Source organism: Cavia porcellus, unplaced genomic scaffold (assembly GCF_034190915.1).
Source record: "Cavia porcellus strain 051 isolate PalLab524CR breed Dunkin Hartley unplaced genomic scaffold, mCavPor4.1 scaffold_15, whole genome shotgun sequence".
In the NCBI taxonomy this organism is placed as follows: Eukaryota; Metazoa; Chordata; class Mammalia; order Rodentia; family Caviidae; genus Cavia; species Cavia porcellus.
The window spans coordinates 10,174,281-10,302,500 of NW_026947498.1; the positions used below are offsets into that span (position 1 = coordinate 10,174,281).

At 57.3% G+C, this 128,220-nt stretch overlaps 4 protein-coding genes, 1 long non-coding RNA gene and 1 pseudogene across 16 annotated transcripts; 3 read left to right on the plus strand and 3 right to left on the minus strand.

Annotated features, from left to right (window-relative positions):
- Positions 1-7,541: 7,541 nt before the first annotated feature.
- Agpat3 (1-acylglycerol-3-phosphate O-acyltransferase 3) lies at positions 7,542-62,636 on the minus strand. Of its 10 annotated transcripts, none has more exons than XM_063224611.1 (10): positions 62,516-62,636; positions 46,366-46,425; positions 22,344-22,565; positions 18,721-18,890; positions 18,385-18,546; positions 17,710-17,863; positions 16,384-16,486; positions 14,084-14,159; positions 10,312-10,510; positions 7,542-9,613 (listed from the first exon to the last, which is right to left on the minus strand). In XM_063224611.1, the coding sequence occupies exons 3-10, from the start codon at positions 22,519-22,521 to the stop codon at positions 9,525-9,527; spliced, it is 1,131 nt and encodes a 376-aa protein (XP_063080681.1). In that variant the 5' UTR covers positions 22,522-22,565; positions 46,366-46,425; positions 62,516-62,636; the 3' UTR covers positions 7,542-9,524. The 10 variants fall into 10 exon arrangements, with proteins under 10 accessions (XP_063080681.1, XP_063080677.1, XP_063080679.1 ...); XM_063224607.1 differs by having other exon boundaries at positions 22,344-22,570; XM_063224609.1 differs by having other exon boundaries at positions 46,357-46,425.
- Positions 62,637-80,568: 17,932 nt separating this feature from the next.
- On the minus strand, positions 80,569-90,486 carry Rrp1 (ribosomal RNA processing 1). Of its 3 annotated transcripts, none has more exons than XM_063224614.1 (14): positions 90,312-90,486; positions 89,963-90,108; positions 88,735-88,817; positions 87,859-87,916; positions 86,747-86,832; positions 86,597-86,658; positions 84,122-84,251; positions 83,987-84,051; positions 83,674-83,882; positions 82,767-82,819; positions 82,189-82,286; positions 82,037-82,056; positions 81,497-81,610; positions 80,569-81,040 (listed from the first exon to the last, which is right to left on the minus strand). In XM_063224614.1, the coding sequence occupies exons 3-14, from the start codon at positions 88,762-88,764 to the stop codon at positions 80,805-80,807; spliced, it is 1,161 nt and encodes a 386-aa protein (XP_063080684.1). In that variant the 5' UTR covers positions 88,765-88,817; positions 89,963-90,108; positions 90,312-90,486; the 3' UTR covers positions 80,569-80,804. The 3 variants fall into 3 exon arrangements, with proteins under 3 accessions (XP_063080684.1, XP_005001053.1, XP_023418240.1); XM_005000996.4 differs by having other exon boundaries at positions 89,733-90,108; XM_023562472.2 differs by having other exon boundaries at positions 89,733-90,403.
- Positions 85,685-85,868, plus strand: LOC111755246 (small nucleolar RNA SNORA73 family; annotated as a pseudogene).
- A 159-nt stretch (positions 90,487-90,645) lies between the features above and the next one.
- Positions 90,646-94,602, plus strand: LOC106026270 (uncharacterized). The gene is made up of 2 exons (XR_001199876.3): positions 90,646-91,143; positions 94,101-94,602. It is a non-coding gene; the product is annotated as an uncharacterized LOC106026270 (long non-coding RNA).
- A 5,427-nt stretch (positions 94,603-100,029) lies between these two features.
- Positions 100,030-103,153, plus strand: Cstb (cystatin B). The gene is made up of 3 exons (XM_003463947.5): positions 100,030-100,257; positions 102,473-102,574; positions 102,812-103,153. Exons 1-3 carry the CDS (start codon positions 100,192-100,194, stop codon positions 102,938-102,940), a joined length of 297 nt encoding a protein of 98 aa, XP_003463995.1. The 5' UTR covers positions 100,030-100,191; the 3' UTR covers positions 102,941-103,153.
- Positions 103,154-105,283: 2,130 nt separating this feature from the next.
- Pdxk (pyridoxal kinase) lies at positions 105,284-123,392 on the minus strand. The gene is made up of 11 exons (XM_003463946.5): positions 123,205-123,392; positions 116,009-116,063; positions 115,443-115,547; positions 114,998-115,081; positions 114,769-114,815; positions 113,525-113,610; positions 112,867-112,912; positions 112,008-112,119; positions 111,081-111,217; positions 109,309-109,375; positions 105,284-109,205 (listed from the first exon to the last, which is right to left on the minus strand). Exons 1-11 carry the CDS (start codon positions 123,289-123,291, stop codon positions 109,093-109,095), a joined length of 939 nt encoding a protein of 312 aa, XP_003463994.1. The 5' UTR covers positions 123,292-123,392; the 3' UTR covers positions 105,284-109,092.
- Positions 123,393-128,220: the final 4,828 nt, after the last annotated feature.

Genomic DNA, 128,220 nt, shown 5'->3' on the forward strand with positions numbered 1-128,220 from the left:
ATAATAAAACATTCCTTCCTTTATGTAAGCTTGTCCAACTGATGGCCTTGCAATATAACTGTTATGGTTTGTGTCTGGGAGTCCCCCCAAAGCCTCATGCAGACATAGAGGTGGCTGAGTCTAGTGTTTGTGATTGGTTCATTGTCTAGTGCTGGAATTGACAGTGTGAATGCTGTACCTATCCATGGGCAGGTGCCAGCATACAATATAAGGGAGGCATACTTTCCTCTTTTTCCCTTTTGCTCTGGTCACTTCTGGTATCTGCAGCAGCCTCCATGTTGCCCCTCAGGCCCCCTGACTTGGAAATTATGAAAGGAAACCTTGATGAACTGTGAGCTAAATAAACTTTTGCTTCCTTCATTGTGGGTGTCAGGTCTTTTGTCTCAACAATGAGAGAAAAGTAACCAAGAGAGTAACTTAAAGTGTAACAGGATATTTCTTCCTTTGTATAACCCATGCTTTGTATAGCTCATGTTGAAACTCCCTTAGCAATCCAAGATGTCACCCGAGCCTCCAATCATACTGCACTAAATCTGCCTTTGTACCTCCCAGTTGCTTGTATGGACAGCCCTGAAGTCCTGCCTGGTGGGGCTCTGACACTGTAGGAGAGATCCTAGTCGGGCCCACCAGAGTAATAAACTGCCTCCTACACCTCATCAGTGCCATTCTTCCATGTTTGGTCTGTTTTTCCTAACAGTACTATGTGATAGATTGGACCCCGGAATAAAATCCAAGGAAGCAAAAATTAAATTTGGGGAGCAAAGGCTTTAATTAGGCCAGGCTTGGCAACGAGTCTCCAGGAGCCAATTTGGAGACTGCGCGGCCCCGAGACTGGAGAAGGGGGGGGGGGACACAAAAGAAACCCACAGAGCTGTTAAGCTGTTGACTCAAGTCTAGAAACTGTAAAGCTGTCCACTTAGTTCTGACAACATCGGGAGTCTTTGGTGTCTTTTAAGTTACTCCCATCCTGCAGATAAGCATTATCTTGGAATAGCACATCTGCAATAACATTTGGAGAAGAAAGTAGAAAGTTAATTATCTCAGGACAGCTCGTTAACACTAACGTGGGAAGGGGTCGAAAGTTAAAGAAGCTGAAACTTAAGTTTTTACAAAGATTTGGAACTTAACCCTTTTGGTGCGTTAGGGTTAAGCCACAACATTTTTTCTGTAATTTCTTTCTTTCTTTTTTTTTTTTTCTTTTGGTCTTTTTCCTTTTTTTATCAGTACTGGGGATCGAACTCATGACTGCCTGCTTGTAAGGCAGGTGCTTATGCCACTGAGCTAAATCCCCAGCCCCAGTTATCTTAAGAACAGTGCAATTAGCACATTTTATGACAGACTACCACCGGGTAGGGAAAGGGGGAAGGCAGTGTGGCACATTACAGAACAGAAAATATGGCGAGATTACATTCCTTGGGGAGAGCAAGGTCAGGTAAGGGATGTGCTAACAAGCAAGTCTCCCTGCATACAAGCAAGTTTAGATAAGAAGAAATCCTGTTTTCCTCAGCAGAGAATGGGTAAGCCTAGGAGTAATTAACAACTCCTGTTAGCTTATTTTAGCACCAAATCTGTTATTTGTAGAGGGCAACAATGGTTAACATATCAATTAGGTAAGGTTTTGTAATTTTTTACAGAGAAGAGCATCGATTAACATATCAATTAGGTCACCCAGAGGGAGAAGGAAAACACATATACAGTAAGGCCACGTTACAGGCTTTGCTATAATACACATATAAACGAAGCTATTTTTCGTAGAGTACAATAATTGCAATTCTGCACTTTTAAAAGCAAGTGAAGCCTCCTGCAGCTGACTCTTGGGATCTTCAGGGCCACCTCAACCAGCTCACGTGTCATGGTCTCCCCAGGCAATCAGGGATCAGCCAGGGTGGGTGTGCTCAAGTGAGGTTCCAGAGTCTGTCCTGACCGCTGGAGTCAAGTGCAGGGGAGCCTAAGCAGGACTCTGCACTCCTGAAGCTGAGCCCCTCATGGGGCCCTGTGGCAGAGCTGGGCCTGATGACCAGAAGCTGGAGAGGCAGCACATGCACTCAGAGGGAGTCCCTGAGCATGGCGCGTACTCTAACTAATTTCAGAGTTTGCTTAAGACTATTTATTATATATATTTTAGGATGAAAGGCCACTAATAATGTTCAAAATTATTCTATCACAGACTGGAGAACAAGTCAGATGCAAAAGATGTATGATTAAATACAGTAAAAAGGAAAAAAAAAGGTACAAACAAAACCCACAACAAGATGCTAGGAACCCAAAGGTCAGGTCAGGAAGGGTGTGGAGACACTGGGGCTGTGGGTATGGATGGTTAGACAATCAGGAGCTGCTATGGGAAACGGTTCAGCATCTAGTTACCGTATAACCAGGTGCTCCACTCCTCACATCCACAGAGAATGTACCCGACATCTCCAGAGGCTGCTCCTGGCACCAGGCAGAGCAAGGAGCCCATGTCCATCTGCTAGGGAAGGGTAAGTTAAATGCAACTATGCTGGGCAATGGGAAAGCATTCGGCCATGAAAAGGAGTAGGGTGCTGACCGGCTGGCCAGCACAGGTCCACAGGGCACGGCCTTGCACTGGACAATGCATAGCAGCAGAACTGTGGCTGCAGAATCTGCTGGCCTGTCCTTGACCCCCACACCACCAGGGCCACCCCTACCCCAGGGCCAGGTCCTGAGCTCCAGGATTGGGGAGCGGTCTGGCCTCCAGTTTGGGAACAGTCCCAGAAGCCCACATGCAGATGGTGCTTTTCAACCCTGCAGCCTTGGTTCTTCTGGACTGAGGTTCAGGATTTGGAGAATGAGGGCAAGTGATGCCCGTGCTGGGAACAGGAGTGTAGTGGAGGGAGGTGAAGGCCTGAAGGCCCCTGAGGCTTTGAGCCTTTGCTCTGGAGTTCAGATGTTTTCAGACTATTGAGTGTTTGTCCATAATAATGAAATGCCTTTGAGCCAGAACCCAGGTCTGCAGATGCAGGACTTTATGTCTCAATCTACTTTGGATACCACCTGAAGATCACATTATGTGACACTGTTACTGCACCTGTGTTTTGACTGTGACCTGTCGTGTGAGGTCAGGGGTAGAAATTCCCACTTGGTGTTTTGGGTTTTGGATTTTGGAGCACTGAGATTTTGAACAGTTTGATTAAGTATGTTCAATCTTTACAAATAAATAAATAAACAAACCCAGGCTTTTAAAAAGAATGCATAGTGCTAAAGTGTAAAAGATTCAGATTCAGGTTACAGTGGATTGCAGGCAGGAACTTGGGAGTTGTAAACTGGAACACAGATAAGCAATGGGCATGGGCCACTCAGGCGGCAGAGTGGAGACAGGACTTACGAGAGCGGGCTGGAGACTGGGACTGGAGCCCAGCGTAGACCAGAGGAGGGAGGGGAAACAGGAGTATGGTGCAGACAAGATGTGGCCGGGTGGCAGTTAAGAAGCTGCTTCCACTACTGAAAAACTGGATTCTCAGAATCGGGAGTCAGATCTAACTTGAAACTGCATACAAAGAAATTCACAGTCAGACATTGTAGCTGAATTCAGGCTGCATTGACAGGAGGGAAATGGGAAGTGACCCCATGATTAGGGACAGGCCTCCCAGCAGAGAATGAGAGGCTCTCTGCAGGCTTCTTAGCAGGAGCAGAAGCACAAAATCCTGAGAAATGTCTTAAAAGTAGGGAGGGAGGGGCTGGGGATTTAGCTCAGTGGCATAAGCTCCTGCCTTGTAAGCAGGCGGTCATGAGTTAGATCCCTGGTACTGGTAAAAAAAAAAAAAAAAAGTAGAGAGGGAAAGAAGTGCCAGCCCATAATTGTCCACACACCTAGCTTCTTGTTTCAAACCAAGGGAAGGAAGACATGTTCAGTGGAGGGAATTTACCACCAATGAATTCCAGAAAAGAAACTGCCCTCAGGAAGAGCTGGGATAAGAGGGGGCTGGCCAGTAACAGGGAAAGGGCAGAGCTAGGAAACTAGATCCCTGCTGTAGAAGGAGGACCTTGCATCCCTCGGGATGGTGCCTAGGAGGCCAAGCAGTCCACTCGGGAGAATTCAAGCATGTGACAGCCTTGTGAGAGGGGACCTTCATGGTGTTTCCTGTGCCTGACCAATAGTGGGAGCAACTCCACCCCAGCAGACACTGTGAGAGCTGCAGGGGCACCCAGTCTTGCAAGTGTGTGCTCCAAGGTCCACCCCAATGCCTCTGCCCTGGCCCACGGCCAGCCAAGGGGACATGTCTGCTGACGAGTGCACATGTCTGTGCACACACCTTCAGAGGTCCCTCTGGACACGGGCAGGACTGGAAGCTGATGCCTGGCCCAGCCAAGGTGCAGGCTGTGGGCAGAGGAAAAGCTTGTGTCTAACAGCAAAACCAAGGTCACAAAGTACGGCCAGCTCCCTCAGAGATGTCACCGGACCTGTGGGTTCTCTGTCAAGCTCCACAGACAGGAACGCACTTTCTCAGAGGTGCAGCTCTCTGCAGATCCCACCGCTGTGGTCACTCTGTCCCCCTTTGGGAGACACCCCAAACCAGGCTCTAAGGCTACCTATGAACAGGGTTGTTCCTGCTGGACCACGTTTTGCACCCCCCCCCCAGTGAGCACACAGGTGCACTGGAGTGTGTGCCTGGATATGCAGGGGGGTGCATGCGTGTGCAAAAGTGCGGAGGCCCCAGTGCCACCCTGGAGGGAGGCAGCCCTCCAGGAGAGAGTGCCCATCACCTGGGGGCCTTCCCGAGCATAGAGGGTACCAGATGTGTCTCACACAATTTATTTCCTGAGACAGACACACAAGAACCCAGAATACCCTTTGTTTTCACTAAGTTTTTCTCTTCTAATAAAACAGAAAGGGGGATTCTTTGGTTTCCTCAGTAGAATTTGCTTTGAAAAAAGTTTTGGGTCTGCACATGCCTGCTTCGGATGAGAGCCTGGCTTTGGACAGTAGGTTCCTCGGCACATGTTCCATGCCAGCCATGTCTAGGCTATTTGCCAGGTCTCCTCCTCGGCTCCTTCCAGAAGGCACCAGGCACAGGAGCAGGAGCCCAGGGCAGCAGCCTGAGGCATCTGAAAGGCCAGGGCCTGGAATGTGGTGGCCCCAAGGGAAAATTCCCATGATTATTCCCCCAGGAGAAGTCCAGGCAGACCAGACATAAAACGAAAGGAGGCCAAGTGTCACTTTCTCTTGTATTATGGACATTTCATTTCTCTCTTTCACAGCAGCATTTTTAACAAACAAATGTGATGCGTGGGGCATCTTACCCAGAAAACAACCACTAATCGCGCGCTCCCTGCCACAGCCCAGTTGGAGAGAGCTCCGCCCAGCGGCTGACGTGGCCCCCCTCCATGGGACACAGCTCCCAGCAGAGCACCTCCCCTCTCAAGTCTATAAAGCTTGTGAGTAGCAAAACTTGTAAAAATTAAGTGTACAAAAGGAAGCAGCTGTACAATACATTTGCACCCTGTATACAACATGTTCCTGCAAAACTGGCCAACAGTCAGGTATGGTGATTTCTCAGTAATAGAAAAAGAACTTCACATCTGTCGCAGGCAGCGCTCGGAGTCACAATGTGGTTTTCCAGACAGAGATGCCCATGTGTGGTTACAGCACGTGCTGGCAAGCTGTCCGATGAAGCAGCCAGTCAAGTCTCCTGGCCTTGAGGCAAACAACATTTGATTGTCAAACATCTAATTCTGAGACAATAAATACGGGTAGAGCGGATGCATTTCCTCAAGGGCCACATAACTCCAGTTTAATGTAAAACTATTTAGTGCTTTCAGCATCTCGTTCGCAGTCCACTTCTGCAACAGAAAGTTAGGAAACTAAAAAGCTAGGAACCGGCGTCACATGAGCTCATCAGTGCAAAGATCGAAGTTTTGCTAGTACTCAGCCATCTGGGCAGAACCTGTCGTGCGGCCTGGGGACTCCAGGGCCAGCATCGTGGTGGCTTTCTGGGCCCTGCGAGCACAGATGTCTGTTTCTTTCCTGGGCTGTCGGTGAGAATCCCGCACTCTCCTGCACTGACAGGCAGCACGGGTTTGATGTAAATGTAACTCAGGGGTCCACCCAGGCAGTCAGGTTACAGTGTGACACTGTACCCCAACTTGTTCCTGTGTTTTTGAATCCTGGCCCCAATATGAGAATCAGGAGACCAAGGCTCAGCACCTGCTCTGACCCCACAGCAGGGCTGCAGGACCAAGCCAGAGCCTGGGTCTGTGGGTCACCCCTCCTGTGCACCCCAGGACTGAGATGCTACAGGCAGCTTGCCTTTGGTTTGGGCAGCTGCTAGAGAAGCCGGGGACGTGCTGTTCCCAGAAGGCAGGCATTTCTGGCTCTAGGGTTTGTCCTGAGTCCAGCTATGCCGCAGAGGGGCCAGAAACTGTGCCACCCTGCCGGGCACTGCGTGTCGCATGCCAGGGCTTGCATGCGGCTTGCTGGGAGCAGAAGAGACAGGCAGCACAAGTGTGTGCACGGGGCTAGGAAGTCGGCAGGCGAGAGGTTATGTTGGGCCTGCCCTGTGAGGGCTCAGGCAGACACAAAGCCACATGCAGAAAGCTACTCCTTGCTGGCCCCACATCCCAGGATGCTCATGGACACCTCCCAACAGTGCATGAGCGGCCATGGCTGTACTTTGAGGATGGGTCACCGCTGCATCTTGGTCTTCCCAGACCAACACCAGTGCTCAGGAACACCATGGCCAGCTGAATGGAGGGGACATTCTCAGGTCATGGTGCACAGCTGGGGAGCGGGAGGTGAGCCAGGCTCACACCTGCACTGCTTTTTACCAGGAAGTGCTGCTCGCATGGCTGGCGTACATTAGTTTGCAGTTTACAAACACAGAGCTCAGCTCTTCAATCAGACTCCGTGCCCAATGGCTGTTTGTGGTGTCCCAGGCCGGACAGCAGGGCTTTTCTATCTCTAGTTAAAGGACTTCTCAGAAAGAAGCCATTGCACTCTCCTCAGGTCTTACTTTAGGGAAAGAGTCCCTGTTGTAGAGAATGCCCTTCTCCAACCACTCAGCTCTGGGGAGCTTCCTGCCTCCTCCTCGCTGCGTTCACAGAAGCCAGGAGCTCCGCGAAGGCACTGGGAAATGCTGCACACGTCCTGTAGGCCCTGGACCTAGCAGGTGGCAGGCAGAACCACTGCCCTCCCCCAGCTCCAGCCAAGTCTGCCTGAGCTGACCTGGGAGGGCCACCATGAAGACGCAGTGTAGGCAGACCACGGAGATGGTGGACGAGCCCTCTGGGAGCATAGGACCCCCAGGCACCTGGCTTGGCCTGTGCCAAAAGACATGGGCAGTGGGGGGCCCAGGAGACCTTGTCCCCCGTGGGCAACCAAAGGCAGGGCCTGGGGTCCCAGGGGGCCTCCCATGGGTCCGAGGACCATCCCCACAACTCTCCCAGGCCTTGGCCCCAGGCCTGGGCTGCACTGCCCCACGTGGCTGGCACAGATGTCCGAGAGTGGGTGTCAAGATGCCTGGGCCCTGAGGCTGCCTGAATTCAGCAGGACGCAGGAGTGGGGTAAAGGGAAACAGAAAGCACTATTCTGACACAGGAGAGTTTAATTTAAAAATGAAAGGTGCACCCCTCCCTCTTCCTTCCAAGCAGATGAAAGCAAATCCCCCCTCTCCCAAAAGCCCAAACATTCACAGCATGGTTTTTATTGCTCTCAGGGGTGGTGGTGCTAGGGGAGCTGGGCCAGAAGAAGGGTCTTGGGGGTGAAGCCTGCGCCCTGATCTTCAGTGCATGGCTCACCTCTCACATGTCGGTCTGGGAGGGGGCCCTGTGGTGTTCGCTACTCAGCGACGACATGGGCCGGAGCACTCGGAAGAAAAGGAACAGCGTGCGGTGGGAGGAAGGGAGGGGAGGCCCTGGGTGGCTTAGCACCCAGGCCAGTGGGGCCACTCGAGAGGAGGAGGAGGCCCACATGTGTTCCTCTGGGACACCTTTGCCCTCAAGAGGCCCTGGAGAGCCCGTGACCAGGTAAACTGGCCCGTCGCTCTCCTCTCCACAGACCCAGGCTGCCTCCTGGGTCCTCTGAACACCCAGGACCCATGCGGTTCGACCTCTCCATTTCCTCTCTAAGCCCCTTGCCCCTCTCTCTTGCCTCTCCCTGGAACATGCAACCCGTCTACCTTCAGATGGCGGTTCCACGCCAGAGGACACCCAACTGTCCAACTCTCCCCCCGCTCAAAGGGGCGGGAGTGTGATGGTGAAGGAGGCTGCGGGAAGTCTGGACGGAAGCCCGATGCGGTTGGCCAGCAGGGCCATGCCCGAGTTGGCTGAGGTGGGAGAGACCTGCCCTACTACTCGAGGGGCCCAGCGGCCACTGTCCGCCAGGCTGGGCTCGTGCTGCAGGAAAAAACACTTTCCAGGTAGGACATGGGACCTTGATGAAGACACCGGGTGCCAGTCCTCTGTGGGACCGTGGTGGGGGTGGGGAGTGGGCCTTGGGCCTCAAGGACACCTGCCAAGACAGGAGCAGCCTCCTTGAGGACACATGGGCCCCAAGAGGGTGAGCGGGCAGCCTCTGCTTCCTGTTCCCCTCAGGAGGGGCGAGCCATCCTCACACCAATGAGCGAAAGCTTCCCCCGGTCCACCATGGGCCTGAGACTGACTGACAGACTGACAGACTCAAGAAGGGCTTGAGGGCGCCACAAGCATCTGCACATCTGTGGTCCTGCTGCCGTGCCCCCCGTGCCTGCCCCAGCCCGATGGCCACATGGAGGAAGAGCAGGATGGGGAGCTGGAGGACCCAGGGGCCAAGAGTCCCCTAGGGTCCCTGCGCTATAAGGAGAGACGCGAGATGCCCACACGCAGTGAAACAGGAAGCAGGGACGCAGAAAACAAAAGGGGCACTCAATCCTGCCAGCCCTGTGCGAGGGGACAGAGGACGGAGGGGACAGCGGGGCAAAGGGGACAGCGGGATGGACGGGATGCACTCCGGGTCCGCAGGTGCAGTTTACATTCAGTGCTTCTCGATCAGGGTGTCTCCGGTCCACCACAGGTTCTATAAGCCAAGGTGCCAAGCAGGGGGACGGCAGCTCTCTGGGGGGCTGGCACCCGCCGCCCCCCCCCCCCAGGGACAGCAGAAGATTCACAAGGAGCCAGTGTTGAGGGAACAGGGGAAGAGCTGAGGGGCCAGGTTAAGTTCCTGAAATACCAATAAAAACAGAAACCTCCATCTAAGTTTAAGAAGAGAAAGCAGCCTAAGGCCCCCTGGAAGTGGAGCTCTGGAGAGATGGTGACACCCCTCAGGGAGCCAGCTGTGGTGCCCAGGTGGGTCACCAGCCCTCTGGGGCTTCTGTCCGAGGCGGGGACAGTGCAAGCCGAGCGCCGTCTTCACCCGGCAGGCCTTCCCAGTTCTTTGCTCTTGGCTCAAGTTTTATTGGTTAATATTAGTCACCAGTTAATAAGAAAAATAAGTTTCTAAATGTCTCTGTCTCCTCGTGCTGTGTGCGGTTCTGTTTTTAATTGAGTTAATTGGATATCGCGGCAGGTTACGTGCCTTCGATCACAGCCACCAATTATTCCTTTTTCTTAAACTCCTGGTTTCCGTAGCTGGACCCCTTTTCTATCTCGGTCACTCCTATCAGTCTTCGGACTCCGAAGGATGCTTTAAAGACAGGAGACAGAGAGAGAGTGGTTAGAACACTGCCCCGCCTCAGGCTGCTCTGGGCTCAGGGCTCCTGCACACCCTCTGCCCGGGGCCTTCCTCCCTGCCCAGGTAGACTCAGGGACACATGGTGTCCCCTGCCAGCCCATCTCCTGTGCACAAGGGCATCAGAAGTGGTGACAGAGGAGCCAAGATGGACGAGCAGGACACCCAGAGCCCTGTCTTTTGTGGCCAGTGGCTCTGGTCACTTCTGCGACCTTTCACACTCCTGTGGACTCCAGGAAGCCTGTTGGGGGTGAGGGCTGGGAGCTGGTCAAGGGGCAGTGTGGTGGGTAGTGCATCCGTCCAGACACCACTTCACCAGCGGGGACCATCTGCAGCCGGCAGCACCCACACAGCGGTGCTGTTTGTGCAGCACAGGTGACCGTGTGGGCTGTGGGGCCTTGCATTCAGGGCCAGGCACAGAAAGGACAGCGGTAGGGCCAACAGCCCAGCCTCTGTGGGTCCAACTGTGACAGAGTGACTGGGACCCTGTCCATGGCCCCTCCTAGGTGGGCAGCCTTATGCAGGCAGATGCTGTGGCTCTTAACAACCCGGTGGTCCAGATGACAACCCCCAAGCCCTGCCCATCAGCCACGGCCTCATGGTCCTGGCTACCAGGGTCCCCAACTGCTAGCTGCGATCACGGTACCCCTTACCTGCACCCACAAACCCCAGGAATGTGAGAATCAGGAGGGGGGACCCGCTGGCGAAGACACCCAGCACAAAGGTGAAGAGAGGCGAGAGCAGCAGGGTGGCCCAGCACAGGAAGTTCAGCAGGGTCCACGGCCTCCGGGCGGGCTTGATCTGCTGCCCCGGGAAGATGCCCTTCTGCTCGTACATCTCCTGCAGCGCGTCCTGTGGCCGGGAAGCAGAAAGGTGTGGCCTCACCAGCAACCCCAAAACAGGGAGTGGCGTGAAGCTTGGGCCTGGCGGGTGCAGCCACACCGCTGGCCACACCCTGCCACTCTGTCAGGCTCAACAGGGCCGCTCAGGGCCACCTCCACCCACAGCTCTTCTCTTGGGCAGGAGGACGCTCAGTCCCAAGAGCCCGGCCAGTGGGACCAGTATCATTCACGGTGACTAGTGAGACATGACAGACAAGATGTGGGTGTGACAGCTGTGGGCTACTGACTGCAGCGAGTAAAGTGGCACATGGACCCCAGGAACCCTGAAAGCACATCTGATCTCACATGGGTGTGGGAAGCCAGGGCTTTTACCTTTCTACCTTATTCTCTGCATTTCTTGCTCTCTCCTTGGGTTCTCAGTGACAATGTGGGTGTGGGGGCCACCTGCTGGATGTCACGGGGACCCTGGCAACCAGGAGCTGCTGCTGGGGGCATCACACTAACCCAGAGAAAGGCCTAGGAGCTCACAGACAGCAGTTACCCGACATGGGCCACTGGGGGTAGAGGTGGGAGTCACACCCCTGCCACCATGCACGGATCCTGAAGACGGCCGTGACTAAAAGCAGGGGACCCCATGTGCAGTGAGATGCTCTCTTGCAAATTTAAAACAAGGGTTTGCAAAGCAACTGAAGATGCACTGTTACATATTTTACACTGCAGGGAACAGGGCGCAGGGGAAACCCCTTCCACAGGAGTCCCTGTGCCGCAGCCACACTGGCTCTGCTCACCCTGCACGGCATGATGCGGCCTTGTCCACACTGTGACCGCGTGGGAGCACAGCTCAGCACATGCAGACGGCGTATAAGCCGTAGGCCGAGTGTTGGGAACTGAACTCGTGAACTTGCACCTGCCAGGCAGGCGCTGGGCCGCCGAGTTATACCCCTGGCATGTGCCCAGTTGTAAACTGGATTATGTTTGCTGTTATTTACGTTCCTTGTCACTGTGAATACTGATCACTTGGCAGACGAATACTTTGCAAATGTTTCTCCTACCCTGTGGCTGTATCTTCACTCTGGCTTGTTTCCTTTGCTGTGCAGAAGATTTTCAGTTTGACCTAATACCATTTGTCAATTTTTGCTCTTGTTTCTTGTGCTTTCATGGTTGGATCTTTGCCCACACCAATGTCTTAAGTTTTTAAGTTTTCGTGTAGCAGTTTCATCATTTCAGGGCCCTTGAGCTTTTTACATGCCCTGTACAGCAAGGCCCAGTTTTATTCTTCTGCACCCACACACCTTGTTTTGCTAGTATGATATGGACAGCCTGTCTTTTCTCCAGTACTTATTATTGGTACTTTTGTTACGCATCAGTTGGCTGAAAATATGTGGATTTATTCCTGGATTCTCTGTTGTTCCCTTGGTCTGTTTTATTCCAGTACCATACTGCTTTTGTTATGATGGCTTTGTAGAGTGTTTTGAAGTCAGGTATGGATGCCCCTAGCTCTGTCCTTAGTCAGGACTGCTTTGGCTATCTGGGGTCTTCGGTGGGCCCATATGCATTTTAAGTCTTTCAGTTCACAAACATAGGCTGTCTTTGCTTTGTGAATGTGTATGTTCCATTTCTTTCATCAATGTCCTACAGCTTTCAATGTGGATGTTTCCCTTTCCCTGGTTAAGTCTACTCTTAGGCTGGTCTTTGACTTTTTTTGTTGTGTAGCTATTGTAACTAAGATTGTTTTCTTGATTCCCTGTTCAGTTAGTTCATTGTTGCTGTGTAGAACACTACTGGCTTTTGTATAGGATCACATATTCTACAAGTGAACTTCTGTGATCTCACAGTTTGGAGGAAGGATGCTCAGGTTTTCTCCACGAGATGATGTTAGCAAATGGGCAGCGTGACTTCCCCGTCCAGTTTGGAGGTCTCTGCTCCTCCGTCCTGTCCCATGGCTCCAGCTGAGCCTCCAGCATTGTGCCAAACATGGCTAAAGGAGCAGAGTCCTTTCTTGCTGCAGACCCTAGAGGGACACTTTCACTGTCTCCATTCAATATGACGCAAGCTTTCCTATTTTACTATTCTTAGAGAAAATGCTCCCGGTGCACTTGATTTTCTTGTTTTTTTTTTTTTTGTTTGTTTGTTTTTGTCTTTTTCCTTTTTTATCGGTACCGGGGATTGAACTCACGACTGCCTGCTTGCAAGGCAGGCGCTTATGCCGCTGAGCTAAATCCCCAGCCCCCTGCACTTGGTTTTCTTTTCTGTAGCTTTAGTTTCTGTTCAGACAACTTCCACCACCAGATGGGCACTGCGTATCTTGAGTTCCAGCCACTTGGGGCCAGGCTGGGGCCTCCCCAGGGCCCAGAGGTCCAGCAGGTGGTACAGCGAGGCTGCACTGGACTCGCTCAGTTGTGCGTGCCTGTGTGTGTATACATGCGTGTGTGCATGCTACAGATGCATGTGCATGTGTACAAGTGCAAAGCTAGGAAGAGGCTGAGTCACACCTACGGCTGTGGGGAGTCCTGTTGGAGGGCTGGAGCTGCAGAGGCACCATGTGCACCCCTGTGAGGCCACTCCAGGGCAGCGTCTCTCCTGTCCTCCCTTACTCTCTTCTGCTCACCTCATCCTGTTCTCTCCTTTGCCATGTCCGCTCTTAACTAGCCCGTCTCTGTCTGCTGTCCTCCAGTCCCTCTCAGAGGCCTTGTCTTCCCACTTGCACGCTGTGTCCCTGGCTGTCCAGGAGGGTCTGGGCCCCCAAACATCCCCATGGTGCTGAGACTGATGCAGTGTCGCAGCCCTGTGTCTGTGCCGGTCTCTCCCTGCAGCGCTGGCGACCATCCGGTCTCCTGCTCATCTCCATGCTGTGGTCAGCACAGGTGCAAACTCGGAGCCCTCAAGGATGGGTGGCAGCTGAGTCACAGGGCAGACTCCCGCAGCCCAGGAGGCACCTCCACCACCGAGGTCACCCCACAGGAGGGCCTGGCTCCGAGTGGGCTCCTGCACCTACCTTCCTGTCAGCCTTCTGCTTCCTGGAGGCAGTGGAACCCTGACTTGACTTTCCAGGGCTCTGCCAACACCCCCACTGTGAGGGTTGCCAGAGGCTGCCCTGTCCTCTGAGAGTTCACTGGGGCCTCTGAAAGGGCCTCTGTCACCCTAGCAAGGACTTCCTGGTCACCGCGTGCTGGAAGCAGACGCCCTGGTTCCACGGCAGTGAGTGTAGCTCGGGGTAGCTCGGAGCAGGTGAGCAGGCCATGGTCCCGTGGGAAAGCCCTGGGCTCTCCACAGCAGACCCGCAGCACCAGTGTCTGCCCGTGTGGCTAGGGATGCCTGCTGCACACCTTTTTGTCTATAGCCAGGACACAAATGTGTTGCTGTCCTCAGTGTGGCTGTCCACGCCTGATTTACCTTTACACCTTCCCCCAGTGTCGACTTCTCAAATGTTAAGAAAAAGGGAAGAAAAAAGGAGGGGACCAGAAGTGTGTGGAGCCCTCTGCTTCTGAGGAGGCAGAGTCTCTGTGTCCAGTTTGGGCAACTCATGCGTTGCCTCTCCCAAACCTGCCCGGGGCCCAAGGCCCAGGGACGCACCCATCGTTACCTTTTCCTGGTACAGCTTGTGCAGCCACTGTGCTGCCTCCCGCTCGTCCTGTGGGATCTCCTCCAGAGGGAACCTCCTGCGGCACAGAAGACCAAGAGCAAGAATGAGCCATGGTGGCTCACAGGGGCCACAGGGGTGCGTGTCCCACTCTGGCCTTACTCTGCCTTTTAAGCAGGCAAGAAGCACGGCAATTCCTCCTCGGTGCCCCCTCCCCGACATGGAGCCCAGCGGGCACTGCCAGGGCCCCGGGGAGGCCTAGGAGGAATCTCCCTGTCTGGGGATGTATGGGCGTCGCAGGAGGACAGCCTCGCTCAGCCTCCCCTTCCTAGGAAATAATCACGACTGAGAATTAACCATTCTCCTTCAAAGTGCACTTGCTGCCAAGTGTGAAAAAAGACAGGAATGGAGACACCCCACGCCCAGCCTGCACCCCAATCAACCAGTGAGATCCCCAGCCAGGGGACCAAGCGTTGGCTGGCAGGGTGGCCCAGAGGAGTCCAAGGTGTGAGCCTCACCTGTAGGCCACAGTGCAGGGTGCCCAGCGTGGGAGGGACTGAGGTACCCATGGGGCTTAGTCCTGCCTCTCCAGGCCTCAAGCATAGCAGGTGTGGTTTCTGCTCCCCTGTCCTGCGGTGCTGGAACCCACATGTCCCTAGCCCCCATGAGCTCTATCGCCCTGAGACTGAGCAAGGAGCCCAATGGCTAGCACTCGGCTGGGCACTCTAGACTCTGCTACAGTTTTGCAGAATCATCGCTGAGTTAGAGCAGCCCAGGGCCACCGTGGGGACAGTGCAGCTGCCCAGAGAGCCATCTGGTGTACAGTGGACTTTTATGAGGGACAAAGAAGTCTCTGTATTGTAGGCTTAAAAACAAAACAAAAAGCAAAAAACTACAGCCAGTGAGAAACTGTCTTTCCAGGGGTGTTGTGTGAGGTGGGCGCTGTGCCCAGGATGGCCAGGAGGGGGCGTGAGTGCAGCCTTCCAGGCTGCCTTGGGTCCCTGCTCCCTGGGTCAGGCTACAGAGCTCAAGCCTGCTGCGCTGCTGTCTCACTCGTGGGTTAAGTCCCACATGTGGGCATGTGCCACATGGTTAGGAGGCGGGCCCTAGGGCATGGCCTGGAAGGTTCCCGCCTGCCCACTCCTCCCTTGGCCCTCTGTTTCCCGCAGGCTGTGGAGCCCACTGGCCATTGCCTGGAACCTCTATCAGCTGGGATACCCCACAGTCCTCCCACCTTCGAGTTGTGGGTGCTGTGGGTGTTGTGTCCCAGACGGGAGAAAGTGACTAAAACGTGCAGTAATTCTGGCCACCTCGGGCACCTGTCAGAGGTCACGCTGCTTCCCAGCTGGGGACAAAAGCCAGCTCTGAAGATGACAAGGTCCAACCCCAGCAGAATGGACAACCCCTCTGTGCTGCAGTGGGCACCATGGTCTGGATCTCTGATGGCTCCAGGGACAGCATTCTTGACAAAGGGTTGGTCCAGGGGTGCAGGGGAGCCTCAGAGGCAGGGCCTAGCAGAGGAGTCCTCGATCTTGGGGCCAGGACTGAGGACAGCGTTCTGGGCCCAGCCTATTCCTCTCCTGCTTCCTGGCTGCCCAGGCACGCAGTTTTCCTCCGCCATGGTCCGCCACAGTGTGACTCCCCACAGGTCCAGGGCACCGCCCAAGTGTCACGGTTGAAAGCTCCAAACGAGTGAGCTCCCCTGCATCAATCCATCACCCCAACACTCGCCACAGTGACGGCCAGGATGGAGGGGGACCCTGCAGTTGCAGCCTACAGTGTGGACACAGCCGCTCACTCGATGTCTACCCTGGAGGTGTTGTCCCAGGTGCTCCTACAGCGGGGTGGCGGCCAGGAATAGTTCTTTCTAAACTTGCTCAGGCTCAAGCTCCACAGCCTACAGCACAGGGTGCCGTTTCCCTCTCAAAGGTCACCAAGCAGGTGAATCTGAGCTCAGGGAGGTCAGATGCCGCAGGGGAGCTGAGAGCATGAGGGCCCACAAACCCCACTTCTGCACGTGCGACATCAACAACACAACCCCGCATAACATCCCCTGGAACCCGCACAGCCCCTCCCACTGCATGTCCTCCAGATGCTAAGCCCACCCCAGACTGGCTACCCAGGGCACCCGGCATGGCTTCGCAGGAGAGAGGCAGGAGATGGCCTCGTGCTGGCCCTGATGGACAGCTGGGGATGCCGAGGCCCTTGGGCACCGCCCTCGGCCCATGCTCCCTGGTGGCCTGCCGGTCGTCTGGAGGCCCAGAGCTGTGCTCTGGGGAAGGTGGCGCAGGCAGCACACTCACCTCACACACATGTCCGCCTCATACTTCTTCCCGTAGAGGATCCCCAGCAGGGACGGGTTCTTGTTTCCTCTGAAATTCAGGGTCACGTCGTAGACAGCTGCCACTATGGGAGAAGAAAAACCAGAGGGCTGAGCGGTCCCTTCTGCCCTCTCCTGTGTCCCTAGCTCTTCGAGGGCAGCTCTGGCCTGTACTTCCCGCGTCTGCCACCGGGTGTGCCATAGTCCGCACCTCCCCCTTTCTCCACCTGTCCTCTGCGTGCTCCCCCTTCCTTCCAGCTCCGTGCATATTAATTACATGGATCTGTGATCACATTTTCCCTTATAAACTTTTCCATTACAAAATTCTCAAAAAAATTATGACAGTGAAAGACACACTGCTGGGAATCCTCCCCTTGCTCTAGTCTTACACCATTGTGCTGAACGCTTTCTGCAGCAGCTTGGGAGCCCTTTTTCCTGAGGGTCTTTACGAAAAGGATAAAAGACACAGTGAATGCTACAGCCGAGGACCAGCTGATGGACAGGCGGCTCCTAAAATCACGATGCTGCGTCCTCATCCGCCTTGTTCATGGGGTCTGGCATCGTGTGACTTCCAGCTCCTCCCCAAGGTCATAGTGACCATGAAAGGGGCACCTTTTGAATCCATTCAGGACAGCAAGGCGGCCAGGACAGCCCAGCTAAAGACCCTGAGGAGAGGGGACTCCGGAGCTGCTGCGGGAAGTGGTGGGATGCTGGGAGGAGTGGTGTGCAGTGAGGTCTGGGGGGGAGCTCAAGGCAAGGATCTTTCATTCCAGTGAATTCCAGACATGTAAACACCCACTGTAACCTTTAATCATCCCTGTGTATCTTCTATAACTGTTTCTCATGAGTGCTTTATCATCTTAAAACTGTGCCGTGTGGCCGGGAATGTAGCTCAGTGGCAAAAGCACCTGCCTGGCAAGCGCAAGGTAGTGAGTTTGATCCCTGGTACCAAAAATAAATAAATAAATAAATAAAACTAAAATTAAACAAAACCCTGTCCTGAGTACCTTCTGCTGTGTTCACTCGGCCTCTGCTCTGCCTGCACACTTCAGTGACTAATTTATACAACGCTGACATGGATATTTTAAGAGGTTTCAGTTTTTTATCTTTCTTCTTTTTTTCCTTTGAGACAAGGTCTTGCTATGCAGTACAGGCTGCTCTTGAACTCACTTCCAGACTTTCGCCTCACACTCACAGTGATCCTTCTGCTTCAGCTTCCTGCGTACTGGGGCTACAGGTGTGCACCACACCTGGCACAGCTCCTGTGGCACGCAGGAGCCCAAAGACAGCGGTGGCCTGTGGCCCCTACCTGTCCCCTGCAGGCACTGGACTGCGGTGGTGAAGCCCTTGGTCCGCGGCAGCAGGTGGTACTTCAGCGGGGGCAGTCCCTTGGAGGCGGCCACCTCCATGCTGACACGGTGCTTGGTCTCCGTGAAGCGCGTCCCTTCACAGTACAGGAGGAACTGGGGGGCACACGGGGACACAGGGTCACACCGGGGCTGTCCGCGGGAGCCAAAGCCCCAACAAGAGAGCTCCCGCGCTGCCCGGGGCCTCAGCAACCCCAGCCTCTGAGCCACCCAAGACAAGGCACATGGCAAGATCCTCAGCTGTTTTATTACAGACCCATATGAAGCACTGCTTTCTGGACAGAACTCTCTGGAATGAGGCGACACTGGACAGCATCTCTGGGCTGTGGCCTTCGACCACAGAAGGACAGCAGAGCCAGTCTGTCTGGTCCCCACGCCCTGGGCATTAGAAACCCGAGCTAGAGAGAGATGCTCAAGAGCTGGAAGACACTCATGAGGGTCACTGGCTGGGGCCCAGGGACGTCCTCCACACTCTCTGCCCTCCCTTGCCCCCAGCACTCAGCAGGTCAAAGCCTGGCTACTGTCGGAGATGACAGGGACACAGTACCCAGGAAGCTCCGAGCCCCCAGGGTCTGAGCAGGAAGACGGACCCGAGGCCCCGCCTGCGCCACACTTACCCACATGTACTCAGGGTAGTCGGCCAGGCACTTCAGCCCCTCGATGACAGTGTCCCGGTCCTCCTCCCACTTCCGCTTGCAGAACACGATCTCCAGGAAGTACCACGTCCAGCCGATGAGCGGCACATACAGCAACTCCTTCTTGGCTAGGACTTTGGAGCTCTGGAGGGTGGAGGAGAAGGCTGAGGCACCTCAGGGGTGGAAGGAGCGGTGTGGCCAGGCCACGGAGATACAGGAGGGTGCCCTAAGCCCATCAGAGCCCCACCCCACCCCAGGACACGGGCGTGGCTGTCTCCCAGGAGAGAGTCCGGAGCCTGGTTCGGGCAGCTCACTCACCCCCAGCACGCCGAACCGCTCGCACATGGTCCACCCGCATAGGAAGTCGATCTCGAAGTTGTGGTTGAGGATAACGACCACATGCTCCTTCCCGAAGTGGTTCATGGTGGCCTGGTCAGTGAAGAGTGTGCACTCGGTGCAGGACCACCACTCCAGTAGCATCACCAGCTCTGCAGGCAGTGGGCAAGGGTGTTGGTGCAGGGCTCAGGACGTGTGCTGGGGGCGCTAGGGACGGGTGCAGAGGTCTCTACCAGCCATGAGTTTCTAGGGCTCACTGGCCACTCTTGGCACAGGCCAGAAAGGGCAGGGGCAGTCCCTCAGGCGCTGTGCCCACGGACAGGCTACTCGACTACCAACAGCCTATGGTGGGTGGGAAGTGGGCCTCTGCAACTTGGGGTTCACAGTTGGAAAAACTGAGAAGAGTTGTGTCTTGGGAACGTGGTGGGGGTGGTGGTGGTTTGCTCTAATGCTTCCTTGGGTTTTATATTCTGGAGCAAAATTTTTGCAAGTTTATAACCAATGAAGAGCTGGGGACTTAGCTCAGTGGCATAAGCACCTGCCTGGCAAGGTTGAGGTCATGAATTCGATTCCTGGTACCGCAAAAAAACAATGAGCCCTGTGAGCCCTTTTAGGCCGGCCTGCAAGAGGGACTTCCATGTTGCCCACTTCTGGTACAGGCACAGGGCCGTGTGTGCCAGGAAACCTGTGCCCTGTAGCCCACCCTCCCAGCTGACACCAGTGTCTGCTCCTCGGGCAGTGGGGTCCAGCTCCGAGGGCAGCAGGTGCTGCCGAGGGCACTGGTGGCACATGGGTGGCCACCAGTGCTCAGATCTGTGTCCATCCCTGTCCTGCCTGGAGCCCACAGGCCTGTGCCTGCTTAAGGGCAGACTGGGGAAGTGGGACTGCTGTCCTGGGTGGAGGTTGCACGCAGCCTCTTCATGAGAAGCTCCGGTCTGCAGGATTCCATGGGGAGCAGTCTTGTGTCTCTGCCCAGCAAAGAGCCAATTGTACTCGAGTTCCTTTCAGGGGGTGCCAGTGGGCTGGTGTTCAGTCCACACTGTGCAGGTCCAGCGCTAGCTGGAGGGCAGGCCTGGACCTGCTCTGGGAGACACCGAACTGGCACGGCTGGGAGACACCACACCAGCACGGCCGGGAGTACCCTGTGTGAAGCTGCTTGTCGGAGTGCAGGGCACAGTTCAGCCCGCAGGCAGCGCTGTTATTTCACATGGTTTCCAGTTTTTTGCAGTTTCTTGGGCTGCCATTTTTTCTGGAAATGCAGGGTCAACTTTGGCGATGGTTATTCTTTTATTCATCTGTTCTTTTTCCTCTGGCTTTTTGTTGTTGGTTTTGTGAGACAGGTCTCGCTACGTGGCCCAGGCTCACCTTGAATTTCTGGGGCTCTTCCTACCATGGATCCCAAGTACCAGGGTTACAGCCGTGTGCCACCATGCTTCGTTTGGAGGCCAATTCTGTTTTGTGTTGTTTTTTTGAGACAGTGTCTTGCTGGGTAGCCCAGGCTGGCCTTGAACTTGCAGTGATCCTACTGCCTCAGCCTCTCGAGGGCTGGGATTATAGGCGTGCACCATCACACCTGGCTTTCAACTCTATTCTTAAAAAAATAGGGGGCTGGGGATTTAGTCAGCGGCATAAGCGCCTGCCTTGCAAGCAGGCAGTTGTGAGTTCGATTCCCGGTACCGATAAAAAGGAAAAAGACCGCCCCCACCCCAAAATAATAATAGCGGGCCAAGGATTTAGCTCAATGGCCTAAGCACCTGCCTGACAAGCACAAGGTTGTGAGTTCAATCCCTGGTACAGTGTGGGCGGTGAACGCTCTTCATTTCTGTGGGGGGTGCTCTGCCGGTGTCTTTAACTCATTTTCTTCTGGCCGATGTCATCTGCGGGCTGTGGTGACCCTGCCTCCCTGGGCTGAGTCCCTTGAGGTCCACCTGGGCTGCTGTGGCCCCTCTGCCTGTGCGCCCTGGTGGCCCAGCCTCTCCAGTGCCTGTGATGTTACTGAGGTGTCAGGGCTCGGCCCTGCTGATGCTGCCTCGTGGTAGGTACTCGCTTACTGCCCTGAGGAGCTTCACCCCTACTGCACCCTGCTTCTCTCCTCTGAGCGGGGCTGGCACCCATTTCCGGCCCTGTCCTCTACCCCTATGCCTTCCAGCAGCGGCTCCAAGGATCTCATCCTCTGGTGCTCATCCTCTGCTGTGCCCAGCAGTGTCTGAGCACTTGCATCCGGCCAGGCTGTCGCACTGACAGCGTCGGCCCAAGTGAAAGGCCCCTCAGGTTGCTGCTTCGAGAAGCCTTGACTGTTCCGTCGGCACCTGTGGGCTCCATCTGCACTTCATCTTCCTTACAAGCCCACATCCTGTGCACAGCATCCCAGAGCCACTCAAGGGTATGGTGCAGACTGCCTCAGCCTCCTCTTCCAGCAGTCACGATCAAGGCAGCTGTGTCACCCACTTTCTCGCTCTGCTGAGCGAGTCTGGTTGTCCCACAGTGGCAGACGGGTCGGGTGGGAGTGGGGCTGTCGCTTGGTCTCTGCGAATCCACCTTTGCCCTCCCATGGTGTCCTCATTGCTGCGAGACTCAGGATGGCAATGGCATGCCATGGGTTGTGGACTCTCCAGTTCTGTTCCCACAGCTTTTCATTAAAAATGGAAACCAACCTTCTGGGAGCCACGGCTGCCACGTGCAGGCCTGGCCTGTGAAGCGCTTGAGAGGGGCCCAGACACTGCCACTCCTGAGCCAGGTATGGGGTCTGAAGACAGCACTGTGGCCCAGTGGCAGCCGTGACGGGGAGGATGGAAGGCCCCCTGCACCCACTCCCCAGTGCACCGCCCCTGGGGTACCCACTTCCTGCGGGGTACTGCACGCCACCCCAAGGCGCTTGCACAGGACAAGTCAGGAAGGCAGTGAGCTGTGCGGTCATGCAGCTTCCTCCTCTGCTGGGGCACGGGCTGCAGGAGACTCCATCCAAGGACACTTCGTGTTCGGTCTCATGAAGGGCAGGAGGCTCACTGCCAGCTGCAGAATGCGGGTCCCCATGGCCTGTCTGTGAGCTCGGCATCCCTGCCCTGTGGCCGTGGAGCAGCTCAGGGAAACTGTGGACAGGGCTTCCACATCGCTCTCCAGGGACGCACTGGTTACACAGCGCCACCATGGACCGCCTTGTGTACAGGGGGACAGTGGTGTTACACAGGCTCCTGGATGTGCACACCTGCCCCTGGGTGTGGAGCGGGAGCCCCATGCCTGGCTGCAGTTGGGTGCCCTAGTGTGAGCCTGAGGCTGGGCTGACAGTGTCTGGGCTCTGCGTGCGAATTCTCATTTCCTCACTGGTCCCTGTGCCATAGCCACAGCCTCCTCCTCACTGGCCTTGGTGCAGTGCCCCTTCCCTCATAGTCCCTCCCCTGGGCAGATCTGCACCCTTTCCCGTGATGCTTTGCTCTTTGGGTTTCATCCACAGCCCCAGGCCAAAGCACAGGGAGCTGCCAGGCCTACGGTTCAGAGGCCCTGGCATGGGAGCCCCAAGGCCTACAGGCCAGCCCCGCCCAGCGTACTCCCCAACATCCCAGTGGTGGCACCCACCCCCACGCCTGGGCCACGTAGGCGGCACTCACGGCTCCAGAGCGAGTAGGCCAAGCGGCAGTTGAGGCGGCGGTAGAGCTGCTTGTTGATGGGCCACAGGGCCAGCGTGCACAGCTGGATGAAGTTGATGACCAGCCCGCTGACCACGAAGACGAAGCCGATGAGCAGGTGCACGGCGAACTGCGTCTTCAGGTAGGCGAGCAAGCCCATGGCGCACGCTCAGGGCCGGGCACAGGGGCCCTCGCTGAGGACAGCTGTCCTGCGGGAGGCAGCACGGTCAGTGGGCGTGTCGGGGAGGACGGCACCCCTGCCCTGGGGGCAGCCCTCCGGACACACATGGCCCACTCGAACATGCCACACCCTCACCACTGCTATGCCACACCCAACAGACTAACACGCGGCACAACCACATACACCCCAACATGCTAACACCACAGTCACAAACACACACCCTTCACACACACAGCCCAACATGCTAACACCGCCATCACAACCACACACCCCTCACACACATGTGCCCCAACATGCTAACACCACAGTCACAACCACACACCCCTCACACACATGGCCCAACATACTAACACTGCAGCTACAACCACACATGCCTCACACACACACCCCAACATGCTAACCTTACACTATAGCACATCAACACACTAATACATCATATATCACTAACACACTGTAACCATACACCACTGACACATGCACACCAAACATGCTAACACCACAAACATCACATGCACACCAGACACGCTAACACCACATACCACAAATATCACATGCACATCAGACATGCTAACACCACACACACCATCACACGCACACCAGACACTGATACCACATACCACGAACATCACATGCATACCAGACACGCTGACACCACACACCACAAACATCACACACACCAGACACGCTAACACCACACACCACTACTGCCACATGCACGCCAAACACGCTAACACCACACACCACGAACATCAGACATGCCAACACCACATACCACGAACATCACACACACACCAGACACACTAACACCATACACCACTAATGCCACACACAACACACTGACACCATGCACACCACACATACATGTGCACAGAGACACATCATACACATATGCACCCACCCTCCCACACTCACGAGAGAGACAGACAGACACGAGGACACACCCAGGGCCAGAGTGCAAGCCAGGGTTTATTCATCCACTCAGCACCTCATTGCAAAGATCAAAGCACACCCAACCTGCCTCCCTCATGCTGCCATGTGAGCCCTAAGTGACCGGCAGCCTTGGCTCTGACTACGAGGACCCAGGAGGCCGGCTCCCATGCTCTGCAGGGCCCCAGGGCTGGCCCTGTGACGCTGGGTGGAGCAGGAACAGCAGGGCCATCAACCCCGGGCTGCCCATGTGTGAGCCCAGGGCCCCGGAGCACCCTGCTGTGGGCACTCGATGCCTGCTCCCGCCCAGGGCACCACTCTGCCCTCTGCCTGGGGATGTACGCAACCTCAGTTCCCTGACCTGGGCATGAGAGGGCAACCCCACCGCACTGGGTCGAGGCCCCCGTATGTGCTGCATGGGGACCTGCCCCGGACAGACTGGCCCAGTGGTGCCTGGGTGTGTCGCTGCTCACACAGCCAGGGAACAGTGAGTGGCAGGGCCTCCAGGCCCCAGCCGTCTAGGTGGCTGCAGCTCTGCTGACCGTTGAGACCAAGGTAGCTCCTGACTGATCATACCACGGAGCCTGGTAACCCTGAAGCAGCTGCAGAATGAACTCACTGCTCCAAACAGCACAGAGAATAGAAAGGGCTGATCAGAGCAGGTCAGGACCCCGCCACATCCCCACTGTCCCCCACAAGACCCGTGTTCCCTGCTGTGGGGATGCTCTCTGCCGGCCTGAGACAGGTCCTCCACACTCCTGACTAAGTCACCAGAGGCAGCACCCTGGCAGTCGCAGTGTCGTCACCCAGCTCCTTCTCCTACCCTGGGATGTGCTGGGGCTGGGCCCCCTGGAGCCATCACCTGGCACCTGGCCTGGCCACGATCGCTGTCTGACCCTGTAGCCGGGGGACTGGCATGAAGCCCTCAGAAGCCAGCTTGGGGTCAATCCGGCCCCACACCAAACCTTCCAATTCCACCCCTGCCGCTCCTCATCACACTGCTCACGTGCAGTAATGCTCTGACGGGTCCGGACACGCGGAGGAGGCAGTGACCACCACCCAACACCCTTCCCACAACGCTGACTGGTCTCTGATGGGCTCGTCTCCCCCCCAACCACGAGAGGCTCACAGGATGGCCACATACAAGACTCCAGGCTGCTCCACACTCAACGTCACTTTTGGTCCACCAAACCCCTAAAAGGGTGTCCTGTGGCATCTGCCGTTTCTGGCCCTCTGGACTCCTGGGTGCCAGGATGCAGAACCGAAACACCCGAGCTCTCCTTTCCCTGTCACAGCTGGGGTGCTGGCTTACCACTCACCACACGCACAATTTACCAGGCAGAGGAGGACATGCTGGTCCCCGGGAGAGGACCCCCCCCCCATGAGAATGAAGGGCCAGGGCAGGAGTCACTGTGAAGGCAAGACCTGGAGCAGAGCTGCTCAGTAGGGTCCCACACATGTCCTGGATGGGTCACCCTGTGCTCCCCCAGGGCTCCTGCTCACAGGGAGGAAGTGGTGCTGGTGGCTCCCAGCGGCCGCCAGAAGCTTGCACACTCCCCGCACCCTTTGCCATCGATCATAGAAGCTGGGCTTGGCCTGGGAAGATGGGGCAATGGTCTGGGCTGTCTCAGCTGGGGGCCTAGGCTCCTTCACACAGGACTGACCCCAAGGAGCCAGGAGGAACCCAAACTGCTGGCCCACAGCCCAGTGTCTGTGAAGGGGGGCTCTCACCTCTCTAGGTCTTGAGGGAGCTTCCGGTCCTCGAGATGCACAAGCCCAGAAGCCATTTACGAATATGGCCAGAACCTATTAAAATCCCCCAACTGTAGAATCAGACAAGCAAATCCCACAGTTCCTGTCCTGTTCTGTCCTGGTCACAGCCATGAGCCCTCAAGGCTGGCACACACCTTATGGCTCATTCAAGTCCCGCACCCTGAGCCAGGCAGCCGTGGCACTGCCCCCAGACCCAGGTCCCATGCCACGCACCTCACACACACTTTCCATGGGCCACAGGACCTGCATGTCTGCCATCAAAAGCAGGATGCCTTTGTCTGCCATCAAAATACAGGATGAACTCAGAACCCTTGGCCCATGCCTGGGCCTCTCTTAGCATCACTGAGATTCTGTTAGAATCTCTCCAGGCACAAACAGGTACAGTTAAATGGCAGTCTGAAGCCATCCTCGGATCCTTGATGGGCAGGTGACCTGCCTGATGCCACCTGGCTGGGACAGCAGCAAAGCCCCAGATTCTGACATTGGAGCCTAACCCAGAGCTGGGCCCTGTGGGCAGCCTCACCCTCCTTGGAGCAGCTAGCTGGGGTGTCTGAATAGACTGCTCCAGCCAGGGGAGGCTCCGAGGGCAGGGGACGGTCACAGGCCCACTCCCGGGCAAGGTGGGGGAAGGGTCAGGCAGCACACCATGCTGGCAGACAGAGGGCAAGTCCTGCCCAGCCACGGGGAGCAGGGGATTAAGGTCTCTGTCATTGTGCCTTTGTCACTTCTGACACTGTCACTGGCAGGCCCAGTGTGCAAGACACAAGTGCCTGTTGTCAACTGTGAAATATAAAGCTCCCTGCCCTGGGCACATGTGGGTGACACGGGGTGGTGAGGTTTGTCCCCACAAGGAGCTACCTCCACTGACTTCCAGGAGCCCCGGCCACTGGGGAGGACGAGAAGCCTCGCCAAGGCCAAGCCCTGCCCAGTGTAAGCAGGCTGGCCGAGGCTGTCAGGAGGGGCTCGAGACAAACACGGGGCCTTGCATGTGGTGAGGGGGTGCCATGGTTCCGTAGGCCCCAGGGAAGCTTGAGAGCAGAAGGCCACACAGCCAGCTGCCGGAGGGACCCAGGAACCCCGGGGACACTGCCACCCAGGGAATCTCAGCAAGGAGGGGTGATGGGGCAGGGAGGTGGGGGTCACAGACCTAAGGACAGACCCGGCCCCAGTGCCACTGAGAAGGCAGCTGGTGAGGACCCCAGCCCCACCTACCCCAGCCTCTAAACTGCAGGGTGTTCCGGTGGTGTCCTGCTGAGGGCAGCGCTGGTGGGGACACAGAGCAGAGCACTGCTCCCAGGCTGATTACTGCACAATGGCCCTGTGACAGCTACCCAGTCAAGGCAGTGCTTCTCAGACCTGGGCAGGGCAGGGCAGGGCTGGTAAAGGACTCGGCAGACTGCTTCATACGGGCATATGGGTGCCCTCACAGGCGGTTGACATGGAGGTAGACAGGACCCCACTTTCGGGGCAGCCGCCTGCTGTGGCTGCTCTGGAACCCGGGACCCAGGTGGGTGGAGATGTCGGGAGACCTGAGATTGGCAGCTGGACATGCTCGGGAACATGGGCAGTGAGCAGTGAATGGGCACAGGGCACACAGCCTTAAGCAGAACACGGTGGTTAGAGACCACCGGACGGCACCATGGCACACAGTGGGACAGCGCTCTGGGAGCCTGCAAGGGGCTTTCCAAGGAACCCCACACAGTGGTCAGGGGGCAGCATTGTGCCCTCAGTCCTTGGAGGCTGGAGTTGGGTGCTGGGAAGTACCAGGCTGGGCCCCTGGGGATGAGACAGAAACTGGCATGCCTGGCACCGCAAGGTGCTCCCTGCCTGAGGGTCCAGGTCTGGAGATGAGCTCAGACCTCAGCCAGGCAGTGTTTCTAAGCCATTGGTCAGGAGGGCAGAGTAGAGGGTCAAGAGGCAAGAGTGACCACGTCATCTGGACGCAGCATGATGCATCTTCTTGTTAGCAAGTGATCAGGCCAGCATCTCTCCAGGAAGGAGGTGACTGTAAGGACAGAGGAGACCCAGGCCTTCCTTGCCACCTGCCATCTCCTGGGAGCTTCCTGGGCTTGGTTGACAGGGGCCTGAAAGTGCTCCCCAAGGACAGCAGCAGCACTACCACATGGATGTTCCAGCATGGGGCAGGCCTGAGGACCTCCCTGCCCACCTGCTCAGCAGGACTGATTCTGAAAACCAACACAAACCAGGCCTGCGTCCGCCCACAGGGAGCCCATCCCCTCTCACCATCCTCTTCCTTCCAACCTGAGATGTTGGCGCCGACCTGCCCTGTGGTTTACCCCACAACCCCAACCACAGTGGCCCAGCTGGGCACTGAGGATACACCCCGCTCCAGCACCTGCCCCGAGCAGCTGGGCTGTCCACACTCTAGGGAGCGGGTTTTTTCTGTCTCCCTGCTCAGGTGGCGCCCTCATTCAGGTCCACACAGCTGCCGGGGCCAGTCCCACATGTGCCTTTCCAACAGCGGGTGTGGTCCCTGGCAGTGGCAGGAACCAGGTGCCACATGCACCCCTTACCTCCCTTTTCTCTGCCCTTCTCTCCCTCTGCTCTGGACCCGGGGTGGCCAGGGCCCAGGCTGAGGGACTGGTAGCCTTCTGCCCAGCAGAGCAGGGCAGCCAGTGACCACTCTGCCACGTCCTGCAGCAGGGACACAGCCAATATGCCAAGTGGGTGGAAGGTCGGAGGAATGGGGTGGAGGCTGGGGCTCAGGCTTAGCCTCAAGTGACCCTGACGGTGGGCACAATGTCCCTGGGTGGCATCAGATGGCAGGATGGTGCTACCCAGCAGCTCAAGCTGTCTTAGCCTGCACCTGCCTAACCACCAGACCTTGCTGACCCCCTCTGTCCACCTGTCCCAAGGGCAGAGATCGTGGGACCGCCTGGCCCACCCCTGTGAAGCTCCTACCCCACCTCCTCTAGAGGCGTCCACTGCTCCATGGAAGGACTGAGCAGTGGGGTGAGCTCAGGGCACTGTGGGGACAAATACACAGCAGAGGCACTGGGAATCTGGGCTCTACCTGAGGATGCAGGGCCACAGGGCGGGCTGCAGCAGTGACCCACAGTAACGCCCATGGGCTCACACTGTGCCTGCCACACCACCCTCACCTCATCACAGGCACCGAGCCTGGCCTGCTCTCCCTGCATCCCAGGCGCAGAGGGCGGTCGATGAAAGCATGTGGAAGCAACACAATTGGCACCAAGTGATGCCCATCCTGGGCACCCTGATGGTGGCACAGCGATGGGCAGGCTTCAAGGACACCCCCCTCAGCACCCACAGGTATCTGCCTGCTCCTCCCTCAGCCTCCCGTTCTGCTCACAGAGCTATGGGGCGGGGGACAGGACAGGGAAAACAGATGGGAGACAACAGCCACCAGGGGGAGGCAACAGGACCTCCTCCCCTCCCCTCATCAAACCGACTGCTGGGTTGTCCACACACACTGACCACAGGCTGCGCCAGCCGGGATTGTGACGCCTCTGCTACCAAACACACTCCCCAGCACAATGGCCTGCCCCTGCCCCTGAGCCCCAACACGGCCACTCTACGCCCACAGCGTTTCTCCGTGGGTACTTTCAACCAGGGCACTGCTGAAGCCTGGCCACTTTTCGAACTGCAGAGCGCCTGGCCCAGGAGAGTGGTTACCTGGAGAGAGTCAGCAGGCCCATGCCTCCCCTCCTCCCTGGGCCCTTCCTTCACAAAGAGGCGTGGCTGTAGCCGGCAGCCCTGGGCTCAGTCCTCAAACACACACTGACTGCAGCTCTGGAGTCCATTCTCCCCACTGACCACGCATGAAGACCACTGGCTTTCGAGCAAGACCCCAAGGGGCGCACAGTATGAAGACAAAAACCATGGCTGGCTCCAGAGCACACCGTAACAAGGGTTCAAAAATTTAACTTTTATTCATCCTTCATGAAAACGGTGTAGTCCTGGAAAACAGGAAGGAATCGAATGAGGAGGAAGACATGGGGCAAAGAAATGATTTACTTGGGAGGCTGAGGCAAGAGAATCACTGGGAGTTAGATGCCAGCCTGGACTACAAAGTGAGCTCAAGGCCAGCCTGAGCTGCAGAGCGAGACCTTGTCTCAAAAACACACACAAAAAGAAAAGAAAAAGGAAGGGTTTGTTTCTGGCATGAAGAAAAAGCCCAGGAACTTAGAGATGGCCAGTATAGAAAGCAATCAACTTGGACCAGGAAGTTGGAGAAATACTTTCAAGAGCTGGGGATTTAGCTCAGCAGCTCATGCGTCTGCCTGGTAAGCGCAAGGTGCAAGTTTGAGCCCTGGTATCAAAAAAAAGAAAGAGGGGGCTAGGGATTTAGCTCAGCGGCATGAGTGCCTGCCTTGCAAGCAGGCAGTCATGAGTTTGATCCTTGGTACCGATAAAAAAGAAAGACAAAAGAAAAAAGAAAGAAAGACTTTCAAGAAACAGTGGATTTTGTTCAGTAAAAATATAATGAAAGGGCTGGAAGTTTTCATATAAAGAATAGGATGTATTTCTTTTCTTAGAAATAAAAAAGCTGGGCACCGTGGTGTGTGCTGGCGGGCCGCGCTATTTGGGAGGCTGAGACATAAGGACTGCTCAAGCCCAGGGGCTCGAGGCCAGAGAGAGATGGGGAGGGGGTTAAACTCTGCCTCAGCACTGTGCAAGGAGTGCGATTCAGCTGCAAATCAAATCAGCATAGGGCAGGGTCCTGTTTAGTGAGCTGCTCCAGGATGGCAGCTGGGTCCTTCCACAACGCGGGTGTCTTAGTCCACCTGGGTCATTCCCCAAGGCTCCCAGTCCCCAGGGGCCAAGTTCCCCAAAGTCTGCCCCGAACAGCACGGTGGTGAGGTGGCCCCATCCCGGGCCTGCATTGGGGTTCTCATCCCAGGGTGAGGACAGTGAGCTGCCTCTGCTGCCTGTGCTTGGAGTGGCCCTGAGGGCTCATACAATGTGAGTGCCTGAGGACCTCGGGGTCACTGCCTAGCACAACACCCTGCACCGCCACCTGTCCCACCCATGTCAACAGCCTGGAATTCACCAGTTCAGGACCCAGGTCAGCAGACAAAGGAGCCACTTTCCCAACAAACAGTGGATCACTGACCACGTGAGGTGTTCGTGAAACTGCACAGTTCAGCCACTAATCCCAAGAAGGACTCAACACGCAAGTCCCGCGGGTGAACCCATCCTGGAGACGGCCTCGCCTGTGCCTCAGAAAGGCTCCCAGGAGCCCTGCTGAGCTCTGCACCCCCATTCTCTGGCCCTGAGCCCGCCAAGCTAAGGCATCGCTGTCACGCTGGCTGCACCGGCATCTGTATCAGCAGGGCTGGTGTGATCATGGTATGGCCATTGCGGTCACTCGGCACAGCTCCCAGACAGTGGAGAGCAGCATAGAGGCAGGAGCAAGAGGCAGAGGCAGAAGCAAGGCTTCCAAGAGGGGAGCACGGATGGCCGCTGGGGGCACCTCCCCCGCCGTGACCCTCAGCCGTAGGAGTTGGTTTCCTGTTGTCTTCTTTTTCAACAGGGAAATGCACTGATTTACACTAAGGTCAATGTGCTTAAAGATTTAAGGCACCAGGAAAGAGTGACCCGGCTCTTCCTTTGTCCCTGATGGAGGACACACCAAGCCCTGAACATGGCTGGCCGCCCCACCTGGTCTACACTGCTGTTTTATCAGCTTGAAGCCCACTTTTCAGAGCTGGCAGGAGCTTTGAAGGGAGCTCTGGTCTGTGATGTCCGCAGACAGGGGCCTGAGCACAGGAGGACCTGCATGGCCACTCTCACTGCCACCATCACACCTGTCCCCTGCCCAGGCCCATCCTGAGTTCAGGACAAACTGAGGGGTTGCTCTTGGGGCCTGGAGCTGCTGTCCTGGCGCCTTGCCTCACCCCACACTCCTGTGCTTCTCCCTTGGCCTTGATGAATGGTCTCCACTGCATTCCCGTTAGCCTGAGGGCCGCAGCAGGAACCCTCATCCCCTAAAGCCTCTTGCCTTGGGAATGGGAGTGTGCAGGTCTGGGGTAGACACTGCAAATCCCACAACTGGACCTCACCATGTCGGGGAGCTGCTCCGTAAGGAGGCCACTGTGCTCTCGGGGAGCAAGCCTGATCTAGCAGCTACAGACATCACACTGACCAGCCCCTGAGAGTCCCTACAGCCTGTGATGACACCCAGGGCCGGGGGCACATCCCCATCTGCTCAGAGGCACAGCGCACCACCGGGCAGGCAGGCATGTGACCTGGCTGGGCCATGAGTACCGTGTGGACCCTGCAGCCCCTCAGCAGGGTCACACTGATGGGGCCGACCCGACGGACGGGCAGTTTATAGAGGAGGGTGGAAGGGGACAAAGGTGGGCACAGGCACAGGATGACAGGCTGTCCCAGGGCCAGGCACTAGTTCCCAGGACACACGCTGACCCTCCAAGCCATCTTCAGCTGTGAGCCCAGTACTCAGGAGGCTGAGGCAGGAGGACAGGCTCTCAAGAATAGACTGGGCAACTTACTGGGACCTTGTCTCACAGGGTGCAGCTTGCCAGGCAAGCTGTGTGAGGGCAAAGCCACATGCTCGAAATTCCTGCCCCAGGAATTTCTGCGACCTGTTACACAGCGTTCCATCCCCAGAGCTGAGGAGGGAGGGAAGGAGGGAGGAAAGGAAAAAGTAAGTGGAGCCTACAGTGTGGAGAGGGACACCCCAAGGGTGTAGGAGTGCCTGCCACCTGGGGCTCTTTCCCAGGCCCCCAAGGGCAGGGTTCCAGGCTGCTGCGGGCACACTCACCAGTAGAAGTAATAGGCCAAGGCCACAGCCAGCAGCGTAGCACACAGCCCCGAGAAGAGGCAGGTGGAGGAGCTGACCAGCATCTTTTGCCTCGGCCTGCGTTCCTCACAGACTGGGAGAAGAGCTGGGGGGGGGGGGGGCGGGCGGGGAGCAGGGCTGGCCTCGGAGACCGGCCCTCCAGGTGCCACCGTCCTGGCCAGGGACCCCCCTGGACACACCCCAGCAGACACAAAGCCCTGGCCTCCCCTCTTGTTCAGGCACCCACTAATCCAGTAAGCGGCTTTCTTGGGAGCCACTGTCAGCAGGAGTGTCACAGGGCGCCCAGGGCACACTGACCCCAGGGTGGGGGCCCCAGATGCCACACAGGCCTTTGTCCACCATGGCCCATGGGCCTGGTATGGCTCAGGTGGGGTGGGCCGACCCTGCAGCTCCCAGGCACTCTACGCAGTGGACACCGGACTTGGACATGGTCCAGCACAGGATCACACGCCCACAATTCCTGCCCCGGGTCAGCTGGTACACAGCACATGTGGACCCAGCCTCAGGCTCAGAGGAGAGAGGAACACAGTGAGGGGGCTCAAAGTCCACTTAACTCTGAGTTCTCTGTGTGTGAGAGACACAGAGAGACACGGAGAAGCCTGCATGTCCTCCCAGGTGGTGATGCTCACACAGCCTCAGGGGGCCACTTTTGCCCTCAACATGGCAAACACAGTTAGCTGCATGGCTGGAGCCATCTCACGCTGCCCTTTGAGACCCCGCCTGCAGTGACACCAATGGTCCAAGCTGTCACTGGAGGCAGTTCAGGGACGCAGAGCTGGAGGCATCTGTCTCTTCCTCCCGGGTACTAGCTGCTGCCTCAGACCCTGAGAGCCACACAGAGGGCCACAGGACGCAGCTGGAAGGCAGCACTGACCGGCTGGGGGGCAAGAGTGGGAGCAGGGCCAGGGCTGGCCTTCACCCCTTCGGCTCTCCTCCACATCTCAGCCTCTGCAGGTGCAGAGCAGGGGTCTTGGGGTCAATTTCTCTAAGCTCAGCCCCTCCAGACTACAGGGTGACTCAGGTACAACTGCTCCTAGGACTCCTTGGGACCCTCTCAAAGCCATCACCCTGCCTCCGTGGCCGCTGGGGACGGACTGGCATTATCCAGCCACCCAGTGTGCTGGGGGTGGGGAGCACCTGTGCCAGCTAAGGCTTCCCGACCCTAATCCCCCTTAGCTGTGCCTCCCAGCCCCAACCTCCTCAGGGCCTCCCTGGATGCCAGCTTTGGTGACACGCTGGCCCAGCCTTGTTGGCCAGTCCCCACTCCCCTCCCTCTGGCAGGAAACGCCCTGGCACACCTGCCCTGGGATTGGTCCCCCACATGTGGGTCCCAGATGTCCTGGACACAGGTGTCCCTGGTTCCCCTCTTCCTGGGGACAATCGGTACCCAGCCTCACCCAGGTCTCTGGCCCACACACTGGGAAATGGGCACGGCAAAGCCTGACTGGCTCCCCATCGACCGCGCATCCACACTGGGCTCTGGTGCTCCACGCTGCCGAGCCTCCCCACACTCACCAGGCGAATAAGCCCACAGGGACATGCCTCACCTGGGACCACAGGGCCACTCACTCACCTGCTTCCCTAGATTTAGCTCACCCTAACGCCCAGGCCTGGGGCTGTGGCAGAGGGAGGGACACAGCCCGAGCTACAGGCCCCTCCCCAGGCCTCGCTGGATCTGCTTCTTTCTCACGGGCCAGGCCCCCTCCCTCACAGGCCTTTGCACCTCCATGTGAAGGTCGGATGGTAAAGCCGGCTCGGGAGCTCCCTCCTTCCACTTGGGGAGGCATTGCCTTCTCCCTGTTCCCAAGTCCCGCACCCAGGGCTCAGCACAGCCCTGTTGGGGACCAAGGCCTGACCCGCCCTCCAGTGCCTTAGACAGATCAGCAAAACACACAAACAGAAACTGGGTCCCCACCGTGAGCAGCTCTACTGGGGTCGCCCGATGGCAGCAGAGGCTTCAGGAGGCAATGGCAGGGATCTCGGGGACAGCTGAGAAGTCCTCCCAGCCCACACGGGGATCGGGACCGGCAGCGAGCCGGTTACCAAGCAAACCAAACAAAGAGTAAACAACCGAGGCAGAAGCCGAGCAGCAGCCTGGCTGGGCTCTGCCGCATTGGGAAACCCTCACGCAGGCTGTGGCTTGGAAGGGCCACTGGGGGAGGTGGTCCACCGCATAGACGGAGGGACAAAATGTGTGTGGGCCCTACCAGGCCACTGCATGCTGCGGGCAGGAACATGCCTGTTTCTGGGACATTGCAGGTCTGGACAGCTCACCCGGCTGTTTCCCAGTTGTGTGGCCTTGGAAAGGGAGCCACGACCCAGCAGGGACAGGGCACTTGGCCTTGGGGAGCTGGCAGGAGCTCCAGTGGGTGAGAAAGCAGAGGTGCAGGATGGGGTGCGGCTGTGGTGTGAGGACACTGCACTGTGCGTGTGTGCATATGCATGTCGGTGAGCCCAGTGCTTTCTGTAACCCGAGCCTCCAGCTTGCGACTAATCTCAGGACAACTACCGGAGACACAATTCTTTCAGACAAAATACCATTTCAGACCTGAAATCAGCTGGCTGATTTCTGACAGTTCGTGTAACTTCCTGGAGACCCCAGCTGAAGTTTCCACTGGACCTGGCTCTCCAGGTTTGCACGGGGTCCCATGGCCATGGATCCTGACCCCTGTAGAGTCGCCCCCCCTGCTCTATAGCACACAGGGCTGGGAGCTGGGGCGTGCTGGGACACTCCAAGCACTATTTTCCCAGTGCCAGAAGCGGCCGGTTCCGAGCCTAGACAGATGGTGACCCCGCCATGCGCAGAGAGGCATGCAGAGCTTTTCCAGACATGACCAAGTGTGATACATGGGGTGCAGAGCAGCACTGAGTGACTGTCAAACAACCCTGCCCCACTGGACCCACCAAGCTGTGTCAACACCACCACAGACTGGCCCTGCTCCATCTAGAGGTCCTGAGACCCCTATTCAGGAACGGCCCTCGGCTGGGGCTTGAGTCCTCATGCAAAAAGCCTTGCAGCTGACCCAGGAACAGAGCATCCTGGGACCATGCGGTGCCTCCCCGGAGCTCGGCAGCAACACAGAGGGTCTGGCTTGGAAGTTGGAACCCAGGGTAGACAAAAGCAGCCATAGCAGCAGGAAGGCCTCCCTTGCCTAGGGAATGGAGGAGAGGTAGAAGGTGACCTTGGCAGAGGCCCCCTCCCATGTGTGCTCCTGCTCTCCTTCCAGGCCAAAGAATGGCCTTAATCGCTTAGGCCTCGCTGCTGGCACCAGGTCACCTACTTCCACAAAGTGACCTGCTGAGAATCTGGGCTTAGGCATGTGGAGCCTGTGGGAGGCAGCGCCACCTGGTGCAGAGCCCTGGCCATGGCCTCTGGCCCTGCATGACACACACCGGATTCAGAGAACAGGACATACAGGTTCTGGCCAAGGGTCAGCAGTGCCCATGTGCCATCTCAGGAGCAGTGCTACTGTGTGGGCACCAGCAACTGCAACTGCCCACATCTCTAGGGGCATCTCTAGCCCTGACCCTCTTCCAGCTAACCTGCTGCCTGGGACTCAGCGCCCCTGCAGCTGGCCTGGCCTCCAGTCGGGCCCCACTCAGCCCTGCCCACAAGTCCACGTGATAAGCTGCAACCTGAGAAGTCAGCTGCAAGCTTGGGATCTCCACGCTGCTCACGGCACAGGGCCACCATGGCTGGTGCCCAGGTCCTGGCAAGCAACCCACCTCCGTCAGCCTCCAAGTGCAGCCTCAGGACCCTCTCCACAGGTGCGCCCACCACCCAGCTCATGTTTCCCCCCTTCCCAGGGACAGGACAGCAGGGACCCCTGCTGGGACCTCAGCCCACCATGCAGGCCCCCAGCAGAGGCCACAGGGAGCCCCATGCCACTGCTCCACACAGGATGCTCCATGCTCTCAGCCCCAGTGACCAGGGAGGGCACTTGCCAGGACACCTGGGCTTTCAGGTCCTGGGGCAGTACACGTGGGTCCCCCTAGGGTGGGGACCTCTTTTTCAGGTGCAGTGGTTACACGGTGGCCTTGCCTGGGCACACCTACCTGCCTGCCCACTGAGGGGCTCTCCAATAGGGACACTGAAGCCACAGCCTCCAGCAATCAGGAACAAACATGGACAGTCACTCAATGCTGCTCCACACCCCACGTATCATGCTTGGTCATGTCTGGAAAAACTCTGCATGCCTCTCTGCTCAATCCACTGCTTCCACATCTCTCCTGAAGTCCCGACAACTGTCACTGCACTGGCCTCAGGCACTCTGATACATGTGCAAACGTCCAGGCTGTGTCCTGACACAGTCTGGTCTGGAGAGAACCTGGTGCAGCAGCAGAGGCTGCGCTGTCCCTGTAGCACTGAGTTCTCTGTGTCCCACCATCGTACCCTCCATCAGGTCTAAGACAAGGTCTCAGGGCTCTGGCTGGGCTGCGAAAGCTGTGACCATCTGCCCTCTCCACCCCACTTTCTGCGGGATGGTGGTTGTTTGGTCCTGTTCCTCTCCACCCAGCTGACCCTGGAGCCACACCAGCTTGGCTCCAGGCAGCACACAGCTGTGTCCATGTCCAGGGGCCTGGGTCCCCAGGGCCCTGGCTGCACCCACTTCCCACGGAGGCCTGGGGACAGTGCCCCTCTGTTTCCTGCACTTCGGTCTCCTTGGGCTTACCAGGCCCCACATGTTCTCTACAGAGGCATAAACCCTCAAGCAACTTCTGGGTCCTGGACACTACAGTGGCTGTGAGTGCTAACTGCTGCTGGCCCAGCTATCTCTTCCCAGAAAGTGTGGTGAGGGGGTTGCTCACACAGGGTGGCAGGGGTTGACGGCCAATGCAGAACAGAAGCACAAGCAGTCAGTCTACAAACACCTGACAGACACAAGGGGCGGGGATCAGAGCTCAGGAAGAGAGGCCGTGGGTGCTGGAGTGAAGACCTCTACACAAGGAGGCCCAGGTGCAGGTTCCAGCGGCTCCTCGGGAAGCCACAGCTAGGGCGGGCACAGGGCCCTGGCTCAGTTCCCCAGCCAGTGTGTCACAGCATGCTCAGGTGGGAAGAGACAAAGGGGTAGAGGGAACTCCCCCGCCAATGCTCCTCCCATAGTAGCGAGGGAACCGCAGTCCTGCCTCAGTTAGGGTTTTCCCTGGGGCCAAACCTTCAGGTCAGACAGGATTCACCGCAGCCTCCGTCAGCACGGATGCCAGTGGCCAGCCGCACCGCCCCGGTGTGCCATAAGGCATGTCAGTGAGCACAAGAGCAAGGCCAATGTTAACTCCCCCCATCTTACCTCAAAGCCACCTGGGGGCGCCGGGGACAGAGGGCCTAAGGGGACGTCCCCAAAGCTCTAGGACCCAGGGTACACAAGTCAATCTGAGCCTCATGCCCCACCCCAGCCCTCGGGGGCTTGATGCTATGTTGGCAGCAGCCTCCAAAGTGAAGCTGTGTCTCTGTCACCTCAGTGACTCTGGTGGTGGCGGCAGCGAGGCAGACAGTGGGGCAGATGGGAGAGCTCGGCCTCAGCCCACCCAGGCCCTGGGGACAGCACCCGAGAACAGGAGGTGGAAGGCAGCTGGCACACATGTCTGGTGTTGGAGGGGTGCCCAGTCAGGCCGTGAGGGGCTTGGGAGTCTCCTCATCCTGGGGGTGGGAGGAACCAGAACAAGGAGCCCCCTGACTCACCCGAGGGGCCTTGCCAGGACTCGGCAGGCACGTGGTCCCCACCAGGTGTGGGCAGCAGCAAGATGTCAGAGGCACAGGGGCACAGTCAGAATGGCTTCTACTCGCCCTCACCCTGGCTGGGAGGAGCAGGAAAGAGGGCACTGGCCTGTGACATGTGCCCAGGGAGGTGTGGCCCATCGGTGCCAGCACCAAGGGGATAGGGCCATCGCCCCACACTGGGCACATCGAGGGTGAGATGCCAGTGTGATGCAGGCTTGGGCAGCAGGGAGGACCCCAGCTGCGGTTCATGCCAGCCCAGCTCCAGCAGCACACGTGGGTGGAGCCCGGGGCGAGCCAAGGCGTGCCCAGCACCCAGATGAAACAGTGAGGGCTGAGAGCCACGGCGAGGACAGAAACCGGGCAGCACAGAGGCCAGGGACAGCTCACGGCCAGCAGGGCAACAGAGCCGCAACTTGGGGAGCACTCATGAGGGGCATCTGCTCCCCAGGCCGCAGGCTCAAGGATGAGACAGGAAATGCACTTTTGTCTTGGCCCTGGTCCTGGGGTGACACAGGTGAGGAGCAGCTCATGTCATGCTCTGGGTTTTTGAGTGGGCAAAGTGCTCAAGGGTGGAATTCTGGGAGTGATGGAACTCCTCGTCCCTCACCTCCACCCCTGCCGTGACCAAGGCTGCATGCAAGAGTTGAGGGGGACCACAGCCTCCGGCTGGCTGGGTCACCCAAGGGTTCAGCCATAGCTCAGGGTTGGTGAGGCCAGTGAGGTCCCCTGCACTCAGCACTGGCCCCAGCCCACACTATTGGCCTCTGTGCTGCCTGAGATCTGACCCAGAGCCCCGGAAACCAGGCAACGCCAGACCCAGTGTCCTGACCCCTCAGACAACCGGCTGCTCCCTGACCTGCTCGTCTTCATGCAGTGCAGACACCTGTGGCGCAGACAGCTGCCCACAATATCTGAAATCCACACGTGTTGGCTCCATCCTAGGGCAGCCGAGGCATCAGTGTCAGCCGGCATGGCACCAGCCTGTCTGGGCCTGTCACCCACACAACATCCAGGGGTGGAGAGCTCCCCGTGCCCACACTGACGGTGCTGTCCCTGGAGCCCTGTGACACAGCCAGGCTGTAGCTCCCTGGCTTCGGCGCCCACAGGAGACCTGGCCAGCACTGCCCGGCTCACATACTCCATGTGGGTGGAGTGCACGGCTGTGCAGACACCTGTGTGTGTGTGTGTGTGTGTGTGTGTGTGTGTGTGTGTGTGCGCGCGCGCGCGCGCACTCAGGTCCCAGGGTAACCCCCACACAGCAGTCTGGTCCCATCCCAGGTCACAGCAGGCAGTGTCCAGCTGGTGACACTGGCCTCCTGTGGAACCTGGCTCAGGGTAGTGGGGTCAGGGTCTGCCCCTCCTGCACTGGCTGAGGAGGCAGCCTGTCTCGCCTGGTTATGCCTGAGTGTCTGCTGCTGGGGCCTCTGTCTGTGACCCGCCAGCTGGCCATGGGCACACACAAGGCATGGATGTCACCTCTGTCCCTGACACTGCATCAGCAAGTATAGCAGGCCCTTGGGCCAGCAAGCAGCATATGGATCTGCGAGGCCACCCAGTGGCCAGCCACAGGTGGGTCCCTCACAAGGGTGCACGGGGCCATCCACTACCCAGAGCCCCAGTCCAAAGACACAGTGACTCCCAGAGTGTGAGAGCCCAGCAAGCACCTGGATTTTTGAAGCAGACTGGACACGCTGGTAGCGTGGGCAAGCTCCCAGCAGGCAGCACTCAGAGCTACCTGCAGATGGGCTGAGTAAGCAAACGGCCCAAATGACCCGAAGCAGAGCCTTCTGGGGATGTGGGTGCTCGAATCTCAGGGGTAATGCTGGGATGCATGGGTCCAGGCCATCAGATGCCCCTCTCAGGCTCCTATCACCAGGAAGGGAGTGGGATGTGTGTGTGTGTGTGTGGGGGGGAAGCTGGGCGTGACTGTTAACTCCCAGATGCAGGACACCAGTGCAGCACAGCTCGTGGCCCTGCCCGCGTTTCTGGCACAGAGTGCCATCTGCAGGGCCCTCTAGGAGCCTTGCGGGTTTTCTGGGTTCTCTGCCGGGCCTGGACCTGCCCACAGCCCGAGGGTGGGAGGCACAAACAAGGGCAGCACGCGGCTGGCACCTGCTCCCACGCTGCCCCTGTGTGCCTTTCCTACTTGTACTCGGCCCTCACTCGCTCTGCAGGGCCTGCTTCCTCTCCCATCGTTAATAAATGCAAAGCCTCACTACCTTTCCCCCTTGTGCTGACCAAGACTTTGCTCAGGACAGAAAGACCCAGAAACCACCTAGAGCAGGAAGACCGTGAGCAGGACCCTGTAACAGGGCCACATTTGGCCTCAGCGCACACAGCGAAGCCCAACCCTGCAAATGAGAAAAAGACCCCAACCGAGCGCTTCACTGAGGGAGGGAAGGGGAAAAGAGTAAGCTGAAGGCCAGGGCCCAAAATACCCCACCAGCCAGCCACGGGCCAAGATGAAGCAGGAATATTAACAATGCAGAAACAAACGGCTTAGAGAAGACGCTGTAACAGCTTGTCACTCCCTGCTCTGCTCTGAACTGCGTCCGCAGCCCCTTTCATTGGACACAGAATCTCACTATGCTGCCCACGCTGCATCACACTTGTAACCCTGCCTCAGCCGAGATGACAGCGTGCACCACCCTGCCTGGCTGACACCACAGTTTACTGTCCAGGCACAGAACGGATCACAGGCTGAAAACAGCAGACACCACCATGCCGCTCATCTGCTCATCGGGGCGCCCTTTGTGGGAGCGTCCAGGCATGTGGCAACAAAGAAACCTTCAGCAAGTTCCAAAGAGCAGCGAAAATGTTCTAGTAAATTAGTAACAAGGGCTCATTTTAAAAATAAGAAATCAGTAACAAAATCACAACCGCAGAAAAGGTGCCCTCTGTTCACCGAAATAGCTTCTCCTAGCCGCCTTTGGAGGGACACTGGTGGACTGGTGGACACTAAAGCAGTGCATGTGTGGAGGACCTTCCCTCATCAACCGCCTTCGACCGCAGGAAGGATAATCAGAGTGAGGCTTCCAATCCAGAGTGTGGGGGATTATAAACTAACTAAAGGAACAAAGGTGCAACAAAAAATGATTTAGGAGAAAACACCTAAATGAACAGCTAAATCAAAAAGTTTACTTGGGAGAGCAGTGAAAATTAAATCAAGCCGGGCGTGGTGACACACCCTGCAATCCCAGCACTCAGGAGGCAGAGGCAGGAGGATCATCATGAGTGTGAGGCCAGCCTGAGCTACAGTTTTTGTGTCTCAAAAACAAAAAAAAGGGGGCTGGGGGTTTAGCTCAGCGGCATAAGTGCCTGCCTTGCAAGCAGGCAGTTGTGAGTTCAATCCCTGGTACCGATAAAAAGGAAAAAGACAAAAAAAAAAAAAAAAAAAAACCAAAAATCCAATTGAGAAAAAGGAGAAATAAATATAGGAATTAAGGAAAGGACTAATCAATTTAAGTACATAAACGATTATAGGAAAGCTACAGAGTGAGACCTGTCTCAAAAAGCCAAATAAAGAAGCAAGCAAGCAAACCAGTAGGACACCCTCGGAGCAGGCTCCTGCCTAGAATGACATCCACTCTACCATTGTGCTGGTTGCCACGATCCCTGCTCCCCCTGTTCAGCACCAGGCTGCACCCCAGAGACACCCCACCTCAGGCACACTCAGGCACACCCCGTGCGGAATCCAGGGTGCACTCACCACGCACAGCAGCCTCGTGGTCTAGCTGCGGCTGGACACAAACAGTGTGGGCCGGCCAGGCATGGAGATCAAGGAAACCGCTAGTGTCCACCCACAGAGGCCAGCAGGGATGGGGACGGCAGCTGGGGACAAAGGTCGGAGGCATCGGCCCCTGGAGCTCCAGCCTGACTGGTGCTGGTCAGACCCTGGTGCTCCCTACAAACTGGACTTCCCCATATCAGAAAGCGAGGGCTGGCTCTGGACAGAAGCAAAGGAAGCCTTGAGGCCCGCCAAATACTTATTTTCCCAACTACACCAGCGGAGCACATGTGGCTCCGGGGTCCCAGGGCTCCGTTCGGAACCTCCCTGCTCGTTCTGCGGGCCGACCCCGCCGCATCCAGTCATGGACTCAGGCACCAGGGTTTTCTAGCCCGCGTAGAGCAAGGCCGGGAGGCTGCCAGACAAACAAAAGCAGGATCACAGTTTGTTGGTCTCTGAAATACACGGTCTCTCCTCTGCCGTCTTGCAGACACATAGAGCCACCTGACTACACCAGTGAAACACTTGGATGTGATCATCCCCTCAAACCCTGCACGCCCCATGTTCAAACAACAGTAGTGACAAGTAAACTTATTTATGGTAAGACAAGGAGCAAGCAGACCGCTGACAGGAAGAGCAGCAAGGAGAAACGGCTTCACCCAATGGGAGAAGCAGGCGTTGAGGCTCAAGGCCCTTCGGCTGTGTGGAACGGTTCGGTGCGTGGAGGCTGCCGCCCCAAAGTCACCATGGCTACCATGTGAGACACTGCTGCAGGAGAGGGACAGCGGGCACTGAGACGTGTGGTTGCTGTCCTGGCCACTCTGGAAGCTGAAAACCATGGGAACCTAGAGCTCAGGGCCAGCGAGGGCAGCACAGGGAGGGACGTAAGCGTTCACTGCCTGCACATGGACGCCAGTCTAGGGGGAACCCAGCAAGTCCTCTAGGCTGGGGATGGGAACAGCGAGAGCTGGCCAGCACTGCGGGAGAACCAACACTACCCCAAAGGTCAGGAACAGAGCATGGGGGCTGGACTGGACACCCTCACACCCCAGGTTTGCAGGGGCTCCCAGTGAGTGGCCGAGAGGGAAGACAAGGCTGTGAGGACCCGGTGCTTCCCAGAGCCAACTCCATGGCTGTCAGCCGCTGTTACCCAGGCCTCTGGACACACAGCAGGCCAGTATGATCAGGCACTGTAGTGCCCAGGGCAGCCTGCAGTTCTCAATGATCTTCACAAGGGACCAAGCGGCACAGGTCATGGTGGGGACACAACACACACGGCACCACGCACGGCAGCTGTGGACCCAAGGCACAGCCGCATGAAGCCCATCTGTCCCTGCGGCTGGGGCTGTGGAGGGCTGGGGCTGGCGGCCCTGCTGAAAGGACAGGTACCCAGACACCACACTCACCCCAGGTATGTGCACACAGTCCCTTCCTGGGGTCCAACTGGGAGGAGCACGGCACCAAGCGTTCCACAAGCAGGCCCTCTGAGCCCACCCCTGTCCACTTGGACACTGCCTGTCGCTTCAGAAACCTGAGAACAGCACTGGCCAGAACGGAGTGGAGAGCTGGCTCCACATCACACTGGAGGCAAAGTCCACTTCCACCACAGCAGGCGGTGGGCCAGCCGGACAGCCAGGGCTGGGTCATTGCATCACCTGGACAGGCAGCCTCTGACCCAGCCGCTCAAGATACGACAGGGACCCGCGGTTCCCTGGCGCACCCCACACACCACACGTCACATCACAGAGTCTGCCCTGGTTCTGATGGACTAGTGACCACGGAGCCCTGCAAGGAAATCGTCACACAGGAATTTCCCGACTTTCAAACATGCGTGTGCTCTGGCGCGCAGGCCAAGGGGCAGTGCTTGCAGATGAGGCCTGTGTGTGCTGGAGGCCTCCCGGGCCACCGTGGGGTGAAGTTGCACAGGATGGAACAGCACAGAGGACACTTGTGGGAGCCGCGCACACCCCCAACCTCCAGAGTCTGCATGGCTCTGGTGGGGCAGTGCAGCTGCTGTTAGGACTCTGCACAGAATTAACGATGCCTTTTAATTAACGACGGCTCTGTATTTGGTTTTACAATCATGTTACTCCTATAAGTAAAACAAATATTAAGAAAAAACTGACTTGTCTGCAGGTCAAACCTCTCATCCCTGCGGGGTCTCAGCAGTCAGACGTGGCGTGGCTGGGCAGAGTTGGAGCCCTGGCTGTCCCATGTTGCCCATCAGCACTCGGAGTGCAAGGTTTGGGCCTTGCATCAAGGGTCAGCGGCCCTCTGTGCCACACGGCTCGTCACTACTCTCATCTTCTCCTCCTCCCCCCACCACCAGGACTTCCAGGGCTGGGAGACCCCTGGTACCGAGGAGTTAACTGGGGCTCGCTCCTCTCCATTGGGCACAGATCACCCTCTGCTGCCACCTCTCACAGAGGCGCAGGACCAGCAGGGCAGAGATACTGGGCTGCCGTCCACATTTAAACTCCTGCAATATAGGAGGAAGCTGGGAGCATCTGACCTGGCAGAAGTCAATCCCGTGGGTCCTTCTAATCAGCAAAGTGGCTTCCCATGCTGCCCATGAAGGACCAATCCTGTACCAGCTGCACCGCCACCCACAGAGCTCTGGTTCTCCCAAGACAACGGGCCTGGCATTCCTGGTGGCCCTGGGAACAGTGATGCAGACACCCAAAGCCCTGGCTCCGCCTCCCTCTCACTGGGTCCAGGTGGACCCCAAGGGCTGAGACTGACCTCGCTCCTGCCGTCTCATCACGGTCACCGGCAGTGGGGGACAATGTGCACCCCCAGCCTTCTCAGGGAGCCAAGGCAACGAGAGGGACAGAAGCACAGAACAGTGGACAGGGCTATGACCCGAACCCGTGCAAAGGAGACCACGTTAGGAACTTCAAGTTACTGCAGAAGAACCCCACAAAGCTCAGAGCGAAGCCACACATGGTCCAGGGCAGGCTACGGCATAGCAGGTTGGCCAGTTACCCCAGAGGTCACCCCAAACAAGTCCTGGGGACAGCCAAGGGGCACCCAGGAGTACCCGGGTGAAGCCCAGGAACGGAGTTCCGCTGCCCATGGTCCAAAAGCCACAATCACTGCCAACCGCTCACCCCTTCTGAGAGAGTCACTGTGCAGTCTGGAATGCTGGGTCAGCCCCTCCTGCTGAGGGCACCCCTGGGTGGGCTTTGGGAGACACAGGCTCAAGCCAGGAACAAAGGCGATGGCATAAATGTCAGAATCAGTGGGCCAGAGATTTAGCTCAGTGGCATAAGCACCAGCCTGGCAGGTCATGAGTTCGATCCCTGATCAGCCACTGTGGACTGCAGCACAGGAGGGTCATCTGTCTGGATCCGTCTGATCTTCCCTGTCTCATTTCTTGGTTTTTCACTTATCAAGCCAGGGTCCCCTATGTAATTCAGGCTGGCTTTGAATTTAGTGCCTCTCCTGCCTCAGCCTCCCCGGTGCTGGGGTAACATGCTCTGCTAGATGTGATGGTGCATACCTAAAATCCTAGTCCATCAGGGACACAGCTCGGTGGCTTAAATGCCTGCCTGGCAAGCACAAGTTCCTGAGTTCGATTCCTGGTTAAAAAAAAAACAAACAACCAACCTATAATCCTAGCACTCTAGAGGCTGAGACAAAAGATCACTGAAAGCTCAAAGCCAGCCTGAACTGCATAACGAGACTGTGTCTCAAAAAGACAGAAAGATAAGATAAAATAAGTATTTACAAAAGTGCTGAGCTGGGGCTGGGGATGGGGCTCAGGGACGCTAGCAGATGCAGGCCCAGGACTCCACTCCCATGCCCCGGGAGAGAATAGCGGCCCCACCCTGCTGCTTTTCTTCCTCCCTTCCCAGCCCTCTTCAGGGACAGAAGCTTAGCCTCCATAACTGGAAAGGTGGGGACAACTTGCCCAGCATCCCTGGCTTTCTAGGCTCAGCTTCCCGCAGAGCTAGCTACCCCGACATGGCCTTTGTCCCCTGTACTACCAGCTGTGGGCCCCCGCTGACCTGCTGACCACCTCATGGCCTCGCCTTGTCCCTAGCCTGGACTAGGTGACCTTTATTTAAGTCAACAGAAACAGCTTAGCTGTGAACCCGACTTTAGGGGATAGCTCCTTCTTCTTGCAACAGAGTAGCAGCCACTCAGGCGATTCAGCAGATTTAGCAATTCAGGCGGCAAAGGGAGCTGAACGCCGACACTTCGGGGAGCAGTCCAGGGCTCCAGGCAACAAGAAGAGCCACACGTGGTCACTCGGATGCCACCATCACAAAAGGTGCAGCCACAATAAAATAACTCCAGGGCCAGGACCTACCTCAGCGGCACAGCGCCTGCCTGGCAAGTGCAAGGTCCTGAGCTCCATTTCCCAGACCAAAAATAACACCTCCAAGGGTGACATCCCACAGAGTCCTGGTTGGGACACAAAGGAGGCGTCTCAGCGAGGCTCAGGCCACACAGTCATGCAATGGTGACAACGATAGTCACAACCACAAGCCAGACCAGCAAGGGACAGGGAGGCTGCACCAACCACATTCCCAGCATTCCCTGATCACAAGCAGGCCCAGAGGTTAGCTACGCAGACTGAGCCCACCAGGGATCTCCTGGTCTGAGAGGGAAGGCAGGAGGCTCCAGCCCTCACAACGCCAGTCACAGGGCCCAGGTGCTGTCCCAGAGGGGCCACTGGAGCACGGAGAGATGCTGCCCAAGGTCCCTCAGCGTGGGGCGGGACTCGTCCGCCGGCCAGTGTGACCCAGGCTCCACTGGTGCCTCGGGCTCCCTGCAACAGAAGCCTCTTCCCGGACCCCCACGCCGGGGCTGTGCAGGAAGCCCAGGTGCACGCACAGGTGAGCAGCCACTCACCTCACTCACCACGGCACGGGGTCAGCAGGGCGGGCACGGCCGTCCTCACAGGTGTCCGACTGGAAGGGCCTGGAAGGAGACACACTGTCAATGAGCTGCATCTATGGGACAGGAAGGTATCTCGGAGCCAGGCAGGAGCCAGTCCCTGAGCCTCCAAAAGGCAGAAAGCCAGGGAAATTGAGTCACAGCTCTGCTTTGCCTCCCAGAGAGGAAGGCCACTGACTCACGCAAAGGCATGGTTCACAGCCCAGGGGCCTCTCTGGGGCCACTACTGCCACGCTGGGCACAGCAGCCGAGGGACACGAGTGCCCTGCACTCGTGGGCTTTAAATCTCGAGGAACACACACCAAACTCACCCGACCATGCCTGAGCACTGCAGCGACACCCAGCAGCCACGAGGGTGGCCGGCATTCAGGCCCCGGAAGGCCCTGCTCCAGGACGGAAATCAGGTCCCTCCCTTCCTGCCTCGGGCTGTCTGTGCCCCACACACTGTCCTGTGTGGTGGCAGGCCTCAGGATTCTGCTTTTAAAGCAAAACAGCACTGCAATTTGGAGCATGTGCCCTCCCCGCACACAGGAGTCCTGAGCCCCAGTGTGGCTGCACCTGCAGGGGTGGCTCCAGGCAGGAACTCGGGCAGGGCCCTCGCCAGCAGCCATCCTCAACCGGCAGTGACAACTTCGAGAAGCGAAGCCCAGAGCTTTTTTGGAGGACTGCGTTGAGCGGGACAGGCCTCTGCGTTCCCCTCCGGGAGCCTCATGGCACCAGCCCCATGCAGACCCACAGCCGGCTCCAGCCACGCTCATCACAATGGAGGCGGCCGAAGCCACTCTCCGGGTCTGGAGCCTCCGGTTTTCCTGTGCACTTTGCTCCTCCACAGGTAACAGGCTTTTACCTCTGGCTGCTTCTACCATGGGCACCCAGTGCTTCTCCCTGTGCCCAGTGCTTGCTGAGCTTTGTGGAGATGAGGTTTTGCCACAGCTGGAAAAATGTCAGCCCCAGCCACCGCCTCTCCCAGCCTCCCTCATGGGTGCCCTCCAGAGAGCAGTCCCAGGCATTACCAAAGTGTGGTTCCTGCCAGTTCCTCTGTGTCCCTCCTCCCAGAGTCATTTCAAGCATGGGGAGGTTTGAGTTACATCTGAACTGCCCTGAGGGCCAGCTGCAGGGGCGGGCTGGTGGGCTTTGGGGAGCGGCTGGGCAGGAGGGCGCTGACTCCCAGCTGCTGACGCTGATGGAATCCTAACCTGCCCGATCACCAGGAGGAGACAGGCAGGCGTGGGTCTGGCAGAGAGCGGGCCACTGGGCATGCACCTGAGCACAGCATCCTGTCCCTGCCCCTGCCCCCTGGGCTCTGTCCCTGCTTCCCACATCCTCTGCTGCAAGGCCACCTTCAGACAGGGGGCCTCAGAACCATGAGCTGGAGCAAACACTTCTGCTCCCAGATCTGTTCGCAGGGTGCCTCACAACGGAAGGGCAACACTGCAGCCCTCTTCTCCTGCGCCACCTGCCTGTCAGTCCTGGCCAGTGTGCTTCCCATCTCTAGACTCCTTTCGGCCTTTTTTGGTATCTGCTGTTTCTCTTTATTTTACTCCCATTTTCCCCGCCATTGAATACAGAAGCACAGAAATGTGAGTACACACATGACCTACTGGACATTCCTGTCTGCTAATTTTTTTGTTTTGTTTTGACATAGGGTCTTGCTCTGTATCTAGGCTGGTCTCAGATTCACAGAGATCCTCCTGCCTCAGTGTCCCAAGTGCTTGGATGATAGTTGGGTGGGGGGAGGGGAGAACAGGAATTCTGCACTGTCAGGCTTTCACTGAGCTGGAGCAGGCTTCTGGCTGGGCCTGCAGGGGTCCCCTGAGAGCCCACCAGGACCTCAGGCTGGCCCGGAGCAATAGAAGCCCCTGCTCCCTTTTTCTGCTGTCAGTGCACCAGCTCGCTGGGAGCGCATCTCTACGCCTGGGAAACAGTGCAAAGCCAACCTGCTGGCTGAGTTAACCCAGAATGCAAATCTGAGTCACTGAGGCTGCTGGGGCCTCCCTCCAGTCAGAGGCAGCCTGGGGAGTGACCCGCAAGATCCTGGGGAGGACGGTGGCTGTCCAGTGCCTCTCTGGACCCAGCAGGGCAGCTGCCCCTACCCAGCACCTCAACCTCCTGCAGGCCCTACAAGGTTTCAGCACTGTGAACACAACAAGCTTGCAGCAGGCTACACACGCTAAACCCCCACCCCAAACCCCCACCCCAGGAACTCTGTGACCTCCCATTCTGTGTCCCTCACTGTCCTAAGGAGTCCCTTGCACCAGAGAGCTTCAAATCTTGATTGGTAAAGCAGCCAGAGCAAACAGGCTGATCATCCTCGTTCTGGGAGTGGAGCCGGACAGGGCCAGCTGCACAGCAGGAGAGGACACAGCCACCATCCGGGGACCCTGCAGCTCCCACTCTGCATGCACGGGGACACGAGAAGCACGCAGTGCCTGCCATTCCCCGAGGACGGGAGCACAGGTGCTGGCAAGCTCCTGCTATCAGCAAATCTCAGGGAGCCCAAGAGACAGAGACCCGAGCAGGGAGGAGATCTTCAAGCCCTATAGTGTAAACCCAAAAGAACAAAAAGGCATTTCCAAAATCCAGCCATCAAACATTAAGTCAAAACGTAATACGTGAATTGAACAGTAACAAAAATATTTCACATCACAACTTATAGCTTCCGCCAAATCAGTTCTTACAGGGAATGACTCAGAGCACATTAGAGATTTTTAAAAGACTGCCACAGATGACATAAATATACCTCAAAAAGTTAGAAAAATGCCAGGCATAATGACACAAGCCTGTACCCAGCACTGGGAGGGCTGAGACAGGTGGACTGCCATGAGTTTGAGGCCAGCCTGGGATACGGAGTGAGATCCTGCCTCAAAGAAAAAGGAAAGCAAAAATCAAAGTTAACACAAAGAGAAGGGATAATTTTCTTTCTTTCTTTTTTTTAGCGGTACTGGGGATCGAACTCATGACCGCCTGCTTGCAAGGCAGGTGCTTATGCCACTGAGCTAAATCCCCAGCCCAGAAGGGATAATTTTCAAAGCAGAAATTAATAAAATACAAAATACAGAAAAGGCCCCAGAGTTGGTTCTGAGAAAGGATCAATAAAACCTACAGCATTTTGTCATGCGAGACCAAGATAAAGAAAGAGGAGCAAAGGCACAAAGCCTGTCAGGACCAGGCACAGGCCCGGGGCTGCCTCCGTGGCCGTGGCAAACGCTGAGGTTGGCAGAGCACCAGAACTTTGGGCTCTCGGATCCAGAGCTCTTGGGACAGTCGGGGCCCTGCTGCCCTTGGCCTATGGAACCGGCAGCACAGTGCAGGTGGGCGAGGCTGCCCAAGATGTGGCCAGGACGCAAAAGCAAAAAGGGAGAGACTGATTACACAGTGCGTGGGAGGGCGCCGTTTCCTGACTCCTCCCACTAGGCCCTTGTTATGCCCCCCAGCAGCGCCAGCCAGCACCCTCAGCACACGGCACTGGGCACCGCAGACCCAAACCCTTGGGTGAATGTCACGCTCAACGGACCCAGCAACGCTGGCTGTGACCAGGAGCCTTGCAGCCCCGAGCCCTGGGGACACCAGCCAGCACAGAAAGGGAGAAAAAGGAACACCCAGGATGGGGAAGGAAAATACTGTTAAACTCACAGGTGGCAAGGACATACCCCAAGAACCCTGAGAGTTAAAAGAATGAATAAATGGTTTGAAGTAACCTACAAACACGTTTGAGACAGTAAGGAAGTTTAAGGCTGAGGCTACAGCCGGAAGACCTTCTCGAGCACGCAGCCTGCACCTGTCCACAGCACTGCAGAACAAAGCTCAGCGGGGAGCCACACAGACCGATATCCTGGGCCCAGACACTCAGGAGCAGAATGGACCAGGCAAAGGCCAGCCCCAGCAAGCCCAGACCATGGAGAGGCAGGTGGAGGCGAACCTCTGGCCTGCACGCTCGTCACCACCGCCAGCTCCAACAGGTGCACCATCCCCACAGCAGGGGCACACACGCCACACGCCCGAATAGACATCAAGAGCAGATGTGCTGGAGGCTTACAGATGTCCCAGACTTTTTCTCCAACTTCCTTAGCAGACATCACGCACAGAGGAGCTAAAATAACAACACCACAGTGTCTGATACGGATATGCAGATTAACATGCATGAGTGTCTGTACCTGCTTGGGGTTGTTGTCCTGGAGGAGGTGCTGAGGAGACACAGTGGGATGGTGGCAGTGGAGGTGGCTTTGGACCAGGGAACCGGTGCTGTGTCTTCAGGGACAAGGAGCCATGACCATGAACTCTGACGAGCAGGGCAAGGAGGTCAGTGGGCAGGGCCATGCGTGTGCACCATGGCTGTGTCCCCTCCACTCATGTGGGACACACAGGCACCATCCCTGCACAGTGCAGGCCGCCAGCCACTGTGCCCAACACCAGGCTTGCTGGGGGAGCAGGAAGCACCAGGACCAGGCAGTGTGGCGCAGGCAGCCACGGGCCCTCAGGTTAGGGAAGTCCCTGAGCAGGACCAGGACGGCTCGGCTGCTATCTCCAGCCAAGGATAAGCACTCAGAAATTCAAAACCACGCCACAAACAGCAATCTCAGCGAAACCTGTTTATTTCCTGGTGCCACCATGTTAGGGATGGGCAGGGTACGGGGCTGGCACAGGACAGTGGGAAGCTGCCTCTCCATCTCACCCCTGGCCCTGGGGCCTCTTGTCCCCCTGTCCCGAGGAGGCCATGACCCCAGTATCACTGCCCTAGGGTCCCTAAGGCCATCAGCCCACAAGGTGTCCCTGGTCACAGGTCACGGTGGCTCCAGAGCTGGGAGCATCCCACCAGAAGTAGACAAGTGACAGCAGCCACTAGTGTCACAGCCTTGTGTCTGTCCCTTGCTTTTCTATGAGCCAGGAAATTCACAAATAAAGGGCGAGGAGGTTGGCTGTGGTGCAGAGGCCCTGCAGCGGCCTGGCATTCAATCTGATCTGGGCACCGGGAGCCTGGCACCACAAAAGCAGCCCAGGGGATCCGGGAGAGGCTGTGGCACTGGGTCTGCCCCATGGCCAGCCAGGACAGAGACAACCAGCAGAGCTGGGTACCACCTCCTGTGTAGCATCCCAGGACACAAAGCCTGCCCAGACACAGACCACAGCACTGATGGCTACAAGAGACACAGGGCCTAGCTTGCTGGACACTGGAGCAGGGGCCACTGTGCAGTGGGGTTCCCTGTAGGTCCCCCAGACCTGGCTCACCCCAGACAGCAACACAGGTCTACTTTAGACCCAGTCTGCAGCATTGCAGCCCAAGACACTCACTTGGGGGAGGAGGAACTGCCACCCCCTATACCCCCTCCCCCACGCCACAGCTGAGGCCAGCAGTGTAAACAGCCCAGGTATAGACAGCCCAGGTGTTCCCAGACAGAAACACACACCACACTGAAAGGAGGTGCAGATGACCCCTGAAATCCTCTCCACCCCAGCAAGGGATGTCACATAATCATCGAGGACACAAAATACAAAATGCACAGTATCTAAGCTGTTTCCAGCATGAGCCCCACCACAGCCACGGGGACCTCAGATGTAGGACCCCAGGGCCATAAGGACCCCACATAGCATTGGCTCAGACTCCGCCAGCCTGATGGGGGTGATCCTTGGCCACAGCTGCAGCTTTAGGTTTCTGGAGTCATCCAGGAACAGAATGGTAAGGCCAGGGTGAGGTAGAGCTCGGGTGCAGCGGCACCAGGCCCTGAGTCCGAGCCCCAGCACCACACACACACACACACACACACACACGCACGCACGCACGCAGAGCAGCAATGTCCTGCTTCCTGGCAGGGACTCGCTTAGCCGCTGGGTTTGGTGCCCAGCAGCCCCCAAAAGGAGAAAGGCAGAAATAATTCAGTAACGTTTTATTCAGCCATGACATCCAACTTTTAATGGGATCAGCGTAGAACTCCTCTTCCATCTGATGCGCCCCAGCTGCGTGCTACCCAGCACAATACTCCCCTCTCCTGCTTGGACCTGGAGAACTTCTGACGTGTGGAGCCTCAAAAACCCTTTGGCTGTCAACTCATCTCCCAAGGCTGAGAGGCGCACCCTCCAAACCTCTGTCTGAGGCTTTTCATGGCCGCCGCTGCTCAGCACCGAGTACTGAACTCAGGGCCTTTACACCACGCTGCATCCCGGCTGTTTTTTGAGACAAGGTCTAAGTTGCTACGTTGCCTGGGCTGGGCTCAAACTAGCCAACCTCCTGCCTCAGCCTCCCAGAGAGTGCCAGAATTACAGTTTGAGCCAGCACAGCCAGCCAGAGTGTTTTTTAACTGAGAAAGAAAACTGGGGGCTGGGGATTTAGCTCAGCGGCATAAGCGCCTGCCTTGCAGCAGGCAGTCGTGAGTTCGATCCCTGGTACCGATAAAAAAAAAGAAAGAAAAGAAAAGAAAAGAAAACTGGCCCATTCCTGAAAACACAATACAATCACAAGCTACAGAATAAAACTGATAACATTACTAAATTGTTTCATAAAACTGGGAAGGGGAAACTGAGGACATGGTGCAGCTGGGAGGGCCCAGCAGCAGACCCCTTGCCTAGCGCCAGGCCCTGGGCTAGACCCCCAGCACCAGCACCACAGAGCAAACTGAAACAGAGAAAACGACAAATGAAGAGGAAAACCAGCTGGTGCTTCCCATTTGCTCTCCAATCTCCTTCCCCTGAAGGGCTCCAGGGTTATTTCCTGCCAGGTCTCTCCTTTTCCCTCTGCTCAGCCCCAGGTGGTCCTTTGCTGATGTGGTCAGCATGCTGTCCTGGCCCAGGCTTGCCTCAGCTCTGTGTCCGTCCCTCCCTCCATCCATCCCTGGCCACAGGGGGCAGCGGGTCCCGCCCCGGCTCCACCCCTTTTCCTATCTCTGCCCTGCAGTTGATTCTACTGCCAGCTGAGGTTTTTGGAACCCTGGGCACAGCCAGGACCAGAGCCCATGTGACGCTGAGCCAGGGCACCAGGCTCTGCCAGGCCCCTTCTGTGTTCTGCAGGGCCTTGGAGATAGCCCCCCACCCCAGAAGAGTCCCCTGGCCCCAGTAACAGTGGTGCAGCCATGTGGGGGGTGCACCCGTCAGATCAGAGTCTGGGTGATGGCACCAAGCTGGTCCAGAACTTGGCATGGTGCTGGTGTAACACAGGGTCTATGGAGGACAGGAGAGGTGATGTTGCCTGCTGAGCCCTAGGTCAAGCAGACCAGGTAGGGGACGTGGTGAAGCAGCTGAGGACAGTGGGAATGCAGCACACTGGAGGCAGAGTCAGGAAGGTTGCTGGGATCTGGAGGAAGGACTCCTGGTGGCCCAGGCTCGGACACGGTGAAGGAGAGGATGGAGGATCGGATTTGTGGATCCCAGAAGAATCCATGGCAGAGTCCCCAAGGAGACATCACCCCAAATTGCACACTCGCAACCCTGCCCTTCCACCCCACTTCTACCTTGGAGACAGCGCCCTCTCCACTGCCGGGCACATCAGGTGTTGGGCAAGGCACAGTACAGCGGCCTCTTGGCCGCCACACAGGGGCCTGGAGGAAGCCCCAGCACAGAGGCCCCCACAAGTGTGCCTTTGGTTGTTCAGGCAACGGAGAAGAAAGTTCAGCTTAAGAGCTGCAGCCTGGCTAGGGACAGGCTGGGGAGCAGCCGCTGGTCTCGGCCTAGAGACCGCCCTGCCCCTCCTGAGGCGGCACCATACCAGAGCTGGTGCCCACAGCAGCACCTTCCTTGTCAGCCAGGTCCACTCCCCAGCTGTCACCAGAGCTTTACCCGGGCAGGTTCCCACACCGCTTTCCCCCAGAGGGTTGGGCTGGCCTCGTGGGAGGCCACAGACAGACTCACTGGACAGGCCCAGGACCTGAATTACACAGCCAGGAACCAAACTGCACCAAGCAGAGGTGGCGGGGGGAGGGGGGGGGGCGCTCCAGGAAGGTGACTTCCAAGGTTGGGATGAGGTTTCAGGGGAAAGTGTGCCCAGCACTTCTGGCTCTGGGCTCAAGCTCTAGAGCAGACAGTACAATAAAACAGAAAATCTAAGCTTGGGGTCTCGAGCCTATCACCCCAGCACTCAGGAGAGGTGCTTCCAGTTCAAGACCAGGCCCGGCCAAATAAAAAATAAGTAAATACATAAACAGGCGTGCTGTCATATTCGGTATTATTATTTATGGTGATTTTTAATATTAGGTGCAGTGCATAAAATAACGATGTTCAGAGAGAAAACGGAAACAGAAAAGGGGAGAGAAGCGGGAGACGTGGGGAGAGCTGAGAACCGCCAGGACGAGAGAACCGCAGAACTGCGGAGCAGAACAGCACCTCACAGAGCAGGCAGACAGCAGTGTACCCGCCCTGTGCCCTCCCCTCCCCAAACCCCACCCTGCTGCCCTCTGGTCTTGGCCCAGGGCTCCGGAGGCCCCAGGCACACAGCAGCCTCCCTCCTTCTGCCCTCCTGTGGGGTATCCTTGGCGCACTGGGCCTCTAACCCCTCCTCCTGTCCTGCACCCCTGCAGGCTCCATATGTGCAGAAGAAGCTGACCCAGCAGGAAGGCTCCACCACCCTGTGTGGCCGCTCCTCGGTGCCACAGGCCTGGAGCTCCCAGTGTGGCTGCAGCCGCTTCCCTGTCCTTTCCCACTGGGGACACAGCAGCCCCTGCCTACAGTGTCCCCAGCCCACAGGAGCAGCCCGGGAGGGTGGCGTGCCTCGCCCTGTGGGGTTTAAGAGAAAAAAATTATAAAACAAAATTTCAAAACACAACAATCGGGAGTAACAATGGTACACACACTGCACAATGTTGTCTTCAAATCAGTAACCCAGAGAATGATACCTGCCTCTGGTCCTCTGAAAAATACTAGCACACACCTCTCTCTAATGAGCTGTGAGAAATCAGCAGTATATCTTAACTATCTTTGATGTAAGTAGTTTCTTTCAGCTCCTCACCCCAGGGAGACACTAAGACAATTCCACGTGCACATCTGGCTTATTTCACTATGAGTACGTTCTCAAGGTGCATCCATTTACCTGTCTCTGGTGTATCCTTCTTTACAGCTGAGTAGTATTTCACTATATAAAAACACATCTTTTTTATCCATTTCTCAGTAGATGGGCATGTAGATTGTTTCCAAGGTCTGGCTGTTACAGAATGTGCTGCTATAAACATGGGTGCACATATATCACTGTGGTGTGATGTTTTTAATTCTTCTGGGAAGATACCCAGAAGGAGAATAGATGGATCAAATGGGACCTCTAGTCCTGGTTTTCTGAGGAAGCTCCACACTGAGTTCCACAGTGGTTGCACCAGTCTGCACTCCCACCAACAGTGGAGAAGGGCTCCTTTTCCCCATAGCCCCTCCAGCATTTATTGCTTAATTTCTTGATGTTAGCCATTCTCTCTGGGGTGAGGTGGAATCTCAGTGTTGTTTTAATTTGCATCTCTCGAATGGCCAATGCTGTTGAAATTTTCTCACATATTGATTTGCTGTTTGTACTTCCTCACCTTAGAAGTGTATGTTCATCTCAGATGCTTGTTTTGGGGCTGGGTCTTTAAATCTGGGCATTGTCCTGTGGTCTCACACCCCTGTTTCAGGAAGTTCAATCACCTTTTGCCTCCTCAGGGCCTTTGCTTCAGCTTCTCTGCATCTTTGCTGTTGCTTCCTTGGCTCTGAGGAGCCACAGGAATTCAGACCAAGTGGCCATCGGCGCTGACCCCAGGACCAGACAGGGCCACCCACAGCACCTCCTCCAGACCTGCTGACAACCAGAAGACTCATTCAAACGCACCAATCGCAGAAGCAGCAAAAATAACTGGGGAACCTAGGGCTAAACGGAAGCCTGGCGTGTGAGAGGGCAGGGGTACAGGGTACCCGTGGGGACACCCAGCAACAGCTGCTCAGCCGACTCTGCCACCCGGCATGAAGACAGAGGAAGCAGCCTTCAGCCGTCCAGGGGCGTGGGCGACAGGCCCTGAGACTCGATGGCCAGGTAGATTCTACAGTCAATCAAAAACGCTGTGGGCAGAAATAAAATTAAGCAAAAAACACAAGACCAGGCTGGGAGGAGACGCATGACGCACCCAGGACAACCAGAGAAGGGGACCCCAAGGGTGCGACAAAGCACAGGCCATCAGGTACAGTGGTGCACGCCTGTCACCCCGGCATTCCAGAGGCTGAGGCAGGAGGATCACCTGCCACAAGCTCCAGGCCAGCCTGGACTACATAGCAAGACCTTGTCTCAGAAAGACAAAAACAAAAAATAGAATGCACAGGACAGAGACACATAAAGGAAGGGGAGAGGACAGCCCAGCAGACAAACGGCCTGAGTGGCCCGGACACGGATGGGGACATCCGTCTCGGTGAGAAAATCAAGTCAGCACCCACTGGGTAACACTGAGTTGCTCACCCTGCAAGTCAAGGGGACCCCGAGTCTCAGCACTGAGGTGGCCCACCCCAGGCAGAGCATGGCCAAGCACGCAGAGAACTGGCTGCTGGACGAAGAGGAGCGAAGCCAGGCACACCTTCACAGCACCTGCAGCGTGTTCTGAGGGCGCCCTCCTCCTAGACCTGGTCCTTTTTGGGGGGTGTTGGGGACTGAACCCAGGGCTGTCACCCCAAGCTACATTCCTGACTCTGTCTAGCTGTTCACTTTGGAGTCAAGGTCTCACTAAATCATTAAGTTGCCCAGGCTCTGCTCAAACTTACCATCCTCCCACCTCAGCCTCCCAGCCACAGACTGGGTCTTCCCGCGGGCCTTGCTGGGGGCCCTGCAGGCACTCGGAGATGCTGCAGCCAGTTCGTCTCCTTACTGGACTGGCACTTGCCACCTGGTCCCAGCTTCTGCCCTGGTCCCAGATCCTGCCCCAGCTGCCTCCAGGGAACCCTGTCCTGGTCCAGCACCCGGGCTGAGCCGGACAGCAGCTCTTCTGGTCTCCTCTGCACAGGAGTTTTTCACTTCTTTCACCTCTCTCTCTTTCTGTTTTGTATTGTTTTTTATTTTGGGGTTTTTTGTTTGGTTTTTGTTTGAGACAAAGTCTCGATATGTAGTCCAGGCTGATCTTGTACTATGTAGCTCATGTTGGCCTCAAACTCACAGTGATCCTCCTACCTCAGCCTCCCAAGTGCTGGGATTGCAGGCGTGCACCACCAGGCAACTTTTCATTTCTCTCCCATTCCCTTTGGAGGTGCCCACTGTGTCTTTAGTCAGCTCCGTCACTTTATTCAAGAATTAAACACTACACTCCAGAACCAGGACATGGTGCCCCGGGGCAGAGGTCAGGGGCAACGGCATTTAGTAGGTTCTCCGGCTTCCATGGGAAGAACATGCACACTGCAGGGCTGGCCCCATGCGACCCTGCTGTGCCAGTGGAGGCACTGGGTGGTGGGCCAGGTGAGCCAGCCCTGGGAAGAGGCCCTGCTACCCACGTTGCCGGCCCCAGCGGCAGCAACCATGTTGTCACCTGCTTTCCTGGCCCAGCCCTGCTCCCCTCCACCTAGCAGCTCCACTTAAGACTTCGGTGACCAAAAAGAACACTTTAGGAGCAAGAAACGGGTGACCTTTAGAGAACAAAAGGGAGGGCCAGCCACCTGGGGTCCCTGCGGTGGACCCCTGCCGGCCTAGCTTCCGGAGAGCAGCCCCGCCCACTGGGGCCCGGCCCTGGGTGCCAGTGCTGCCTGTACCCTTGGCCCTCTGGGTGCCAGCTGTGCCTGGGGATGGCCTGGGGCCCAGGGCCTCCACAGCCCAGGCATCTCTAAAACTACAGCTGCCCAACCTATGGGCCGCTTCCCCTCTCTTTAATGTTACAGTAACATCTTCTGAGCATCTTGCTAGGCGCAGTGTTACATGCTTTCAATCCCAGCACTCCAGAGGCTGAGGCAGGAGGATCACTGCGAGGTCAAGGCCAGCCTGGGCCACAAGGTGAGTCTGAAGCCAGCCTGGACCACATATCGAGACCTTGTCTCCAAAAAAATCAAAAAAGATAAAGAGCACATTACGTTCCTTACATTCCTTACTGATGTTCCATATTTCATGTACAGCACCACTAACTCCTTTTCACTCCTGGAGAGTCCAAGGTCACATGCCCATGAGTAAAACCCAAATGTGTGATGGTGGCCGACAGTGAATGGCAAGGGCTGTCCACACTGGAGCTCCGGGGCAGCCGTGGGCTTGGCACTGGAGTCCCTGCCGGGAGGCCGTTACAAAGAGACTGGTGAGCAGGAGGTCACATAGCAGCCTCCCAGTGGCACCCAGGGACCCTGCAGGGGACAGCAGGCTGTGGTCCGTGGGGCAGCTGGGGCTCTTGTTCCAGGCAGGTCCTCAGGGACACACAGCCCCTCCCCCAGGGCGATGCTGGCCCCAGTGCCCTGCTGAGCTGCACTGGGAGCTGCAGCTGAGACCCTGCCCCCCTGGCAGGGACTGGGAGTCCCAGGTCTGCCCTCAGGCCTCCCTCACACCTGCTCCTGCCTCCCGCCCCCCCCCCCAGTGCAGCCTCCTGTTAACCTTTGCACTTTGACCTTCCCCTGCTTCCCACATCCCCCAAACTAGGGCAGCCTGCACTCCACCATCTGCCTCCTGCTGCATTCTGGGAAGACATAGGGCCTGTAATGCTGCACCCCCACAGGTACACGACTCCTTGGTGTCTGTGTAAAAAGAATGTTGGGCTGAAGATTTAGCTCAGCGGCATAAGGGCCTGCCTTGCAAGCACATGGTTGTGAGTTGGATCCCTAGTACCGATAAAAAATAATGTAAAAAAAAAAGAATGTTTACCACTCAACAAATCAATTAGGTGAGGCCCAGCAATCAGTCCGCGGGAAATGCGTCAGCACGTGCGTCGCGGGGTGGGGGACTGCAGGGGGATGCGAAGGGATGCAACAGCAGCACACACCTACCCTCCTGCGCTCCCCGACCCTCAAGTCCGGGGGCGCCAGCTGTGCCAGGGCTGGCTGGTGGCCCAGGGAGTCTGGAGGATGGAAAGCTCAAGCCCAACTTACTGACTTAGGGGGACTCAACCTCAAAAAGGTAAAACAGGTCTGTGCTCAATCCCCAATCCCTATCACCCCCAAAAGATCTGCCATGCTGGGGGCCCGCTGAGCCTCCCTTTCTCCCCCCGCAGAGTGGGACCTCAGACTGCTTTGAAATCTAAAGTAATGACACAGGAAACGCCACAGCGACAACTCTCCTAGTCGTCCTTACAACACAATAAGCAAAGCCAGCTTATAAAGCAGGGCCAGCCTAAGGTCAGCGCAGGCTTAGAAAATGTTCAGGTCAGCAAAAGGGCTCAAGGAAGAGCAGAAGTGCACCGAGGGGCGACCTGCGCAGAATCCCAGGCCCACCCAAGCCCAAGCCTCCTGCGTGGTCCCCAGCACAGCACTCTGCCACCAGTCAGAGCAGGGAGATGGCACCTGGGCACACAGCCGGGCAAAAGCACTGCTGCAGTGGCAATCATGGCAACATCAAACTGGCTGCTGTCGTTTAATACAGGTTTCCTTCTGCATCAACTTTCAAAAAGGGATCCAGCTTGGGAGGCTGAGGCAGGAAGATCACTGTGTTCAAGGCCAGTTTGAACTACATGGTAAGATCCTGTCGCAAAAAACAAAAACAAAGCAAAACAAAAAAGCATACAAACAAACAAAAAAGGAAATGGAAAAAAGAAAAGAAAGAAAGAGACCTAGGTGGTCGGTATTCATGACACACCCCAGAAGCACCCAGCCTCAGTATTGAGTGCCACATGCCACAGAGCACCCCGGCCAGGAGGGGGCCCGCAGTCATGTCTGGAGGGTTCTCGAAGGCTCCCACCTCACTGCCATTGCCACCTAAGCCCTGTCTCCCTCGGGGATGACCAGGCAGTGGGGTCGGTGCTCACAGCCAGCCTCAGGTCCAGCTCTGCAGGATGAGTGGCCTCCATCTCTGTCCCACCCTACACCTGGACGCGTGCAGATGTGCACGGGTTTGACAGCGATAATCAGCACATGGCAGGGTCTTCTAAACAACCAGCAGTGGGAAGATAAACCTCCCTGCCTTTACCCAGGGCGCGGCGTTTTGAGACAACTCAGAACTGATACAAGGTTCCGAGGAGGTGGTCTGAGGAATGACGGGTGGTCCTGGTCCCCCTGCCCACAGTTTGTCACGGCTCATTTACCACTCTGCATGCTTTGGTTAAACAAGAGTAAAACCCCACGGAGTTTCTCTGCACTGGTCACGGAATCAGCTCAGTCTCACAAAAAGCCCTGTACAAAGGGAGCAGTCAGCATGCAGGGAGCCATCGAACATGGCCTGGCCTGGTCCACACCTGCTCTGTAACAGTCCAGGAAATCACAGGAGTTTCCATGAGGCCGGAGAGGGTCAGGTGTGTGCAGGGGGCCACCGCTTGGCAAGAGGTGTCTTGGGCTGGGGACAGGGCCGACGCTGGCCATGCTAAAGGCTGCAGGACCTAACTAAGGCCACTGGTCAGTGACAGGGCAAGTGGACAAGCTACCACGTGTAGGGCAAATGAGCTGAGCCGATAACTAGCAGTAACCTGTCAGGGGAAACAGGACCGGACTAGTTAGCCGGCTTGTAAACAGGATTGGACTAATTAACACCACCCTGTCTGCTGAGCAAAACCAAACCAAACAAACCACAGTACTTGGTCTTTGGTTTCCCCTTTTCCCTGTTTATAAAAAGATTCTGATACCACCTCTACTTCAATCAGGGATAAAGTTCAGAGCTTTTCACAGTGGGAGTCCCCAGGATCTCAGCTTACATCCAGTTGTGCCAAGGTGTGACATCACCCCGGACAGGTAACTGGACCTCTCAGTTTCTGCGGAGCAGTGTCTGACAAAGCCCAAGTAGAGAGCAGGACGGTGCCACCCAGGACAGACACCCACAGCGGACATCCATCACCCAGCAGCCCTGTTCCAGGGCAGCCTTTCTTGCCTTCAGTATAAACCCATCTTCCACTGGCTTCACACTGGACAGGGTAGCCGCTGGGCTAGGGCCAGGTCCCCTGGAGGCAGACAGCACCCTCCACCACCCCCATTGTGTCCCCATGCCACCTGACTGTAACCAGCCTCTGCCCTGCCCTGCCCAGCCCGGCCCTCCCAGTGCAGATGAGCCAGGGGCCAGCACAGATGGGCTGGATGGCAGCTGCTCCCCAAGACAGCATATCATTGAAGACACTAGGTTGGGCAGTCACAGGCCAGCCCCACACCATGGGGCAGCGGACAGGGCCGGGATTATCCACAACAGGGAGGAGGGGAGTGGGCAGGGGTCAAACGCCAGAGTTTAGAACCCACAGAGACCCTCATGAAGCTCGTGGCTGGGATGTCCGATCAGTAGCCGGCTTGACCTCTCTCCAGTTCCTCTTCCAGCCACAGGCCACACTCAGCCTTTGCCTGGATCTTAGCTTCGGGCAGAGGCCACCTTTAGCTCTCAGCACAGCGCATCCAAGTCTCAGAAGCCATTTGTGAAACCATTTTCTTTATTCCTCGAGACTTTCCCCGAAGTTCACAAGATGTCATCGGCACATTTTTTTAACCCGGGCTTAATGGTAATTAAGCCTCTCCTAAGTGCCCAGGATGTGCTGCCCAGGGTCCCCTGGCTGGCGGGGAGGTGTCTGGTTACTGGTCAGCTGTCACCTGACCCAAGGGTGGCCGTTCTCGCAGACACTGGTCTGCACGCCAAAGTCACACCCGAGCACCGGGCACCGTCGGCAGCTGGGGCAGTGCCACCTGCAGCCAGCCTTCCCTCCGAGCCTCCCTGCCGCCCTGGGGCTGAGCAAGCAGAAAGTGGAACTGCCCAGGGCCCGTGCTCCGCCCGCCAGGCTGCTGCCCCGGCCCCACTGCCTCCACGTACAGCGGGGTGCCTCGCAGGCCCTGGAGCCTGGAGAGGCCGCGCCGAGGCTGCGGGAGGGCTCCCGGGTCGCCCCTGCCCCGGCTGCCGGCGCCCGCCCCGGTCACCCGCCGGGCCCAGCACACCCGGGGAACCGTGCGGAGCCTGCGGCGGCTGCCGCGAGACCGGACAGTGAGGCGGCGGCGGGGTCCCTCCCGGACCCACTGCAGCGCGGCCTGGGCACCGCCCGGCGCGGACGCCGGGCAACCTCGGGGCCACAGGGCCCGACCCCCACCCCGGGCGCACAGGCCCCGCGCGGCTCACCTGCGCCCCGCCGTCGCCCGGTCCCGTCCCGCGCCGTCCCCGCCCGGCCCTGCGCTGGGCTCCAGTGGGCGCCGCGCCCGCCCCGCCCGCCGCCTCGCCACTTCCTGTGCGCGGCCCCGAGTTCCGCCGGCGCGGGGACGGGGACACGCGGGACGGAGGGGGATGCGGGACACGCGGGGCGGAGGGGGACGGGGACACGCGGGTGGGGGAGGGGCGGCCGGGGCGGGAGAGAGCGGATGGGGCGTCGCAGGCTCCGCCTCCACCCCCCGCCCGGTGTCGCCACGCGTGCCCTTTGACCTGTCCGCAGCCGCCCCGCGGGCCACAAAGGGTCGCACTTGGTCGTCGTCCACGCCTAGCTGGAGACCCGAGCCAGGGGCAGCAGCCACCGTGTGCCCCGACCCTGAAGCAGGCAGGGACCCCCGGGGTAGGTCCAGGGTGGACCGCCCCATCCCTTTCCTGCACGGGCTCCTTGGGTCCCAGCCGGACGTCCTGAGCCGGGTGGTTCGTTGGGGAGCTGCTGGAAGCCGCAGCCAGGAGCTGGCTGCTGAGCCTCCTCCAATGGCTCAGAAAATGTCTGGAGTGGAGCAGAAGCGCGTTCCTGGCTCAGCAGCCCGGACTCCCGGAACCAAGCAGCGCTGGCTTCAGCCCGCAGACAGATGCTGGGGCGCGGGAGAGCTGGCTGGGGGCTCCCTGTGATTACAGAGGACTTGAAAGCGACCCAGTAAACTCCAGCGCCTTCATTTAATGATTTTCCAGACGTGTTTACGTGCTGATTCTGTGTACACGTACACGGGTGCAGCGTGATCTCTGGGACTGTTAAGTTCAAAAGAGCAGCAAACCCATGGTCCACGTGTCAGCGGCTGTCCAGGAAACTCTGGAGCGGGTAACCTGAGAGGGGCGGGCAGGGAGGGGTGGTCAGCTGTGTCTAAGTACACACTGAACACTCACTTTTTAAAACTAGTAAGAATGCACCTGCCTGTGTGGACCTCGGCCAGGGCTCGGTCTGGGTGGTGCGAATCTCCGGGAGATAATCTAACCTCACTTTGATTAGGGGCTGTCAGGGAGCCCATAAACATCTGAGCAAACACAGACATCTGAGGAAACACTGGAGGGGCAGCCAGGAGCTGCCTGGGGCTGTGGGGCACTGGCTCTGAGACTGGAAAGTGGCACCTATGTGCATTTAGGGAAACTGAGACATGAGGTCTGTGCTTCAGCCATCACCAGCCACAGCAGAGCCCGGGCCTGGCTGGCCTGGCACTCTCCAGCCTCCTAAATTAAAAATGGGGGGCAGGGGAAAGCACTGTCTTGCCATATTATTCATTCAGCCAGGAAGCAGAGGAAAGTGGCATGAGTCCCGACTGTGCACTCCTGCCAGGCCCCCAAGGTACTGGCTCCAACCCTCAGGATGCATTTCCTGTTACCCCATTTCATAGATCAGTAAACTGACCAGGAAGAGTGCCCACTGCCTGCTTCCAAGGTTAAGGGGCCTTTCCAGTTGTAACCTACCTTTGTTGGAAGACTTTCCCAATAAGCCTCAGCCTCTCCTAAGGCCCAGGGGCGAGGTCCAGGCATTGGACATGTAATAGAGGGGATAGGTAGTGGCCACAGGGGCACCTCTCAGAGAAACTGGACTGGGACCTCAGGGAAACTGAAGGCCAAGCCCAGTGTCAGCCTGCAACCTTGGGACAGGACATTCCCTTTTGGGGGTCTTAGTTTCTTTTTTGTAAAAGAGAAGGACCCAGGGGCTGGGGATTTAGCTCAGCAGCATAAGCACCTGCCTTGCAAGCAGGTGGTCGTGAGTTCAATCCCTGGTACCGATAAAAATGAAAAAGACAAAAAAAAAAAAAAAAAAAAAGAGAAGCACCCCAGCTCAGTCTGCTGGTCCCCAAGGATATACCCAGAGAGGGCCAGGGCCTGGGTAGTTCAGGCATGGAAAAGCCTCCACCCCTAGGGTGCCACCAGGAGTAAACATCCACCACACGCAAGGTTATCGTGCTGGAAAGCAGGTGTGTAGATGTGGGTGGCGAGTGAAAAGGTGCTAGGTTTTTTTTTTTTTTTTTTTTATTGGTTCCAGGACTTGAACTCACGACTGTGCGCTTGCAAGGCAGGCGCTTATGCCGCTGAGCTAAATCCCCAGCCCGCTGGGTTTGTTTTTATGTCTTGGCTTTGTGCGACAGGATCATGCTTTGTAGCCCAGGCTGGCCTCAAACTCTCAGGGATCCTCCTGCCTCAGCCTCCCAAGTGCTGACACTACAAGTGTGCGCCAGTGCTGGGTATTTTAATGAACACATCATAGGGAAACAATAGCAAGTGTGATTCTATCATCACCTGGTTTATTTTAAACACAGACTCCACAGAGGCAAACATTACAAATGGGATTTTTACGGCAGTAACACCGGGACCCCAGCAACACACTAAGACCTACCCTATAGGGATGCGGCCACAGGTCCAGCAGCCAGCTGCAGACACCAGAATGACCCCCAGGACACAGAGGGAAGGAGCAACAAAGCCAGACCCGATCTAGAGCATCCCTGGCCAGCGTCCAGCCTTGGGCAGCTGAGCACAGCTGTGTTAAGACCAGGTAGCCGACTGCAACTCTGGGGCCTGGGGTAACCAAGGACAGTGTGGCAGCCAAGGGGACCCTGTATCTGAGGCTGTGCAGCTTCATTCCTGGCCTCTCTGCTCCTCTCACAGCCGTCCAAGGCCACAAGCCCCTGGCACCCAGCACAGAGCCTGTGGAGGAGCCCCTGCCCGACACCGTGAGAGGTGCTGCCTTGGCCAGGCTTTGTGCCCTGCAGTCCAAGCCATAGGACCAAGGGCTCGAATGCTGTTCTCACTAGCACACATCCCCCTGGGTCTGTGTACATCAGGACTGGAGTCCCAGCTGCCTAGGAAGATAGGCCACTGGGACCAGGTCCAGTTCTGGTAAGGCCTCTTCTAGCCCTGTAGGAAGGCCCCGCCAGCCTCTCCCACCCAGACACACATATGCACACCCCAGAGAGTGAAGCAGGAACTTCACTCTCTGGGGTTAGTGATGTAGACACACAAGCTGTTTCTAACCGTCACGGGTTCAGCTTGAACATTTGCAGCATAGCAGAGCCCACTCAATTCCTGAGAGGTTGGGGAAGGAGACTCTCAGCCCCCTCCCCAGGGTCAAGGAGCTGCTTCCTCAGTGAGCCAGTGCCTGGAGGTGGCTCGGGAGCCAGGACGCTGCTCTGTCCTGGCCTTGGAGCTCGAGGCAGGGTTAGGAGAGCCCGGCAGGCCGTGCCAGGGACAATATCCTCTGACTCTGTACAAAGCAGCTTCTGGATTTGAAGCTCCCACAGGGGAACACACCAGGCCACCACGATGCTCACAGGAACTGCCTGCAACAGCTGGATGAGTGGCTTCTGGTCCTTCCCTCCGCCTGCCTCCCAGGGTGAATTTCTTCATGTGGCACTATTACACCTTGTCACACGCCCCCTCTGGTGTGTACACAGGCACAGGCTGCAAACTTGTCCCGTGCAACTGCAAGATTCATTTGTGCTGATCCTCCTCGGGGGCATGACCTGGCATCCTGCCTGTCACCCTGAGCCCCTGCTGAGCTGTGGGGATGGCGTTGTGCCAGGAGCAAGGGACCCCTGTCTGTGCCACTGCTTTTGCTGGCTCCATTGGCCGATGCTCCTGCCTGCACACCAATCTGGGCCCCAGTTTCCGTCAGGGACCATTGCCTCTGGGAGCACCCTGACTCAGGCTGGAGAGCGCACTTTGGAGCTGTCTGTGAAATTCTGTCCACACAGCCCCCTTCCAAGGCCTCTGCCCCTCTCCTCCAGGCCACCCTGCTCAGCCGTCACCTAAGGTCCTTGGGGCTCCTGTTGCCCTTGCCTGCTTCTGCACAGGGAGACGGATCCCAGGATAAGGAAAAGGATAAGGATGCCTATGATCTCTGCCCAAAGCCCTGGCCCGGCGGAGCCTTTCCCGTCCTGGCCACGCTCCGTCCGGGCCCTGCACAGCACCTGGTTCCCAGAAGGCTCCGTTCCTTGCTGGCTATTGAGGATGTGGAGGGCGGGCCCCAGGGACAGGTGATTTCTTAATTTGTTTGTGTTAAATGTGCTGTTAGGGCTGCGTAGCCAAGTGCAGGGCTCAGGCTTCCACAGGACTGGGGTGTGGCACACACGCCTCCCTGAGGCCTCTCTGGTTGGAGGCTCCTGGGTGCCGTCTTCTCCCTGTCCCCAGGGCTGCCCTGGGTGGCCTCATCATAACTGCACTACCTCAGTAAAGGCTTGGCTCCATCCAAACACAGCCTCATTCTCAGGTCCCGAGGCTGGGACTGGTGGCGTTTGGTCACCACCCCTCAGAAGGCGAGTACATCCCGTCTCCTCGGGAAACATGACTGGCTCCTGTGTGCTGAAGGCATCTCAATGTCCTTGAGCCCTAAAATGTAGAGCTGCAGCACAGAGCTGCAGGCTGCCCCTCAGGACTGGGAGCCACTAGGGGAGTCCAGGGCGATCTCGGGGTCCAGTAGAATGGGAAGACAGGTGTGCAGTGGCCAGCTCTGAAGTGCAAAATTGTTGCCCCATGTCCCAGCTCCTGTCAACCCAGGGGACCAGGATCAGAGCAAACTCCCCCCGCCCCCACTGACCCCCGTCAGTGGGAGGAACTCTTGTCCCGACTTCCGGGTAAGGAGACGGAGGCCTGTAATGGCCAGGAGCCTGCCCAGGCTCATATAGTAGTGTGCAGCTGTGGCCTGCTGAGTGGCCTAGCAGGGCCTTGGCATTGCTGTCCAGTGGATGAAGGAGAAAGACAGGTAGGGCAGCACTGACATCATGGCCAAGGGACCTGAGCAGTGCCCGGTCCCTCCCGGCCTGGGCTCCACACCTGTGGCCTTGAAGGGGGATAGCACAGCATTGGGGCTCTCCCTGGGGGGACCATCTGTGCCCCAAGGCCAGCATTGCAGCTGCACAGGTAGCCCCTCGGGCCCGACGAATGCCAGGAGACCATAACAGTGCTCCTGCCGAGGGCCCTAGGGAGGGCAGGCTGCTCCCCACAGAGTTGGGCGGTTCCTGCTTGACTTTCCAGGCTGAGAAGTTCTGGCTGAACTGAGATTCTGGAACATTTTCCTGGATGAGCACCAGGTCTGGATCTGTGGCTGGGCACCGCTAAACAGTGCTGTGCACTGGACCGCACCTCTGATCTGCGCATCTGGTGGGCTGTGTATCGGTGCCTTCCCCAAGCCCTGGCTTCCGGCTCATCGGAGCCTGCTGGTGCTAGCCAAGTGCTGCAGAGTCTGCTGTCTGACCCTGGCCTGTGCCTGTCCATTTCTCTGTTGCAGACTCACTCCCTGCCTCCCCTTCCATCCCCTTGACTCAACGCCCAGGCCGAGCCTCCAGGCCGTGTCCAGTGCCCACCACTCTGTCCCCTACATGCTCATGAGTGCAGGCCCTCCGTTACCTGGCTGCACCCCCCACCCCAGCTCTACCCTGCCCACCAGGTCACAAAAAGACAGGGCACTGCTTGGTGGCAGTGTGGGCCATGGCTGTGGACACCAGAGACCCGGAGGCAAGGCAGGGGAAGGTTTGTCCTTTGGCTCCTGAGAACAGGGAGGCGACCTCACAGCTGGCAGGACAGTGCATCCTGCATGACCTTGGTGTTGGTGCGAAGGGCGGTGAGGGGCAGGTGTGCACTCAAGCTCCAGCCATGGGCTCTGGGGACTGAAATGCCTGGATGAGAGAACATCACCAGTTCTTCCTGGGCAAGCGCTGCAGGGTGCCCCTACCTTTCCCATGTGGCAAGGTCCAGAGACACCGGACACAGTCCTGCAACTCCAGGACAAGATGGGAGCTTAGGGACAGGGTTTTGTCACAAACACACACCATGCCACCCACCTGTGATTCGATCCCCTGGAGAGGCGCTGCCCACAGCACCACAGGTGCCTATGCTGGCCACCTATATTGCTGTCATCAGCCACATCTTTTGTATGAGTTTTTTTCAGTACTAGGGGTTGAACCCAGATCCTTCACATCAAGCTTCATCACTCCACTTTTTAGATTTTATAAATAAAAAATGTATTTACTAAATTGCACAGGCTGCCCTCCTGACTCGGCCTCCCAAAGTGCTGGCATTTACTGCCGTGCCTGGTGGGCCTCGTCCTTTCTTCCCTGTGCTTTTGCTGAGAGCCGGCCCTGTGGTGGACTGAGGCCAGGCCAGGCTCCCCTTCCTACCTGTGTTGAATGAGGCCCAGGGTGGAGAGGGGACTCCCAGGACTCCCCAGGACTCCGCCCCAAGTGGGCGGGGCCTGCTTGTCGCGGCGGGGGTGGGGGGGCTTGGTGTGGGTCCTCCTCCCTCTGACCTAGGCTGGGATGAGACTCGCAGGTGCTCGCTGCAGATGACGTGGCCTCCTCATCCTTCTGAGTGACAGCTAGACGCCAGCAACCGAGCAAGGACCCCACAAAGGTGCTAGGCCCCGCGTCCTGCTTACTTTACACACAGCACGCTCTTCCTGTTTGTTTGGTGTCACAACTTACTGCAAATTAATAGACTAAATGAAATTGCCAAGGGAATTTCAAAATACTCGAGAACTATTTTCAAGCAATTTTAAAGACATCTTCTTGTGGAAATTGCAATGCTAATTATAAATAATTATCCACTTACTAAGATAATCGACACTGCTGTTGGTGTCTGCGGTGAGGAAATCTCGTCCCCCAGCCCTGGACTGAGTCGGGGGTGAGCCTCAGTCTCACCCCTTGTCCTGGGGGGCAGAGACCACAGCTCACTTCCCGCCAGCTCACGCCAGCCCTTACCTCTCCTCACAGTGTACTAGCCTGGTTCCCGGGGTTTGCACGCCTCCACTGACTCTGCCACACAGCTATGTTCCTCGGCCTGCTCTGTGCCTCCCTGGGCATGAGTCCTCCTTGAGGCAGGGGTGGGGACAGTGACTGGGGCCACTCCCCAGGACCGTGGTCAGGAGGGAGAGAGCCCCTCCCTGCCACAGCTCAGGAATGGCTCTCAGGAGGCCGCGTTCCCCTGTGCAGCCTCAAAGCGCCATGGTGGAAAGGCACTAAGCTTCCCACCCCAGAGCTGTGAAACAGAACCGGGAAAGGGCCCACCCAGCACCCACAACCTAAATCCGGGGTTCCCTGCTGCTCCAGTTTGAGAACAACTATGACTAAGGTTCTCTCTTTCAACACCACCTGAATAAATTGAGGAACTTCATGCAGCAGTATAAGAAAAGGAAAAAGGCTGTGTACTTCACCACAACTTTTAACTATTGCCCCAGACGTCCCACTTGGGCACTGCTGGGTCCCTGAGCTCCCACACAGTGCCTTATGGCTGCCACTGGCCAAGCTAAACTCACCATCCTGGGTCTGGAACCAAAACCTGGTTCACAGTGTCTCTTCTTTTACTTAAAAGTCACCAGCACCATCATGACCTCCCTGAATCCTAATTACTCTCAAATAACATCAGCACATAAATTAGGAGCCAGGCATGGTGGGGTATACCTGCAACCCTGGCACTTGGGAAACTGAAGCAGGAGGATCACCTTGGGTTCAAGTCCAGCCTGAACTAGATAGCAAGACCTTGGGTCAAAAAGCAAATACAAAAAATAAAATACAAATTAGGGAACTCAGTTTTCAAAAGGAAACCTTTGAGAGACACCTTCAATCCATGGCACCAAGGGTCTGAAGTAGTCTTAGCCTGGCTAGAGGGTCAAATCTGTACCCCGTCCCACCAAAAGCAGGCCCACCAGCCACCAGACCCTCTTATCACACTTTCCCAGAGAACAGGCTTTCCACAAGGCTTCCGGACTCTTCTTCCAGACCAGCACCCTCATCAGCACCAGGGGACCCCCACAGCCAATCTCCATGGGGGAGAGGTCTTCCTGCCTGCTTCCTGCCTGTTTCCTGCCCACTTCCTTCTGGCTTCCTGTCCATTTCCTCCCACTTCCCACCTACTTCCTTCCTGCTTCCTATCTGCTTCCTTCCCACTTCCTGTTTCTCACTTCCTGCCCACTTCCTGTCTGCTTCCTTCCCACTTCCTGTCTACTTCCTTCCTGCTTCCTGTCTGGTTCCTGCCCCCTTCCTGCTCATTTCTTTCCTGCTTCCTTCCCATGTCCTGCCTGTTTCCTTCCCACTTCCTGCCTGCTTCCTACCTGCTTCCTGTTTGCTTCCTGCTTGCTTCCTGCCCACTTCCTCCCCACTGCCTGTCCTGCCCCTGTGCCTAGTCTCCACATCTTACTCCTGTCCTGCATCCTGGCCTCCTCTAGCCGTGGCCTCTGCTTGAGGCCCTGAAGTGCCCGTGCCACGTCTGGGCCCAGCCCGCCTCTGTCAGACACTGGGCTCCTGGAGCCCCGGCTCCGAGCAGCCCCCGGCTGGCACCAGGAGGAAGGAGGCTTCCCTGGAGCCGGAGCTGGGTGTGCCCATAAAGGTGGCGCACCACTGTGGCTTGCCCCGCTTCAATCCCCTCTGCTGGCTCTGCTTTGCAAATCGCCCCTTGTGCTGTTGTGTTTGTGTCTCCCATTGGCCCGAGTTGTAAATGCTAAAACTCAGCTTCACATGGCTGAGAGGAGAGATCAGGAAACCTCCACCTCCACACTGTCCTCAGGGCCACAAGGGACAAGGAGCGAGGCGGGCACTTGAGACCCCTCTATCCAAGCTCATGCTTATTAAACCAGAGTAAACAGCCTGCCAGACCACAGCGCTCTGCTTATTATTCGGAGGGGCAAAACTAACATTTCCTTATCCATCTAAATTTAAAAGTCAACAAATTATGATGCAAAGGTAACCAGGTAAAAAATAATGTAAAACGTAAAGAAATAAAGCCTGGGACACGTGGCCTGCCTTTGCTGGACCCTCTGGCCTTTGCATCGCAGGCCTCAACCCACAGCTCCTCCCAGGACAGCTGCCGCGCTCTGGCCCACTGGCCTTGGCTCACCGTGGGCTCAGTGCTGGCTGGCTTCCCCTGCCCCTCTGCTCCTCTCCTTCTCAGAACCCAGGCCAAAGAGCCCCCTGCAAAGCCTCCCAAGCCACCTTGCAGCGGGCCGTGTGCGAGCCTCAGAGCCCAGGGCAGACCTGGATCCTTCAGGATACTTCGGCCTGCACTGATGGCCTGCAAGGCCTTCTGCCCACCTTTAGCTTGGGGCTGTTCAAAGCTGTCCAGTAGCTCCACGGCACCAGGTACACTTCCCTGCTACATTGCTATTAATTATCCCAAAACAAAGGCGCTTCACACAGCCAGTGCTGGACGCCTCCCCTTTAGAGGCCTTAGACGAATTCTCTGGCTGCCTGGGGGTGGGGTGGGGTGGTTTCCATGTGGAATGACCCTACTTTCAGCAGGGGACCCCCTGTCTCTCAGATCCAGACCCAGTGTCACCAGTGTCCATCCTCTCACCTGTCAGCTGTCCTCCTCTCCCTGGTGAGCGCACCCCCTTTTAGGCTAGTCCACTGCACTGTCCCTAAAACCCATCTGACAGATTTGGGGACAGTGTCCACTGCACAGAAACTCAGGGCTCTGTTTGCAAGAATGGCGTCCCTGAGGCATGAAGAGCCAGGCAGACAGGGTAACGACAGCCACCAAGGAGGATGCTGGGACATTCCTTGAGACCCAGAAGCACACGATACTCGGGGTCACCTGGGGAAGCCCAGATGGGCCAGAAGGCAGGAGTTGGGGCAGGTGGACAGGATGGGCTGGTGGGGGTCATTTCAGCGGTGTGGGGACTGGCCCTGGTGTCCAGTCCCTGGGTGAGAGGGGAGGGGGGTGACCTTGTTGTGGAATTTCCAGGAAGCTGGAAAGCCCAGGAGAGGTGTTCAGGAGGACTTCGATGGTGTACGGTCCAGGCCACTGGAGATGCTGGCAGTGGCCCAGATCAGGGAAGGTTCCCTTTATACAACGTGTGGCACAAATCAGGCAGAGACCTGAAACGAAATGAAGGCTGTTCATCAGCCCAGAAGCTGGTCCTGTCTCAGCCTTAGAAGACAACACATGCTGTGGTCTCCGGGTGCTGGGTGCTAGAATCCCAGGACCCCATGTGGTAGCTTTATCCGTCCGGGTACCAGTGCCGGCCCTTGAAGGGTAGAGGGCCCATGAAAGGGCAGCTCAAGGAGCCTCGCTTTCCGGTGAGGAAGCCCAGGACCTGGCAAGGAGCCTCCAGACAACGTAGTACGTAGCCGCCTGAGCTGGGAACACTACTTTTTAAAAAGGAAAAAACCCCATAAAAATAAAGCGCACCTTCAAAACAACATAATAGGAGAGTGGTAATTAATAAGTGCACATCGTTATCATCATAGCAGCTACTCAAGAGTCCAAGATGCAGACATAAGGCACTGCCCAGCAGCATTAGCGCGGACCTTTCTCTCTGGCACACCATGACAAACTGTAGCCATCATAGCTGTCTTGTGTGTGTGTGTTTTCTTTTTCCTTCCTTTCTTCTTTCCCCATCACAGTTTCTCTCTCCTTCTGAGCAGGTTCTTCCCAGTTCGTATTATCCACTGGATCTTACTTACTTGTTCAGCTTCTCACACTAGTGAGACAACATGCTTACCCTGAGAGTCTCCTCAGCCCAGGGAGAGTGGCTGCCATCAAGGAGTCAACCAATAGCAAATGCTGGGGGGCTGTGGGGGAAAGGAACCTTCTCCACTGCTGGTAGGAGTGCAGACTGGTGCAGCCACTGTGGAGATCAGTGTGGAGAGTCCTCAGAAAGCTAGGATTGGAGGTCCCATTTGACCCAGCTGTTCCCCTGCTGGGCATCTTACCCATAAGAATTAAAAGCACAGTGTCATCACTGTGTGATCAGCACAGTGATATATGTGTACCCATGTTTATAGCAGCACAACTTGTAATAGCTAAATCTTGGAAACAACCTGAATTCCCATCAACCAAGGAATGGATAAAAAAGATGTGGTTTTTGTTTATGCAATGGAGTACTACTCAGCCATAAAGAAGAACCAACTTGAGACTTATGGGTAAATGGATGCAACTTGAGATCATACTCATAAGTGAAATACAGCTAGGAACATTTTGTTTTTGTACTGGGAATTGAACTTGTGATCTCACACTGTCCAGGTAGGTGCTTACGCCACTGAGCTGGGTCCCACAGCTAGGACAGAGGGAGAGAGGGACTGAGTTTGTGGCAGCGTATGGAGGAGGCCACCAGGGTGTGGCTGGATTGGGGGGGCACCTCTCCAGGACCAGCACAGCCTGCCTCTCTCTCCCGCCCCCATCTCACTAATGGATGTCTCCTCCCTGGTGGTGCTGGGTGCTGCCTCTGGTTTCTGCAATGCTGTGATCATTAGATTCTTTCCATGTATCCCTCTGTCCCCTGGGAATCTTGGGTGCTGTTACCTAAACATCTGGCCCCCTCCTGCCCCGCCTAGGCATGGGGCAGGCTGTATCTCTGCTTTCGGTGCTTGGTGGGCAATGAGCCGAGCTGTGGCCTCAGGCGTAAGCAAAAATGGCAGGGGACATTTTCAGGTCACGAACTGAAGACCCAAAGCCTGACCCTTTGGCACCCTGCCCTCTCTGCAGTGACAGTGGCCATGGTTCCCAGAGCAGTTCTAAAATCAGATGTGTGGCCTGCCAGGTCCCACAGTCTGGGTGGCTTCACACAGCAGAGGCCAGGGGTGAGAACCAGGAGCAGGCTGGGCACCGTGGTGCGGGCCGTCATCACAGCACACTGGGAGGCTGAGGCAGGAGGGTGGCAACTTCAATCCCGGCCTGGGGAGGCAAGGAAGAGGGGAGGAAGAGGACAGGGAGGGAAAGGGAAAGGAGGAGGAGGGGGACAGCTGTCTCCAGAGCTCATCCAGCCCAGTCCTGGGGCCCCAAAGGGGCTCAGCCCAAGGGGTGACACATTCCCCATCCACTCTGTAGTGCCTCGAAATCTGGAACCAGAAATTCTCCAACTGGGCTTCTTCTCCCCCCCTCCTTTCTTTCTTTTCTTTCTTCCCTTCTTTTCTCAGTAATGAGGGTTACCCTTTGCACTGAGCTATAGCCCCAGCCTTTTATTTGTTTGTGGGCTTCTTGAGGCAGAGTTTCACTATGAATCCTAGGCTGGCCTCAAACACAGGGCCATCCTCCCACCTCAGCCTCCTGAGTCCTGGGATTACAGGATTAGGCCACCACCCAGGGTGTGTGTTCTACTCAGCTAAATGGCCTCTACTAAAGATGATTATTGGAAACCGTGACTACAAGTGAAACTCAGCTGTCCGGCACCCTAAGGAATCACTGGGCCCATTGGATGTCCTTGTGTCTCTATGTAGCACACCCACGGTGCACCCCCTCCTGCTGGAAGTCGTAGGGCCAGAAGTCACCGAGCAGCCAGGAGAAGCCTGATAGGGAGGTCACCACGAGAGCACACAGCTCACCCTGAGAGGAGTCTGAGGCCACTACATGGCCACAGCTTTGCTCAAGGCCCAATCCCCACCCAGCAGCCAGGGCTGTGGCCCTTCTCAGGGCTGGCTCTGTGTGAAGACTCTGTGCACTGCTTTCCCCCTAAAAGGGTAGCACAGCCCGGAGGGTAGATGCTCCTGAATCAAGGGAACGTGTGAGCTGAAAACCCCTTGCTCACTGACCAGGGACACAGGGACAGGACCGTCGCTAACCCAGGCGGCCATGAGCCTGTCTTCCTGGGCGGGCGCGTGTATGATGTGTCAGTAATCACCGCTCCCAAACTCCAATTCCCTGATTCACAGATCTCTGGACCCATGCCAAGCACAGCAGCGTCCGCCTGTGATCCCAGCTGCTTGAGAGGCTGAGGCAGGAGGATTGAGTTTGAGGCAAGCCTTGACAGTGGAGAGACAGCTTGTCTCCAGATGAAGAACAGAGGGCTGAGGTGTGGCTCTGGGATGCAGACCTGGCCCAGTGGGAACCACCTGTGGGTTCTGCACCAACACAGACTCCAGTCTCCAGGACACCTTAGAGCTGCCCAGCAGAGAAGGGGATGACACAGCACCTCAAGAGGCTGGGGTCTGAGCCAACACCTGCCACCTCGTGGCCCCCCCAGCTCCAAGCAGCCCCCTTCCTCTCTGGACTTGCTGGCAGGGACCTTCTGGGCAAGGCGTGGTGCTGGGCCCCAGGGTTCTGGAAATAGCCTAGCGGTGGGGGCGCAGATGCAGGAGACACCGCTGAGACTGAGTCACACTCGCAGCTCAAGGCCAGCACTTCCGGAGACGGGGATTTTGGGCTTTCCTGGAAGGCAGCTCTATCCTGTGCTGGAAGGGGAAGTGGGAGGCAGTCCTGCCTCCTGGATCCCGGATTCCGATTCAGTAGGGCTGGGGGAACACCCCATTGGCAAGGCCAGCACGGGAAGTTGTGGGCTACGCCCTAGGGCAAAGCCACCGCTCCAGCTCCCCATGGAGTCCCTGGGGGGCTGGGAGACAGGAAAGGTCAAGGGTCAGAGACCGAGGGAAGGCTGGGTTTCCACTGCAGGGCTCCAGCCAGGGGCCTTCAGTCCCGCCAGCAGATCGGAGGGCCTGATGGGGCTTAGTGTAATCTGGGGCAGCAGAGGCCAAGGTTGCCAGCATACACAGGTGGGGCTGTGGCCTCCAGTGGGCCAAGTGATGTCTGGAATCACCTTTGATGCAGGCCTAGCCTGGTGCTGGTGACCTGAGGGAGTGGACAGCCCTGCGAGTTCCGGGATGAACTTCCTGTTGCATGGAGATGGCAGAATGTGTGGGGTCTGGGGCTCTTCAGTGACCAGCAAGGATCCAAGGACCCTAAAGCTGAGCTAGGTGCTGGGTGGGCACTGTCCCGGGGTCCTCAGGGCAGAGCCCACCTGACAGCTCTGAGCAGGGAAGATGCGTTATCTCCTGAGACAGTACTGCTTCTGCCCCAGAGCAGAGGCTGAGGAGAGAAGCCAGGTGGGGGTCTTCAGGCTGGTGGGGAAGGGGCTTCCTGAGTGGCTGGCTCAGCCACAAGCTATAGATTGGTAGAGCCCCCGGAACTCCTGGGCATGGGAGGAGCCAGGGATAGCTCAGTCAGAGAATAGAGCGGTAGGCCTGGTGCCTTGGGCAGTGGGAAACTTATGCATACCCAAGAAGGCCACAGGATGATGGCTGTGGACATGGCCTTCTGCCAGTTCCATTCTCTCCCACTGGAACCAGCCTGTCCCTCAGGACAGCTGAGGGGCTTGGAGGCCAGATGCCTGGACACATCTCCTCACAGCCAGACTACCACCCTGTCCCCAAGGGGGAATGGCCCTCAGAGCTGCTGCGTCCCAACGCCATCTGCAGAGAGATGGGGCCTCGGGCTGGGCCACAGAAGGTCCTGGAATGTGGGCAGGGCCCTGCATGAGACCTGCACAGCAGGACCAGGGAAAGGATGGAGAAAGAGGAAGCCAGAATGGGGGCCAGGGGTGGGAGGACTTGGATGGCAAGGGGCGCCCCCACCAAACCACAGTGGGGCTGGCCCGGGAGTGTCCTGGAGGCCCTACCACCTATGCAGCAGCTGGTCATCTGCAGGTCTGCAGGTGTGGGAACCTCTGGGGGCCAGGCTCCAGGACTCCAGGACTCCAGGCAGCGGGTGGAGACCCTGCAGGTGCACAGGAGAGCGCCAGGACTCCCCGCAGGGGGCTGAGGTGAGGGCCTGGGATTGAGGCCACAGGGGCCCATCTTTGGCAGCCTCACAGCAATGAGATGCTTTATTTGCATTTCTGAAGCAGGGCCTGGCTCAGTGGGCAAGGGAATGCTTGTGGTGGCCCAGACTGGATGCCTGCAGAGCCACCTCGGGGACCCACTGTTTTAGGGGCCTTGGGCCATGCTGAGCACCACAGGGCATGGGGCACCCCCGAGGTTGATACCATGTGCCTTGCTGCCTGAGTAGCTGCTGCTTGGGGCCTTCCTCAACCCTCACAGAGGGTTGGTCACCTATTTATAGGTGACAAATTAGTACTGTAACACAGCCACGAAATTTCGAGAGTAGTGGGCGAATAGCTGAGCTGTCTGCGGATGAGGGTCTCTGGCAGGTTCTTGGGGACCCTGGCCCCTCCTCCTCTGGCAGTCACCCCGGAGGCATGTACTTCTGTGCTGCAAGAGGAGACTCCAAAGATGCAGTGTCTTCTAAACATGTGGCTCCCTCAGCCCCGGGCAGCGCATCCTTCCTCTCCTGTCTACCTGGCACTGGGGAAGAGTGGGTGTCTCTCATGCATGGCCTGGGAAGAGTCCCAGGGCTCCCCAGGGGCTCCGGGTCCCCATGTCCCATCCTGGAGCCCTCCATGGCCCATGAGCAGAGTGAAAACAAATTCAAAAAACTGATTTCTGACACCTGCCTGTGGCCGATCTGTGTCAAACATACTTCAAGTACTTTACACACGCACATTTGCTGAGTCCCCAGCAGCAGAGGGCTGGATCTTTCTCCCAGTGTCCACTTGATGGATGGGGAGACTGAGGCACCACCCTGGGATCCCTCCCTCGAGTGTCTGTCCAGCATTGTCCTCCAGGCTGGGAGCCCTGCTGCTTCTTCACCTAGGGCAGGATGTGACCCTCCCAGCACAGGAATCCACTGATATGGTGCTGTGGGGCACTGGGGCACTGCAGCTTTGCACTGCCCTCTTGAGTCAGCTGCCCCGGGCACCCCTGTGGGTGTCAGGAATCCACCACGAGTGGCTGATCTCGTGGGTCCTGGTCCTTGGGAGTGGCAGGGCACATCCTAGAGGTGACGGCGGGCATGGGAGCAGGAATGGCGGTAACCCTGTCTCCAGAGGCCCCTTCAACCTCCTGTGTCCCCCACAGAAACAGCAGCCCTGTCCACCTCACAAGCTCACACTCCAGGAGCTCTGCAAACACAGCACACAGCAAGCAGCAGAGGCACTCAGGATGGACCAGGCACAAGCTGCCCTGGTGACTGCAGTGCCTCCCACTTCACCGATTGAGTCCAGATCTCGGGCACCCATGAACCCAAGACCTCCTGGTGGCAGTCTTCAGGGCTCAGCTGAGTAGCTCCCCAGGAGGGAGGGAGAGGGCCTGTCGAACCCTGACACATCAGCGCTCAGAGACCCAGCATTGCATCCTCTCCAAGGGTCCCTGCACCTCAGGGGGAAGCCAGGGAATGGGGAAAACCTAGCAGTGGGGGTTCAGTGAACAGTGGGCCTGCAGGAGAGGTGCTGCCCACCACAGCCCGAGGGAGGACAGTGTACCTATCAGAGAAGCAGCAGTGGGCTCAAGGAGACCCAGGGGTCACCCCAAAAGTCACAGAGACCATACTGGGGTGGTTTACAGGCTGCAAGAACGGCCCCTTGGAGGGCAGATGGTGCTGGCTCCACCTGTGTGGGGCAAGTGTTTCAGCAGTAAGGATGGACCTGCTCCTCACTCGAAGGCTGAGTTCAGAAGTGTCCTGCAGCAAATTCCAGAACAGCTTGTGGGGGACAGGCTGGGTCACAGCACACCTACACGTGCTCTGGAGTCAACAGGATGCACGCATTTCCAAGGAACAGGCAGGCCCTAGGTGGCTGTCCTCAAGGGTCAGGGCTGTGAGCAGTCAATGTGCAGCCCTCAGGTGGGCTCTGGGTGCTCAGGAGGGGACCCTGGGTAGCAGTGTCCTTTGTGAGCTGGGGGATTCGTCCTGTGCAGATAGCAGCTCTTATTTGTTGAAAGCGAATCTCCTCCACAGATTCTAATGGAGTACCCACAGCCTGGCCAGCCAGGCAGAGCTGCACCTCCTAAGGCCTGAACCCCCCAGCTCCAGATGCTGACCTCACAGAGCTAGAAGCTGGAGGTGGCAGCTCTGCAGAGCTCAGGCTAGAGTCTCTGGGAGCTCATTTCCCTGGAAACCAGTGACTGCCATGCCCAACCCCCAACCCAGAGACTAGTCTCCAGGAGGCCAGTTTACAGCCATTCTGGGGCCCAGGGCACCCCCAGAGGCAGGCTGTGGTACTGCACCTGTGCAGGTGACCTGGAGGAGCAGTTGAGGGTACAGGGTGGCCTGGGCTCGAGCAGTTGGTGGGAAGAGGCTGAGCTGCCCTCCTGAGGGCGGCCACAGTTGGGGACAAAGGGACAGCTGGTCCCCCTGACCCATGAAGCCCACCAGGCAACCATCCCAATAGGCAGCTGTACCACATGGCTCTGAAGGGGGACCAGCAGCAGTAGGGAGGCAACATATGCAGGAGCTTCAGGAGGGGTGAGTGAGGTGCCAACCGCTCTTTGGTGCAGGGCCCCTAGCAGAGAACTCTGGCACCCTGTGGAAGGAGCTGGGGCTACAGAGTACAGGCGGGAGGGGCTGCCTGGGGAGGGTGTGACAGACACCAGCCTGTGTGTCAGGCCCAGGCAGGGAGCACGGGTATAGGGGCGGAAGAGGCTGCCCAGCCTTCACCTGGCTTCTGCTAAATGGTCCAGTGATGTGGTTGGTTAAGACTGGTGGTCTACACAGCAATTTCCACACCACCAGGTACGGTGGTTTCTTTTTTAGGGGGTGGGGTTGAACCCTGGGTCCTGGCACTGAGCTCTACTTCCAGCCACTTTTTGAGACAGGATCAAAGTCATTAGGTGCTCAAGATTGACTCACACTTGCAACCCTCCTGCCTCAGCCTCACCGAATGCTGGGATTAAAACAGGCATCACCACCACAGCTGGGTTTTCTTTTCTTACAGCACTAGGGGTCCAGGCTGTGGCTGAGCACAGGTACGCAGGACCCTGAGGAGGAAGCAGAGGGGCAGGGCCTGAGGGCAGTGCTCAGGACCCAGCACCCCACCTGCACCAACCACCCAAGCGCTGCTTGTCTTTAGGTCACTTGGGGGCCATGGACCACATCCCCCAGGACCAGGTGACTGTGCTTCTGCTCATCCCCAGCCCCACCGTCTGGCTGAGTGCTGACTCCTGGGGTGACTGTACCCACAAACCCTGAGTGTGCACCAGCTTCGGGACTCACCAGCCAGGGGCCCCACCCTCAGGGTGCTGTTCTGAACGCTGAGTGCCTGCCCTGGATCTGTCCCTCAGGCCACCTCTAGAGTCTCCCTTGGCCCACAGTGCCTGGGCTATGGAGGCCATGGAGGACATTGTGAGCTCCAGAGCTGGGACTCCTGCCAGCAAGCTCAGGAGGACTAGAGATGCCATCAGTGCCTAGGAGCTGTGCGGCTTCACTTGCACAATGGATGCAATGCGGAGGGCCCTCGGGGAGCCTACAGTGTTTTATTCCACGTTAACCTCCTGCATCAGAGCTCCAGATCTCCAGGCTTGGATTCCAGACTCAGGACAACAGTGCAAATGGCAGCCCTGCAGCCACCCTCTGTCCAGGAACCTAGGTGCTCAGGACCTGGCCACACCCAGGGTCCTGCCTCAGATCCCATGGGGACCACCTGGCCCCTGCCTGTCCTTGCCTAGTCACATCACTACCCGCTCTCTGGCGGCTGTCTCTTCTTCCTCTCTGGTCCCTGGGCGCCAGCTGCCTCTGCTCGGGCACCAGGTGCCTGCCCAGGCCGCCGCCGCCACCGCCTTCCGCAGGGTCCTCTCCTGCCCTTGGCTGCCCTGTGCAGCCCAGAGCCAGGCCTCTTGGGTCTCCTGCTCTTCTTCCTCTCGCCTCCCGGGCTCAGGTCTGGACTGTGTGCCGTCTTCTCCTCATTGTCCCCTGCCAAGACAGCACAGTGACAGGGACAAGCTGCCCAGCTGCCAACTATACTGATGACATCACATGTGAGTGACTCAGCCATGATGGCCACTGGCGACTGTCCACAAGACAGCAAACTCCATGGCCATCTATGCTATGGGTAGTGGGGCTTCCAGAAAGGCCATTGAGGGCAGGACGGCCAGTGCAGGCACAGGGAGTTGGGGCACCGGAGCTGGACACAGGCCAGGGTGGGAGGTTACAGATGACCTGACCAGGCGACAAGGCCCAGCACCCATCACCCTTGGGTCCTGGGGACCCTGTGTGGTCACAGCCCCCAGCAGGTCCCCTTTTCTAAGGGCTGCTGTGGAGACAGCCAAGGCTGGGCTGCCCCTTCCTGTTCCCTCCCATCTGCTCTCAGCCCCTGCTTCACCCTCCCTTGGCCCCTGTGTCCACAGAAGCACGTGGCACCCGACCTACCTCTCAGATTCCGTGCTTGCCGCTGCAGCCAGCGTCGCTTCCCCTTCCGCACCCGCCTCCCCTCCAGCAGATGCCTGTAGGCCTTCTCGGGAACTTCATCCTCAGGGAAGTGACCTGGGAATCGGTGATGGTCAGGAGCACAGCGTGGAGGAAAGGCCTGCCCAGCCCAGACACCACCACGAGCCATGATCCCCATGACTGCTGACAGATGTGCCACGCGCTTCATGGTCCACACTGACGTGCTGGGAGGGGCCTGTCATCTGGACGGGGAGCAGGGGACAGGCACATGACAAAACAGGCAGGGCACACGTTCCCCAAGAAGGAACCATAGGTACAAGCCCGTCTGCTAGGTCGTGCCATCCCACACCACACAAGGCTGTGCAGACACTGGGTGGGGTGCGTGGGGGCTCTGCTGGGGCCCTCTTGGGCAGGATGCACACGAGGCCCACAAGTCCCACTTCTCCAGAACCGCAAGGCCACACCCCACATGAGACACCAAGGCTCCCAAGTCCAGGCCACCAGGCGCTGCCCCAGCCTCACCTCTAGCCAGGTCCTGCAATCTGCAAAAGTGAGATAGACACATCAACACCACCCGGCTCTCCACCCACACGTGCCCTCTGGGACCCACAATGACCCCCACTGCCGTGGGTCCTGAAGCCCTCCCTCCCAGCCACGGCCATTGGGACACTCACTTGCGGATGACCTTGTAGAGGCACTTCCTGTTCTGAGAGGGGGTGCTCTGCTGACTGGCCACCTCGAACAGTCTGTCTGCAATGGCCTTGTAGTCAAACTGCCATGGGGGTGGGGGGGGTGCCAGGGAGTGGGGTCAGCACAGGGACTCGGCCACCCAGCTGCCAGGCCGACCCCAGAATCACAAGGGCATCAGGGTAGCCTCCTGGCAGCCTCAGTTTTTCCCGTGCAACAACCCCACAAGCTTGTTCAACCCCAGGCCCCAGGCTACACTAATCTGACGAGCAGTCGACACTAAACCTCAGACCTTCTGGTTTCCAACCTTGCTGCCCTATGTTCCCCGAGACCTCTGCAGAGCGGTTGCCCAGCTGGAACCCAGGGCCAGTGTCAAGGGTCCAGGGAGGCAGCAGCACGGGGTGGTGGGGCCTCAGCCACAGTACCTAGCTTGGTCCAGGCCTCCTGCAGGTGAAGGCCAGGTGCTTCCCACAAAGCCAAGCCCCGAGCCTCGACTGCCACTATGACACTTCCTTCCCCTCTTCCAAACTGGCGCTCAGTGGGAGGGTGAATCCCAGCCACCTACCTGGAGGACGGGGCCGGTGCTGTCCTCGTCCTCTCCCGCCTGCCCTGAGGAGCCTAGGGAAAAAGAGACCCCATGAGCCCCTTCTTTCTGGTGTATGCACCCAGTGGCCTCCTGAGCAGAGGGGATGACAGTATGGATAGAAGGGGACACTGGCCCAGGGAAGGTGACACCTGGAGTGAATGGTAGGCACTTCAGGCAGCAAAGGAAATACTGGGGCTCTGCAGGGAGAAGGATGGGGGACCAGAGGCAGGTGGCCTGGATACAGGGGGCTGGAGCTGGGCTGGGCTGAGGGGTTGGCAGCACAGGGCAGGAGCTCGCTGCTCCAGAGGTGCAGCAGAACTAGAAAACCTGCTGGAGACTCCTGGGTGACTCAGGCTGCTGACATCAAGAGAGGGGACATGCAGGATGGCAGAGAAAGCACCAAGGGCAGAAGAGCCTGTGTGGCCACAGAGGGGTCTGGTGCCCTCAGAACAGGCCGCAACACATGGAAACCCTGCAGCTGGATGGTGAGTCACACCAGGGCTGGGCCCAGGCCGGGCTGGACTCGGCACTACAGTGCTATCCCTGCTCCCTGAGAGTGGTGCACTGTGTCCCCACCCACCTGGGAGGGAGAGGCACCGTCTAGCAGAGCCCTGCAGCCCTTACAGCAAATCTGGCCAGGGATGAGGAATGCACAGGGCAGAGAGACAGTGGTGAGCCCAGCAGCAGACAGGGGCTGGGCAGGAGCCACCCTGGAGCTGGGCTGGGCGTGGACAGTGGGACAGTGCTGCGTGTGCTGGCTGACCCGGGACAGGAAGTCAGGAAACACAGTCCCCTAGCTGCTGAGTTATAGCGGGTGCCGGGGAGGCAGAGACCAGGGTTTGGCCACAGGGCAGCAGACTGGCCTAGCAGGAAGCTGGCCTCACACCTGCCAGCAGCTTCTGGGGTAGCTGGTGGTGCTCCTGGCCCTCCTCCGCCGACTCCTCTTCACCATCACCATCTGACTCATCACCGTCTGATGCCTCCCCTTCTCCTTCCTGCGCATCCAGCTCCTTCAGGAGGTCTTCGATGGCGAAGGGGGCCTGCTCCACGATCGCCTCGAAGATGCCTCGAGTGATGTTGTGCAGGACCAGGGAGCTGAGGTGGGAGCAGAGCTGGACACTCAGGCAGGCAGTGCTGCACACCCCGATGACCTTCCAGCCCAGGCCAGGCCGCAGGGCTGGCCCCACCGTCTCACTTACTCCTTGGTGTGGGCGGCGATCCCACAGAAGGGCTCCACGAACCGCAGGTTCTGGTCAGCCGTGAGCTGGGGAGCAAGGGCAGCGGCTCAGTTTCAGGCCAGGCTAGACTGAGCCACCCTCCAAAGCTCACCTCACCTCTGTGGCGCCCACTTTGGTCAGCTCCTCCAGGAAGACCTCAAGGAAATGGCTCTTCACACCATTGGGAGCCTGGCTGTCCTCGTGCAGGATCTCGGTTGTCAGCAACTCCAGTAGCTGCTCGATGTCCCTGCGGGGATGAGGGTGAGGATGCAGCGGCCACACCACACACTCTGGCCTGTTGGGAGCTAGGCAGGAAGTATGCCAGGTGCCCCATCAGCTCGGCGGCCCTGGGCAGCAGGGAGGCGGCCGATCACGGGTGTAAGTGGCTGCATCCAACATGGGAACAGGGGTGGGGCCTGTGCCCCAGCTACAGAAGGGCCACGTGCCGTCACCCACACAGGCCTTCCTTCCATCGTGCAGGAGAAAGGCTTGGTGGGGCCCTGCACCACCTTGGGCCTTCTGCCACAGGGTGCCACCACCAAGTCATGGCCAGGGCTGGGTGAAGCAGCACAGGAAGGCACGAGGATCCCCACGCAGGGAGCACTGAGGCAGTGCACATGCCATCAGGTTTCTTCCAGGGCAGTGAGGGTTTCAGAGGCCCTAGACCAGGGACCGATAACCGCTCGAGTGAGCAGTTGCAGTAGTCTGGGTGTCCCAAGAATGCAGGGTGGAGTGGGAGTCCAGACCCCCTCGCCTGCAACTACAAAACACATTCTTTAAGAAGCCCCTGTCAGCCTGGGCTACCCAGCAAGATCCTGTGTCAAAAAGCCAAAAACACAAAAATGAAGGGACCCCTGGGACACTGACAGAACCCCAGGTAAGAGGAAGAGCATGGGGCCTCCGCATGCTCGGGAAGGAGGCAGATGGGGTGTTATGTGCAGAACACAGAAACACAGAGGCAGTGCCTGCTGCTGCCAGGCCTGGAGATCAGACGGGAAAGACCAGCTTGGTGAGGCAGGGTGGGGCACAGAGGGGCACAGGCTGCCCCTGAAAGGGAGATCACAAAGTAGCTTGTGCGTAACAAAGGAGGCACAGTGACGACAGCTAAGCCCCAACATGACCATGGGCTGACCAAGGAAGAGACCCTGCCTGCGTGCTCCTCCTCAGAGAGGGAACTGGGGTCTGGGTCACAGTCCAATCCCCCACACCCTGCAGATCAGCAGGGCCGCAGCGCTCCGGGCCGTAAGCCCAGGGCAAACACTCTCCTTACACCAGCTGCAGTCAATGCCTCCCGCTCAGCTTGGAGCGCCTGTTTCTTACCCGTTCCAAGTCCAGCTGGCCCGACAGAAACGAAAGAACCTACCGATACCCGGAGCAGCCCCTGCTCAGATGCCGTCAGGAAGGGGGGACTGCGCAGCCCCACATGCCTGCCTCCATGGACACAGGACGCCAGCAGCCTCCCTGCAGCTCAGCCCACCTCCCAGACGCCCTCTGTGAGAAGCAGGGCGTGCGACATCGCTCAGGTGAGACCCAGACTGTGACCCTCTTGCCTGGCATTAAAATTGCTTTTCGGGACTGCGGTTGTAGCTCAATGGCAAAGCATGGGAGAGCCCCTGAGTTTAAACCCCAGCACCAAAAAGAGGAGAAAAAAAAATGACTTCTTAGTATTTCACAAAAGTTCTAACATGGATACCCCGGGAGGTCACTCTTCCCAGGCTCTGTCCACGTGGCATAGGGGAGCATAGGGCTCTGCCCCACAATGTTGGAGAAGAGGCTGGGCCTTGTATCTGTGCCTGTATATTCCAACAACTTCTCAGAGTCCTTTGGGCAGTGACTGAGGAGATAAACCATGCAGGAAACAATGTTAAAAAAAAACAATTCAGAAAAGTTTTCTGAGTTCTTTGTACAAGCCCATATCATTCATCAAAACTTATGTGAAAAATTATTTACTATTTTAAAATATAAAGAGCCAGGTGTAGTGGCACACATCTGCAATCCCAGCACTGGAGAGGCTGAGGCAGGAGGATCACTTTAAATTCTAGGCCAGCCTGGGCTACATAGCAAATTCAAGGTCAGCCTGAACTGCATAGTGAGACCCTGCCTTAAAACTAAAACAGAAAAACCCCCAAATTTCAGGAAGTTAAATACTGAGAAATCCTCTCTGGACAGAGGAGCTGGCTATCACTAACCTGAAGACCCGCTACCCCTGGCAGCGCCTCTGCCAACCAAGGGGCTCCTAACCTCAAAATCGCCTCCCCCCAGCATGGCCAGCACCATCCATGATGGGTCACCACTGCCTGCAAAGTCCACGAGATGGTTCTCGAGCTGGGGCCACAGCCACCCTCCTGAGCACCACCAATGGCACGATGTGTGGATGACCTGAAGTCCCCAGAGCTCAGAACAGCGATGCAGGGGACACAGCAGACAGCCGCACACAATCTAGCCAGGACAAGCTGAGCATGGCCACCAGGAGACCTGGCACTGTCCCATGGGGCAAGGATCACCGTGGGTTTTCGGGCCCCTTGTGGACAAAGAAGTAGAGGGAACCACGGGGCCCCACTCAGGGAGACAGGCAGACCAGTGTGTACTGACCTTTCTTCCCAGCCTCGCATCCTCACGGCCTGCAGGGACTCGTTCAGCACCATCCGCATGAGCTTCGTGCAGAAGGGGATGGGTGTCACCAGAGGTGGGGGAAGCTGCCCGCACACCCTCAGGGCCCAGGCAGGGACGAGACCGCCTCACCAGGTAGAACTTGTCCAGGCGCAGCCGGTCGATGCCGGGCCACTCTCGGACCATGGTCTGCCAGAAAGTCTGTAGGAACAGGCGCTCTGCGGAATGCAAAAGGCGCGTGGATGCCAGGGCCACAACAGGGACGGAATAGGGGTCCCAGAGCCCATCAGGCCCAGGCTGAGCCTGAGTTCCCTGAGGGCCAGGACACTCGTGCTTGCCCCTTGGACCCACGCTCAGACAGGCATGGACTTTTGATACTATGTGCTGAACATGAGGCACCCCGGCTGAACCCTTGCCCCACAGGCCTCAGATGGGGATGAGGTCTGTACAGGATCTTAAGGTAAACAAGGCCATCAGGGCAGGACCAAACCTAACTTGACTAGCATCCTCACCAAGAGGTCAGGGCGCAGGTGTGCAAAGGAACAAAGACTCATGGTGCGTGCCTGCAGCTCCTCCCTCCTGTCAAGACGGGCTCCACCCCCAGGGCCCCGAGGGCCCAGGAAGGTCTTAGGCAGTGACACTTAGGCCACGCCCCAGAGCTGGGCACAAGTGGACCAAGGTCTGCGCGTCAGGACTCTGCAGCACTAGGTTCAGAACTCAGGGCCTCATACATGGTGGGCAAGCACTCCAGTGTTAAGCTACATCCCTAGCCCTTTTTATTTTGGGAAAGGGTCTTTAGCTTGTGATCCTTCTGCCTCAGCCTTCAGAGTAGCTGCGATTATTGGAATGTATCACCACACCCAGAAAAAATGCCAGGATGCTGAAAGGTTGCACCAGTGATTCCAATGAGTAGCCCAGAACTACTCATCACGGTCGGTTTAATCACAGGAGGGAAAAATATACCTCGGGAGCTTTGCAACTGTCAGGTGGAGTCCAAACACTGTGAGACCACTGGCTGCCTCCCTCTTCATCCTAATTCCATTCAGCAGGAACTCAGGCTCTCCTGCTCCTGAGGTGAGTCCGCATGGGTGAGGGGGTGGTTACCCGCTGCTCCCCACATGACCAGCACCCACACACTGGCTGCTTCTGCTGCAGATTTTAGAACATGAACTGCCCTGGTTCGGCTTCCTCTCTCAGCAAGTCTGGCACCTACAAATAGGCTCAGCCTCGGCAGAGCTACTCACGTGCCTCTGTGGTCTGAAAAGCATGGATGAGCCGGGAGATGGTCCGCCCTAGTTCCTCCTGTGTAGGAAACAGCAAAAACACAGTCCTCCCGGAAGCATTGTGCTCTCCGTGTGGTGAGAAGACACACAAACGTCCCTTACTCTCAGGGAACCAGCTGCCAGGGTCTCAGCCCAGTGGACTCTGGCTCTCAAAAAAGGCCTCTTCCAAAGCCAGGGCCATAAGACTCTCCCCACAGCGATGACCATAGTCCTCTGTACCCTGAGCAAGGGGTTGACAGTCACCAGGGCTGTGGAACAGATGGCAGCCATCTTCCTAGCCAGACCCCACAAGTCACTCCCTGGCTGCCCTTGCTCCATCAGAAAATTCCAGAGTCTCTGAGAGACGGTGTTCAGATTATGAGCCTGGAATCCACATTTAAGTATCTTTACACTTGGGTGATTCCAAAGAGCTAACAGCTCAGTCTTGAAAACCACTTTGAAAAGGCCAGCACATTTGCATTCTGTACTTAAACTGTCATTTTGGTACTCAATGTGGTTTTTTTTTTTGTCTTTTTCCTTTTTATCGGTACCAGGGATCGAACTCATGACTGCCTGCTTGCAAGACAGGTGCTTATGCCGCTGAGCTAAATCCCCAGCCCCTACTCGATGGTTTTGATCCCACTGGGAACAAACGCAAAACAACCCAATGCACCCAGCCCTCACTGCCCCACTGCCAGCACAGCCATGGCACTCATGCCTGTAATGGAGTGGCCAGCCACAGACCAATGCACGGAGGCCACATGACTCTTCCTGTAATCTCTGTCTACCACAGAAAGGGGACAGCCACAGCCCCCCTGGTCCCCTCCAGCCTCTCAGGCCACCTGGCCACGCACCTACCTGCAGGAGCAGCTTGTCCTGCATCCACATGCAGTAGAACAGTCCTTTCCAGATCTTCAGCAGCTCATCATGTGTGAAGCCACCTGCAACCAAACAGCAGTGATCACAGTAAAAAACTGGACTCTTTAGTGCCCGGAAGCAGGGCCATCGAGATTTGTCCAAAGTCCTATGCACTCTATGGGACCTGGGCCAGGGTGGGGGTGCCGGGCCGCCTGCCCTTTCCCCCAAGCAACCTTTCCAATTTAAGAGCCTGCTGTGCTCCCGGCTGTGAGGGTCCCTCTAGGTAACTTCCTGCACCCACTAACACTTGTAGAGACATGCACCGGCCACCCTACTCCACTCCAGTCACAGCTCAGAATGTCAACTCTTTCCTGATTGGATATCAGCCACAAGTTGACTATGGGGGACCACGCTCCAGCATCCCACCAAGGCGCACCTGTGTTATGCCTCAAATGTCAAGAGAAGGGAGTTAACTAATCGTTCAGGCTAGCAAAGGCCGATCGTCATTCATTGAGGCGACCTGTGCTGGAAAGCCTGTCCTTAGCCCACATTGCCTCACTGCAGAGCATAGGGCACAAGGGCTTCAGATCCCACGGGGCCAGGCCCCCAGAATCTGAATTTCTAAGAAACATCCAGCTGATGCTGAAGCTGCTGGGTGTGCAGGGGACACGCACTGAGAACTGGCACAGTGAACCGTCGGCAGGAAGCAGGTTCTCTGCCCACAGGGAGGTTTCAGCGGCGCCCGACACAGACCGAACTGGGCCAGAGAAGTTCGGCCGTGCAAAGCAGATGCGGGCGGCCGGAAAAGTCGGCTACAGGGGCAGCGGGGAACGATACCTGATGGTGAAGGCTTCCCGAAGTGAAGCAGGCTGGAGTGAGGAAGGAACTGGGGGACTGGATGGCCGTGAGCGCGACCACGGCCGAGGCGACCGCCGCCCGTCGGCCACGCGGAGGCCTCAAAGCCTAGGAGGCCCCAAAGCCTCGGAGGCCCCGCCTACCTGTGGCCCGCTGGGTCCTGGCGACAATGTACTTCCGGAGCTTCCGCACCGCCCGGTCCCGGGTCACCTGCTCGTTGCCCGCCAGGCGCTGCGCCAGCTGGATTTCGGGGGGTAGCTGCGCGCCAGGACCCATGACCTCCCTTCCAGACCCCGCACCAGAACTAAGCAGCTGCGGGCGCGTGACGCCACGCGGTCATGCGTCACGGCCCCGCGACAGCGCTGGGCCTTACGTCACTTTCCGGCGACGACGCTGCTCTAGGTCACGCGCTGGAGATGCCACAGGGCCGCTCACTATCGCCGCGCAATGGCTTGGCCGCGCAACTGCAGCCTGTGCGGAAGGTGGGCAGCGAGGCGACCGAGAGGATCCTGGTGACATCTGCAGCGGCGGGGAGGGAAGGTAACGTGAGCCCGCTTTCTTCACGGAGAGGCCCTGCGGGCACGGGTAGCAGCAGTGGAACCACTTGAAGGCCGTGGTGCCGCCGCAGAGTTAGTTGGTAACTGCTGCGACTGCCCCGAAGGGCTGCGTGGAGCCGGCGCTTGCAGACAATCTTCCCGCGCGCGCCCAGGGGCCGCCCTCACATCAGGCCGAGAAGGCGTCCGCTTCTCAGGGCAGAGGACCAGGGAAACCCGTGGAACTCCAGGTGGCTCGCCGGGCTGCGACACACCGGCCCTCAGTGCCTGCGTCCAGGAGGAGGGAGGCGGCTGGTGACAGACAGCTCGAATGCCACCTGGCAGTGAGAGCCTGGGTCCTGACGACAGTGTACTTCCGGAGCTTCCGTACCGCCCAATCCCAGGTCACCTGATCACAGAGCAAGGAAGTGCATGGGTTTCTTAGGGGTCACAGCGCTTTCCCACCATGGGGCTCCGCAGACGGTCCCTAGAGAACCCAAGACCACTCGGACCTGCTAACTTGCTAGGACCAGCGCGTGGATCGCTGAGAGCCCACCCGAATCTGCTCTTCCCCACGCAACAGGCCGTTGAGGCTACGGGACAAGCTGTATTATATGTTTCCTGCTTTTGGCAGGATTAGGAGTTGAACCCAGGGTCTTCACACTGAGTGACATCCCCAGACCTTTTTATCTTTTGTTTTTGGATAAGGCCTCGACCCTTAAGTCGCTAAATTGCCCAGGCTGAGCTATAATTTGAAATCTTTCTTCCTCAGCCTAATAGTGTGTTGGGGTTACAGACATGCACAACTGGCTAACAGACAAGGTGTGGAGGCAAAAAGACATCTTTATTCAAGAATTTACCTGCCAGAGAAGATGGAGAACCCTTGCTTAAATTCTGTCTTGCTGAGGGCCGATTGGGAGGTGGTGACCTGAGGCCAATGGGCAGCACCTCAGAGGGAGGTCTGTGGCCACATAACCTTCTTCGATCACATCCAGTCCCGAGGTGCTCCTCCATTCCGCAGGTCTGGAGAGCAAAGCCTTTCATTTCCTTGGGGAGCTCTTGTCACTGCTCAGTCTGCCTCTGTGCCTTTCTGAAAGAAAACACCTGCCCCAGTGCTGTGGAGGGCAGGGGCCACTGAGGACAGAGGGAGTCAGCCACAACACTGGGTCGCAGTTCCTGGCTTTTAGGTGGGCTGTGACAGGGAGGGACACAGCAAAACCGGCACAGAGAACAGGCAGGGAGCAAAGCCCAGCAGCCAGGCCCTGGCACCTTGAGCACCCTGGGTCCAATCATACAGCACCCTGTTTGTGCCCCCTGAAAATAGGTTGTGAGTTCGTGGGAAATGCTGTCCCTGGGGAAGCAGCTGAGTCAGCACCCAGAGCTGTATCAGGCTCAGACCATAGAGGCAGTTTCTGCCCGGCCTGGTTCACGCTGTTCAGCTGTGAGGCCAGACTCACCTTGGTGTCACAGCACAAAGGCTGCTGTAGACCGTGCTGGATTCGAACGGATGTGTGTAGGTTTGTTCCCAGAAAGCTCTATTTTTGAAAAGCTGGTGGGCCAAATGTGGCCTAGAACCACTGATTATCAATTTTATTTTCTTAATTATGCATTCTAAGTATCAGCATGTAGTTCTTTTTTTTTTTTTTTTTTTTTTTTTTTGGTACTGGAGATTGAACTCAGGACTGCATGCTTGCAAGGCAGGTGCTTATGCTGCTGAGCTAAATCCCCAGCCCCATGTACTTCATTTTTATCACTAGAAAAATTTTAAACTTTTGTCTTTTTTTTTTTTTTTTTTTTGACACAGTGTGTCCCTCTGTAGCCCAGGTTGGCCTCCAACTCAATGTGGCTCCTCCTGCCTCAGGCTTGTCAGTGCTGAGAGTATGGGTGTACACCATCATGCCATCTAACCTGTTTTAGACAATAGTGTGCAATAGTTCTGAGCCACCGAAGTGTCGCCTTCAAATTAAAATATTGTGAATGCTTGTGTGGAAGGAATAATCCAAAGTCTGACTCACCTGACAGATGCTCAGAGATCAGAACGGCTCGTTTCTGACACGAATCTGGGAAGAGAGGACAGCGAGCCACACTGCCAGGCCTGATAGAGAATCCCTTAGCATCTGGGAGCAGCTGCTAGGCTCCGGCCAGGTGTCTGGATGTTTGGAAAATGACTGTACAAACTAGTGACTATATGAGCCCACGTGAGATCACATTGTGTGGGGCTGGGAGACTATGCTTTGGGGAGCACTGGGGGAGAGGAAAGGAGAGTGTGTGTTCACACATCTCATCAGTGCCTATGTGTGCCCCAGTTCATTCACACCTTTGGTCCTCAGAACAATCCCGAGAGCATCCCCGGGTAATAAAGAAGCTTCTGTTGTAACCCCTGCCCCCAAAAAACAAGGCCCCATGATAAACAGGGCAAGATGAAGTCATTTTAAAAGAAACGCTTTTATTTTAGCTGGCCCAGCGACACAGTGCAGATGGAATTTGCAAAGCTGTGCAACTGAGTTAGAATTTTGACTGATTTTTATAGTTCATTTATGATTAGCTCATTGATCATTAAGTACATAGTGATGAGAAACAGGAATAAGGTGGGCCTTTGTTCCCCTTTGCTTGAGGTCAGAAGCATTTCACAGTGGGTGGTTAGCCAATTCATAGCCCTTGGTGTGCCAATTCCAGGAACATTTGTCTCTCATAAAGGGAACAATGGTTGACACAGCATCATTTGTCTCTTACAAGGGGAACAAAGGTTGACACAGCAAACAGGCTACTGGGGTGGGGGGCAACGGATGCATACAGAACAGCATAATGCTGTTCTGTTAATCTATAATGATGCTGTCAGTTAATCTATAACTGTGGTTGGTGCTTGGTTACTAGGGTAATGAGCTAAGCACAGAATGACAATACTGCTAACTGTCCTTTTAATTAACTTTTTGTTAATAATTATCTTTTAATTAACTAATTTTTCAGCGTCTTAGTATAACACTTCCAGTTATGCAGCCAACCCAGAGCAGAGAGCGATGTGGCAGGGGAGGAGCCCAGGCAGTCCACAGTGCCAGGCGTGCATCCTTAGGCAAGTGCCCAGGCCCCAGGCTGGAAAGACTAGTACTGGAGGGGCACTGGGCCCCACTCTAGAACTCAGGCCTTCTGGGAAGGAGACTGCAGATTTCTACATGGCCAGATTTCTACTCAAGGGGCAGTCCTGGTCCCAGTCCCATCCTGTCCCGGTCCTGGCTACAGGGCCCAGGTGCAAAACCTCCCCCCAGTTGCCTCACTTTTCCCTTTCTGTGCAGTGTGGGTCTCCCCAGATTGACACTCAGTTCCTTACTGGAGGAAATGAGGAAAAGAAGGAAAGTGGCAGGAGGATGATTCCCGTGTCCTAGAGGACCAATGGCTAGCACACGAATTTTCTATGCATAGTCTTCAGTTGAGCCAGGCTGTGATGCACATCTGTAATCCCAGCGCTTGGGAGGCTGAGGCAGGAGAACCACTGTGAGTTTGAGGTCAGCCTGGGTGACATACTGAGTTCAAAGCCAACCTTAAGGAGGTAACAAGACCCTGTCTCAAAAACAACAAAATCATGTTATGAGATGGAAGGGGGGTTGGGGGAGCTGCTTTGGGGTTTTTGGTGCCTGGTGTGAATAAACAGAGTAGTGAGAGGCATTAGGGAGGAGTTTTGAGAGTAATGAAAGCAGCCTGAAGGTTCCCTCCACAGAGTTCTGCTGGGGAGTGGGGGAAGCTTTGGGCCAATGGGCTAGGCTGAGACTGGAGATCGTGGGGGTCATGGGAGAGTCTGGAGTTGGCAGAGCGGGGTACGTGGCATGATCCACCCATCTGGAGGGGATTGACCATGCGAGGGCTTAGAGGAAGTGTCTTGGGGAGGGGACCCAGGCCAGAGATGCATGCACTTGGAGGTCTTGGGGTGGGCGTTCGGGGAGACCTGTCTCGGTGCCATGATTTCTTGCCCTTGTTCTTTTTCAGTTCTCATCCATGGCTTCCTGTTATTTACTTATCCTTCTCTGCCAGCCTGGGCAACTTAGCAAGACCAGGTCTCAAAATAAAATGGACAAAGACTGGGGTGGGGCTCACTGGCTGAGCGCTTCGCATGCACAAGGCCCTGGGACGACCCATGCACTAAACATGGAACACGAGCAAGTTAAAAAATATGTGTGTCCCATCTTAGGGAAGGCACCGAGGCCACTGGACTGTGCCCTTTGGCTCGGAGGGACCCACAGCCCACCAGATGGGCGTGAGGCTCTCTGTGCAGAAGCTTGGGCCTGGGCATTTCAGGGAGCCCTGGGATGTGAACTCAGGCCCCAGGAGGAGCCATCCCACACACATTGCCTACTGGCTGCACGGGACTCCTCGCTGGGGTAGAGGATGGGCACTGACGGGGCTTCTCGAGTCCATGATGGACATTTCCATAGATAAATATTCTGCCCAGATGTTAATTTTCCTTCAAATAAAGTATCTGAGTTGACCATCTTGTTTTTTTGAGTGTCTCCTTTCGTTCCAGGCTGGCCTCAGCTTGCTGTGCAGCCCAGGGTGGCCTTGAGCTCTCCATCCTCCCACTGCAGCCTCCCAGATGTCATCGGTGTGCCTTAAAAATTCTGAGGTCTGGTGCACGCTTTTGTTTTGTGTGCATGCTGGTGGCGGAACAGTGAGGTTTGTTTGGGGAAGTCGGTGCATGAAGGCGGTGGCTGTTTACCCTGTCCTTCTCCCTTCCTCTGGTTCCCTTTGCCAAAGTCTCAAAATCTCCAAATCTCTGCCTTTCAGATTATTTTTTTGGTATGTCTCTTTTATTTACTTTCTTTTTATTTCTTATATAAGAGGAAATGTGATGTTTAACTTTCCGAGTCTGGCTTAGCTTGCTGAGCACGATGGTCTCCCCTTCCATTTTCCAGGACAGGGTTTTATCCGACACAGCACGGTGCATATGAAGCTCGCTTACCCAGCCTGTGTGGACCCGTGTCTCACTCTCAGATAGTACAGCTATAAAGATAGCTGTGCGTGTGTCAGTGTGCAATGAGCTCTGTTTTTTGCAGTGGTGCAGTTGGATCAAGTGGAACCCCTATATTTAGTGTTTTGTGGGCTCTCTAGACTGACTTCCAATGGCTGTTCTGGCTTACGCTCCCACCTTCCCCGCCCCACCCCACCTTCATAGTGTAGGTGTTTGTATAGAGGCATCTTGTCTAACAGCCTACCCATTTAACAATTAACTGTTCACACTAGCAACAGTTCTGACTTTTTGTTCACTTCTGATTTGCAGTGCCCTAATAACAAAGCTGTTGAACTTTAAAAACATTTATTGGCCATTTGCACATTTATTGGCTTTTGAGATGTGCCTACTCGGTTCACTTGCCCAGTTTTGACTGGGTTATTTTGGGAGGTTAATCTGATAGATATTAATCTATCAGAGGAGTGGCTGGCAAAGATTTCTCTCCCATATTGCAGGTTCTTTACTCTGTTGTTTCCTTTATTGTGTGGAAGCTTTTTTATGTAGTCCCATTTAACTTACTTAATTCAAGCTGGCCTCTAACACTCTGTGGTTCTCCTGCCTCAGTCTCGGGAGTGCTGGGATCACAGGCGTGTACCACCACACTCGGCTCACTTGTTGATTGTTGCTGTCATTTCTGGGGCTATTGTGGTCAGTGAGAAAAGCTCTATGGCTGTGATGTCAAGTGTCTCCCATGTAATCTTCCAGCAGCTTCAGTTCCTGAATTTATGTCTAGGTCTGCAATCCATTTTGATTTCAGTACAGGGTGAGAAGCAGGGACCTAAATCCTGTGCACCTAGGCATCAGTTTTCCCTGTACCCTTTGTCAAGACGGCTGTCTTTCCTCCAGGATGTCTCTGACCCCTCTGACAGAAATCAGATGGCCGCAGATGCACTGGTTTGCATCTTCCTGCAGCCCATGGACCTGATCAGCTTTCTATCAGCTCCTCGCCATCTCTGTCACCCTGACTCTGTAGTGTAAGCTGAGGGTTGGCTTGTGATGGTTCAGCCTTGCTCTTTTTGCTCAGGACCACTTTGGTAGTCTAGGTTTTACCCATATGAACTTTAAGATTTTTCACACTTCTTAAAGAATGTTTCTGGCTTTTAATCGGAACTTTGCTGAATCTGTAGATTGCTTTTTTAACACGGCTGTTTCCTTCTGACCCATGAACAGAGCATTGTCTTTTTCTACTTTGCGGCTGTTTGCATTTCTTCAGTGCTCTGTAGATTTCACTGTAGAGGTCACGACCTCCTTGGTTAGGTTGGTTGCTAGGTGGTTAGTATTTTTGCAGCTTTTGTGACAGTCCTTGTTTTCCTGATCTGTTTCTCAGTGGGCTGGTTACCGGTGTGCTTCGGGGTGTTTTATATCCTGAAGTCTTGGGTCTTCTTTACCAAAGTGCATGAGTAGCAGACACTCTTTGGTGCTTCGTTGTAGTTTCTAGCTGCACACCCTACAGCCTCTTGTGACCACAGGTGGGACCTTTGGGAGGTGCCTGGATCATGGCCCTCAGAGCTGACTTGCTGCTAGGGGAGGGTCTGATTGGAAGAGGCAGTCACTGTGGGCGTGGTGTGGGAGGGCTCATCTCCCTTCCTGGTCACCATGAGGTGAGCAGCTTTTCCTCCCCCAGGCCCCTCTTCTTTGGAGCCAGTGGGCCATGCACTGAAATGTGAGCCAAAATAAATGCCTCCTCAAACTGTGGGTGTCAGGCATTGTGTCCTGGTTCGAGGAAGGTAACTAAGACATGCTTGTTCTATGGCGGTCATCCTGTGGGAACAGATGTGGGTCTCCCTGTACTTGCCCATCTCTGCCAATGCAGGTGGCTGCTGCCTTGCTCTAGAGCAAGGCCTGAATCAGTATCTGCTCTGCTGGCATGTCTGCCGCCACAGGTGTTAACCACCTACTCATTAAGTGTGGGCGCCTGGGGCCAGCAGGGAGCTGGCTAGGGATCCCCAGAGTGCCACGGGTGGTGAACATCTCTAGTCCCAGCTCTCAGGAGGCTGAGGTAGGAGGATCACTGCAAGTTCAAGGCCAGCCTGAAGTACATTAGTGAGACCCTGTCTCAATTGTCTCCCCTGCCCCATCATGGTCACTGCAGCAGAGCTAAGAGGCAGGACAGCCACGCTGCCCCTTCTGATTGCTGCTACTGGGTGCACAGGGAGTTAACAGCAGTTGCCTTCACGGCTGAGTCTACCCCCTCCCTGGACTTCTGTGGACTTTTGTGAGCTCCAGGGTCCATCCAGAGACAGCTACCTGGGGTCCTCTGAGATGTTAATAAGCAAGGATCTAATGCTTCATCTTGTTTTCCCAGTCTGTCTGCTTCCTGAGCTGGAATTTACTTATCAGCAAGTCCTCATGGTGACGGTTTGCACCGTGAGGACACAGGTGGCCCACAGGCCCTGGGAGGGCATCTGAGTCACTGCTCTAAGTGTGTTAATGAGAACCAGAGCACCACGGGGACAAGGGGTGGGAGACACTGGGCAGTGTCATATGCACAAATGCCACTTGGGGTCTGCCAGGAAAATCAAATTTCACAAGTGAGATTTCAAACTTGCTTGACTCTGACATTTTGACTCTTTTTTTGAAACCAGGTCTCATGCCCTAGGCCAGGCTTTTCTCAAACTTGTGGTGATCCTCCTCTCTCAGCCTGCCAAGTGCTGGGATTACAGATACGTGTCATTAAGCTCAGTTAAAATTTTGATGTTCCTGAACAGATTTCAAGTTTGAATGATGTATGAAGCTTCTGCGATAGAACAGGATGACTGATTAGGAGACAGGTCTTTGCCCTGGGCCTCACAGGATGAGAAGCTGTGGTATCCAGAAATGAGAGGTGAAAATAGTTTTCCAGGGCTTCCAATGGGAAAGTAGTAACACAGCTGGATGTGAGGCTTTGCAGCGTACCTGATAGTAGCCAATCCCGATGCCTGCCGAGGCAGGTCCAGGGCTGGCTCCACACCCAGGCTGTGGGTTGCTGCTGCCCCCACGGGCCTGGGGTCTGTTTCTCTGCTCCCAGCCTGTAGCAGGAAGGCAGCTGGGACCCATGCATCATCATGGCAGATGTTGACCACTGGGTGACTCACCCCTCACATTACTGAGTCTGCTCTGCCTCTACTCGTGACCCACTGGCTGCCGGCCTCACATGGAAAAGACGGGTGATGTCCGACCCTGGCACAGCCTCCCAAGGAGAAGCTTCCTCCAGGCCACAGGGCCAGGATGCCAGGCTGAGGGCGTCTGGTGGACAAGAGAAGTGGCTTCTTGAGAATTCATGACTGCTCTGGTGTGCCTGGCTCGGGGTCTAACCTGGAGCCTGGGAGACTCACCTGGCACCACATCTGCAACCCCTGATGAACTGGGACTGGGTGGTAGCCCTATGTCTCCCACCTATCTCCGGTAAAACTCTTCCCTCTCCTTCCAGTTACTGGGTTCACAGGGCAGGGTGGAGGTGGATGCCTCGCTGACAAACACACAACTGTCACTTCACATGAGACAGTGCTGACTCAGCCCACTCACAAGCAGGCCAGAAGCACTGCTGCCCCTGCCTCAAGAGGTCACCTGGTGTTTGTCTCCTCTTTCAATCTGGGGCTAACCAGAAAAAGCTAGCTGTGCGCTTCAGCCAGACACACGGACACTTTGTCCCTGTGGGCCTCCCCTCCCCTGCAGGCCAGCCTCCAGTCTCTGCCGACTGCAGGCCAGGGCAAGTTGGGCCCTTGCACAAAGGTCCCTGAATACAAACCCTTTCTTGTTTTGAGAGTGTTATTAGGCATGACACCCAGGGCCTCCTACATGCTATGCAAGTGCTCTACCGTGGAGCTACATTCTCAGCCCTTTTCACTTTTAAACTCTTGGGAAGTTGCCCAGGCTAGGCTCCAATTTGAGATCCACAGCCTCCCAAGTAGCTAGGATTACAGGTGTGTGCCACCTTTTCAGGCTCTGAATAAGAACTGTTCTCCTTTCTCTTTCCTTCTTCCTTTCGTCTATGAGTTACCTTACCAGCCCTTTTCACCCTGGGTTTCACTAAACTGTTCATTGCTGACCCTCCTGTTAAGTCTTCCAAAATGCTGGGGTTACTGGAGTGTGCCACAGCACAGGCTTTCTCTAAAGCTGTTTTCATCGCGTGGTCCTGGTCTATTATCGGGATTTTGACCCTTCTGCTGTCTCCAAGGGCATGGGGGCTCAGCTCCAGCAGGGAGCCTAGGCTGCCAAGGGGACATCTCAGAGCCGCACCTCCTGCTGGCACTGTCATTAGCCCCACGGACATCTCAGAGCCGCACCTCCCGCTGGCACTGTCATTAGCCCCACGGAGCTGCAAGAGGGAAGAGACAGCAGAACGCTGTTCTGTTTTCTAGGAAAGCTTTCCGTTTTGGGAGACAGTGAATAGCAGAGTCTCTCCTGCCCTAGCTCAGGCTGGCCACGCCCGATTTCCCACCCTCCTGGGCGACGGGGTCAGGCGGCCCCTGTACGGCTCTCTCGGCCGGAGTCCCGCTGGCACATTCCCACCCGGGGGTTCGGTCCGGGGCCTGAATCTTAAGCCTGGATTCCCCTATTCCCGCCACGTCCTTTCTGACCCCTGCGGTCCCGGCCCAGCCCAGCCTAGGCTGCAGCCACCTCCCGCTCTCAGGCAGTGTCCCCACGTCAGCCACGCGCTGTCGCGGTCACTCCTGGTGTCCTCACAGCCAGGCTCTGCAGTGAGGCCCAGGTGAGCGGGCGTCTATCTCCCCAGCGACGACGCCGCACTCCCATCTGGCTGCGCGGCCGCGCCCCTGGGGTCCGCGTGACTCCCAAGCAAGAAGCAGAACGCCACCGCGGAAGGACGCGACAGGGACTTTCCGAGCGGGAGCCTGCGGTGGCGGGCGTACGCATGCGCCTGTGTGCGAGTCTGTGCTTGCGCATGCGTCCTGCGTAGGAGTCCGTGCGTACTTGTTCAGGCGCCGGCAAAAACTGGGGTGTGGGCCTGGGCTGGGGACAAGGCCCCGCCCACCCCGCTGTTCCGCCCGTGTCACGAGGCCGCCGCGCATAAACACTGTCCCGCGGGTGCTCGGGGCCGCTTCACTCGCCTCGACCTCCTATCTCGCCGCCAGCATGATGTGCGGGGCACCCTCTGCTGCCAAGCCAGCCACGGCAGAGACGCAGAAGCTTGTGGACGCGGTGAGATTGGGGTGCGAGGCGCGGTCCTGGGGCCCGGAGAGAGACCTCCTCGGCCCGGGAACGCGGGACCCCGCGGCGGGGGCGCAGGCGACCCTCTGCCACTCAGCGCTGTTTCGAACTCCCGAGTTTGAAGTTTTCTCCAAAGTGAAAAGGAGTGCTCTGCGCCCCACTCCGTGCCTCGGTTTCCCTGCCGCACGGTGTCAGCCAGACCCTGGGAGGGCGCCAGCCAGGTGCAGGACGCGCTGCCCAGGTCCGGACCCTTCTCTGCAGGGTCAGGGCGTGGGCCAAAGGTCGGGCAGGCCCCCTCCATGACTTCTCTGCCTGGTTCTCCTCCCGCTCCCCGCTGTGGTCAGCCACCGCTTGCAGCACCGGTGGCGTGGGCCGTCCGAGAGCAGTCAGCTGGTGACTCAGGCCCACAGGACCAGCAGAACTGCCCTAGAACACCCCTGGGCTGCCCGCGGCCGCGCCCATGTCTCAGTCCGTGGTCTTTCCTTCCTTTACTCAGCAGGGTGGGAGAACTGTCTCAGGTGGCGGAAATCATGTGGCGGGTACTGGGGATTGAACCCAGGCTCGTCGCGCTGAGTTATACCCTCGGCCCTTTTGTTCTTATTTTGAAACGTTGAGTCTTGCTAGGTCAGCATGTTCCCCAGGCTGGGCTTAAACTTGCAGTCTTCCCGCCTCATCCTTTGAAGGTGCTGAGATGAGAAGTGTGCATTACCATGGTGCCATTCTTACTGACCTGCATCAGTGTGTTCTGGGTCCTGATCCTTCTCCCACTTGCAGAGGGGACTTCAGATCAGAGCCTGGCCTTGGGTCAGAAGGACAGCAGGTCTTTCCTTTGGACCAGCACTTGGGATCCCCAGCTTGGTTGGGTCCCTGTGCCTCCCAGGCCCTTCACCCCATTTGATCCCCTGTGGCTGGTAATGCACTAACCTGTGGCCTTGTGGGAAGCCCAGTCCACCTGGCCCCTGTCCCCAGAGTCAGTCTGGACCTTGAGCCCCTTCCGCCATAGTCCAGTTCCTGCAGATTCCTGTTGTGCCCCTGAGAGAAGTCCTCTCCTCTCAGTCTGGGCAGGTGTCACTCAGCCAGCTCCATGGCTGTGACACACTGTGCTGTCTGTGCAGCTGCAGCATGCCCTGAACTGAGACAGGCCCAGGGATGCATTGAGTGTAGATGGCCATCATCTTTCTTCCCAGACTCTAACCTTTCCCACTGAAGCCACCCTTGGGTGGCCGAGTCACCCTACCCTGGATGGCTCACTGCCTACAGCTGGTCGGCTCCTTTGTTTCCAGCAAGGCTGCTGCCTCCTACTGGTGTCTTCCGGCTGGAAACTCAGTCCTCTGTGAGTCCCTGGCCATGCACTGTGATGGCAGCCAGGGACGGCACTTTTCACCTGCATTCGTTAAAAAAAATTGTCTTTGAGGGGCTGGGGATTTAGCTCAGCTGCATAAGTGCCTGCCTTGCAAGCGCATGGTTGTGAGTTTGATCCCTGGTACCAATAAAAAAAATTGTCTTTGGAACAGACCAACTTGCTGTTTCCTCCATATAAAAGTACCAGCACCTGAAGGTCAGAGCCCCTAGAAAACGGAATCTAGTGAGATGCTTGTTCACTGTTTTGATTCAAATTGGGGTCCACCTCAGACCCGGAGGCAGGCTTCCCCCTGCATGGTGTCCCCCAGCTGCATGGTTTGTCATGACAGAGGCCAGGAGAGCCCTGGGTAACCATGGCAGAACAGTGAAGAGGAGCCAGGTGTGCTTAGGATGTGGAAGGTGAAATACTAATGAGATTTGAGATCTGGGTTCACAGGAAAGATTTTGTTTTAAAAAATAAATTAGGGCTGGGAATACAGCGCAGCGGTGGAGCCATGCTGGATTTAGTCTTTGGCACCAACAAAATAATAAATAGAAGGTTGGTTAAAAATGACATACAGTCTGTGGAAATGTTTGCATACGCAGTGAAAAAAAATCGGTATGAGTTTGTGCATTGGGTTTTAGTGCAGTGATAAAAACCCTAAAATGTCCTGCAGCCCACAGAACATCCAGGGACGTCCTGAGCAAGCATCGGGGAGCTGGCAGCCAAAAGGAACTGGTTTCTTGCATTTCATTGGTGGAGCAGATGAAGCTCCTCCCTCTCTGCTGTGAGGCATGGCAGTGTCACAGCATTGGGTGTCATTTGTGGGGATCTGCTTAGCCTTGCCCTCCTCCCCACGCCTAGGTGAAGGCCCAGCTTGAAGAGAAGGAGAACCAGAAGTATTCAGTTTTCAAGGCCGTGTCCTACAAGAACCAGGTGGTGGCGGGGACCAACTACTTTGTCAAGGTGGGTGTGGTCCTGGGTGGTCTTGGACACCAGTGCTTCTGGGGTCCCAGGGCTTCCCCAGCTTTGGGGGTTCACGGCCTCTGGACATGTGGGTACATGGATGAGTGTGCACTGGCCTGCCCAGGGGGCACCACAGGAGCACCAGCTTCAGGGTCCTGTCCAGATAGGGAGTCGTCCTTGACCCAGTGGCCTGTGTGGGGTGGGTGCGGCCCTGTCCTCACGGTCCCTTCTCTCCAGGTGGATGTTGGGGAAGAGAACTTCTTGCACTTACGGGTGTTCGAGAGCCTCCCGCACGAGAATAAGCCCCCGGTCCTGGCCGCCTACCAGACCAACAAGTCCAGGCACGACGAGCTGGCCTACTTCTAGGCCCTCGTCCTGTGAAGCTCTGTGTTACCTGCAAGCCAGGGTGTGGGACCATGATGTAAATCATCCTGCTGGGCCAGTCGGCCATGGGAGCAGCTTCTTACTCTGTGGTTGGAAAATGGCTTTGTGTGATTTTCCCCTCCCAGTGAATGATCTCATATTGATCCAGAAGGCACCATGTGATCTCCCTCTAAATACATATTTTTAAAGTCTTTATGGATGGCTCCTCATGTCAGATGTTTTTCTTCATTTGGAGCCAGATGTGCCCAGGAAAGCATGGCTGGTGCTGACACAGCTCCATCCCTGCCAGTGTGATAGTGCTGCTGGGCCTGGGTGTCTGCCCCAGGTCACGGCAGAGCCGTGAGAGCCAGGACTCTCCATGGGCCTGGGCTGACGTCCCAGTCATGGTCCTGGGCTGGCCCTGGGCACTGTCCTCCAGCTCAGTCTCCCCACACAGCAAAGATAGGCCAGTAAGTCAGCTCCATGATGAGCTCCCCATGCTGGGCCACAGTTTCACTCTGAGCGTGGCTGAGAGACAGCGTGTGAGGGGAGCCCACCGCTTCTAACGGGAGGCATTCTTTTTTTTTTGTCTTTGAGACAGGGTTTCACTGTGGAGTTGAGCCTGGTCTTGAACTCACTGTGCAGCCCAGGCTGGCCTCCAGTTTGTAGTGACCCTCCTGCCTCAGATTCCCAAGTGTTGGGATTACAGCCACACACCACCCGGCCACGGCAGTATTCTGAGCAAACTGTAGGAAGCCTCCCGTAGTGGGATGCAGAGGAAGGAGGTGCAGTGAGCCTGGCCCTGCAACCAAGAGTACCCCTGTTGGTTTACAGAAGTGGCTGCAAGGAGGTCAGGTGCCTGAGGACCTTGGCGCTGCCACGGCCCCCTGGATGTGCCATCTGTGGGTGGAGCTGGGCCCCTACGTCTGGTGGTCAAATGGCTGTGTTCCTGGCCAGTAGGAGAGGGTGAGGGTCACACTGCACATGGGACACTTCCTGCCAGGTGCCGGGCAGCCGGTGTGCGTTTTCTGAGTGGAGTGGGAAGCTGGAGAGCCAGCCCCCATCCCCAGGAGCTGCCCTGTGTCTCCTCCACACCCCCATTTGTTATGCAGTGCACCCTGCTGGGCCAGGCTCCAGCCAAGCAGGAGGGAAGACCAAATCAGGGTCTACACAGGGTCAGCCTGGCCCAAGCCCCTGGGGAGTGCAGTGTTCTTTGTGAGTCCTGTGTCTTCTCGCAGGAGTCATCCCTTCAAGGACGCTGCTCACCTTGTCCTTGTTAGTGCCCGGCTGGGGCCCTACGGTGCACGCAGGCTGCCCCTGGGCAGAGGGGCTGGGCCAGGCAGCCAGAGAAGCAAATCCAGACAGGAAGGAAGGAGAGTTGAAGAGACTCAGAGTGGTGCTCTTTACAGGACTCCCTAGATAAAGGAGACGTCAGAGAATTCAAAGGACACTTTGATTACCCACCAGAGACACCTAGATCCTCGCTATGGACTGGGCCAGTGCCCTTTTGGGGGTGGGCCAGCTTTTCCTGAAGTCCCAGCCCTAAAAGATCGCAGGAAACAAGGCAGCTGTCAGCACTGCCCCTGTCCCTGTTCACTCTGCCAGGTGCATCCGTGTCTGCATGGGTGAGCTGTGCATCTGCACAGAGGACATGGCCGCCTGTAGCAGACCGCATCTCTCCTTCCTGGGCTGCCCGAGGCCATGCCTGTCCCTGCTCTACCCTGCCACACTGTGGGCCCCCGTTGTCCCTGGTTGGGCAGAAGTGAGGACGCCGGCTCTCCAGGTCTCACTCATGCCAGAAGCTAGCGCTTCACGGGGCTAAGGCTCCAGCTGAGAGTGTCGTGTCCCTGCACCCGGGGCCTGACCTCTGTCTGCTGGGAGTCCCCAGTGCCCACTACCTGGCCAGCAGCATGAGGGCTCTGCAGAGAGCTGGGGGTGTGGCTGGAAGCCCTTACTCACCACCCAGCCCTCTCCTGTGTGGCCACGCTTAGTCCATAGGGGCTACCTCCTCATGGGCCTCTGCAGCAAACGTCATCCCACTATCACCACTGAGGGCAGGAAGGAGCAGAAGCCAGGCCTCAGGTCCCAGGATCTGGCAGAGAAGAGCTGGGAGAAGCAGCCCCCACGTCCTCCTCAGTCCCGAGACACCCCTCGGGGATTCCTGGAGGAACCCCTAAAAGTGACAAAGAGGGCAGGGCCCAAGGACCTTGGCCACACTGGGCGGGGCAAGGACTTCTTTCTTGCATGGGGAGGAGACTCGTCCGACCACTGCTGCTTGGCTGGTGGGTAACACAGCTCAGCCCCCAACAGGTGACACAGGGAATAAGAGGCCATGGTACCACCGCACCAGTGATGAAAATATTTATTTGTGGGTAATCACAGATGTCAACAGGACCAGCACAACACAGAGGCGGCTACACGGCAGCATAGGAGTCACATTTACAACACAGGGTGTGGGGTGGGCATGGGGAGGGTGGCGCCGGGCTCCCTGACCACCTGACCCTGGACTCTGCCCCTACAGCAGGGTCTGTGGCCACCTGCGCTTTGCTCCAAGGTAAAGGAGCAGAGCCCCTGGCTCCATTGGTCCAGTTTTGCAGTGATTGGATGAAACTCCAGCTGACGCTTTCCCCTACCTGGAGGCTGTGCAGCTGTGAAGGGTCCCCAGGGACTGCATGTTTTCCTTCAGGACAGCATGGAGTGACTCCCTCCCATTCCCACAAGCACACCACAAAGACCCAGGGTGCACTGTGGGTATCGCTCCGGCTCCAGCTATCCCCCTAGGGACACACTGGCAGCTCCAGCACACCTGCAGCTTTCTGGTCTGCTGGCTCCAGGGCAACTTGGTGACCTCAGAAGCCACAGACCCAGCTCCAGACCTGGCTAGGTGCTGCCTCACCTCTACCTGGGACCAGCTTCTCTAGCAGCCCAGGGGGGGACAGCACAGGCTCTCCTCCTTCTGCCTGGGCTGCAGGGCCCACATGCAAGAGAGATGTCCCACTGGCCAGGTGCACAGCCCTGGCCATGGAAGGTCTTTCCCATCCACCCAGACTTCCCCTTGCAAAAAAGACCAGAAACAGCCACAGGGAGCTGGGGCATAGTCACTATGCTGTCCTGGCATTATGTAAGGACAGGGCCTACTTGGGTCAACTGGCTGGGATCTTTTTAAACACTGTATCTCCAGACAATTAGAAAAACACCTCTAGGCCTGCCTTTTACTCACCAGAGACTTCACAGTATTCACCGTCAGACCTCAGAGTGTGTGGAGTGGGCATTCCCACCAGGCTTGAGCTCAGAGAACAGACAGTGGGAGTCACATGAACAGGCAGGGTACCCCCCACCCTTCTGGACCGCCCCACAGGCAAGGTGACAATGCATATGCTGGGCTCAATGTGAGGTTTGGGGACACAGAATGCACACCAAAAACCCAGGCAGGCACCTGCACACACGGGTCACCTGTGCACTCAGAGGGTCGCAAGTTCAAGGCCAGCCTGGGGGTGGTGAGAAACATTCACAGTGGGAGCTGGGGTGCAGCTCCATGCTCCCCAGGTCCACCCTTGGTACTGCAAAGGACAAAGCAAGCACAAAGGAAACATTTCAAAAGCCCCCCAAGAAGAGCAGCTGACAGCAAATTTACCAGGGCGTGGGCCAGGGACCCTGCAGCACCCACTTGCCCACCTCTGGGCACAAGGTGGCCCCTGCTGATGGGGCCAGAAGAGCACAGCAGAGAGAGAAACAGAAAGGGGCAGAAGACTCTGCACCTCTGGTGCCTAAGTCCAAGGCTTCCCTGGCCAGAAGTTCATGCTGGCCCTGCACATCGAGGGCCCAGCCTCCTGGAGGCCCTTCCACCTGGCAGCAAGATTTCTGGGGACAGAAGACAGTGAGGGCAGATGGTCCCCAGGAAGCCACCACCAAAGCTCTGTGCTCCCTGCCTTGCACTTCAGCCCCCTTCCTTGGTCCCAAAGATGGACAGGGGGGGGGGCCCAGGGGAACAGCTGGTCCCAGGACACCTCAGAGCAGCACGGATTCGCCGCTGCTCCCCCTCCCCCCCGTCCCCAAGCTGGTGACCCTGTGAAGGGCAGGGAGGATATGGGGAAGGGTTCTGTCACCTCCTAGCCCTGTACTCTGGAGCATGGTGACCACACAGCCTGCCACAGCCCCCCCCACCCCGCCCCACAACCCCTGCCGCCATGCACCGTCATCCTGAGGGACACAAGGCACGAGCTCCACTACGGGTGCTGCCAGGATGGGGTGACTGGTGCTGCAGACCACCTCCGCTGCAAAGCAGCCTCCTGCGCCCAGCAGCATGACAAGGCTGGGCCTGCTTGGTTCAATGTGAAACCAAATGTTTTAAAAATTGGCTCCAACAACGTCAGGAACAGGACATGAAGAGAGGCACCCATTTACAATCCCTGGAGACTGTAAAAGGACCAACCGAGGCACGGTTACTGGGCAGGATGGAGCACTGGTTTAAGATTGATTTAAAAAGACCATATTCGCCAGCTCCTTCACACGGTCTGGGTTAAGGTAGTGTTAAAATGCTGTCCCCTAGCACTGAGCAGGCAACAGGGCCCCTAGGGTGCTTATCTCAGCACAAGCCGCACCCATCCTGCGTGGCACTGTGGGAAGCACAAAGGGCGACTCCATCCAGGACTCGGGCCATGTGTCTCCTCAGATGGGAAATTTCATGGGCCCGGGAACACCACGCCATCCTGTGGAAACGCACCCAAGGGAGCCAGACCAGGGTGCCACCATGCGTGACAGTCTCATGCCAGGGATGGCAGTCAGGCAGGGCCACCTCTTCCGAGGAAGCACCCGCCCTTCTCCTTCTGTGTGTGGTGCTGGGCAGTGCTGCGCTCCAGGCTGCGCCCCTATCCCTAACATCGGTCCTACCAAGCCCCCAGTTCTCAGGGGCTCCAACTTCCTCCCGCTCAGTCTCCCAAGCTACACAGCTAAGGATTTCATATTTCTCCAGAGACAACTTGTCACCTTCTGTGTGAGACATGGGAGTAAGGGTTGCATCATACGGAATGGTTCAAGGGACTCAATATTGGACAGGGCCCTCCCCGAGAGCCTCACACACAGCACCTGTGCCCTCAGATGGTGCCACAGTCACCAGAGCCCCATCCCTACAAGGGGAAGGACAAGCCATGGGAGGCACCTTCCTGCCAGATGCAGTGGGGGTGCTCGGGACATGGGGCAGGGACTTGGGCACCTGCTGTCCTGCAGCTGCCCTGGCCCCACTTCTCTCCAGACGGATACCCTCAGGAAAGCACACCTTGGCACCCCACACACAACCATCCCTGGATGACCCAACTGGCAACGGGGTAGGGACACTGCCTGAGCTCTGCCAGCCAGTGCCACGCCCACGGGGCCACATATGGCCTGGCAGGAGCAGGACTCCCTGTCAGCTTTGCGGCAGGAGGGAGATGGGGACAAGGTCTTGACAGTCTTCGGGAGGCAGGTGCCCCCTCTGTCCTCTGTCCCTGCCCGTGCACACTCTATCCTGTTCCACACTCTGTTACCAGCAGAGTGACAAACACAGTGCCCACACCCCAGGTCCCATAGGCAGCCCCCGTCACAGCAGCACATCCCTCGATGTGTGCAGCAGGTATCTAGAGGTTGCCACAGGAAGTCCTGCTGTGAGGACATGCTGGGTCCAGAGAGGCTGTAGTGCTGACCACACCCAGCTGCACCAGAGTACGCAGACAGGAACCTTCTGCATGGTCCTGGGCTGTGCACCGGGGCAACCCAGAGACCCAGTGGGCAGCAGATGACGAGAGACTCTAACGCAGGAATGGAGAGGCAGAGCCCAGAGAGACAGCACACAGGTCGGCATGAAGTCAGCGGCCGCCTGGCCAGCCCATGTGGGAGGGGCTCTGTGGCTGGGGCAGCCAGTGGCTTGACACCAGGATCCGCAGGGCAGCGGGCGGGCCACCACACGCAGGACACCTGAGCCCAGCGCATAGGGAGGGGCTGCGCACGTCACCACCATGGTGATGACTGGTACATTTTCAAAACTGAGACTGGCACCACCCGGCACTAAAGAGGGGACAGATGTGGAGTCTCGGTCATGGCTCTAAGGCGGACGTCACAGGGTTCACAGGGACAAGACAGAGACACTGACGCTGTGTGTGGCAGACAAGTGTGCACAGTCCTCACAGCACAGTGGCCTGGACGACAATCTTGGGGTCCTCGATGTCCTTCTTGCTCTGCACCATCCTCAGCTCTAGCTGGGCCGGGCTGGGCTTCTGTCCGTCCCCAGCCTGGGCTGCGGAAGAAGGGAGTTGGGGGGGGTTCAAACCTGAGATGTGCCCCCTCCCCACCTCCCCCTGCAGCGGAGTGGGCCACCACCTCCCACCGCCCTGGGGCACCTTTGGCACAGTGGATGGTCCTCTGCAGAACGTGGTGCATGGCCGACACGGTCTTCTCACAGGCCACCTGCAGGGATGAGACACACGCTGGCCCACACTCCCCTCCTGCCTGCTTGCCCTGGGTCACCAGGGAACAGCCCCCACCAGATGGGCCAGGCCCAGATGTCACACACTAGATGGCCTGGCAGGGAGCAGCTGGGGGCAGCTGCAGTGTGGGTGGGCAGGGTCCCTCAGTGTGGGAGGCCTTTGGGGCTCTGGGTGCATGGACTTCAAAGGAGACCATGCACTGCTCCGTCCTCCCTCTCTCTGCCTCTGGTGGCCACCACTGGCCCAGAGCAATGGGGCCGATCCAGGGGGGCTGGAGCTCCATGCTGTGAGCTGAGCACCTCCCTCTGCATGCACCTGTGAGCCCTGCAAGTTTCTTTTCCTTTCTGTTTTTTTGTGACAGGGTCTCACTATGCAGCCCGGGCTGGCCTCAAACTTCTGGTGATCCTCCTGCCTCTGCTTCCTGGGTGCTGGGATCACAGATCTGTGCACCACCACGCCTGGCAACCTCAGGGATTTTGTTATGGAGATCAAGTGACTCACATTCCACACATTACATCACCTACTTCCTGTGGACTGGAGGCCCTGGGCGCCCAAGGCCTCTGCTGACGCTGCCTGGCACAAGCTGGTGCCAGGGTTTTACAGTTAGTCAGTTCTGAAGTCGATGGGGAAAGTGGTCCTGCCCAGGGTGTGATGTCAGGGTCAAAGGCCTGGGAGTCCTAGAGAGACTCGGCCTCATTGGGGTACCAGCTGGCAAGGTTCCTGATGCTGCCAGTTACACTCAAAGACCTGGCTCAGCGCTGTCCTCCAGGACAGCTGGGGGGTCACAAGGCAAGGGGGCCTGGGTCTGGCGTTGAGCTTGGGGCTCCCCGGGGCTGTAGGTGAGCTGCTGTGCTCTTTATCCCAGCCATGGAACCACAGAGTTGCCAGGGGGCTCACTGGGATGAGCACACCCTAGCCTGGGGCCACGGTGCCCAGCAGTACACATCCTGAGGGAGGTATTGGGCCTTCTCGTCCCCTTTCCACTCTAAGGGACAGCAGCCCCATGTGGCAAGGGACACGCCTGGGGCCAGTGTGCAGGGTGCCTTTCCAGGCCTGCTTCCGGCAGTCACTCAGCAGCACCAGAGCGGGGAGCCAGGGCTGTGGTGCCGGGCACCCCCTCTCCACTGTGCCCTTTACCCACTTACTGTCCACAGCGCTGAGGGACGTAGAGCTGCTGGCTATGGCTCAGGAGAGCAACAGGGCTGGCCAAACTCCCCGGCCCCACTGAACTAGGAGCTCATTACTCACTTAACTGCATGGTGTGCAGGAAACCCTGGAGCCCAGCCCAACACCCTCAATCACTACGGCCACGGCAGCCTGCTCTGCCCTGGGCCTCTGCGAGAGGACACAAGCAGGGAGGCGTGCAGACCTCCGCAGATGGCCACCACGCCAGTCCCTCACCCTGGCCAGCCAGTCTCCAGGGCCTCCTGTCCATCCACAAACCCAGAGTGCGGCACTGAGGACCGTGCTGCCCCCTGCAGGTGGGACCAGGCCCACAGTGTACTTCTGCTGGGCCTGCACCCTGAGTTCCTGCAGGCCAGGGAAGTGCACTCAGGTTAGTCAGCCTGCTTCCCAGGACCGGGGAGGGACAGACAGACGGGGTGGGGGCTAGCACCACCTCCCACTGCGCCCTGGCCAGTTCCCCATTGGCACAATGGGAGGGCAGAAGGGTGTAGGGGACTGACCTTGAGATTGTTGGGGTGCTTGTGTGTCCACGCGAGCAGCATGGCGGCAAAGAGGTCCCCAGTGCCCACGAAGACAGCATCCACCTTTCGCATCTCCATGCGGATGCGCTGAGTCACTGTGGAGCCATCGGGCCTCCCTGGAGGGGATGGAAGAAGCCAGTTAGCGGGCTCTGAGCAGCCCAGGCCTTTGCCTTGCTTGGTGATGAGGGTCACAGAGCTTGGGTGCCTTTGCCAGGAGTCAGGGCTCAGAGCATTCACGGTGTCCCTGCTACCTGTCCCAAGGGAGATGCTGAGGAACTGGAACCTTGGAGCCACCAGAATGGCCTTGGAGACACAGGACAGCTTGCCAAGGGCTGCAGTACTGAGTGTGCACACACTTGCACTTTCATACGTGTGTGTGTGTGTGTGTGTGTGTGCCAGGAGCCAAGCGTGTGACCTAGCTTCTGCATCACTATGACACCATCCAGAGGATGAGGCAGGGGACCTGAGTGACCAGCCACCTGGCTCAGAGCAGAAACAGCCCCAGAGGGGTTGGGCCGAGGTCACCCTGCAGCTCAGTGGCTCCTGGGGCTGCAGCTCGGCCTCCCTGGTATCTGGCACACAGAGACTGTCCTGCACCTGCCTCGGCCTGAGCATTCTCAGAACCATCAGGGGCTCTGGGAATTAACCACTCGCTGAGTGAGACACCACCTTCCTCTACTGAGCGGAAAACTCCTTTCATTACAGGGGATTAAACACAGGACCTTTGCACTTTGCTACACCCCTGGTCCTTTTCAAAACTTTTTATTTGGAGACAGGGTCTCCCTACACTGTTAAGCTGTTGAGGCTGGAACTTGTGCTCCTCCTGCCTCAGCCTCCCAGAGTTCTGGGATCACAGTGGACTGACACCTCAAGGTAGGCTGGAGGAGGGCAGGCGGGGGCACTCACGCGTCCTCTGGCTGCCCAGAGCGATCAGGTAGTCACTGCCCTTAGGGGAGGGCAGGTCGGAGCTGGTGATGACCACGGTGTCAGGGCCCATGGAGTGCAGCACGTCCATCACCTGCAGGTAGAGGTGGCCCAGGATGATGGCTGATGACAAGTCCAGACTGACGGAGAGCCCAGGTGGCCACCACCCTCACTGCACTTGGTGCCAAGGATCAGAGAGCCAAGGCTGGGGTCTGGCCTGCTGCTGGAGGGCTGATAATCGAAAGGGAGACAGTGCCCAGGGCTCTGGGCCACAGCAGTGGGCCTTTGCACACCAAACGTTGAGCAAGGAGCCAGATAGCCAGTCCTGACCCCAGCAGCTTGAAACCGGCCTGCTTCCACTGGCCAGGGTCTCTGCACTGGTGCCTCCCCCAGCCCCTCTTAGTTTTTCCTTTTGAGACAAGGTCAGCTAAATTGCCTAGGTTGCTGATTTTTAATAGGCAACCCTCCTGCCTCAGCCCCCAGGGTGCTGTGTGACATGTATGCGCCCCCAGGCTGGGCTCTGGGCTGGCTTTTCTGGCATCATGGAAGCTCCCGTCCTCAGCACAGCTGCCTCTGGGTGTCATACACGGCACTTGGTATGCATTGGCATTGCACAGGCCTGCTCACCCCTGGTCCCCTCATACAACACTACACAGGCCCCAGCACCCCACCCCTGGCACCATGCCAGCCCAGAGCTTTCCCTGGGGCTTCAAGGACAGTCACACAGGGAGAGGTGGCCCCATGAGTGACAAAGGCCCAGGAGCCACAGCACCAGCAGCTGGGGCAGGAAGGACTTGAGCCCCTCGCCCCCCCCAGCCCATTCTGGGGCTGGGGTCCTTACCGCCAGCGCCTCCTCCTGGCTATGGATCTTCCTGCCGCTCAGCAACCTGGAACGCAGGGGAGCAGGTCAAGCTCAACCTGGGCTGCCTTGGTGCCGCTGCCTCAGGAGCGGAGGCCACTGTGCTGAGTGTGGGGCTCAGAGCAGAGTGTGGCTTTCACCCACTCACAGCACCAGTGAGGGTTGCAGTGCAGAGGGAATTCACATGGCCCACACATTCCTGGGGGCCCTGCAGCTCGGGATCCTCCAGGTGAGATGCCACCCCCACTATGGGCGGGGCAAACCCTGCTGCTGGAGCCTAGGAAGCCTTACCTGCAGCTGAACCAAGGGTTGGGGGACCCGGCTCATGGCCCAAGGGCACAGGGTGGCCTTGCCCCTGCTAGCCCTGGCTAACAGGCAGTTCCTGCTTAGTGTCTGGTTTTCAGTAAGTCAGGGACCCCCCAAAAGGCAGGGTGCCCTGCTCCTCTGGATTCCCAGGGAGACCTGGGTGTCCTGCCTGCCTGTAACCCAAAGCAGTGGATTGTGGAGGAAGACACTTCAGGACGGCAGAGCCCAGAGGGAGCTGGGCCACCCCGACAACCCACGTGACCTGACCCCCGACCACCGACCCCTGAGAGCCAGGGCACAGCTGTGGTGTCCTCAAGGGGCTCCCTGTACTTACTCAGCCTCGAACTGGTTGGGGGTTATGATGTCCGACACTGGCACCACCTTCTCTCGGTACACAGGAAGGAGGTTCTCCGGGACGTACTGTGCATGGGACAGGGCGGTCATCACACCAGAAGGAGAGGACAGCAGGATGTGCACCCAGAGCCCCCCTGCCAGCCTGGCCACAAGACCCCAGCACAGCAGTGGGGACATACAGTCCCGAGGGCAGGGCTGGGGCCCTGGGGGGAGGTGGCCGGTGTGGGGTGGGAATGCAGGGGTGGGATGTGGGCCTTGGCCCCCAGGGAGTTCTTGGGTGCCTCCCCCATTGAGCTTCTCTGTGCTGTGAGCAACATGCCAGTTTCCTTTAGCTACCACTTCTTTAAAAAAGACCCCACGCCCCAGCCTCGCATGATCTGACAGGATTGTGCCTGCTCTGTGGGCACTGGCAGAAGGGTGTTCCCAGTCCTTCTAGGGCTCCTAGACCTGCATGGTACAGGTTTTCTACTGACCTGAACCTAAGCCTGTGTCTACCTGGACTTTGGCTCAGGAGGGAAATGCAGCCGGAAATGCAGCCGGAAATGCAGCCTGACCCACCCAGGAGAGTCCGGTCCACAGGAAGTGGGGAGCAGGCTGCTGCATGGGGCCCTGGGACACCTGCCTCTCCTGGCCTTAACACTGACCACAAGGGGCTGGAAATTTAGCCCAGAGGCATAAGCGCCTGCCTTGCAAGCAGGCAGTCGTGAGTTCAATCCCCGGTACTGATAAAAAGGAAAAAGACAACAAAACAAAACAAAACAAAACCAAACCACTGACCACAGACACTGGCCAGGTGTGCCCAGTGCCAGCATAGGCCACACCTGGCCAGCGAGCTTGTGAACCCACAGTGATGATGGACAGGCCCATGTGACGCGTCCTGGGCCCACAGGTGCCCACCTGACCACAGGACAGGTGTGGGGCCACCACCTGAGGCCTGTCTCTCTGCAGTTTGTGAGTGCAGAGGGATTTCCACACTTTTCACCGATTGTGGGGAAACACGAGTGGCAGGAAATTCAAATCTGGGCTGGCTGTTACCTTCCAGGAGACAACCATGCTTGGAGAAGCTCCTGGGATACATGACAGGGGCCCAGTGCAGTGGCACAGGGTCCCTGCCATGTGCCAGGTCACAGCCCCCTCCCGGGAGCTCAGGGTCCCTGTCACGCGCCAGGTCACAGCCCCCTACCAGGAGCTAGTGGCTCCCACCCAGGGCTGCCCATCACTCACCATGCGGCCTTCACCGTCCCACTTGTCACCCATCACTGGATCACACACTGCGGAGACAGTGCCGTCCATCAGCCACACATCAGTAACACAGAGCAGCCCCGAACAGCCCGAGGGCAGGGCCAGAACTGGGCTTCAGACGCCCCAGCCATGGGGCAAGGGTGGCTCTGGGCAAACAAGTGGGCACGGCTCCTCAACCCCCAGGGCCCCTGCCGCACAGCTCCGCACCCACCATACACCAGCCGAGAGTTCTGCTGCTTCAGCTCCCGCACGATGTCCACCACCATGGACAGGAAGGACGCGTCCCTCGTGTAGCCTGTGGCGGAACTAGCATGGTCTGAGATGGGCACCCAGCAGCATTGGCACTGCCCAGCCCACTCTCTGTGGGGCAGTGGGAGGACCTGAGACTGGGCCTGGGCCAGCATGGGGTCTCCCGCAGTCCCAAGTCACCAAGGTACACCACATACTTCCCAAAACAAGCAAGAAGGCTTTTGCGTTTTGGCAGGCACTTTTAACCAAGCATAAAGACACCATTTTCAGCTGGGAACTGGACATGCAAAACTCGGGGGCAGCACTTCAGACTTTCCTGCAGGCAGCGTCCCAACACCTGCCCCTCCCTACCACATGACAGGTCTGTGGGGGGGAAGTGAGGGCCTGGCCCAGCCTGGGGGCCTCACCCGTGAGCACGTAGTCATACTTGTTCACAGCGTTGAGCTTCAGGCCCTGGTACAGCTCCTGGAGCTCACTGGAGTTCAGCACCTGGCCGCTCCAGTGAGCGTAGCCTACAAGGAGTGAACCACAGGCCGGGAGGCCATGTCAGGGCCCGGACAGGGCAGTGGGCTCCTCCTGTGTCCTTAATCAGCACTTTAGGGCAACAGCCAGCTGCTTCCAGTGCTTTAGCAACAGGGAGGTAGAGCCACCAAGTCCTTCTACGATGACACCCAGGACACGGCCCCCTGATATGGCCGCCACAGCCCAAGGTGCAAAGACACACAGGGCAGCACAGGGGCCATGTCAGCCAGTCCACCAGCTCCGGGGCTCCCAGGGCAGACATGCCCAGGCAGGGCCCAGGAGAACACAGCTGCAGAGCCACCTCTAGTCCGGGCCCTGCTGCCCCACCCTGGGCCAAGGCCACCTCAGGGCCCCTTGGCGGCAGGAGGAGGCTGGAGGTGGCAGGAGCATCCCATGGGGCCTCAAAAGAGTAACAGCGTCTGGGAGACGGCCACCTCCAGCTGCGCCTCACCTGTGTGGTTGGAAAACTGGACAGAGTTCACCGCATCGATCTCAAACCCCAGGACCTGGAAGACACAGCAAGGGTGGCATGAGAGGCTGGCAGGGGTTCTGCATCCTTTTGGGTGCCTGATGACTGCCTGCCACTGCCAGTTTGCAGGAACGTTACCAGTCTGCAGGAACGGAGGACCCAGGCCAGCCTGTGTGGAAGTCACCGGTATGGGGATGGGAGACACCAGCACTCCTGGGCCACAGGGCCTGTGAAGAGTTTCTTCCTCTCTTCCCACACTTAGGAAATGCCGGGTGTGGGTGGCCAGGAGCAGGGGTACCCGCCCAGTGCAGCAGCGCTTAGGAGCCACCTGAGGAGAGCTCTGCCCCAGTTAGACAGCACAGGGAGCCCCCGGGAAGTAAGTACCCTGGGTGCCGCTGAGGCCACTCCCCAAGCTCTTTCTGCCCTCCTGTCTGCAGGGAGGTGCGGAAGGCCCTGCAGGGCCCGGACCCCCTCCCCACACTCACTGCCACCAGGCCACTCCCGGAAAGGGTCACACAGGGACTCCAGGCCTAGAGGTGTAGGCAGTAGACACAGGACTTAGCGCAGGCCTCTGCCACCCCACCACGTGGTCCCCCAGCAGCAGAATGTACTGTGTCACTGCAGGCAGCCATTCCGGAGAACATCCAGCCAGCTCCCAGGTATGGCAGGGGAAGACCCAAGGTTCCCTCCCCAACAGGGAGGAGGCTCAGCAGGTGGGGGGAGCAGCATACTCTCAGGTGGACCCACCAGAGCCCAGGGTGATGCAGGGCCTGCCACCAGCGTGACCTTACTTGGCCCCCAGAGCCGGGGTTCTGACCGTACCTGGTTCTGATGATAGGGTTAGACCAGCTGGCCTCCTGCACAGTCACATGGGCCATACCACTGTGGGGGCTTCCAGTCTCATTCCCGGGAACCAAGAGCCTAGGGTCTGGCCAGGCCACAAGGTCCAGCCACCTTCCCTGCCTGCCTGGCCCATGTCCCCCTGAGCCTCAATCCTCTCCTGGTACAACTCCCTTCCTCAAAGCTCACGCGAGATGAACCGTCTCCAGCCCTCCCCAGTGAGACAGACTCCCAGGCAGGTCTTGGAGCCGCCCACAGCCGTTGTGTCCCACACTGCAGGTGCTACCAAGGGGCTGTGGTGGGGCAGCCAGGACCCAGACCTTGGGAAGAGCTGGCCCAGCAGCCCAGCAGCCTGTCCCTCCCTGCAGGTCCAGATGAGCCAGGACCCAGGCAGGTGGGGCAAAGGCCAGGTGCGTGGACATGCTCGGTACCTAAGTGTCACCTTTTCTGGGTAAACATGGCACAGGGCTGGGGCCTCCCCTCATTGGGACAGGTGGGACGGGTGGGGAGATGAGCCAGTGGGCAGATGGACGGATGGACAGGTGGATGAAGGAAGGGCTGGGAGCCCGGGGATGGTCTATACCTTGCTTCTCCAAGTGAGCCACCCACTGACCATACGCCTGGGGCTGGAGCTCACTGAGGGTGGACTAAACTGGCTAAGCCAGCCGGGATGGAGCTCAGCAGCACAGTACCTGCCTGGCAAGCTCTAGGTCCTGAGTTTGATTCCCAGTACAAAAAAAAAAAAAAAAAAAAAAAAAAAAAAGAAGAATGTCAAACATTATTTCTTTAAAAAGTAAAACATAAAATGTCTAAGCCAGCATTATTGTTGAACCCACCTGGGATCCTCTGCCTCGGGAGCTATTCCTGGTCTCCAGCCCCCACTCTGTCCCCATCTTCCATTCCTGTTCTACAATAAATCTGCCTCCTCTTAAAAGTAAGTAAAGCAATGCCACAGGAGTTAGTAGTCCCATTCCCCTCGTTTCCCCATGTGTTAAAGCACTCTGCCAGCACCTGCCCGACTCTGTGGGCGGCTCCGGACCAGCTGCCGGGCTGCAGCTCTTATACCTCTTAAGTGACTTTGGTGGCTGAGGCTGGCACCACGGAGAGCCCATGCCTGGACACCCTGCCAGGAGCTTCTGCCTGCCGCCTCCAGGTGCGATGATTAATCCTGAGCCATGAGCTGCTACTGTCCGCTTTCAGCGGATAGCGGAGCCCTGGGCAGGCGTCTCCCTTCCAAGTACCGCTATTAAATCACTTCCAGCATTCCCAGGGCCTTGGTTCATCGGACCTGAACCTGCAGCCATGCTCAGGAGGTCTGGACCCAGATCCCTTGCTAATCTCAAACCTACCCTGCCAGAAACTGTGCATCACTGCCCAGCAGGGGTGTCTCTGGGACAGGGAGGGAGAAGCACTGCTCCTTCTCCTCCCCAGACAGCCATGTCCCTGCCTCATGGGTCCCTGTCACCTGCACAGCCAGTATGTGGAACAGACCTGAGTCCTGAAACTGTGATGTCCTCTGTGTCACCCTGCATGAGAACAGTCATGCATGAGGAGGCCAACGGGATTGCCTCAGGCCACTTCCGCCCATGTACTGCCCTGGGGGCAGCGACCCAGTTTCGCAGGAAACCCCAGACTTGGGGACTTCGAAGAGGCCACCACGTAGCCCCTCTGTGGGTAAAACCATGACCCCTTCCCAGGATATCACACCGCGCCTGGGGACAGAGGGGATCCACACGCTCTGACGAGGCTAGAGCCTCAGTGGTCAGCAGTGTGCTGAGCACCCCAGGCCTTGCGCAGCCGTGGCCCCAGGAAACTCCTGGTTCTCCTCACACCCAAAGTCAACGTGAAGACTCCCCAACTCGGGCGAAGGGCTCGTCACCTGGCCTTGCAGATGCTGTGTCCCTCAGGCTCCACCCACCTCCACTTCAGCCCACACTAGCCTCAAACATCCACCAGAAGACAGCAGAAGTTACAAACAGCACACACCCTGCAGGACAAGGGGTGGTCAGCCTGGGATCTCAGCAATGGAGGCTGAGGCAGGAGGATCACACGCTCAAGCCAGTCTAGATTAATAGAAACTCAGAGGGAGGGAGAAGGAGTGAAAGAGACACAGAAATAGACACACAGACACACAGAGACAAGGAGAAGATGCCCGGCAGAAGACCAAGACAGCCTAAAGTCGCCTCTACTCTCTTGCGGGAGCTTCGAGCCCTGGCCCAGGCCGGCCAGCAGAGCCTTACACCTATACCTGTGATGCTCCCAGCCTGCCCAGCACCCCATGTGTGTGCTGCACCCAACCCACGGAACACCCCTTTTATCCTGCCTTTGGGGGTTCACTGTAGGTCCCAAGGTGAAGCCCAGACCCTGGCCGTGTCCCAGAGTCAGAGCAGGACACCCCGCAGCCTCAGCCCCACTGGTCAGTGGGTCCACACCGCTGGTGGGTGACTGTGAACCCTGGAAAGCTCTGAATCAGCTGAGCATGGGTGAGGGTGCACATCTGTCACCCTGGGACTCTGGGAGGCTGAAGCAGGAGGCAGACAGGTTCCCAACCAGCCTGAGCAACTTGGCGATTGAGACCAGACTTGAAATAACAGAAAAGAGCTGAGGATGAAGCTGAGGGCTGGATGAAGCTGAGGATGAAGCTGAGGGCTACTAAGAGCAAATCCCTGGTACCTGGCCACCTTCCTCCACTCCCCTAGCAAACAGCTGCGAAGCCAACACCGTGGCCTCACTTCACGGTGGCAGTTTTTCCCATGGTCAATCATGGTACAAAAATACCAGGAGGAGTCTCAGGAGGGACGCTGAGGGAGACAGGGGACCCTGTGGACCACTGTCACACAGCCTTCAGCACCGGCGCCCTCCTGGGACTTCCCACTGCTCTGTAGCTCCTGGAAAACAGTACACTCAGGGGCCGGATGCTCCCGGTCCCTCCCTGGGGCCCCATGGAGACCCTGCCTCCAGCCTGGGCAGCACAAGCCAACCCCACGTGGGCACTCAGGGCCTGCACCCCCACACCATGGATGTGAGACAGACATGGTACCCACCTGGTACCCCACCGCAGTCCACACTGTTCCCTGCATCTCGCCTGACAAGCCCGAGGCACACAGCTCCCATGGGCCTGGAGCAGTGGTCTCAGCAGCACACTGAGGGCTCAGAGGCGCTAGGCCCTAGGCTCCGGTCCACCCGCTGACAGAGGACACTGCTGACAGAGCAGGGCCTTGGTGGCAGCAGCAAGACCCCAGCACAGTGCACATGGCTCTGGAAGGGGCGTCCTCCCCTCCCGCCCCAGATTCAGTACAGCCCCCCACGGCTTGCCCTCTTTACAACCAGCACCGAAATTCAGCCAAGCTGTCTTTCAGTGACTTCTGCCAGGAATGCTCTCACACTGGCACACAGACTGGACCCACAGCCCATGCGCCAGCCATACCCCCAGCCCTTTCTAATTCTGAGACAGGGTCTCACCAAGTTGCCCAGGCTGAAATGGAACCTATGACCCTCCTGCCTCAGCCTCCTAAGTCGAGGACCCCAAGTGTGCACCATCATGTCCAGCTTCCAAGGTAAACATCTCAGAAACAGCCCATGTCCCCTGAACCAATCTCCCTCTCCCCGGCTCACCCCATGACCCAGGTCACCTAATCCCCTGTGTGTACCTGGCCTCCACCATCACAGCCCTGGCCCCACAGGTAGGTTCTGGGGCCCACTGCCAGGACTGTGATGCCAGGTAGGCTCTGCCCAGGGCCAGCACTTCGTTGTAAATCTGCAGGGCCACACTGCAGTTCCCAGAGAAGGAGCCACAGGCTCCCAGAAGCACCCCAGGTGGAGAAGCGCTCTTGGGGCCCCCACAGAAATCCACAGCACTGTCCTGCCCACATCCACGCTGCCTGCCACTCACAGCTGGCTCGAGACCTGAGCAGCCAGCACAGTCTGGTCCCATGGCTTCTGTGTAGGTTTCATGCCCACTGTGTGACCAGGTCAGCAGGAGGGAGGTCTACGAGGTGCAAATACCCAGCAGGGGCCCTCCCCCAAGTAGAGATCAGCCCTGCAGGTGCTTATGTCCCCTTCACAATGGCCCTGGATGCCCTGCTGGTGTCCCCTGCAGGGCAAGAGTCAGCACAGGTGAGGAACCCAGGCTGCCAGGCCAGGGCTCTCAGTACATGTGATGCCCATCTGTCCTGCAGTGAACACATTCAGGCCACCCAGATAATCCTGAGGTTTCCTCTTAAGATCCTGAACCTTTCTTTGTCTACAAAGGTCTCTGCTCCAGGCAGACTCCCTGGTGGGGTCCAGCATGAGTCCCAAGAACGCTTGAAAAAGATCTAAAAGAGCCTGGCTGGGGCTTAGTAGAAGGCTCAGGAGTTGGTGACAGGAAGCCATCCTTTGAGGAAGGGAAGGCTGTGGTCCCCAAGCTGTCCGTATAATGGTGCTGAGTCCAGTGACAAGTGTCCCTGGAAGGAGAGGGGACACTGGGGAATGACCAAGGGACAGATGGAGCGCAAGGCATCTACAAGCCAGGGGAGGAACAGGGCTGGCCACACTGACCTCAGATCTCAATTCCTGGGGCAAGTTACCCAGTCAGTGGCATGCTGGCCCCTGAAAACTCAAATGTGACCTGAAGTTCCCGGGCAGTACTGTCAGGAGGCTACACAGACACACACGGGCCCTGGTCAAATCTGAGGTTTCCTTCTGCCAGAGAAAAGGGACTGGGGGTGTCACAAAACTGGCCAGGGCTCCATTGTGGCACCACAAATGGAAACAGTCTTGGGATGTCTGCTGGGGGGTGGTAGGCAGGAGGGCACCCCAACTTCAGTCATTCCTCTACCCCATAGTCTCGGGCCAGAGTGACAGAAGCCTCCCCAGACAGGGTCAAGAGGGCTGGGGCAGAGGCAGGAGCTCTGCAGACTGTGGGTCACTCTGCCCTGGCGCCAACACTGCTCACGTGAGCACATTGTCTCTGGCCACAGAACTTCGCCTTGGACTCTGGCCCAGAAACAAAAAGTCCAGAAACAGGGTCAAGATTCTGTCCAGAGCAGGTGGCTGCCTTTGGGCTGGGAGCAGAGGGATTTCAGGCTGCCAGGCTATGCCAGCACTGGTGTTGGTGTGAGCTCCTGCCTATGGCACTTACTGTGTCCATCACAAAGGGCTCGGGGAGCCCTCATGCCCCCACAACTGTGCCTGGTCTGCAGGGGAGGCTCAGAGTCCAGGCCCTGGGACAAAACTGCTGATCCCTGGCTGGGTCTTTGCCAGGGCCCCAGTCATCTCCCCCCCCTTTCCCTTTTCCCAAGTTTTTCTTCTCTGTATTCAACCATGTGCTCAGCAGAGTTGTGTGACACTGACCAAAACCATGAGCAGATCCACTCTGCTGAGGTGCTGCCCCGTGGGTTCACTGCCCCACACACAAGGAATTCCAGGCTCCTCCCATGCCCTGCCTCTGCTGTGTGTTCTGGGTGGCTAAAGCGCCGCCGCCACTGCCCATCTCACTGCTCCCCTGCCCAGGGCACTGGGAGGGGACACTGTGGAGCTCACAGGTGAGGATGCTGAGGGCCCAGATAAGAACAGGGGGTTAGGGTGGTCCTCGGGAGGCTCCCCCAGGTGGCTGGAGGAGGAACTCCTTTTGGGTGTGGGGGCAGAGAGCTCAGACTGGGGACTGGAGAGCAGGGTCCTGCTGAGCGACCCTGGGGAGCAGAGGAAGGAGGAGGTTGGCAGGTGAAGTGCGGGCGAATGAGAGCAGACAGAGGGAAAAGGGGACAGAAGGACCCCTCATCCCCACCCACCCCACCCTCGCCAGGAGGGCGGGGCGGCTCAGGGCCTCTTTACCTCACAGCCACCTCAGTGAGCCTGCCCATCGCCCGACCTGCCCTGACCTCCTGTCTCGGGGAGCTGACGCTGGGGCCGGCGCGCCCTGAGTGTTCCAGAGGTCGCCTTGGTTGGCCGCAGACAGCGTGGGCGAGGCTCAGCACAGCTCCCCGTGGGGCCCCACACCCAGCCACGCGTCCCTTTGGACTCGAACCCTGCAGCTCTCCACCCCCACTCCGCTGCCACTCGACTCCACTTTCCGTCTGCAGGCCCAGGATGACCCCGCAGCTGACGGAGCCGGGCCCAGGACGCTGCGTGTCTGCCCCCTGCCCGGCGCCTGGGCCTCTCCACCCTCCAAGCCAGCAGCCACGCCCGCAGGCCCCGGAGCCCGGCCGGCCCCCAACGCCGCCCATACACGCGTGGGTCTGGCCTCGGGCACCGGCCTCGGACGCTGCCCCCGCGTGTCGCTGCTGTCACCCGCCCGGCCGGCGGCGCGCGGAGCCCGCAAGGACACGGCTCGCGCGGCGCTTACGCAACGCAGCTACCTGCAGCGGGAACGTGGCGGCCCGGTTGCCCACGTAGCCGCGGACGACGTGGCTCTGGATGGACAGCACGCGACAGTCCCCCTCCATGCCGGGCAGCGGCGGCGGCGGCAGCGACACCGCTTGGCTGGGCTACGCTCGGCTGCAGCGCAGGCGCTCGGTACGCGGCCGCCGCCTCTGACCTCAGCGCGCGCCGCGGGAGGGGCGGGGCCTAATACAGGCCCGCCCCCGGGGAAACCTCAGCCAACCAGCGCGGCGATCGTCGGGAGGAGCGGCCCTGGGTTCGCCCCTTCCACCTATGGCAGGAGGCGATCCCAAAGCCTGGGTGTCCTCTGCTGTGATTAGCGCCGCCGGATCCGCGGGCTCAGAAAGACGTCAGTCGCAGAGGTGGGTGACCCACCCTCCGGACCTACGTTCTCCTCCCTGCCTAGGAATGCGTTTTTCCCAAGACTAGAAATTATAGATAAACTAGGTATGGTGCTCAGCCCCTGGGAGGCTGAGGCAGGAGGATTGTACCAAATTCAAAATCAGCCTGGGCTACATAGTAAGAGCCTGTCCCTCAAAACCAAAAACAAACAAAAAGGGGTTGTAGTGGTGACTCACATCTGTAATCCCAGCATTTGGGAGGCTGAGGGAGGATTGTTGCTAGTCTGAGCCTAACCTGGGCTACAAAGAGAGCTCAAAGCCACCCTGAAGTGCAGTGGGACCCTGAAAGGGGGGGGGGGGTTTAATGGTGCTCACCCTGTCCTTTGCTGTTACCTTGTGGTTTTGCTATATAAAACCCTCTTGGCAAAAGGCCTTGGTGGCTGCCCACCTGGGACCCCTCCTGGACACCCAGGAGCTGTTCTTCCTATTTCCAGTCAAACTGCTACCTCCTTTGGTTCATGACTTTATGCTTTGGCAGCAGCAGGGCCAAGCGGTGCTGGGAGGTGGGGACGTGGTCCCTAGCAGGTGTTCCATTGCTGCCCAGCTGCAGTGGGCACCCAGGCGCCTGCCATGTGCACAGCGTGTGTCCCAGCATTTGCTATCATGCGCCTTAGGTGAGCAGGGTCCGTACCTGTCCACACATGGGACACAGGAAGCCAGCCTGTGGCAACGGATTTGATGATGGTTGCTGACTGTGAGCCTCAGGAATGCAGTGGAGGTTCTCTCGGTCCTATAATGGCCTCCCTTGCGTGTGGTTACATCTGCTGAGGCCACATGCGCACAGCTCCAATGTGGTTTGGGGCATCAGGGGCACAGTCTGACCCCTAAAAGCCAGGGTATGCACAGGCAATCTGAAGAGGTGACCTTAGCTGAGGGGGGGATCAGTGACCCCTGCCCATAGCCATGCTCAGGGATCCAGCGACTGCACTCTCTGCTGCTGGTTTGCCCCTCCCAACGCCATGTGGGACCAGGGCTCCAACGCACGAATATAGGCTGACCATAGACACTCAGTGGGTGACGGGGGCGCCTCTATCCTGCCAACCTGGCAGAGCCAGGGTCTAAACCCTTTAGCCCTTGACACAGAACCTTGTGTGGGTCTGGGTTTCCCCTTCAAGGGGTGCCATGATGCCCTGCATTGGGGCTGTGAGCATGTGGCCTCAGCAGACAAGGGAGGAGGAATCCTCAGCAGAGGATTTGGGGGAAGTACCCCAACTCCCGACCTGCTAGGTGTCGGACATGCTGTTTGTGTTTCCCAGAATCAAAGAATGACTTCTAAGGAACCACTTTAGGAGGCTAAAAGTAGGAAATATTTATGGAGGGAATGATATCTTCTACCTAAGAGAGACAGATGGAGACTTGAAAGTGGGTTGTCCACAAGCTCACTTCTTACAGGAAGATTTTTAGAACAAAATCACGAGGTGGGTGGGAAATGATTAAGTGGGGTACAGGGTGGGAGAAAACTATAACCAACCAATAAGATTACAAGGCTAACCCTGAGGTGCTGTTGTTCTGATGGGAAGCAAGTCCCATGGTAAGCGTGCATGAAAGAAGGGCTTTTCCTGGGAGGGGTGGGCCAAAGTCCTGGACCCCCACCAGTGACTGGTGGGTCTTCAGAATGTTGTTATCCCTCAAGGAGGTATAGGGTGTGGTCACTTCATCTTGTCTTGTGGCTGCCTAAGAGCAGGCCATGTGGTCTTGACAGCCCAGCCCCTCTATAGTAATTAGGCTGCTTATCCAGTGTGACCCCTGTCCCTAGAAAGGGGAAGAGAGGGAGGACATGGGGAGAATAATGAAAGGTTCTTGTCCTAAAATAAATTCCTGTACGGTTATGGCGGTGGTCTAACGTGGCAGAAGGCCAAAGCGGGAACACCTACCACTTCCTGCTTCTTCTTCAGCCCTAACTGCAACTCCCCTTCCTGTTTGCATGCACAGAGAAGCGGTGCCTCACATGTCCTCAATGCCCGCCCCATTGTCAACCTCAATGGGAGGTCATATAACCCTCCGCTTCTCTGTATCACAGAGGAGACAGCCCAGCTGCCATGGGTTGTGTGCACCTTTCCACGTCCTCAACTCAATAAACCTGTTTGTTTGGTACTTTTTGTTTCTCTATTGTGCCAGAATGCTCTAACAGAAAGGACATCCATCAGCCAAGGGCGGAGGCAGTCAGGTGTCCTCACCTTGAAGGGCCCGCCGGCTGACCCTGAGGCACTTGTACTGCAAGCGTGTCCTGCTTATCCCCACTGCTCCAAGGCTCCTGTTACTGGCCACCAGGAACTGGTGACCTCAGAGAGCAAATCAGCTGTGCTCAGTTAGGTTTTCAAAGGCTTTTCTGGCTCTGCAGACTGTGGGCCTGGACTTCAGACCCCGGAAAAGTAGTGACCGTCCCCAGGTTTCTCCCCACCTCGCGCTCTGGCCCCAGCCCTGTCGTGGTCCTCACAGAGCCCCACACCCAAGCCCTGGGCCTGCGTGGGCCTACGTAGGGCAGCTGAAGGACTCTGACTGCCCCCACCCTCACTGACCAGAGCCCACTTGCAGTTTCTTGGCCCCTGAGCTTCACCCTGCTAATGACTTGTGACCACAGGTTAACAAAGCCCCGTGACCATGGCCTCACCCGGGACTCCTTTCTCCTCTGCACCACTACACGGGCTCAGTCCTGTCCCTGGCGCAGCTGGGACTCCTTCCACTGGTCCCTGCTCTCCCCCCGCAGGGCCCACTGGGACCTTCTCCTTCATGGTGCCCCTTTACCGTCCTGGCCCTGTGAGGGGCCTCACTGGTCTGCTCCTCATGGCCGTGTCTCCCTCTCTGACTATGGCTGTCCTGCTGCACCCGCACCTCTGCTTTTCCTCCTAACTGTGGTGCCCCAGCTTCCAGAGGAGCCCAAGGCTCCTGGGGCTCTAAAGGGCCCTGCTGTGGAAGTCACCTCCTCTGTGCTGTTTTGTTACGTGTGGGCCGAGACAAGTGCTTGAACACATGGGCCTTAGAGATTGCTGCTTCTCTGTGTGCGCAGTCTTGGGCGTTGAAACCAGGGTCTTCACAATGAGCTCCATCTCCAGGTGCTTTTTATTTTTATTTTTGAGACAAGGTCTCCCTAAGTCACTGAGTTTGCCAGGCTTGAACTTGTGATCCTCCTGCCTCAGCCTCCTGAGAGTGTTAATTGTTTTTTGTACCGGTGATCGAACTCACGACCATGCACTTGAAAGGCAGGTGCCTATGCCGCTGAGCTAAATCCCAGCCCTAGAGTGTTAATTCTATACACACTGAGCTCGTAGGCTCACGACATCAAAGAATGAAATTTCAGCCCAAAAGAGGAAGTTAGGAGAGTGTTCACTGGGAAAGGGAGAAGAAAAAAAAGCTCTTGAGCCTCCGCAACACCCAGCTTCTGGGGCTACAGTGGAGTATGGGGATCACTAAGTCATTCAGTGGCTGCCTGCCCCACAGGCTCTGTGTACTTAAAGTGACTGACTGGAGCTCAAGCTTCCAACCCAGGTACTTAGCACTCAGGTTTTAGCAGGTAGGGTTTAAAGGAATTTGAGATTGTGAGGAAAAGCTGGTTATCTTATATTTTAAATTCCAGGAAACTCAGGAGTTTAGTAGGGAGGGGCTGCATTCCATGGTCCCCAGCAACTTCAGAGGAACTTCAAGCTGTGCCCTGGCTCACAGCCTGTTCTTATTTTAATTCTCTTTGTTTTCTTGAGACAGGATCTCACTATGTATTCCAGGCTGACCTCAAACTCACACAGCTCCCCATGCCTCAGCCTCCTGAATGCTGGGAGGACAGGTGAGCCCCGCCAGGTCCAGCTGAGTTACTTATTAGCCTGGAATCACCCTTTTTGTCATATTTTTGCAAGGAGAGGAAGGAGATTGGGAATTGAACTCAGAGATATTCTATCTCTGAGCTACACCTCCAGCACCTCCTTTTTTTTTGTGATATGGGGATTGAACCTGTTGGGGCACAATTACAGTGTAAGAGCATATTTGTAAAGTGGCAAACTTACAGGTATTTTCCTGATACAAATTAGAGAGCAATTAGAAGTCTCTAACCAAGTTCCTTCGCTTCTGCTGAATTCAGTTGACCTTGACAGTCTAAAGCCCAGCTGCAGACCTCTGATGAGCAGAGTCTGAGTAATGGTCTACACTGTAAGGCACCCTGGGTGAGTCAAGGGCACCTTTAACCATGCTCACCCTGTAAGGCCCCCTTCCCTTCCCTTGTTCCTGGAATATTTCTATATTATGATGACCAATTTCCTTGTCTAAACAAATCTGTTTAAGACTAACCTGTCTGTCACATATGACTCAATGCAAGCAACCAATTATGTAATTTTTTGTTGCTTACTTTGCACTTCCCACTGCTAAATGCTGTGCAGACTAAACTCCTTGTGAACTCAGGGCTGCTGCCTTTGGGACTGGCCCTGCAGCAGTCCGCCACTGTGGACAGTAGGCAACATAAAGATTGAACCCTGCCTTCTTGGCTCCTCGGTGCAAAGAGTCTTTCTTTCAGTTTGACTTGGTAATTTTCCCACAACAAACTCAGGGTCTTTGCCCTGAGCTACATCCTCAGCCCTTTTTATTTAATTATTGTTATTATTTTTTAAA

What these genes read in the sequence shown, in the direction of transcription:
- Pdxk (XM_003463946.5), bottom strand. Translation starts at nt 123,291, where the DNA reads ATGGAGGGGGACTGTCGCGTGCTGTCCATCCAGAGCCACGTCGTCCGC. An exon ending in CCGCCACGTTCCCGCTGCAG is followed by an intron (nt 116,064 to 123,204) that starts GTAGCTGCGTTG and finishes TGTGTCTTCCAG; the next exon opens with GTCCTGGGGTTTGAGATCGA. An exon ending in GTATGACTACGTGCTCACGG is followed by an intron (nt 115,082 to 115,442) that starts GTGAGGCCCCCA and finishes GTTCCGCCACAG; the next exon opens with GCTACACGAGGGACGCGTCC.
- Cstb (XM_003463947.5), top strand. Translation starts at nt 100,192, where the DNA reads ATGATGTGCGGGGCACCCTCTGCTGCCAAGCCAGCCACGGCAGAGACG. An exon ending in CGCAGAAGCTTGTGGACGCG is followed by an intron (nt 100,258 to 102,472) that starts GTGAGATTGGGG and finishes CCCCACGCCTAG; the next exon opens with GTGAAGGCCCAGCTTGAAGA. An exon ending in GGACCAACTACTTTGTCAAG is followed by an intron (nt 102,575 to 102,811) that starts GTGGGTGTGGTC and finishes CCTTCTCTCCAG; the next exon opens with GTGGATGTTGGGGAAGAGAA.
- Agpat3 (XM_063224611.1), bottom strand. Translation starts at nt 22,521, where the DNA reads ATGGGCTTGCTCGCCTACCTGAAGACGCAGTTCGCCGTGCACCTGCTC. An exon ending in GGCCTACTCGCTCTGGAGCC is followed by an intron (nt 18,891 to 22,343) that starts GTGAGTGCCGCC and finishes CACTGCCTGCAG; the next exon opens with AGCTGGTGATGCTACTGGAG. An exon ending in ACTACCCTGAGTACATGTGG is followed by an intron (nt 17,864 to 18,384) that starts GTAAGTGTGGCG and finishes TGTGCCCCCCAG; the next exon opens with TTCCTCCTGTACTGTGAAGG.
- Rrp1 (XM_005000996.4), bottom strand. Translation starts at nt 89,865, where the DNA reads ATGGGTCCTGGCGCGCAGCTACCCCCCGAAATCCAGCTGGCGCAGCGC. An exon ending in TTTTCAGACCACAGAGGCAC is followed by an intron (nt 86,833 to 87,858) that starts GTGAGTAGCTCT and finishes TGCATTCCGCAG; the next exon opens with AGCGCCTGTTCCTACAGACT. An exon ending in ACCCCAGAAGCTGCTGGCAG is followed by an intron (nt 82,820 to 83,673) that starts GTGTGAGGCCAG and finishes CTTTTTCCCTAG; the next exon opens with GCTCCTCAGGGCAGGCGGGA.